This window comes from Chamaea fasciata, unplaced genomic scaffold (assembly GCF_029207755.1).
Source record: "Chamaea fasciata isolate MVZ Bird 193981 ecotype frontalis unplaced genomic scaffold, bChaFas1.0.hap1 SCAF_3, whole genome shotgun sequence".
In the NCBI taxonomy this organism is placed as follows: Eukaryota; Metazoa; Chordata; class Aves; order Passeriformes; family Sylviidae; genus Chamaea; species Chamaea fasciata.
The window spans coordinates 69,377,838-69,518,311 of NW_027094088.1; the positions used below are offsets into that span (position 1 = coordinate 69,377,838).

At 41.3% G+C, this 140,474-nt stretch overlaps 3 protein-coding genes across 7 annotated transcripts; 1 reads left to right on the plus strand and 2 right to left on the minus strand.

Annotated features, from left to right (window-relative positions):
* Nucleotides 1–550: 550 nt before the first annotated feature.
* On the minus strand, nt 551–66,755 carry AFG1L (AFG1 like ATPase). Of its 4 annotated transcripts, none has more exons than XM_066179453.1 (13): nt 66,668–66,755; nt 60,940–61,163; nt 51,313–51,364; nt 50,641–50,742; nt 49,243–49,373; nt 43,947–44,046; nt 40,961–41,019; nt 25,361–25,443; nt 21,854–21,924; nt 21,497–21,597; nt 8,535–8,675; nt 6,765–6,878; nt 551–1,315 (listed from the first exon to the last, which is right to left on the minus strand). In XM_066179453.1, the coding sequence occupies exons 1-13, from the start codon at nt 66,753–66,755 to the stop codon at nt 1,313–1,315; spliced, it is 1,269 nt and encodes a 422-aa protein (XP_066035550.1). In that variant the 3' UTR covers nt 551–1,312. The 4 variants fall into 4 exon arrangements, with proteins under 4 accessions (XP_066035550.1, XP_066035549.1, XP_066035548.1 ...); XM_066179452.1 differs by having other exon boundaries at nt 551–6,022; XM_066179451.1 differs by having other exon boundaries at nt 551–6,022; nt 66,563–66,755.
* A 6,672-nt stretch (nt 66,756–73,427) lies between these two features.
* On the plus strand, nt 73,428–91,791 carry SNX3 (sorting nexin 3). 2 transcript variants are annotated; one of them, XM_066179455.1, is made up of 4 exons: nt 73,438–73,708; nt 87,035–87,130; nt 87,508–87,632; nt 91,112–91,791. In XM_066179455.1, exons 1-4 carry the CDS (start codon nt 73,547–73,549, stop codon nt 91,215–91,217), a joined length of 489 nt encoding a protein of 162 aa, XP_066035552.1. In that variant the 5' UTR covers nt 73,438–73,546; the 3' UTR covers nt 91,218–91,791. The 2 variants fall into 2 exon arrangements, with proteins under 2 accessions (XP_066035553.1, XP_066035552.1); XM_066179456.1 differs by lacking the exon at nt 87,508–87,632 and having other exon boundaries at nt 73,428–73,708.
* A 2,935-nt stretch (nt 91,792–94,726) lies between these two features.
* On the minus strand, nt 94,727–112,796 carry NR2E1 (nuclear receptor subfamily 2 group E member 1). The gene is made up of 9 exons (XM_066179457.1): nt 112,237–112,796; nt 106,992–107,137; nt 106,195–106,282; nt 105,670–105,905; nt 104,208–104,354; nt 99,448–99,544; nt 98,913–99,062; nt 98,538–98,643; nt 94,727–96,165 (listed from the first exon to the last, which is right to left on the minus strand). The coding sequence occupies exons 1-9, from the start codon at nt 112,259–112,261 to the stop codon at nt 96,003–96,005; spliced, it is 1,158 nt and encodes a 385-aa protein (XP_066035554.1). The 5' UTR covers nt 112,262–112,796; the 3' UTR covers nt 94,727–96,002.
* Nucleotides 112,797–140,474: the final 27,678 nt, after the last annotated feature.

Consider the following 140,474-nt stretch of genomic DNA (forward strand, 5'->3'; position numbering starts at 1 on the left):
CTTGGATACAGAGATTCAAGAAAAAACAATCACACTAAGTCATGAAGATCAAAGGGCTGGAGCACCTCTCGTATGAAGACAGGCTGAGAGAGGTGAGGTTGTTCAGCCTGGAGAAGGCTCCCAGGAGACCTTCCAGCACCTTCCAGCGCCTAAAGGGCGCTGCAAGAGACCTGGAGAAGGACTTTTTACAAGGGTATGTAGTGACAGGACAAGGGAATGGCTTTAAACTGAAAGAGGGAGGGCTTAGAGTGGCTATTAGGAATAAATTCTTTACTGTGAGGGTGGTGAGGTATGGGAACAGGTTTCCCAGAGCAGCTGTGGATGCCCCATCCCTGGCAGCGTTCCCAGACAGGTTGGACAAGGCCTTGAGCAACCTGGTCTAGTGGGAGGTGTCCCTCCCCATGGCAAGGGAGGTTGGGATTAGATGATCTTAAAAGTCCATTCCAACCCCTTAACATTCTGTTATTCTAATTAACAGTGGGTCTGTCTATCCAGAACACATATCTAAAAATAGCATGAATAAGTGACAAGTTTATGAAGTCTGGATTTATTCATTTTTCTTTATTACAAGATAAATTCTTCTCAAACAACAGATGGATTTGACAGTGTTCAGTTTGTAATATATTAGATTCAAAATGACATATTTTTAAAAATGTTCTCTGCATACAAGGAAAATCCCAACAGAATTTACAAAGCTGCTGTATTTCACATGTATAGGATCTCAGATTGTTACCAATCTTATAGGAAATTTGTTATTACAAGTAAAGGAAAAACTACACGAATAGTTTACAATTTAATCTCAAATTATTTTTTTAAAATAGATTCTTAAAATAGATGCATTATTTAAAACAAAATCACTACAAAGAGGCACGTGGTGTTTAGTGGATGACATTAATTCTGTAACCCAAACAAGGAGACTAATCCACTCTGAGTAGCTAAATTATTTTTTTGCACTATTTACATACTTTACTGAAGTATTTTCATCCCAGAGCCTCAGCAAGCATCTTAGAATATTAATGAGAAAAGCCTGGCAGCATGCCAGAGTTAACAAGTAAGAAAGCAACATCATTCCCATTTTATCAACAGGGAAACTGAGGCACCAGGTGTATTCAGATCCAGGCAATTGCAGCAAGAAAAATCCTAAATCTTAGTTCTGTTAGCCACGTCTTGATGGAGAGACTGTTCTTCCTCCGTGTCACAGGGCTGGTGACTGCTGGGCACTGTTTGAAACCTGGTCAGTTGCTTTTTTTCATGTTGAGACTGCTCCAAAATAGGTGAAATCTATCCAGATGTAGTGTCATCATGAACACCATTACTAAAAGAAAAGCCATAAATGGTTTTCCTTTCCAGATCAAAAACCAGCAACAGCAAAAAGCGCATCTTCAATCCCTCCAAAGCCTTTGGAAGGCTGTCTTGTTTTAGCCACAATAAATACTGTAATTGTTCCCTCACTCTGCAGAGTAACAAATACTGAAAACCAGTAACTCTGAAAGACAGAATTGCACTCTTTATTATTTTTAAAAAAAAAAAAAAGCGCTAAATTTTTTGGGCATTGTGAACATTCTTTGGTCAGTCAAGTATTTGAAAGAAGTTAGTTGAGAGATTCTCAGCCAGGACATAACCTTTAGAAAACATGAAGTGTTTCACATGGTCCATAATCCCCAGGATTTTACTTCCTATGACAGCAAAATATTATACCACATCACTAAAGGTCACTTGAAAAGACCTTTAAAAATAACTTATCCATAATGTTTGCCGAACGACTAAAGGAAATAAATACTTGTTGCAGTCCTGAGATTACATGAATTGACAAGTTAAGAAAAACCTAAAAAGCCAGGACTTAAACTCTGGATAGAAGCACAAATCCAGCAATTTTTAAGGCTTTAATGGAGCGTGCATAATTTAGTCACAGCCATCTCACTGTTTACGTTTTGACAAATACAACATCTTCATGTGGGAATAGTCATGAACTGTTGCTGTCTCACAGCAGCAGGGGACAGGACAGCTGGGAGCACAGGTGGCCCAGCACTCTGGGGCTCGACATAACCACTCTTGTCCATGGTAGCCAGTGAGATTCTGGCCGGCAGCAGTTTCCTGGAAGGTAACTGGTCTGACGCCAGAAGCAGCACCCCCCAACTCAGCACTGGCAAAAGGCTTTATGCATGCTACAGCATCATAAATTAAGCAAACAGGGCCTCACTTTCTTCAGGGAGGTAGATGGGCATAAATGTGTTGCTTCTGTGGTTACTGGGGCACCCTCTGCCCTGGTGTCTGGGCTGGCTGAGAAACCGGTCCAAGAAATTTCTCGCTGTGGACCAGACCTAAAAGTGGCAAACCTCCCTCTGCAGCACAATCACAAATACAGCACAGTGATTTAGGCAACTTTTCTTGTTTTCAGCCTCAAAACACTTCTGGAATCTTCTCCATTTCTTTTCCTCAATTATTGCTGGTACCTACCAGGGACTCCCAACAAATTCCTTGCCGGCCAAGGAAAGACTGCACTGTTGTTTTATTTAGCAGCATGTCCTAGAAGCGGTGCTGGTTCTGGAAACTTTTGGGAACTTCCCCCCTGTGTTTTCACAGGACCTCATCTATATCCTTAGAGGCTTTCAGTGGTACATCAGTCCCACTGCATTTAGAAGCTTCCAAAAACCTGGGGTATCTGAGTTAGGGGTGTGCATTCAGACTGCAGAAAAGCCTCAATAGCAATGGGCAAAGGAGCACCAGTTTGAACACAGAGAGGGATCCTGTGGTTAAAGGCGCATCATCATCACCCACACAGAGGGTGGAGAAACACCTCACTTCCCTGGCCTGAGACAGTCTCTGCGGGGACCTGCCAGGACCTTCTCTCCCGTATGTCCCAGACATGTCATCTGTGTTCTGCAAGATTACACGTTTCCTCTGTACCACCTGACAGAGAAGGACATACAGGCTAAACATGTAAACAGTTTTTAAAAGAATGTAAATAAATATCCAGATGCAAAGTGCCTTAGGTTATCTAAGGTTACCTCAACACATTCTGGTTCAAGGCAGGAGGCATTTGAATGCTACTCAAAAAAAGCCAAGGCTGAAGCTTCAGGAAAGTTATCAGCACAGTCCCAGGCTGATAATTTTAGAGTGCCATGTATAAACACAGAAACACACACACTTAAATTATATATATTAGTTTTATCTAGATTTATATATACATGTATAAATTAAATATACACATGTGTTTGTATATACAGACACACATGCATGAATGTCAGTAGTCCCTCGGCTGAGAAACCTAATCCAAATCTCTGAAAGCATACAGCATTTATTTGGATAATTCTTAAGTATAAGCAATGTATTCTGATTGGAGTTTTCATGAATATGCATTAAAATTCTCCATGTCATCCTTGTGGGAATAATAATATAGTTCCATGAGTTGCAAACTATAAATATAGGCTTTTAAAATTACTTGAAGAGCAGGTACAGCCAGTGTAAGTAACTTCCAGAACAAACAGAAGGGATGAGAACAGAAAACCAGACATGAGCATGTGGCTCCCTAACAAAAGTGTGTGCACATGACCTCTCCAGCCCTCCCTGCTGGTCCTTTTAGAAGCTTTTTTTAATTGCGATGGGAGAGCATTGGTAACAAGACAGAGAAAGGTCATGTTGAAAATCCAAGAAGACCTCTCAAAGTTGGGGACAATGTTTTTTATATCGCTTCCCAGGGAAATAAGGGCAATCATTTCAGTCCATCTACATGGTTTTTTCTACTCAAAAGTTTCTAAATATGGTCTTAAGATTACTTTATAAAAATACACAATAAGCCAATACACACAATACCATGTTTTGTTTCAGTCAGATTAAAATCAAGAATGACACCACTGCATCTTTAAATAAGATAGAGTTTCCAACTACAAACATGAGGATGGGTGATGTGTCTTGAGGTATCAATTACTATCCTAGCTTTTCCATAGAACACATTCCTATGTTAACATGACGAATTGCCTCAGTAGTACTGAGTACTGCTCCCCCCAGGAGCAGATCAGGGCAGGTGTGTTAGCAGCAGTGGAAGGTTTGGTGTAGAAGAAGCCTAAAAAAATTCAGGGTAGAGACATCACTGGCGTAGAGGCAGTGTTTCCAGGCTTGCAAGAACCACAAAATTTAGGATGAACTTGCACTTATTTGTTACAGCATACCCTGTCTTACCAAGGTCTCTTTCCCATCCGTTACTTAGATCTTAATCCTGTGCAGCTTCAAGTACCTTAAAGCTCCTCCTCAGGGTTCTCTCTTGGTTAAAACCATTAGCTTTCAATGAACCACACTGAGCAACAATCTGATTAAAACAAACTCCTAAAGCCTGAATGTCAACACATAGCTAGATTCAGAGAATAGAAAAAAAACCCCAAAACTAGAACACACTACAGAGGAGTTCCAGGATTCTAGCACGGACAGTATTAGCAGCTTCTTAACAAAAGCATTTGATTTTTCTTTTGTGCAAGCAGCATTGTACATCACAGAAGCAGTGCATAAACAATGAAGTGCCCACTTCATGTGACATCATAAAATGACTCTGCATAGCCCATTAACTTTGTCTGTAGATCAATTCTCCTGAAAAATTCTAATCCCATTAAACTTCCTGAACATCAAAGTTGTATTTTAGAGAATCATTAAGGTTGGAAAAAACCTCTAAGATCATTGAGTGCAACTTTTGTCACTCTACCAAATAAACCACAGCACTAAGTGCCATGTCCAGCAATTTCTTAAACACTCCAGGTGGTGACTCCACCACCTCCCTGGGCAGCCTGTTCCAATACTGAACAGTGCTTTCAATGAAGAAATTCTTTCTCATGTTCAACCTGAGTCTCCCCAGGACCAGCTTGAGGCTGTGTCCTCTCATCCTGTCACTGGTTGCCTGGGAGAAGAGTCCAACCCTCACCTCATTACAGCCTCCTTTCAGGGAGTTGTAGAGAGCAATAAGGACCCCTGAGCCTCCTTTTCTCCAGGCAAAACACCCCCAGCTCCCTCAGCTGCTCCTCACAGGACTTGTGCTCCAGGCCCTTCACCAGCTCCATTGCCCTTCTCTGGTCTCGCTTCAGCTCCTCAATGTCCTTCCTGTAGTGAGGGGCCCAGACTGGACACAGCACTCAAGGTGAGGCCTCCCCAGTGCGGGTACAGGGGGACAATCCCTGCCCTGCTCCTGCTGGCCACACTGTTGCTGATAGAGGTCAAGATTCCATTGGCCTTCTTGGCACCCTGAGCACAGCTGGCTCATGTTCTGTTGACCAGCACCCCCAGGTCCTTTTACCCTGGGCAGCTTTCCAGGCACTCTGCTCCAGCCTGTGGTGCTGCCTGGGGTTGTTGTGACCCAAGGGCAGGCCTTGGGCACTTGGCCTCGTAGAACCTCATACAATTGGCCTCAGCCCATTGATCCAGCCTGTCCAAATCCCTTTGCAGAGCCTTCCCTCCTGCAGATCAACACTCCCCCAACTTGCCATCATCTGTGAACTTACTGAGGCTGCACTTTGCTCCCCTTGTCCATACCATGGATAAAGATATTGAAGAGGGCAGGCCCCAATACTGAGCCCTGGGGAACCCCAGTGGTGACCAGCCACCAGTTGGGTGTAATTCCATTCACACCACTGTGTGGACACGGACATCCAGACAGGTTTGAAGAAGAACAAATGAAGGCAAAATTTCACATATCCACACACTGGTGGTACAGAAAAATAATTGAGACCTCATGTCTTAAACTCATAAAACTATTGATGAAAGAAAACATGGTCCAGATGATAAAGTGCAATTATTATTCAAGTTGTGCTAAAAAGCTTTCCAGTGCTTTTCCGAAGCTTTTCCAATTTTTCTTCTTGGTGATTTTATGCTGTTATTTTACTTCTTGGTGATTTCATTCAACTTTTAATTATGTTTTTTTGCTTCTGTCCCCATCATTCCAGTACTGTTCAGTTTGCATTTCTGTGAGGCGTGAGAGAGTACGCTGAAAGGCAAAGATTTCCTCTTCTCCTGTAAACATGGAGAGTCCTTTGGCAGAATCCTACATCAATACACAAAAACAGTACCACACACCTGTGAGACTCATGGCTGTACTGAAGTGCATACTGTCTAATTCCTAAGGCTCAGTGTTCTTCAGGCTTTGACAAAACAAGACAGCAGCATGGCACCAAAAAATTAAAACTGATGTCCAAAAATTAAAGAAAAGCACCTATTTCAGCAAGGTAATTCCCTGAAGAAATATAGCAAAAAGAATAACTTGGTTTTCAAACAACACAGTAACAGGTTAATCATCTATTTTCCCTTTTTTGTTGACTAATTGTACACCGATTTAAACAAATTATTTTAAAAGTCATTTGCAATAACTGAGCTACAGGGGAAAAAAAAACCCCAGAATAAGAAACATGCAAAGTAGTACTTTTTGTGAGGACTTCTGAGGCTATTCTGTAGTGTAGGAAGAGGTAGAACAAACCATCTTTTATTTCTGTATTTTAAATGTAGGCACTAAACTTAAATCAGCATTTTCATGTATGACTGAACAGATACAATGATTAATATTCAAAATGACCCTAAAACTTACACAAAAAGGTTCTACAGATAGTGACATTTTCTTTGACTATGAATAAGTAGCACAACATGTAATTACCAGTGACAGATACACTGCAAAAAAAAGCAGCAAATCATTAGTTAAATGTTTTCTTGATTCCCCCTCCTAAAATGCTGCTGCAATTATGAGACTAAACCCAATTTTGTTACAAAAGGGAGATGATGTAAAAATCACGTACCTGGCTCAAGTCCAAATCATCCATCAACACTCTGTTGTCCTGCACTTCACCACTGTCATGTCCCATCAGGAACAAGCTTTGGAGAGGAGCTGCCGCAGAACAGATAATGCGCACCTGACACGAGGAGAACAGCCAACAACAACAGTATCATCACTTGGGCTTCACAGGAACGGGATAAAATACATCATCTATGCACAGCAGACTTAAAGTTAAAACATCAGGTTTTTTCCCCAGTGTTTTAACCTTACAGGATCTTTTTCTCAACAACAACTGATGTAACTTCTACTCAGAGAATGGAAGAACTGTGCTATCAAATACTCAGAATACCTGCTACACAAGCAATGAGTTCACCATAAAGTTTACTTTCTAAAATAACAACTGTATACTAAGCAATGCTTATTCTTCACCTGTAGTGAGGGTCCTCTCAGTGCGTAGATACACTACACTATTTAAAGAATACTTAAATTCCCAATTTCCCAGAAGCCTTTCTTGCCTTCATCTGTGCTACCCCAGTTAGTTATTTGCTAGTAAAAATAAAGATGCTGTTTTCATGTCTGCTGGGAGGAGATACAGAATGCAGTGAGAGATGAGAGCTGCAATGAAGACAGACTGAAAAAACACCACAGAAGGAGACTCCTGTTGAGAGCATGCAGGCAAGATGTTTGTGTTGTGGACAGATATCCACAAATATACTCAGGTATTTTTTCCCAACTACTTTTGATGGGAATTTAACATTTGTGTTTTTCCTATGAAGGAAGCAATAGAAAGTGACTGCTTGCAATTCTTGATGACAGCACAAACACAGAGGAGACCATCCCCCCATTTCTAACACATTAGTTTAATATTAGCATACTGTCTTAGCAAATGTCCACTTCCAAACCACAAAGAATAAAGAATCTGGATACTTTGAATGACCGTGATTTGAATCTGGCCGATTTGAATGAGACTACTCCTACACTGAGTTAGTTCAATACCTCACTGAGTTGGGGCCTTTCTGATCAACAGCTCATGCCAGAACATTCTTGATAACAACCAACCTCAACTGACACTTCGCAACAGCATAAATGTTTAAGTGTGTGCAAATATAATCACGTATAAGAGAGTGTTTCAAATCTTGCATCACTTTAAAAAAAAATCACCTTAAACAGGAACTTCCCTTTGTTTTAGTTACGCTGATTTTGCTTCCATGATTGAAATCTCTGTAAATCCACATGAAGTGCTGCATTTATCATTATTATTCCGAAGCAATTCTGCAATCTAATGTAAAGCCTACACTGACTGTTTCCTTTAAATTTTATGGTGTAATTGTGCTATTAATTCCTCCTTCCTGATCAAAAAGGCACTGATTCCTGACCAACTGCCCCTACAGATTAAAATCTAAAAAACTCCATTTCATTCCAGCACAGTTGGCAGCACAATCTTTCATTATTAAAATAATGATATGGCTTCTGTTGTTTTCCTGGGCTAGGAAAGAACATCCCCATTCAAAAAAGGCAAATGAGCTCAGGCTTATATTTATGCTCATGCTTAATACTCACAGAAACCAAAAAAAACCATCTGTTTATTTGCCTTTATCGCAATGGGACTTTTTTTTTTTTTTTTTTTTTTTTTTTTGTGAAGCTGGGAGGATGTTTCTTTGCAGCGCTAGTTCGTTCTGCTTATGTTTTCTAAACCATTACTACAGCAAGCCTTATTTCAAACCAATAGTAACAGTCAGGTTTAGGACTCCCAATATTATTTCTATGCATATAGGAAAGGCTTGGTTCTCACCTTATGCTCATAAAAGGTATCAATAAGAGTAATGAAACGACGAGTTTGTGTCCTTTTTGCTGTTGTGAGAAGTGGGATGTCACGAACAAACACTGTGTCAAAATGCTTTGATACTTCCAAATAGTCGCTGGCTCCAAGAGGCTGAAACAAAACAAACCATAAGCAATGGAAACTCATGATAGAATGACACATAAACATTGTATCTTGACATACTACAGTAACAGAAGAGAGCTGTAAAGTCCTGATCATATTTTTATTCCATTGTATCTCACTTGAGGAATGCTCGGTTGCCCTTAGGGACATAGGTACATGTGGGTGTTCATACTGCTGGCTTTACATGAACAATGAGAGTATAAAATGTGGCTCTTCTGCACTCAGACAACATCATGATCTCTCTCTTACAACCTCAAATAAAATAATCACTAGAAACCATAATCTATAGAAGACATGTGATTTCAACCTAAAGCATAAATAATTTGAATAGCTATTAGGATGCTTTCCAGCAGCAAGATTTTTAAATGCAAATTCATAGGCCAGTTACTAAATCCTAAGTAGACCTGCATTTAGTTCACCTAGGACTGACCCAGACTGAATAAATTTTCTATTTTAAGAATGGAAAACAAGAGGAAACAGACAAAACTACAATTCTGCAGCAGTTCCTTTGTTCATGGTTTCTCCTGTAATGATGAAATAAAAATCTTCAAGAAGAACCCATTAGTTTCTCTTTCTGTATCTAAACCATCAACAGAAAATATGCACAAATAGTAGTAGCTCATTCAAGTACATTCCTCTAAAGTTACTTTTTCATTACATGGAAGGCATTTTTTTCTGCAAGATCTATCCTATCAGTACCACAGGCAGTACTTTATCATGAGCTATTAAAATTCATACTCCTGAACTCGTTCCATCAGTTTCACTTGTACAAATACTTCGGAATCCTGTCTACAGCCACTGCAGAGAACAAGTTCAGCAGCATTTTGTGTGCTCACAATTTCCTTTCCAGCTAATGACATGTACCATGTGCTGTACCAAGTATAATACTGTTACAAAGCACTGCAATACTGCTATTACCTTAAAACCAGTAAATACTAACTATTTTCTCTAACTGAAATTGTGAGACTAATTTGTTTGTAGGCCACATGCAACTTCTTAACTAGAACCCTTCTGCAAGAAGTTATTTTAAACAATTATTAATAGCTGCCCATGAACAGGACTTTGGGTTTTGTTTAGATGCTAGAATAAAAACATTTGTAGAAATGGTCTGTCAGAAGTACAGAAGAGAGAAGCCCTGATGGCATTCCAAAAGTTTGTCTGAAAATCAATGGGAATAAGCTAACCTTCCAAGCAGGTATTAAGGCCTCTCATTCTCCAGCAGCCCTCCCACTTGCAGTTTCATGAATCACCCTGCTTCCCCATTCCCAAGCCTGCAACTTCCCTGTAGCATCTATGGAAAAGAATTATTACAAACACTTTCAATTCTTTTGAGCAGTGTTTAAGAGTAGTATATGCTACATTCTCCCCTTAGAATTATATCTAATGCTTATTTTCTCCCTCCATTTCAGTCCCCTAGTTACTACTATGGACTCAGTCATCAGAAACCAAAATCTCATTATCATGAGGGCCACCAGCAAAGCTTCCTACAACACCTCTGGAAAAAACAAAATCTTATCTAGATAAACAGAGTAGCTGAACTCAAAATGTTTTGATGAAATAAAGCAGGAAAAGGCTCAAGACAACGAAAGGAATTGATGGATAGAAACAACACAGTGCTAACTCACTGGACACTTTGCCACCAGATAGAAGTGATACATCTGGACAGCCAGAGTATCAAGTACAAAAGAAAACAGTGGGAGCACTAAAATCAACACAACCAGGATGCTGCCAGAGATTTTAAGATTAGTAAGCAAATAGTTTAGGTAAGGGTAATTTTATTCCACACTTAGGACTGGAGTACTGCTAAACACAGAGATCAGGTATGCCTGCGTGATGAGTACCTGCAAGGGAGAACAGCAGTACCTGAGAAAGGTTAAGAATGACTCATTTCTCCCCTTAGGTAAGAAATTACAGACATCATTGCTATGCTGATTCATTCTTTTATCACATGAAGACCCCAAGCAGTCTTCTGCTGAAACCCAAAACCCTGAGGAATTGTTCTGCCCTGCCCCAATGTGACACACTTTCTCAAACAAACCATATCAATACACCCTCCTCATCTCAAAGTATCAGATATTCAAAGCTGATTCCTAAAATAAATCAATACATAACTAAAAATTAAAGCATCCAAACTTTTGCAAAGAGGGAAAACTGAAGTGCCCAGCTAATGAGCTATACAGCTAAGAACTTGGTGGGTACCTCGTTTGGTGGATATCCAAACAGGAGAATAGAAAACCTGGGAAGTGAGAAGGAAGAAACAGGCAAAAGACAAAAATAAGGCTAATGCATTTCAAGTGGGAAGAATGGAAGATGTAATACTTATACTGCTTTTCATACAGACATAAGATCATGGTTCATGGAAGGTTACAATATGCATCTTTATCAAACAGGAATTCAATCTATTTCAGCAGTGCAAAAAGCAAAGCAATTCAAGAATTCCTCTAATTAGGGGCATAAAAGGCAGATCATTTCAAGCTTTAACAAGAACTTCTGAAACTTCTACACCAATGCTAAGTGATAATATTCTGTAAATGTTGGCAGAAATGTGCCTTTGGAGACTCCAAAATCTTACACTTGGAAAGATCTGAGTCTAGCAGCATATGAGTACTTTATTAGAGTAAATTTGGTACCCCCCTGACAAGACTGAAGTCTAGTGAGACACAACTGAAATGCCAAGTCAGTCATTCTGCTGTTACATATGGCTCAGCTGATGAGAGCTGTAGTCCCTTACATAGAGGAGTTCTCAAAACTCCCTGCTTTTGGAGTTTAGAGAGAGTCCTGGAGATAAAGACAAAGCTTTTAATCTTATTCCTAACATGACTTACTCTCATCTTGGGAAGTCCTGTAATTTCCTTCTGTCTTACTCAGTGTAAAAAGCAGAACCACTAGCAAATTTGCAAATGCTCTGGTGACAGATAAAGCCATTTTTTGTATACCTCTGACCTTGCTTGGCCCAGTTTCTATGCCCCCTGTACTTGCTTCAAAGGTGGTCTAATCCACCAGCTAACTCAAAATGCTCCAAATGTAAGAGACCAAGATGCAGGGGCACCCTGACATCTCCTCAAACTCGCATTCTCACTGGCCTGCTGCCCCCCAAATCTGGCATGAGGTGGCACAAGCACCCACACACCACCTCTGCCACACAGGAACAGGGACAGGGAAATGGCTTCAAGGCCAGACTGCGCCATTACTGGAGGCTCTAGCTGTGCAGGCCACATACAGAAGCTCCACCAAGGTGCAAATTTCTGCTGTTCCAGCAGCTCACAGCCCTCCCTTCACCTTCACAGAACGCTCTTACTGCCTTCAGGGCCACTTTCCCTCTCCTTGCAGCAAGCACTGGCTGGGTCCCCACTACCAGCAACACCAGCTCAGACTAGGGAACAAGACTAAAGGCACACAATTTTAGACACATAGCACTGTCCTCTGTATAACCCTCCAGGGCTGAAATTTATTTTTCGGATCTCAACCAATCACAGAAAGTATTTCTCTATAGTTAGCAGCATACATGAAGGTATTTCTTCCTCTGAAGTTGCTAAAGAAGCCACAAATCCTCCTAACATTGATACATATATATGTAATCCTCTTACTAAAAGTTTAGCCTGATTAATCTCATCCTCTGAATAACATTGCAAAAATAACTTCACTTGGTGTATGTTGCTGGTGCTGTCTGATCTCTTTTGTTCAATCGATTATTGACCAAAACTCAACTGCAGAACAGTAAGACATTTCTGTAATGACTGTCACTTACCATTTGTTACCAGCTCTTTCACATGCTATAATATTATTTAAAAAAACTCAAAACATTAACATATAAGAATCTTTTTTATGATATTATTGTTCCTGCATGTGTATAATACTGTAAAATTGTTGTGGATTTTTGTCATTAGCTGTGATGCCAAGAGTCAGTATTTTACAGGCTAATGCAAAACGCATTAGCACTAACACAGGCTATGCTCCTGACAAAGTGTTTACTCCACTTCAACCCGCTTGACTGAGTTCTCACCTTCATTTGTTTTTGTTTCTCTGTCTACTTAATGCATTTTCAGCTATCATCATCTCAGTTCAAGTAGGATGCTTATTATTTGGAGCTCTCTGTAGGCTGTTTCAGTCGTCTCCTGTTTCTATTATATAGTCCATTTAATTATAGTATAAAGCATCTTTTTCTTCTTTGTTGACTCATCAGTGGCCCAGTATATCACCTTTCAGAGATTGTCTGAAGAATACAGAATGTTTTACGTATGATAGAAAAGGATATGACATTTCAATATGTATTTTTTGTTGATGTTGCAAGATATTCCAGGGCCAGTTCCAGCCAATCCCAAAGACTCATGATTGACAGTAGCTATAATTTTGTGCAGACACTCTTAACACTCCAAAACTTCCTATAGGCAACACCCAGTTTAAGACCAGATAATATTTACAACTTGATCATTAAGTATAAACAAAACAAAAAAAAAAAGCTCTGTTGTTTGCAAATGAACAACACACTATCACTAGTGAGGCTCATAAAACAGAGCACTGAGATAATGTGTCAAGATCATAATTCCAAGAAAGGAATAGAAAAAGCCAAGGCATGATATATGATGCCACAGCATGCTAAAGTTTAAATAAAAATGTGAAGAGGTAGGGCATGGCTAACTTGGTTAAAAAATTTAAAGCTACTGATGGCAGTGCAAATCATAGAACCATAGAAGAGTATGGGTTGGAAGATCCCTTAAAGATCATCTAGTTCCAACCAGGAGAGCAGGAATCTAAGATCTGTAAACCCTGGAGTGAAAGATACTTTTTGTATCAAGACAGCTACTTCTCAGGTTATCACACCACAGAATCCTGTTAAGAAGTAATTTTACTTGTTCTTACAGCTAAAGTTTTTAAGTCACATTTTTCACAGTGGAAAGTTGTATCAGATCTTTGCTCTTCTGCTTAAGAAGATGCTTGTAATTTCCAGTTTTTTTATTTATTTAAACAATATGCTCAAAGCTGGCTGAATACTGGAAGCATGGAAAAGGCATGTTTCTGCTCTAAAAGCTCTCACTGACAAGTCTCCAGTTCCAACTCCAAAGTACAGCATTATCAATGAAAAGGTCTCCAAAAATAGTTAAGGCTTAAAAAATTTATAGGTCTATTTAAATATTTACACTTACTTTTAAGATTTCAAAACCATGATCAAAAAAGCTTTGAAAAAAAGAGAAGTACATTAAAGAATTTTTAAAACAAACAAACAAACAAACAAAAAGGCAAACCCTTAAAACTCCAATCAGGTTCAAACATCTTGTATTACCTGGTCTGTAAAGAACAGGATCTAAACCCACAAGGTTTATGCAGCTTTCACTGAAAGGAGTGCTCTCTAAAAATTAAGCTCTGATACACATAAAATATAAAAGAGGATGGTGGTTTGACTAACAATATAACTGTGTGGCAATATTTCCACCTGAAATAAGTTCCTTGAGTTTATTTTATAAAAAATGCTTGAGAATAAGATAAGGCAAATTTTTGAGGGGGTGAAGAACCTGATTAAATCCTTAAAGCAAATGTAGCTAATAAAAGACAGACTCTCAGTCTAGAACTTAAGCTGCAAAAGCTAATACCTTAGAAATAAAACTTAAGATCACAAACTAAGGAAAACTCTGATTCTAAAAGGTTACTGGAAATAGTGCTTACCCGTGGTATGTTTATTTACACCTATAACTGACAATCCTACAATTCTAAAGATGGCATCAAATTATACTGTGGATACATTCAGCAGCTTTAAATGAAGCCAGTTTCCTCAAAATTACTCAGGATCATTAAACCATAAATGCAGCTGAGTTATGTCATCACAGGGCAGACATTCAGCTGACTCAAAAACAGAAACTTGCATTTCTAAATCACTTGATGCATTTGCAAATGGTGGTGGGGTTTTTTTTGTGGTTTGTTTGTTTGTTTTTTGGGTTTGGTTTTGGTTGGGGTTTTTTTTTTGTTTTGTTTAGTTACATCTTTTTCTTTGGAGTGCAAGCTATTTAAGTTAAGAATCACATTTTCCTCCTGGTCTGTACAGTGTACCTATTGCAATGGAACAACAACCTAACAGAAACTGTTCACCCCTTATTTGTTGTGTTAATCTACACCAAAATTCTATTTTGCCAATTCCGGAAACATTGAATAACTACAAGGAAAACAAATTCACAGTAGAATAACCTTTTATGACATAAATACTGATACTAAATTTATTTTCAGCGTTTTAATGCGGCTGTATGTTCGCTGATGGTTAGTATCATGTTAAGGCACTACATGCATTGGTACTGGGCAGTTGGATGAAAGGATATATTGGATTAGCCGATGGGAAGCCCACAGGACCCATGAGCCCAAGCAGCTGAGGCTGTGTGAGAAGCAGGCTGCCGCGTCTGAGCGCTCGGCAGCCGCGTTCCCGGCAGAGGGCAGCAGCTGCTGCGCACAAGGCAGGGGAGCACCGAGAGCTGCGCATCCCCCGACTCCCTCAGCTCCGTGAAGATTACACACACGGCACGCTGCTGGCTGCGTTATTTATACCACATCCAACTGTCACAATTACCAGTTTTCAAGGAAAATTTTAAAAGGGAAGTGAAGAAGGGGAACTGGCAGAGAGTGATTTTTTTTTTCCCTGAGGTGTAATGAACGCTGTTCTTCATGTGTGAACACACGAAAATCGGGGTAAAACCTGTATTTCCACAATTACGTGAGCATATACATATACATATATATATATAGGGATTTAAAAACCAAGTTAATATATACATTTTCTTTTTAAAGGTATCTGTTGATCTTTCATTCACACATTTAACTCAATTAACAAATTAACTAATTATATTTTGCAAGAATCCTAACACCACTGGTAGTGTTTCCCTCGTTGTATAGATGAAGAAACAGGAAGAAAGAAATTAAAGGCCCCAAAGAATGGGAGAAGTCAGTGTTAGCATTAAAATTTGGGAACTGTATGTCCCTATTCTGCCTGGTGCCTGTGCCAGCCTCCTATGGCTACATTTTATTTTGATGAAAACCAAGCAGTTGTCCTGGCTGATTACACTGGAGAAGCATGTTCACAAGGCTCTATTCTAGTACTGGGTAACTGCTTCACACCCATGACAAAAACCACCATGTGCCACGCTGCCACATAAACCCTGGTGTGTCAGGTCTGAAAAACTGCTTCTCCTTTGCTTTAAAGCAACCAAAATAGATCGGTATCCTCTTATGCAATTTTTTTGTTGGTTTTCCACATGTTCGCATAGCTAGTAAAGAAAAAAGAAAAAAAAAAAAGGCAAAGTGTATGAATTCGATATTAACTAAGCTAGCTAAATCTTGGGATTATCCTCAACTGGGAAACCAGAATTTATAAAGTGATGCAGACAATAGCTTAGCAAGTCAACTGCAATGTCATATCAGCATTGCATACAATATATTCTCTGTATTTTTTATAAACATTAATGGACAACCAGTAATTACCAGTATCTGATGCACTATTTTAGACAGAGATAACTCTTTATACTCTTGACATGAAAAAGTTTGATGCTAACATATGAAACAGGAATGAAATATTGTAATACCAGAAAGGTATCAACTCTATCTCCCAAGGTTTCCAGGTATTAATTAAAAAGCAGCTATTATGAAATTTCTACTTAAGCTAGGAGATGTTACAAATATTATCAGGTTACCAATGGCTGATTTGCTATTTTCATCTATTATGTATTAGCTGGCATCTCATGAAATCGTGTGATATCAAAGTGGAAAATATTTCGGTATTTCCCCTTAAAACAGAATTTTGATTTTATTTCAAAGGAAACTTCAGTGAAATTGAAGAGGTTTTACAGGCTATTCATACAAAATATTGTATTACAGAAATCATTAAGTAATTACCTGAAAAATTCCGAGCACATCTCCTTAGTCCTAAACCAGCAAATGTAGATTTTTAGGTCTAGATATTTATCCCTTGGAATGCATTGTAACAGTTACCCAAAATGAAACTAGAAGACAGATTGCAGGTACAAATTGAAAGCAGAGTCCCTTGGGTGATAAGCTATTTTGCCAACACAACAAAAGCATCTATCCTTTCACATGTTGATTCTTGCATAACTTATTCTTTTTTCTGCAACCCTTGAAGGGTAATGGATAGCCAAAGGAATCAATTAACCAAGTTTTGAGTACAATGTTGTCCAGTCATGCTGCAATGATTACTGACACCCATGTGAGCAGCGGTGTACAACAGTTTCAGAAAACTCAAAAAATACTACTGCAACTCCAAGATAGTACTGTAACTTGTAAGTACTCCCATGGTGCGGACCAGTTATGTCAAATCTGGAAGAAAGGTTGCTTGGTATGAGGGAAATGTCCTATACGTTTCCTGTGAAACCCCCCTCAAATCCAAAGAAGTTAAAAGCCTTGGAAAAAACTGTCTGAACTGACTGCACATTGCCTACTCCCAGAAGTATGAGGGGAATAAGAGCTGGTTATTCCCTCAAGATGGACTGAGCACATTCCCCTGCTGGCTGCTGAACTTGTTCACTGCAGGGGCAGTGAGAGCTGCCAACAGGCAGCAGGGACCCTGACTCCCTCACATCCCTACTTTCAGGCACTTTAAAACCAGGAAAGATCATGGGGTACTTCAAATTCCTGCATTTTAGAGATGGCTAAGCCTAAAAACTACTACACAGCTCAAACACAAAAGCCTCTTCCTAAAATGGCATCCAGTTTTGATCCAATACACAGTAAAAGGAGGCTGTGTCTGCTTAGATGTGAAAAAACCCAAAATGAAACAAACTCTCAACAAACAGCCAACCCTTTCCCCCAAATACCAGTTCTGATAAGAAATAAACTGCACACAGCATTCTTTTCTTCATTGCTCCTCCCCCCATAAACACAGTATTCTGTATTTACAGCAAATTTGTATTAGCATACATTCAGAACTCCTGGGGAAAGAAACCTGTTATACTGGGCTTAGTATAAAAATGTGCTCATTAGAAATGCTACAAACAACAAACCTTCAGCAATATTTCTTTTTATAGGTTAGCTAACTAACTTAGCTATCCATTTAACAAATACTTTCTTGAGATTGCATAATGCTGCTTTCCTAATAAGAACAGCATCTTCAAAACTCCACCCTTCCTATAAAGTCAGGGAGAGTGGAGAATTAATTTAATTTCCATTCTTTAGTCATCCACTGTATGCATCCAGAATGAGCTTCTCCATCACCCTTCCTGGACTAAAATCTCACCAACAGCCTGCAGTTCCACCCATCATCATACGCATGCATGAATTTTACTTGTTTGGTTTTTAATACTGACACATAGAGCATTTTCTAGTGACATGGACTTTCTCTTGCACTTTAACATTTATCAAAAATAAAACGCTAGTCAGAGATTTCAGCCTAGTTTTCCAGGACTCCAGTGATACAAAATGTATTTGCAGACTATTTTTAACATATGTTGACTATTTACAGACTGAAAATTATTTCACTATCCTTTAGTAAAATAGATATTTCACTCTGCTTCACTTAGAACTTATTTTTTGCCAAACCTTTTCCCTTTTCCACATCATTATTAAAAATTCATCCATCTCCAGCTAAGAATAAGCCGGTAACATTCAAGTAATATAAAACATCAAAACTCCAATTTTACTTAAGTCTTTTATCTGAATGGACATATTTGCCCATGACCTTTATTTTATAATTTTCCTGCACTTCATAACTAGTTGCCATTCATTCAGTATTATTTGATTCTGTCTCAACAGTGACACAGGAAATACTATCTTCCTCCTCAGAGAATCTTTCTTGGGTTTGTGTTGCTCTTTTTGTTGTTGTTGTTGTTGTTGTTCATACTTCCCTTTCCAGTTTGTCACACTTCCCTTTCGCTTTTTGAAAATTACTCTTCCTGAATGCTCATATATGCAACTTCACTGTTTGGAGTATCTTTTGGTTTCATTAAATGTTAGAAAATTAAGATTGTTCCTACACAACACAGATTTCTAGATTAATTCATGACTGTAAGCTCCAACCAAATGACCTTGTACTGGATGTAGTACATTTTACACTAGAAAGTTATCATTTGCAATTTTCTGGCTAATTGCATTTCACCTTTGTCTGTATTTCATCTACAGCGTAACATACAATGGTGTATTTTCTTTATATGCTTTTTATAGCCAAGTGCTCAAGGAGCAACCCACCTCATGCTCCATTTGCAACAGATCCCTGTGAGTACTTGCCTTCTGAGTTTGTTAATTAGTAGACTGACATATACTCAAGAACCTAGTATTAATTAACTTTAAGGCAGGTACCAGTACCTGCAATGTTGCACACTGTTCTCCACCTCTTTTAGCCACTCTGTCTTTAAGTAGGCTGTAAGTACCCATTCTGTGTTATTATTTTATGAATTGTCCCACAAGGTTTCAATAATAGCAATTATCTCTCATTTTTCCCCATTAATGAGAATTTCCCATTTATCATGCTTGTCACCACATCTTGAAACTCTTACAAAACCAACTGAAAATCTTGTTTTCAATTCTGTTACAAGTTTAATGAGCTCCTACAACACCAACTTTAGATTTCATTTGTCTACCTGGAGGCTTTCCTTGAGCTGTCAATTAAGCTTCACCCTGGTTGCAACAGGCTCCAGCGAGGAAGATTTCCTGCCCCATGTCCCTTTGTAAAATCCGCCTTCCCCTTCCCATGGGGTTTTGTCCCCATGTCCTGCACAAAGAAATCTGCAGATTTGCTCCACGCAAATCAAAAAAATTCCCCTCCAGTATTTTCTTTTGTCAATCTTGTTTTTCATTACATCTTTTCCAGATTTCTACTTTCCTTTTTTTCATAGCAGCACTTACAATGCCTGTCAACACAAGAAGTAACAAATACCTTGTTGCTATGTCCCCTACAGGTTTCCGCTTTATCCCTCCACAAATCACTCATACTATTAGCAAGCTTACTGGAATATATATAAATGACTTTATACTTCCTGTCATGTTGAATATCTCCTCATCTGGGGTTATTTTTTGCTATATACCACCAGTGCACTTCTTCAGATCCTCCCTATGTCTTCCATGATATGAGTGGGAGCAATTTCCCACTCTGACTGTTTAAAAAAGACACTGCATGTTTTTCCATCAAAACTTAAAAGAATTCATGAAGAAAAGGAAGAGGGTTTCATGGCTTGACAGCTGCATTTTTCCTTTCTTGAATTTTTCCTTTTAGCAGATTTTAATGGCAGCAGGGCAGGCAAACAGTGGCAGTGGGGCAGGCAAGGTCCTAAATGCAGCTTATACTGAGGGAGATTTTCTACCATTGCTATGAATCATTGCAAAAGTTTACAGTAATGAAAAAAAAATCACATTCATCTAAACTTATTAGACAATTCTGAAGTTCATGACTAGACTTTTCTCCCTATGAAGGGAGCACACTGATACCCCTTATCAACATGCTAATGTAATATTTATGAAAATATATCCATGATCTGAAGAGAAAAATCAGCGATGACTGAGGAAGTTGTCAAAAGAAAACCATTTACTGTTTGCCATGTTGTTTTAGTTTTAAGCATGTGATTTTGCTATAAGACCATAACACATCTGCAGAAGGCATCTGAATTGAGACAGCAAGATTTCCTAAGTCCTGGGCAATCCATGTAAGAATAATACTGGTAAACAATGATTAACATTTCATAAGGGATTCTCTTCACTTGCTCTGAGTGCAAACCAAGACCCTCATCTCCATTATGCCAAGATGATCTGAACCCCAAATAATTCTTGAACAGGATAAGAACCTTCAGACCACTGACATGTGAGCTAATCAGAACACTTCTACTTAGAAGCAACTTATTATCCCATTTAAGTACATAAGGCATTTACTGGACTAAATTGTACTAGTATTTACTGACAGCATAGCTTCCCCATACTTTAAGGGGAACAAGGCAGAAAAAGTCTCAAAACCTTTAGTGAAAAGCAAGCTATTCTAGCCATGAACACCTCCACTCTTACAAATGGCTTATTGGTTTTGTCTGAAACTGAAAACCAGCAGTCTAAAACCTACAGTCTGAAACACAATCAGTGAAATTTCTGTCCAAATAGTTACCAACTCTGTAGCTGTAAGGAAGTGAAAGCATAATGTTAACACCAAAAGACTGGCCACCATCCTGAATCAAAAGTGCTATTGATCCAGTTGAGGGTTGCGATCATTTAACAGCAACTTCAGATATCAGAGATCACTGAAGTACAGTGCAACTCCCGGGGAATTGTCTTCCGACCCACTGGATAATACAAATACAAGGGGAACTTTTCAAGATTCACATCTCACATTTTAAGCAGAGAATGTGGCAGTATTTAGCAAAAGCTGGCATATTTTGAGAAGGCCAGGGATTAAACATTCCTTGTACATGCAGTTGAAACCAAAGCATGGAACAGCAGTGTTACTCTAGTGGTGCCAGATCATTACTCCTCTGCTTGAGTAACAGACTGAAAACCCAGATTACAAAAACAGCATTTGACTGCTATTTACATATTGAGATGTTACCACCACTCACATACCAGCAGTGATGTTAGGCCAGGCATATATTGTAGTGGGATTATTGAAGATAATCTGTGATACACCTGAGTGAATTTATTGTATCATTTAAAAGAAAATCAGTATGGTTCTTTTGAGGAAAGGGATTATTTTTCCTGTAAAATTAAAAATATTTCTGTTAATCAAGTTTTTTTTAAACAGCCTGTTTAATTTAGTGCCATTTGGGAAAACAGCAAGTTTGTGTGGTTTGAATTTTTTTTTAAACTGTGCAAAGTCTGAGCATTAACTGATCTAGATTGGACTGGGTACTCACTCTGTCGCACAGCTCTTCAAACGTGAAGTCTGCAATGGTTCCACACGCTTTATTCAGCCTCAGCTCTCTGCCTTGCACTTTTAGAATCCTTGGTCTAGTTACTATGGGAACATGAACAAAGACTCAATCTTCTCTGGATAATTACTATAAAATTCATCTCTTACAGATAGGAAATGCATAGCTTCATGAATAATAGCACATGATTCAACACATAAATTAGACAAAATGCTGATACAATGACTGCCACTTGAGTGTGGCATCAACCCATATACAGCAATGGAACTTATTAATTGGTCAGTGGAGATTGGGCATTGTGTTCTAAATGTATTCTCTTTCAAGAGAAATTAACTTACGTACAATCATTTTGTTTCTGAGCCAGCTCATCAAACAACTTATCCATGACAGCCTCCACATCAGCTTCACTTGTGCTACAGTGAAAAGAATAATAGAATATGAAATTAATAACACTTGAAGCCAACATCAAACAGCTGCCTGAGCCTGCTTAGCTTTTTGCCCATAAAAAAAAGAGAACAGGATGTTATGCTCTAAATACAAACATTACATTTAGAATACACTTAAAAGTAGAGAATATTAACTCTCAGGTAGATGATTCTGCCTCATTTGCATATACTGAAAGACTTCTGTGTTTTGAGCTGTTTCCAGTAATGAGGCAATACAGGCAGAGCAGATCCATTAACACTATGTGTACACAATGAGAAAAAAGGCTGCTGGCTGTATCTTGCATGCAAAATAAGAGCAAATAGACAAGGCAAGGCAAGGCAGTCAAGCACCTGAAGAAGTATCCTTTGAAATTTCTGAGAGGGGACTTTGTGAAATTAGATGTTGAAGCAGATTCTTCTTTTTCTTTTTCTTTTTTTTTTTTTTTTTTTGGGGGGGGGGGTTTGCTGTGTCAAGTCAACTGATTGTATTGACCAAACAATTTGCAAAATTAAACTGAAATTAAAAATACCACTATGATCTCTGCATTAGCAGTTTTAGCAGTTTCCCAACCTCTGTTCCTAATACTGCTTGGGAAAAGATCAACTACAGGTGGTGGAATGCAAAATATCTGTGTTGATAGCTAAAGTAAAGTTTACCTTCATCTTCTGGGCCACAAGAATTAAAAAAAACAGTCCAATCAGAGAACTTTTTTTAAATCACTGAATAGGTTAGAGAGCCAACCTTTTCATGTTTTATTCTTGAAGATGGATAGATAGATAAGATTTCTAGCTGAGAATACTAAATTAATGTTACAGTAGACAACAAACGAGAACTGGGATATATAATGTTTCACTGAAGTTTGTGTAAACTCTCTTGATGTTAAGTCTTATTTTATAGATCTTGATGCACTGAAGTCACACTGCTTTGCACAGTTCTAGACATCCTCTTAACTGACAAATGAGTATCAGCTTGTTAAACAAACACCCTCCTGCTCATTAGGCCTTAAGCACCTTAAAAATGTTAACAGCAGAACTGAACTAACTACTTTTTAGCCAAAGCTTCACAATGACAAACCTTGTAGATACAAAGAACTTGAGAAAAAAAATTTAAAAACTCACAAACTCATAAAAGTGCCATTTTGAAGACTTTAAAAACCTTTTCTGACTAGGAGGTTACATAAAATTCTAGAAGTTTCTCTCAACATTGATATAGGTGTGATGCATTCCTCTGACAAAATGATAACTGAAAAAGAACAGACAACACCAGAAAAAAAAAAAAAAAGGCCATAAAAGGAGGTAGAGAGTGTGTGCATCTGTGTATAAATATATATGTCTGTATCTACCTCAGAAAGTATGTGCATGCATATCAGTAACAGAAATTTCAATTGAAAGGCTACCAGAAGAAACAGGTGAATATGATGCTAAGGTGGATATTTGTACCTAATTGCCAAGAAAGTTTGTTTTGAAAATAGACACCTGAGACTGAGATCGATGAAGTTGCTTTGATCAGGCATCTTGCAATCATGTTACACTGACTGCTCTCAGATGAGTACAAAACAGCTTTTAGTAACCCTCAGTTACATATTTTAAATGAAGACAGGACTACACAACATATGAAGCATCAAGAGGATTCTTAAAAAAATATGACAATTATACTATAGCCATTAATACAAGAACATATACATGTTGAAGAAGAACATTTTTTGGGGGGACAAGAACTGCTAATTAAATTTCAGAAATCTGTAGCAAACAACTGTACACTACCTAATTTTAAAACAAACCAAACAAAAAGGAATCCCCACATACTAAGCTAGTTCTACAGGGTTGAAAACTCCAATGAACCAGTTTGAATAGAAGAATAAATGAGATTCCTTCAGAAGAAGAAAAGACAAAAAAATAAGTACCTAATTCCATTGGCAGCTATGGGGTTTTTTTAATAATTTTAGCCCCACTGCTTCCTAATGATTTACACATCAAGTCTGAAGGCAACCAACATCTTTCCAGTAAGAGAGCATAAGACAGAATTACTGCCAATCTCTGCAATTCACTTGATCACAAGTTTTCCAGCAGAACACGATGAAATATTTTGGCTGGGTACTACTCCTGGAACTTGTATGTATTGCTTTTCCTCTGAGAGCTGACGCCTCGGGCACCACGTTTGGCCTATTACCCCCCTAGAGACCACAAACATCCTTTTCCTTTCTTCAGAGTATGGACAGTGAGAAAAGAATGTGGCAGGTGCTCTCCACAAGTGCCCAAGAGAAAGTCACAGGGAGCAGCACCACAGGCAGGGACAGCAGCATTCAGAACGAGGGCCATGAAGAGCAAGGCACGGTTATCAGTGGTGGCTTCAGGAAGTACTTCTGAGCAGACGTGACAAAGCACAGAGCAAGTGGAGCCAGGCAAGAATACACAACAAGAGCTACTTCTCTCAAGTTCACACAGCCACAGTTTAAGGATACAGAACTTGCATTGGACCTGTTTTCCATATATGAAATTCTGTCACTTCCTTTCAAAAGCAGAAAGAGCTACCAGCTGTAGTTCTACTGAGCAGTATTCCTCCTTCCAGACAAACAATTACAACATCTAACTTCATTAAAAAGTAGCATGGACATACTTGGCTTCAAACACCCATCATAACAATGAAAATACCCCACTTTTCTTAATGGAAACATGATTTTTAAATCAGCATTTTAAAGGTACCGTTATAAATCTAATATTAAGCTACTGTAGTCTGCTTTGTTCAGGTTGTCACTGATTAAATAATATCACAAGAGAAAATACAAGAGAGAAAAATGTTTGCATTGCAAAGGTTTCAAAGTATTAAAGAGGATGTTCCTATGAGGCAGGTATATGCTGCAACCAGAAACACAACTGTGAATATATTTTAAAATATATTTATTTGCAAATATAAAGTGCTAAAGAAGTTTTGTCATTATAAACAAAAACAATCTGTCAAAACAGAAGGGTGTTGGGTTTTTTAATCCACAGCATTGGAACCACCCAAAATTAAATGAATCCTTGTCACTGGATTTCTATAAATACTTAATTACTTAACTACAATAAGGATGTTCTTCTATTATAAGAGAATTGTACAATCTCTTACAAGAGGATATTCATTACTTTCTAACCATCTGTCACTTCAGTTCTCCAAACACCACACCTCCCCAAAAAATCTAATTAGTTTTTATTCAGTCACACATCATAAATGATGCTAGTGTGGATACCGAAAATGTAGTTTAATGAAGTTAATATCAAGGCATAATGGAAGGCGGTTTGCTGAACAAAATGGACCAGAAGGCAAAGAAAGGAAAAGTCACACCCTGTTAATTCTACTATACATTTTTCATTTCCCATTGAATAGGAAATTATTGGCTAATAAGAACGAAAAATAGAGCAAATACAATATCATATATAAACTTACAGGTAGTAAAGTTTTCCAGCAGCTGGAAGCGCTCGTTTCCTGTAGTCTATTCCAGAATCAAGCTGGACTGTGCTGCAGTATTTCTACAGAGACAAAAAAATGAAAAAATAAAAGAAGAATAGCTTTCCTCGAGCCAAAGCTGTATTTACTATTGTCTGTGATACAGAGAAGACACACTGCTGTGATAAACCACCAGCATGAATATCATCTGCAAAACTGAAATTCAAGATCTAAAAGCTGAAGTCTCATTTGCAATTATCGAAGCAAAGAAGCTGAAAATCACTCACATATGCGAAACAAAAAGGTCTATCACAAGTCCATCAACTAAAAAATTAAAATAGATTAGAAGCACATGGGATGAAATGAGGGTGGATATTACTCATTCTCTCTAGGCGCTGCTTTGTTGCAAAAATAATTATTTTCACATTAAAATATATACATTTTGAAATACAAAATTAGAAGCACTAGAAGTTTAATGAAACAGAAACAAATTCTAGCAACAGGTGAAACCACTTCTATTTTATAAAGTAAAAATAATTCTATCTTTTCCTTCTACTAAGAAGATAAGGATTTTATAATACAAATATCAAATATATGAACCACACCAAGTTTTGCTGCAAAGGGACAAGGGGGGAATAAACAAAGCTTTATAACTAAAAGATTTTAGTTCATTTTTGCAGTGTCTGAATTAACTCAGAAAAAGATATTTTTTGCTCCCTTTTAAACAACCTGTAAGATTCTAAGTGTGATACAGATGTCCCTGAGTAGTTACAACTATTGCTTCTGTTAGAAAACTTAAACCCAGCTGTACTAAAGGGTGCTTTTTTTCATTCAAGGCCTGAGGCTGAGAGCAAAATTCTCACTAGTATCAGTAAAATCAAGATTTTAACTTCCCCCCCGCCACTGGCAAAGGGAATAGCTCTGCTTCTCTGTTATGACTACTTCCAACACACAGAACTTCTGGGCGTTATATATAGCAAGAAGCAAAAGAAGCTATAGAAGAAAGAGAGGAAAAGTTTTTGTATTTTAGAAAATACAGCTCTATCAACAATTTAATCAAAACAATAAAGCTTTTTTTAATGTAATTCAACACAAGTAAAATTCTTCCATTAGCTAGAATCCACTAAATCAGTCTGCTTCTTCACTGCACCATGAACTATTGGTTTATCTTTAATATTCTTGTTAAGCGTTTCATATTCTGCATGTTCAAATTTTTCAAAGCCTCCTTGAAGCCATTCAAATAACAAAATTGGAAATGTCAAACCTCATTCATGGCAACTACATTGCAGAGAAAACATTTAGAAGAACTATCATCAGTGGTTTAAGGAACAATGGCCCTTTTGAACAAATGCATGGCATAGGACACAGATCACAAATATCTGCAGGAATTACTGTGATGACTCATTGCACTAATTTTTTGCTCTTGGCTATTAGTGAAGGCTCTATACCTACTTTAAACCTCCAACTTCCCCGCAAAGAGATACAGCTGAAGGAAAAAGGTAAAAAAAATCATCCTGAAAGCACAGAATCCCAGGAAAATCCACGTATCTTTAATTCCAGTAAGTGAAAAAGCCATGCTAATCAAATCATTATCTTGGACTAAGGCTACTGCAAACACAATAGCATTGGTGCTACAATATTATTATAATCTATTCCCTTTCTTTTCGTGAGAGCTCACAAAGAAAGAGAATAACAGAGCAGAAGAAAAAAGTTCCAGAGGCATGTAATAATATGCACAGGGGAGGGAGGATGTTTAAGCTTTTCCTCAGCATCAGTCTGGCAGCCAAGGCCAGAAGGAAGATTACTGAAATATCACAGCAAAGCTAGCTCACTTAGCTTTTCTTTGCCAGCATCTTTCCACCTAATGGTTTATTTTTCCAAAGTAGTAGATTAATTTAAGCACTATTTTCTTTATGTTAATAGGGGGGAAAATCCCACAGATTACTACTACACCTTTGAGGTCTATGAGATTACTTAGATTAACTTTAGATACTTGCATATTTAGTAACGCTGTTAATCTTTGTGCATTTTTTCTCTGGAAACAACAGATGGGAATTTTACATTAATTCAGCCTCATCTCTGGCCTTCAAGTCGGATTTTTAAACTCTACTGCTCCCTCAGGATGTTGTGTTGCACACAGTGAAAAGTGAACAGCGACCCACATATATTTGAGAGTATTCCATGGTTATGGCAGGGCTGAAAGAAAAAAAGCACACCTGAACACTGCAGCTGGTGTAAATTTGTTCCCTGATATTTACAGCAGTGCTGGAGGCTCAGCTGCTAATGACAAGCAGGTGTCCTGTGCACTCAGATACAGACTTCTACTGGGCTGTATTATGCAGGTCAGTGCAGCCTGATGATGCCCAGCGCTACTGTTTCACTTGTGTTCCACTTACATACTTGTCACTCCTTACATGCACCAATAGCTTTTTTGACTCCATGATTTAACTGAGTGAGTTTTGGAGACAAAAACCGTGGAACTGAAGCTGTAAATACTACCAGAACGGCTACAGAGAAGATGCCTTTTTTTTTTTTTTTTTCTTCTCTTTTCTCTGTCTTTGAAGTAATTAGTATTATCACTCTTCAGGAAAAACCACTATCATTAGTGACTAGTTAAAAAGAACTTGTGTGTTCAAAAATTATTTATGTTTTTGGACCCTTTTTAAGCTACAAACAGTGCCTAACAGAGATACTTTCTTCCTTATAAGCTTTGCTCATATGTCTGTAATGATGTAGTATTTTTGATTCTAATATCATACAACATATCATTTATTTCAAAAAAACCTGATAGACATACAGACCTTTCAGCCAAAAATGCAATAGCAGAATCCTGTTCAGAGATCTGTAAACCACAGTTAATATACTCCTAATGATACTTTGCTTCCTTAGGAGGCACAAGTCAACTGAACCAAATATAAACAAAATGTAAAAACAGGATTCTATCATACAGCAGTTTTCTGTAATACACAGTGCAAACATAAAAGCAGGGGACAGCTAAAAGGAACCAAGAAATACTTAGTACTTTAGAAAATATTTGGCATTATACTCCTTGGAAGTTCCTAATTAATTGTTGTGTTTGGCCTCTCCAGATTGACAGAGACTGATGGTCAGTGCAGGAAGGTACTCTGGTCATTTAGAGATCACATTCTAAACACAAATAAAGGAGCCACAGGAACCTAATCCTTTCCTAACCCTTCTACAGGTTCAGGTGTCTATCCATGCTCATTGCTAATTATTTTCACTAAGACACTTCAAAGCTCACCACACCTATTGTGTTAAGACACTGTATGAATATACATAAAATGAACTCAAACATCATAATCTGAATCATAACATGCTCTCAGAAAACGGCCCTTTGCAGGGTAAGAACCACCTTTCCTTATGTGAATATATGACAAGTACAGATCCATAGGTGCTAATGGAAAATAACAAAAAAAACCTCCAAACCACCAAACAGAGGTGGGAAATGTTATTTACACAAACTGACCTCTACACAGTAGAGGAGAGAAAAGGTGGGACAGCAGCAGCAGAGAACTGAAGGGCAGTAGCAGGAGGATTGCTTGCACTGCCAGACAGTAACAACACCATCTCATCTCCAAGAATGTACCCTTGGAGATAGTTCTAAAGGGAGATGCAGCACATGGTCACCTTTGCTCAGTCAGAAAGATCCCAGAGAAGTTACGTGCTGAATAGAGAGCCAAAAGTTTTTCCTTTTGGGGTTTCCTCTGTCAACAAGAGTACCCACCACGGTTCTTTGTTTCTGGACACATTCACATATCTGTTTCACAGGAATGCAGAAGGAAAAATATTCATATTTATAAATTTTTTTTAGGATACATGCTTTAGAGGTTAAAAAAGACAGAGTATAATCAGACCATATAACAAAAGAAGCACATCAGAATAATGTAAATGTCCAAGCTAAACACTTAAAATACTAGACTTCCAAAAAGGAAAACCAGATACATGGTTGCATGGTATGGAAAAACAAATCCTGCTTGCAAGTGTAAGAATACTGAACATCAGAGAGGGTGCCTATGTGAATTATCACTATGCATCTTGTCTGCCCTTCACAGGTATCCGCAACATTATACTCCTGCATCATGGTACTAAAAAATCAGTACTATAATTTTAAAATCCTGGAAGTTTGGAGAGGGGAAAAAAAAATACAGGCTTCTCTACTTTTTACCCTTCAGTTTCTTACAGCATGGGAAAACCCCTAAGATTACATACAGAAGTTCTATTTTCTCCATCCTGGGACTTCCTCATCTAGCACGGGACTGATTAAACCCTACAGATCTGATTGCATTCTCACACTCACTAATCACCATGGAATCCTAATCAACAGCCAAAGAACTAATCGGAGTGCTCAGGTTGTTAGCACTTAATTGTCAAACCCATAACTATAACAATTGGTTTCCATTTACTAGGATGGAGTTTTAAATTTTCAAATTTCATTTTGGGCTAAACTTCTTTTGAAACAAATACTTAATATTGAAGCTACAGTCAGTCTAGTAGAACCATCCCGAGTTTCCAACAGATTTGCTTTTCTATTGAGATATTTAAAGTCTGACTTACCCTATTCAATTCAAATGCATAAAATTAATTAGTTATACAATTTATTTTGAAGTCATTTATGTATTTATGTATACAAAGAGCAAATGCAATTACAGAATTGAAAATGCAATTAGTAAGTTAAAAATGTGGTGTAAGCATGCACTTATTCCCACTGAGTAGAACAAAACCTTTTTATTCCAAAAGGAAAAAAAAAAAAGGTAAAGCCTCATGGCTCAACTCAAGACACAACACTTAAAACTATCATCTTTAGATAGAATTGATAAAATTAGACTGTCAATAGACCTACTCTAGAAGGTTATTAAATACAGACTAACAAATACTTTTTTTTCCAGTAAGCACCTCTGATATTCCTTTATTGCTGCAATCAAGAATGGTAGATATTAAAATGTTTAATTGCTCAAGAAATGAAAGCACACGACAGGATAGATTATTATGAAGAAAGAAACTTCAGAAAATTTCAAAAGGTACTCCAAGCTAGCTGGATAACCTCCAAGTCCTCAAGGCATGTGTCACAGGTGTCTCCCCTGTGGCACAAAAAGCCCTGAAATGCTATAGATGGCCTTGCGGTCACAACAAACACCATACTAAATATCATGTGCCCTCTGAGCTCACATATTGTGATCAGCTGGTAACACTTGATAATGCAGGTGAGTAGATATTTCTTAACCTTGAAGATCACTGCAAGTCAACCCAATTACCATTCTCTGCTCTAAATTTTAATGGTATTAAAACAAAACAAAACCAAAAAAAAACCCCAAAACAAACAAAAACTTAAGAAAACCACCAACAACTTATAAATCATCCTATTAGACCACAAGAATAGACAAACTAATCACCCCAGAATTCTTATCAACAGCCAAAAACCTAACTAGAGTGCTCTGATTAGTACTTCGCTGTCAAACCCACCTATCTCAGGACTTCCAGAGAAGGTGCAGGGAACAGACATACAAGAGGGTTTCAGTTTAGGAGGATCATCACCTTAATTCCCACACCTGCTGACTTTTCACAGCCTTTCACATCTGGGTCAAACCAGACACCTGGAGAATGCAATGGCAGCACTGCATCTTGCAGTACCAAATGCTCACTTTCCATATGAGCAAAGAAGAGTATAGTTCTATCCCCAAGCAGGCAAAGCTGCACAATTAACACTCTTGGCCTCTGAACAAGCACATTAGAACACTTAATATTAGTAACCATGCCTGTCTAAGAAGTGCAACTTCCAGCCACTCTTTCTGAGGGAAAGGAATCACAATTTTCACATAGGTCTCATCCTCCTCCTTTTCAAATGCATCCTCTGATTTGGTCTCCATTAACAGTACACAGGATCACTAATACTCCTTTCCTCCAGCAAGTCAGAAAATAATTAGGTTCATTTGTAATCATTCTTCTCATACATTTACATTCAGTCTAAGATGTTCTCCCACATCAAATGTAGACATGTGATGAGAGTCACCAGCTAAGATAGAAAGAGTTCCTCAGGTAAACAAAGGTCACTAGACTTAACCATTTTCATTTTTCATTATTTGACTCCACATAATGTTAGATTATCAGCTAGAATATTATTTCTTGTTTCTTAAAATTCTTCCTTAAGCAATTTCAAGAAAAGCCTTCTCCATCCAAAGTATACCACTACAACTGGCATTTTCCATAACTCTGTTAGAACAAGAATCATCTTAAGCAAAAATGTAGTATATAATGAAAAAAATTATTGCTGCTATACAAAGCATATCCACAGGTTTTTAATTCACTGTAATCTCAAAGTCACCAGCATGTGACAGTCACCGGAATGTGAAATTTCAGAATGTCAGTCTGGTCCAGCTGGGACTCATGAGCTGGACAGGTCTGTCCACAGCCTGCTGAGAAAAGGGTACAAGGGTAAGTGCAGTTTCCTCTCTGGTGCAGCTCTACAAGGAGATCAGCCAGATTCTTAGTCATGAGCATGCATGGTACAGGTGAGGGATCTTCAAAGGGCTGCTCCTTTTATCCTTTTGCCTTACTTGAAAACAAAAAAGCACCAAAACAGCACAAAAAAAAAGGAAATTAATTAAGTTTGTAGCACTCCTAACTTTCTGCTCCACTAATCCATGGGACTCAGATGTACTCAGGGAGAGGAAGAAAGAGAAAGGGAATCACCAGGTATTTGGTGGTGGAGAAAAACTTGGTCCAAGCATTGCTGGATGTACATTTAGTATTGTCTCCTTGTTCAGATGTTGTTGAAACAGTAGACTTAAAGAAAATGTCAATGAATCCTCATAAGCACTATATATGACCTCTGGGGTAATTAGCAATCATTCAAAAGCAACAAGACTAAAGTGTTCTATTCTTTATTACTGTCAGCTCTTTTCTTGATCAGCATTTTAATAAAGATGGTTCATTGCTAAGACAGTTTCATGAATCAGTCATAATTACATTCTGACATGCAGTGAATAGTAAAGCAAAACTAAATATCACTTCATCAACCTTTCTAACCTTTGTGCAAGTATTAACTGTAAATAATTTTTACACAATCTTACAACAGAAAATGTGCATATTTCTTAGCTTTGTACATACTCTACCCTAACTGAATTTCCTGTGACCTATACCTGAAAAAAACCCCAACATTACAATCAGGAATAATTACTTATCTGGCATGGTATTCAGGTATTGCCTTTCACAGACCAAATTAACTTCAAGCAGAAAAGGCTATTTGCTCTACAAAAAAGTGCAATGCTTTACAGGGTTAACTAAGGGGTTTTTTACAGTCTTTTCTCCTACATTCTTCTGCAATAATGAAATAAGGGAAATTGTTACAATAGCCTCAGATACTTCATGCTTATCGCAATTGCAAACAATGTAACAAAAGTAAACAAAAAAACCAAAAACAAAACAAACCAAACAAAAAACCCCATAAAGAACCGCATAAACAAATTTTTTGGAAAACTTTCTAAATGTCATCCAGGAATCCCGTACAATATCAGGGAAAGTAATCACTCTCAAGTTGATTTGGGTTAACAAATATTTTCCTTAATTTTGAATTATTGTGAATTATTTTTCAGTGGGCTTAGAGCACAAAGATCTGGGAAAAGAAATATTGCCAAATATAACTTCTTCAATCAATTTTTTTCTTACACTTGTGACAAGAACATTTAAACTTTAAACTGAAGAGTTTTGCAGAGATAAATTGAGAGGCAAAATTCATTCAGTAGAAGTTGCACAAGTTTACATTACAGCCTTCAAAACTTTAACAACTAAGAAACCCCACTATTCTTGCTACCACAAGGAACATACGATCTATTGTACAACTTTTCAATAACTTATTTTAATGTCTAGCTACAAATCAGCTACCCCCTAAGAAGAGGAAAAATAGACAATTAACTTGTAAAATAATGGTGCATGAATAAAAAGAGAGACTCTTAAAATGTACTGTTCTGTGAATAGTATTTCAGATATTCAAACAAAAGTGAAAGAATTCAGGAGGTACAGATGTGGCTGTGCCGGCTCAGAGACAAGTAGCCTCTCCTTTTTCCAGTCAGGGAACAGAAGAATGGCAGAGTAAACTTCCATGCACTAAGAATTACACTGAACATGCTCCCCATCTCACATCACTTCAGAAGAAAGTCTTCCTTGCAGAATAAGAATAAATACAAAAGAAAAAAACCCACCTGCAAACCACAAATCACTGCATAACACCCAGTTTTGCTAAAGGACCAGTAATGACTGTAACTTTCAATCTCCTAATAAGCAAGCTGTGGTGTTCTGTGAAAAACAAACACCAAGAGTTCACGCTGAATTTATAACACGATGTTTTGTAAGCCAAGGGTCAAATTCATCCAATACATGTACTTCACTGGAATTATACCCTGGACAAAGTTATTTGTCTAGATTTCTTTTATGCTGTTGTTTTTCTTTTTAACATTTGATTTGTATTTCTTTTTCGCAGTATTAGCCTTTGCTCCTGCCAGAACTGTTGGCAGGCAGGGAAAAAAAAAAAAAAAAAAAAAAAAAAAGAAAGTAGTCGTGATTTACAAAACTGAATTTCCCAGAATAATAATAAAAAAAAGTGATTAAGATCTAAACAAAGGCTAAAGATGGCTTACGCTTAGCTCTGATGAGGTCCACTACCTCATTACGCACAACTGAAAACTTCTGATGCATTTTGTTTCAAGGGAATCCAAAAGTCCTTGCTGTAAAGCAGGCTGGGGGGTGCAGGGTCCATTCACTCTTTCTGTATCACAACCATTATGTAAGAAGTATAAAACACTGCCTTTATGCTGCCAAACCACAATGACTCTTCTTACATCAAAGGGTTTTTGCCACTAGGGTTTTTTTTCTCTGAAATTTATTCAAGCCAAGGGCAGGGAGACAACAATTCATACACGCTAATTACACCTAATTATCTATTCCTTTTTTTTTTCCCCTTTCCACCAGCTTCGGCCAGTGTTATTTGCTATCTGGGTTTCTCACAACCTCCCCTTGCCCTGTCCATCCAACTCAACAGCAAAGTCTTTGAAGAAAACAGTCGTAGCTTCTTAGAATTTTAACAATATAAGGTTGAACTCAAATTAAATTATTCTATTATTAGTTTTGACACATTTATGTGTTAAATATGAAGGCCTCTTGGTTAATTTGGCAAATTCCTCACATCTCTTCACAACTAGAATTGCTGGTAACACCCTCTCTTGCAGGAGCTTCTCCTCATGCTTTCTTTTCATGATCTAAATGAAATGTTTATTGGATTAAAGTTCTTCTCTGCAGACCTCCACGGTGGCCTGTGACAAAGAGCTTAAAAGCTTTATTAATTGGCTCGGGCTTTTTAGGGGGAGGCAGGACCTCATTTCACATTACATCACAAGCAAACAGAACTGCCACGTGTAATTAGACTAATTTACCCTGATACAGCAGGAACCAACTATTCCATATCTATGATATGCTTTCATTTACTCATTTTAATCAAGGAGCAAACAAACCAAGCAAGAGCTGAGGAAATCCTAACAATTAAAGAAAGGGAGAAGGCAGAAAGCCTGGCACAGAGCTACAGTAGCAACTATTTCATCCAAAGATAAAGTTTAGATCTGCATCTATGTCTAGGAGAAAGTGTCTAAGACAGACATAAAAGGTAAATAAACTGAACAGTTCATCCCTTGAGAACACAATAAAACAATAGGTACCCTATAAAATATTGTAACAGTTACATGATCTGAACTAGAGAATTCAAATAACCCTTATGTTTAAATTTAACACACACACACAGAGGCTTAGAAGGCTGAATGCAGAACGGATTGGTAACTTCTAATCTGACACCTTGCTTTCTATATACAATATTTTATTACTTGATAGTCTAACAAATTTACCAAACTAAGATTTCCCAGAAATTATTCTGAGGTTAAAAAACATTTGCAGCACAAAATACTTGCAATCATGCTGTATTTCCTATTTTTATTTTTTCTATGTTTAATTAGGTACACTTCACAAAAGATGAGTACTTCTATTACTTGCACAGAGAGAGAACAAGAACAAATGCTCCTTCTACTTAGGAGTTTGCTTGGTTACATACTAAGAAGGGAAACAAAAGGCCCAACATCTTCAGTAATGAAAAAGTCAATTGATAGGCGAAGCCATCACAATATCAAAGGCCTAATCCCTGCAATTCTGACTCAGGTGACAGTTCACAGGGGTCAGAGTGGCTGACACTGACCTCAAAAGCAGGTTTTAACTATTCAACATACTGAAAGCTGCTGGGCTATCACACCATTAGACTGGAACAAACTGACAAATCAATTTCATCAAGGAGATGACTTTTTTGGGAGAGGGGGGAGGAGAGAGGCAGATCCGCCACTCAACAAATCCCTGCATTTCTCACACAGGTGGTTGGACAAAAGCTGACTGCACCATCAAAGACATTTTATATCTACCAAATGCCTTTGTGCAAAACTAACTCCCACAATTTCCTTAGAGGCAGCTCTAAATGTTTTTTAAACAAGTATTTTTCACGTTCTCATAATAAGCTATTGAAAACTGAAAACACTTATACATTCCTCAGTTTTTTGCTTTGTAGGAAAGGATATACTTCAATTAAAACTGCAACCAGCAACATTCTAAATAAATAATCATTAACTGATTTGAAGAAAGACAGGGCAATACAGCATGTAAATAATGCATTGCTTTCTATTTGAGAGGACTGTACAATGCTTACTTACGGTTAAAAGTCATTTTAACCAAACAGTTTTAAAATAAATATTTGGTCCCTAATAGCAGAAGAAAAAAAAAATAAAAGAAGGGAAAAAAAGACGCTGAAAGTAATTTCACGTCCTACTGACAATAGATTTCTGGTTGATTCCTCCCCTTTACTCAAAGCAAAATGCAGGTAACCAAAGCCAAACATTTTTTCTAAAATTTGGCCTTTTAAAGTTAGACTATGAAAGGCCCTAAAACTTTTTGACTTTTAGTTAAAATTTAGTGTAGTGCAAGTCTATTGCATGAAGAAAACCCGACCAAATGCTGAAGTTACATACTTGGTACTTCAACACAGCTTGACATTTTGAAGCTTCTTGCTACACTTCCTGGAAATCTTTGGAACTGCAAGAACTCCTCACTCAAGTTACAGACTCTACACAACAAATTATTCAAGGAGCTTTCCTTCCTGATTTTCCAGAGAATGAAACATTGAACTAGCCACTGAATTACAGTTAGGATTTCAGAACAGCTAAGGGTTGATGTAAGTGTCCTCATTAAATGCCTGCAAAAATTAAAATGTTGCCAAAATTACCACCAATACAGCAAATTAAAGCATGCTTTTTTTTTTTTTGCTTTTTTTTTTTTCTTTTTTCCCTTCTCCCCCCAAGAGCCTCACATAATATCTTACATCAGGTTGTTAAAGATTAGTGCAGTTTTGATCTGCTGGGGGGCAGGAAGGCTCTGCAGAGGGATCTGGACAGGCTGGATCCATGCGCCAAAGCCAGTTGTATGAGATTCAGCAAGGTCAAGTGCTGGGTCCTGCACTTGGCTCCCAACAACCGCTTGCAGCGCTACAGGCTGGGGATGGAATGGCTGGAAAACTGCACAGCAAAAAAGGACCTGGGATTAAAATCTCTTCACTGAAAGGGTTTGTCAAGCATCAGAACAGACCGCCCAAGGAAGTGAGTGAGACACCATCCCCAGAGGAAAGGCATGCAGATGTGGCACTTGGGGACATGGTTTAATGGTGGACTTGGCAGTGAGGGTTTGACTCAACAACCTTCTACATCTTTTCCAATCTTAACAATTCCATGACTCCAAGATACATAGCTTTATTTGTAAATCAGCTTTAAAACATTTATAAACTTTGTATATTTCTTTTAGGTTGAGAGTAACAATTTTTGGAGTATTTCTGCTCTCTGCATTTGAACAAACTAACTGCAAGCAATGGATGTTTTTCTCAAGAGCGGTCTTTAAAAAAAAAACAACACATAGGAATTCCACACACTTTAAAATGCTCAGCGAGAGATCCTGTGAGATTAAAAGCTCAATCAGAAGAGACTGAATCAAATTACAATTATAGAATTAAAAGATTTTTCTTCCTAATGCTTCTTATCTCTGTAAAGCTCTATCTCTGTAAAATTTCACGGATTGAAGAAGCACTCTTATCTGTTGCAGCAGCTAAACCCTTTCATCAGGAATACTGTGTCCAAAGAATCATAGCCACAACGATGAACTGATCAATTCAGAGTTTTCCCCTGTTTATAAAAACTGAGTTACAGGATTAAAGAATCCCTGAAAAAATACATCTCAAACTATTTAATATTTCAAAAGAAGAGAACACTGGGTAAGATCAGAATTGAATAGGGAACTCACACAGGGCAGAAGAAGCTGCCAGTGGTATTACTGACCGGCCCAATGACACAAATCTGGGGTTTTTATGTGGCCACCAGCTGTATGGCCTGAAGCTTTCACGTGGCTCCAAAAATTGGAACTTTTCAGTTGCAACCTCACACGACAGTCACTTGGCCCAGTAATCTACCACCTAGAAAGACAATATGGACAAACTTTGGAAGAGAACTGTGTCTTCCCTAGAGTGCTATCTCACCCTTTTGCTTATTACACAGAAACTGTAAGAAATAGGAACTTTGTAGGAAATTTTTAAGGAATAGGAAGTCAAACACAGATACTGGAATTACACAGACTGAAGAAAATAAAAACAAAATTGAGGATGAACATGGGTAACTGTAGATCTAGGGAAGAAACCATTACTTTGGATTATTTGAAGACAAGAAAAGATATTTATATAACAGTTACCCAAGTATCTAGAAACCATGTGTTCCACTGATGAGGAATGAAAAGAGCTTGAAACCTATTTCAAGTGAAGCATCTCTTCAAATAAATATACTGCCAATACTCTCCATTCATTCCACCTTCCCAAGAACATTTAAAGGAATTTGAAATTCCTGTGTTGAACTTGAACTACTTTTAGTACTCAAGTTTCATTTTACAATTTATAATCATAAAAGTTAATTACTGAAAAAAAACCAAACAAAACCAACCCACCTATTCAATCCTGCTAAACCCCAGACAAAAGCCCTCTGGGAGGCTGTGAGCCCAGAGAAAACTAAGACAGGAGTTAGTCCCAGCTGTCGAAGCCAGCACTAGGGTACAGGTCAGACGAGACTGACATTACCACAGACACATGGCTTGGAGTGAGGGAAAGGTTGAGAAGACAGTACATCAAATGTTTCCAAGCAAACCAATGCAGTATTTGCCTTCATATTTTCATGAAAATCCTAGAAGAAATCATATTTACATTTCCTAGTCGCAGAACTATGCACAGCTGAGGTGGAAGCTATTTTATCCATTCACACCAATGCCATCACAGAGATTCTACACACATCAGGGACATTTGGGGACCCATACGCTTGGGTGACTAAATCAGCATTTCTCAAACCACCAAAGCCAGAGTATCAATGTAGCTCAATCTACACCTTTGTAAAGTAAAGGTCAATGGTTAAAATCTTACTCTAGAATACATTCCAATGTGATTTTTAAATGCTGACTTCTGCTGTATTGAATTAAAAATGTAGATTTCGATATTTTTTGATTAATAATTTTAATATCATGTCCTTATCCTTTCCAACCAGGGTCAGAGAAGCATTTTGTGAATAAGCTTCCTCTGATCCACCTTTGGGTCATTGTGTCTTTGGGAAATAATAATGTTACATTGGTAATATTTATTAAAGTGACATTGAAGGCACATATATTTAGAGTAGTGTTAAAACACAAAGGTGCTGGGAAAAAGAACAATGACAGGAAATCCAGTATTTTAGAAAGGTCCTTGTGAATTACATTAACATTTGCTTCTCCCTTCATTCATTATGATGATAATATTCATCTGCCTCTCGTCTGGGTTGTGCTACTTGTTTCTTTTTGCAGTACTTCATTCTCTAGACTAAGCCACTTTCACCACTTCTCTCAGCGTTCCATCGGTTCCCTACTAAAAACTTTGGATTACCTTCCCAGTCCTGATGAGGTGTTCTGATACATAAACCACATTTCTTTTTTTTTAAATTCAGCTAGCTAAAAAGAGAAAAAAGGAAACTAAAAATAAGCATATATGATAGGTATTCTTAAAGCCTGACAATCACCGAAATGAAAGAGCACTATGTTTATCAGGGAGAAAACTAGGAGTCAACAAAGAAAAACATATAGAAAAGAATGATTTGCCATGGTTGCTGTATTTCAAAAAGCAAATGCATATGAAACTATTTCTATGCTTGAAAATACTCTATGATTGGGAGCTCTCGTCCAATGCAGCCAGCTACAAAATAAACCCTTCTCAAGAATCTGAAAGAGAAGTGGTTGTTCATTTATTTTTAGGTTCCTTACTTTTCCAAAGCCATCCAGGTAAGACCCACTCTCACTGGTCACCTCTCTGACTTCATACACAGCCATTCTGAGATGCACAGGAGTGCCATAATCATGTCAATGGCATATTAACTTTTAAACCTGGCAACTGTACAAATGTCAGCATGAGATGGGATTTTCAAAGGCTCTTACGCAATTAAGCAATTTTATGATTCCGAAAGAGCGCACTGAAAATGCAAGGCACTGTCAGCTGCGTTACTGCCGACCACCTGAGCAGAAACATCCAGTCAATGCATCAATTCAGCAATTCCAAATTTCCTATTACAATGAAAAACCTACCTAAATTCTACCTTACAATTCTTTTATCCCAGATACCAATATAGTTAACATTATTTATGTTTTTATTCTAGCAATACTTCTGTGAGGTACAGAAATGCTGTTATTTAAATTTCACATGTCATGTCAATCCAGGCAGAGCAGGATACAAGAGCTGTATGTTAGTCCTCAGTAACATAACTATACAACTGTAGTTTGTGAATAAAAAAATCTGCAACTTGTCCAGAACTTAAAAGTGTCATTTCAACTTAGGTTCTTTTTAACAGCAAAATAAGCACCAATTGTGTTACTCACAGAGGAAGGATCCTCCATTTTTTAATTTAAATTAAGTTATTATAGTTTTTTACCTCCCAGAACACAACATGCAGACCGAGGGAAACTTGCTTCAGAGGCGCTGCTTGTTGAACATTATGTGAAGCCTCACAAACAGCCATTGAAAAAAAAAAAAATACTTACACACAAGAAAGACCCAGAAACAAGATAATTGAGGGGTACAGAACAAACCCTACTTTCCTTGCATCAAAGTAACAGGAAGCTGTTCCAGGATTATAAATGTAAGATGCCCACAAGTACAACACAGTATAAATTAGAGGGACACTATGTTACACAGCACACATGCACCAGCAAGCCTTACCCAAACAAACACTTTCTGCTGCCTTAGTCAAAAAGGTAACTCTTTGTCATGCTAAAAAAGTCCAGCCTTAAAAACATGTTAATTCCAGAAGAAAAATGTCCCTTCTTGCTTTGCCTTCAATTAGTTTTGCTCTAAATAGTTAAAGCAGATATATACATCCTGGAAACTTGCATGAAAGCAATCCTCTACAAATTCATTAATAAGCAGGCAAAACTGAAAAGCATTGAACAAGTGGCTCTCCTTACCTTCAGCACAGCAATGAATGGTACAAAATTAGCCCTCTGAAGACCATTTTTATAGAGATCTGAAAGAAAGGAAATCAGTACCACTTTGCTACTTAGTCTTAATAACATCGGCTTGTCTTCTAGTCCAGCAAATAAAACTCAGTGTTGCTAGAGGCAGTAGGAGGAACAAAAGGCAGAAAAAGAGAGCAAAAATCCATTTCTCTTCTTTTACTGTATGAAAATTCAATACAATCCTAAGGAAGAAAAGGACATCCTGAGGAAGTCTGAAAATGTCAGGGAGCAAAAAAATGACTTAGATCTCTAATGACATGTAACTAATTCTAGCAAAAGAAATTAGAGCAGCATCTGTTTTAAAGTAAGGGTATAAAAAATATTTGTAATGCTGGGTATACACTGGTATAGATTGTAAGGCCAAACTATGCAACTGCTAAACCCAAGTATCTGGCAGTGGACAAAAACCCCACATAAACTAAAAATACACAATCTGTCTTTACTAAGTTAGCATCATTCTTGTTTGATGTACTGTGATACATTTTATCTTTTAGCAATTCTGCCACGTACATCCCCTCTTCAAAAGCAAGAAAAAGCATCGCCCCTAAGGCCAAAAAACTGAAAATTAAATCAAAATGTAAACTTAAGCCAAGTTGCTAAAAACACAACTGAATAAAGAAAAAAACTAGGATGTTACATAACAAAATGCAGATCTGCATCATCAAACAAAATATAAATTAACAAAAACTGAAAAGCAGCATTTTTCATCTTAGTTATCTCTATATATTTATACAATATAAACTTTTCTTCTCTGGAAATTATCCAACTGCCCAAGAAGTTCATAACAGAATTACTTCTTTGAAAACACAATCACTTAAAACTGTATGATGATCTGCTCTGTTTCATTAATATTTGGAAGCCTTACAAAAAGTCAGCTTAGCACCTATAACTGACAGAAGGAATGAACAGGAGAATACCAACAGCCGGCAGAGATATCACCAAAATTCCACACATAGCATGTGCCAGGTTATGATTATCCTTTATATTCCCCATAAGGCCTGAAGGCTACAGCTACACTAAAGCTTTTATGATTTCCCAACACCTCATGATGGACAGAAGATGCTGCATCCATGAGACTCCAACAGGGCCCCTACAGAATGGTTTTCACAAAATTGGATATGTACATGGAAACATTCAGAAAAAATTATCAGAAAAGGCAATTCCCTTACCCTAATTACTAACAAAGTTCTAGGAAGCCATGTCCCATGCTCATTCCCAACTCAGCAAATCAGGATGGACATACATTTGTTTAAATATATTGCAATCAATTGTGTATTTACATGCAAAAATTAGTGAACATGTAACAGTAGTGTAAGACAGCTACTCCCATTAGTTCTTCTGGCAAATAGGGCTGTAAGCTTTGTATCATGTCTGTTTCATGAGGATTAGAAAAATAAAAAGTAATTTTGGCGGAGAAATGAAGCCAGGACTCCACAAATACAATCCCAGGATTTCCCCTGACATTCCCCTGGGGCAGGAATTCAACACAGTTACATGTATTACCAATGGTCAGCAGCTGGGCACATCTGCTCTCTAATGAAAAAGCCACTTTTCCCCTTTGTATTCACAAGAAACAAATCTCTCCATTCAGTCTTAAACCTTGGTGTGGCATATTACACTAATCTAACTCCCTTTCCTGCAGGGGGATATCAGACAGACCATGAGCATCCACAAATAGTGACCGAAGAAGAGAGAGGCATCAGCCAACACCTGGACTGTAACACAGCTCAGCTCTGGAAATGCTGTTCTTGACATTCTCTAGGGTACTTAATACAGGTGGATGTATTTCAGGTTGATACAGTGACATAATATATATGAAAAACACCCATACAACAATAAAGGCCACAAAATGACATCTTGATTTAAATCATTGGCCACAGTCCTGAAGTCATGATAAAAAATTCTCCTGAATTTTAAAGAGCAGTGCTTCAAAAAACCTCTCAAGTGAGTGAAGCACCAACATTCAGTCTATCTGTAGTCAACGCAACTACGGTAGTTACAATTTTGTTTGTGCAAAAAAGGAAAATAAGCCAATGGGAAATAATTTTTCTCCCTTAATAAAAACATTTGGGTGGGTTTTTCTGGTTGTGGGGGTTTTTTTATCTTTTGCTAAGATAAAGTTCACTGTAAAATTGTCCATCATTAGTAACTGTCTTTTACTCAATTAATTTGGGTAGGAAAACAAATGCTGTTACAGTTAAAAATTAAGGTAACTCTTCAGTATTTGAAATTGATCAATCTGAAGTATCATAAAAGTTTATGCATTATGCTAACTGCAAATGCTATATAATATAAACATTTTTCTCCTCTACAAAAACTTACAGTTACGGCACGGTTAAAACCCACACAAATTTGGCGACTTCGTAGGAGGATCTACTTAGCTAGTCACTAGAAGTGACTAGTCACTGTAAAAAAAGACACAGAAATGGAAACAACTCTCCACTTAATTCCCTCAAACCAGCTTGTAAGAATGCAAGAATGGCATCCTGGTAAGTGGCTCTCCTTCAAGCTGGCGGACCACATCTGCAGATTTCTGAGTTAGAAACCGGGAAGGAATGTGATCTCATTTCCCTTCTTTTGCAGGAGCTGATCTTTTTCTATCCTTAAACACAGTCAAAACGGGCAATATTTTACCCCTCCTCAAGTGCCCTGTGCCCAAACATCCTCTGACTGGTTTGGATAGAATAGAGAACATCAGGAAATACAGAAGGCTTTGAGAGTGGTGGAAGAAGGAACACTCTAGGAGGCGTGAGATTAACTGAAAAACCTTTCCTCTTTAAGAAAAGAAATGGCAGGGGACAAGCCAGACTACCTCTGATTCCTACAGTCTAGAGAGTTCATTAGTATTAAATACTGTATGATATAAATACAATTGTTTTGTCAGATACTGAGATTCATTGGATTTGGGTAATACTGGTAGAATGTTTGTTTTTACCTTCTGGTGGCCTGTTGGATGTTGCCACAACGACAACCCCATTTTGGAAGAGATTTTCAAAAAGCTGCTTCAGAATCATGGCATCAGCAATGTCAGTGACCTGAGAAGACAACACATTTGTTTTATCTTGCTTTCAGCTTCTGCTGCAATAGATCTGCAAGTGGCTTTGTAGCTAGGAAAATGCTTGTTAGTGAAAGCCATGGAAAAAGATTCTAATTATTGCTTGGTGAGAAAAAAATAAAAGGGATAATTAATAAGCAGTGAATGTACCACAGTCTTTCAAAACTTGCCCACTCTTTATTGTGGAACTCCACCATTTCTTTACCAATTGCTAAATGATTCCATGTTAACTTCTATTATAAAACTACAGGTGGGAGACACAGAAAACAGATCTAAACATTTAAGAGCCTACTTAATTAGGAACAACACGAAAAAAACCCAGAAGATAAAACGAGATACACACCGGCTGTTTTACATTTCTATTACCTTTGAGGCAAAGGTTTGCAGAGGTGAATTTAAAATGGTCATGGGACTTCAGAAATAAAGACAAGTAGCCAACTATACATAATCAGCTGCTGTTGAAAATAGAATGATATGACATAGATACTATTGTGTGATTGTTGCAAAAAACAATTCAACAGATGGCCCATCACAAAAATAAGCAATTTCATTGTTCTTTTTAAGTGCCTTCTATTACTGTCCATGAATAATCAAAAGGCAGGCAGTCACTTCCAGCACAGTCAGCCTCTTCTAACCTTCAGGCACAAAACACAAATGAAAAAATAAAATGGGTAGGACAAGTGATACTGGGGAGGGGTGAGGAAGAAAAAACGCCTACAAGATAAGCCATTAAGTAAAATTTCTTTAAGTATCTTAATTTTAGCTTAACAAATTTGCTTTCTAGTACCAAAAAATAAAAGGATACAGGAACAATGCTATAAAAAAAGAGTAAATTTTTTCTGAAAAAAAAGCAATTCATATTTTACAGGAGTTCACCATCTTAATACATAAACCACCTTTACAATCATTACACTTGAATTTCCTGCAGTCCTTGTGGTTATTATAAAGACACTTGTTGCATTTTGGCTTGCCAAAACAGATCCCAGTTCTAAGGAAATAAACCACTGGTGGCATGCTGGGAGTTATACATTCCTGTGACACAAGAGATTGACAGATTACTGTGCTTTCATCACCTTAGATGACTATGCTGTGATGGCAACACATATGTGAAAGATTTTACCCAGCATAAAGTTTTCTTCTACACCACACTCCTCCATCCCCCATCGTTCTCCCACTGCTAAATGACTTTTCTGGGTAGAAGAAAAGAAAAAAGGGAATTCTACACTATAGACTTGGGTAAAAACCTCAGATTACATTTCTGGCAGCTATTTTGAAGCAATAATGTTCTGAATGAACGATATATAAACACTAGTTTCCTTCTTCCAAAGATTTTTTTCCATTTTGTTCTAGGAATGCCTTAATAGGGATTTTTTCCTTTTTAAAAAACAAACTTTTACACAATCTGTAACATACACCTCAGATTTGCATATCTCTGCTCCCTAAAATCTGATATCAAAAAGAATAGTAATTCACTATTGTACCATATATTTAATATACTTGCTTATGTTCCACTTATCAATAATTTATTTCTTCTGGATAGTAAAATTTAGGAACTTCTCCCATTGCTAAAAAAACAGGACTCACAAGGAATCACTACAGAAGTGCATCTTAGGGGTAACTGAGTTTCTTGTACCACAAAGCACACTTAAAAACCAAGTTTTAAAATTCTATTATAGAAGTAATTTGGTTACAAGCCTTTTTGTTTAATAGTACTACAAAGCATGCTACCTTTAGCAAACAGGGAATGAAAGAGTATTAATGCTCACATAAAACAAAACAAAAATATTCTCTTATTAATGAGAACTGTTATTTGATGCAGAATTCTGAGCTCCATTACAAAAAAAAAGAAAAACACAAAGCAAAACAACAATAACACAAAAAACCCTCTTGAAAGTTCTGACAAAAAAATGCGAGAGCCATTTTGAGGACCAGGATCCAAATATGAGCTCTTTTTATCTAATACACTTTAGGAAAGAAAAAATTTCTACAAGGTAAAGCAGGTAGAAGACAGTAACTAAAGGATTGTAACTTCTCATGTTTTTTACTGTATCCAGCGTTTGTTGCAACTGATAATAAAAGCAAAGTCTACCAATTACCAATAAGGAGAGCCTGCTAGGGGAGAGAAGGGAGAAATTTCATTAGCATTTAAGAGAAGAAAGAAAAAAATAGGAAAGACACTAGACTAATAGTTAATTTACATGTGTAAGTGCCTGAGACTCAGTCACCCACTGATTGGTACAGTTCCACGTAATGAATGACAAACATAAGCATGTATTATCAGCAATTAGTATTAGCACAAAAATAAGAGCCTAATTTTTATTAGAGGCTTTTAATAGAATGCAGGTTAGTAAAAACTCCCTAAAATTGTTATTTCACTTTTGTAGTCCAAATGGTACCATTGGTACCTCAAGACTAACTCTGCATGATGGCTCAGCTTCCCAAGAAGGACGGACTCTGGTTTCATTATCAATACTAACATAAGTTACAGTCCCGTGCCAAAATTAAGAGCTTCTAATTACCTGTGTATAGTTATTTGGTCACTGCTAGCCACCCCTGTGTTCTGAAATATCATAATTACAAATGGCTTAATTTCAGGGTTTTTCTTCAAAATGAAGACGTTTTTAGAAAGGCTTAAGAAGATTCTTTGTGACTAAAAAAAGACTTTAATATTTCTAGTAAACTTGTATGACAAAGATCAGTAAGATATAGCAATGCTTTAATAACCTGACAGCCTGGAGCTCAGGCAACTGCTGACAAAATCCTGCTTCAAAATGGACAAACACAGAAGCAGAGTGCCATCACTGAGGTCCTGGCCATCACACAGTATTTGCACAAAGAAACATTAAAATATTTTTTTTTAATACAACAATACTTTGGAACACAGGAAATTACTTTTAAAAGAAGTATTGAAATATTTTTCTAGATCAGTTAGTCAATTCTCCACTTGTTTAATAGTTCTCTGGGCTCTGCAGGAAGATTCACTTCAAAATACTTTTGTTTTGCTTCAGCCCATTGTCAATGAGGAAAAGGCAAGCTCAGCAACGCTTTTGTCTTCTGAAGTTCTGCATTTGGTTTCCTCTGCAAAATGGGCATTAACAACATGTTCTGCCGTCCCTGTTTAAAATATCTCTCATCCATGTTTCTGTTCTTAAATAAATAAATAATTTCAACTTATTCTCCTTTATTGTTCAGCAGGCATCTGAAAGCAACTTGACGTGTTTAAAGCAAATCTCAACAGTTTTCTGATGTTGCCTCCACACACAATTATTTTGCCAAAACAACCTCACTTTTCATCTGTCAAAACAGAGACTTGCTTTGTCCACAAGTCAGAGCAGCGTATGTTCTAAGCCTGCAGCTTTTTCCAGTTTCATTTTAATCTAGCAGTTCTTCAAATATGAGTAAATCAGACTGCAGGGAAATAAAGCCATGGATTTCCACTGCAGAAATGAGCTGCAAATGTCCCAAATTAAATATGGCTCCTTATTAATAATGTTATTTGTGTCACCATGTGAGCTCCTCCTCCAGTCACTGCACTACTTTAGGATTATTTAAGCAGAGGGTTTCTTATCCCAAATTCAGTGCCTTCTGCAAAATTTCAGAAAGCTGGAATTCCTCTTGAACAGGCAAAACCTGTGTAGAGTTCCGTGTTACAGAAAATCAGGCAAGAAATCCAGTCATACAGAAATCTGTGAATTTAGAAAATCAGTATACCCAAACCAAGTAGACTTTTAAAATCCCCTTATTAATTAAAAGTCTTGGAAACACATTTTAAAGTATAGTTCTTGTATTAATTTCCCAACTGCGACAGTTCAACAGAAGAGGTGCTTTTTACAATTGAAGTCATTGGTGTACCTCAAGCAAGTCAGCAGGGGGAGCAGGCAATCAACTTGGGAACAAAAAATACCAGAGTGTCTCCCTTTAAAATGTGGAAACATGACAGACAGTCTGTAAACATCTCAATACTGCAACAAGAAAGCAGCGAGCATACAGAAAAGCAGGTATTTACACTAATACCTGGTACAGCCATTTTCTACCGTTTGAGCATTTAATGCTGTGACAGTTAACACTTCCTTCTCCAAACCTTCCCACTTCTTCATAGTGCAAGTACAGTTGTCTCTGTATTTAGATTAATTGTCTCTGTATTTAGATTTTATGCTCAGGTTTTGGAAGTCCAGCATAACCATATTTATTGGACAGAGCACAAATTAAATGATCAAACAGCAGCAATTGCAATGACCCCACACATTCTGAAACCACAGGTTAAAGGATCACCTCTGCTTGAAAAATGCAAGAGGAACTTAAAACAAGAACAACTGTTACTTGATCAAAATTCCCTTCATGGGAGCCGACTATAGAACAGTTATTTCCTCAAGGGTGCAGGTTTGCAAAACAATAGCAAGGAGATATAAATTACTCCATCCATTTCAGAAATGTATTAATTTAACAGACAATTTACAGTTAATAGATTATTTTACTGTTGGTGATTTGAGAACTAACATAGATATGTTCTTATCTTGCTCTTCATTTTCTCTCTGAACTGAAAAAAAAATTTCTCAGCTGGTTAAAGCTGCCAAATACCTCTAGATTTTTATTTAACATTTTTATAGAGAATTTTACATTTAAGTTTGTGACATGCCCTTAATATTCACAAGCTGTGTAAAACAAATGAAATAATCAAGTTAGCTTGGGCAAAGACCATTTTATACACTTACTTTTAATTTTCACGTTTAATTCAGTAGACGTTTCTTAAAATCCTTAATCACATTCAGAGTGTTTGTTGCATTATATGAACTACAAAAGCAAAGATCAATCGCAAGCAAGCATCAGGCGGCACTGTACAGACTCAGTACAGGCTGATGGTCCCTGCCCTGAAGTATTCATGAGCCTTTAGACAAACTGTAATACCACCTCCTTGTATGATCAGTGACCAGACTGGTAAACAAAAGCACTGTAAGGGGACTTATGCTGCTAACTTGCATCTTGTCTACCGTGGAAAAAAAAAACAAACCCCACCATCTTCAAAACTGTAAATTGACTTCTAGTCTTTAACTTCTACAGGTCACTACTAGCCTGTGATTCAAATACTATATTAGCAGTAACAACTATCATATTTTAAGATCAAAAGTAATTTTATGAAGTTTCCCTTGAAGTGAAGGAGTAATCTGAGAGTTCTTACCTGAAACTCATCAAAACACAGGAGAGCCGCCTCTTTGCTTATTTCCTCTGCCACAGGTGCAATTGGGTCATACGATTTTGCCATAAATCCTGCTGTTCTCTTCGGTAAGTTCTGCTTAAGGCGATGGATTCCTTAGATGATAAAACAGAAAAGAACAAAATATTTATTTCCTTTTCCAAGATGGGAAGAACAAAATTATTTAGCTAACAAATAAAAATTATACTAGTTTTGTAAAAATAAGAAAGCTTCCAACTTAATCCAGTTTCAAGAGGGTAAAACACTTTTCAACCACATCCACACAACAGTTAAAGGCTCGCAGATTTTGTGATTCTTTTAGATTTTGTTTAGAAAGATGTAAAACAAATACCAAAAACATCTTGAATGCTATGCACCTATACTATATCTTCTATAAACTGATACAAATTGCAGTTTTATCCTGCTCTGAAGGTATTCTTAGAATACATTTAGCAAAAAGAAGGCAGACACAGCAACACAGACATACTTCAACATGTGAAGATGATGATAATGGCACAATGTAAGATTATTAAATCCATACTTTACTTTCTCATGGATTGTACTGCATCTGACTGTAAACAAAGATTCAGAAAAAAAATGTCCTGCAGAAGGACACTACCTTTGTTAAGATTAAGCACAAATGACATGAAATGGAAACAGAAAATCTCAAGTGACCCAGCAATGACAGAAAAGTGGGCACTAAAAAGTGGCTTGAGTTATTTACACCAGTGAAAGCTTCCCAAGAAAGATGCAGCTGTGACAACACTAGTAAAATAAAGCAATAGTTAACAATTTGAGAGTATAAGGACACAGAATCTAGAAACAGAAGCAAGTTTTAAAATATCTAGAACAGCATCCCTGTCAAAACAAAATCCTTTATTCAGCTGATCAGAAAATTTCCTGAAACTTCGGATGCACTTGTTTCTATTACTTTTTTTCCTCTAAATTACTGACAGTTTTAGTAAGTTGGTCAATCAGAATAGTTCCCATTCTCCTTGGCATTTATATTTGATTTAGTTATTGCTTATTCAAAATACAGATTGAGTTTAACCTTTACATTTTCAGTTTTAGCATTGCCTTCTTCAGATTTTAGGTAAGCTAATTGGTACCTGGAAAACATTTAGTTAAGGGTTTCATTCTAACCAATACACTCGACTTATGTGTATTTTTCTTACAGAAAAGATACTTGAGAAATAATATGCAATTAATATCTATGCTGGCCTGATAAACAGTGCTAAAATGCTTTAACTTTTCTCTTAATTTATTTTTCTTTATGCTAAAATATTTAAATAAAATTACAGTGATTAATATGAATATGAGACAGACTTTTTAATAGATACTGTATTTTACAAAATGCTCGTCAATACCTGTGTCTGCACTTACTCTGGTGTACATCCAACATGAAGCCATGGAAATGGACTCTCTTTTTCCTTTCTACTTCTAAGTGAGAATAGAACATGTCCATCAGCATTGTCTTTCCTGTGCCTTCAAATAAGAACAATAAAAACCACTCAACAGGTAGTTAATTTAAGAGCAGTATGTACTGATTACAGTAATGATTGTTTGTTAGCTCGGCCCTAATGAAACTATAATTTTCCACAGAGTAAGTACAACGCTAGACTGCTGTGAGGAATTTTCTGTTCAAAAACTTGGAACAACTATATTTTTATTTTTCTGTTTTAAAATACAGAGATGGCCCAAAGGCTGCACAAATTACTCCCCATACATCCATAAAACATGTTAGTATTTCATTTGGAAAGCAAGTATGTTTTCATGCTGCACTGTTGCAATTAGAACATGTGAATTCTCTCCCACAATTACTTCCCAAATTCTTAAATATTAGTGAGTGGGTAACGCTGAAAACAACTACACAGAGTAATGTGGTCCAATCAAACAGCTTCCTGCATTCAGAGTATAATTATATAAAATAACATCATTATGTTACATCCTGTAAAATCCATTAAACCAATAAAGCTACATAAAGCTTTTAGACACTTCAGAATTTGAATAGACATGAATTTAGAAAAAATTCCATTGGATGCAAATGAAACTTACCAACATCTCCATAGACATAGAGACCTTTTGGGGGTTTGGTTTTAGCAAAGAGCTGCAAGTCAAGACAAAAAGATTAAGTATAGATATGGGGTAAAATAAAAGCAAGCACATGGCTGTGATAAAGTAAGAAAGCAGCTACACTGAACCACAACAGTAGCACTAGGTAATGAAGTGTAACTTTGACTAAATCATTAGCTCAGAATTCCTAAGTAATGTTACCATTGTGCAAATTCTGTATAAGAAGCAAAACATACATGCAGAGCTTTGGATTTGGGGTTTTGGGGTTTTTTTTAGATCATTGTGAAAATATCCCCAGCCCTAGCACATGTGCCTTTATATCAGAACACATAAAATGATTCAATGTTTCCAAATCCACCATCATCAAAACAAACCCCTTCCCTCATTAAGCCATTTGAGCAAACAGCCCTAGAAAAAAAGGATGTAAAGTTAAGCAATATTGTACTATTCATAGATATATGCACTAAATACCTATTAGAGCAGATCTGCTAAAGAGATAAACTATTAGGACTTAGAAAATCAGTACTGCAAAGCCCATGAACATCCTACTTCTCTCAGCTTTGAATATTAAAAGCAAAACCATCTCTGGTTTAAACAGGATTATGATCAATGGAAACACAGTAAAAATATGTAACTATATACGCATGCATGTGTCTGTGTATGTATAAATATATAAACATCTAAAAATATTTATTAACCATTTCTTCAAGTGAGTTACTTTCTGGAATGAATACTGCTTAAAAATGTTAAATTTCTTTATATTAGTCAGGACATATATTCTGACCCTAGATATCTATTTTACTCAAGTATATATTTTTATGGGAAAACTTCCAGTAATGCTAAGACTTTCAATTTGAAATAGCCCTCTCTCCCTTTCCCCCAGTACTGTGCACAGCCACTTCCAAGTATAATTCAAAAAAAAGCAGTTTCTAAAACACTGGAGATCTAATAAAATTCAATCAAATCCATGAAACTGAATTGACATCCACAAAACGCACTGCAGAAGACTATTCACTTATTTTAAAGTGCTTCACTTTCAGAGCTCTATGGGCTGAGCTAACACAGAGGAAAATTAAAATTGCAACCCTGTGGTCTCATTTGGAGCTGGGTAATTACTAAACAACTTGAATCTAAAGCACTTTTTCAAAATACAGTGCCATGTTAAAGAAATAGAGGAGTCAGTACAAAACACTAATTAAATATGAAAGAAAATGCATGACCAAAAAGTAGAAGGGTAATATCTTGGGTCCACAGTACCAGCTCATTCAGAAAATATGCAAGCATGGCTCTTACACAAGAGCCCCTTTAAGATTTAATTTAGATCTCTATTAATAGGGTAATCAAAAATTTGTATCATCAATCTATGGCTGGAAAGGGTTTCAGATGTTTGGAAACTATTCCATTAATTGACAAGACTGCAACTACTTGCTTGTACTTTGAAAGCATTGTAAGACAATTGTTGAATATTTTTCAGTGTGTACTTTTTAAGAGCTTGCGCTCAATAAAACTACTAATGCTCAAAGTTACAGGAGAAAAGGAGAAACAGACAAAAACCCAAATGAGACATCTTCAAAAAATTTCTTTGGGTTTAGTTTTAGATTACCAACAATCATATTAACAATATAAAAGACTATCACATTCAATTTATTATACAGGAAGGCTGTATTAACATGATTTGCAGTTTCGCAAGAAGTGACACAAAGTTAGAAAAACAAATCAATGTGTAGAGTACAGCTTTACCTGTTTTTGCAAAGGTTATACAACCAGAACAAATAATAACGGCTACATTTTTATACCAATATTTTCACTGTAAAGCTTTTATTAATTACATTTATCTGTGGGAGATAAGCTGTAGTTGAATCATCCAGATTGAGCCATATTGCTGAGGCCTCTAGGCTGTGGCACTGAGGCCTGTAGAGGTTGTGGCACAGTTAGAAATTCAGTGCCAGGAGTGTGTCGCATTTAGAAATTTCACTTAAGGTGTTAACAAGGGTCAAAGGGTTTCATAGTAGTTAGGAAGTATCATAATTGGTGTGGACTTAGTAGCTACCTTAAACAGTTTATTAAACAATAAGTGTTTGCATTCTTCCCTGTGCCATGTACCAATGAAAATGTATCTGTCATTGTAAACTATATAGTGTGTATAAAACCTGCCATTTTACACCGAATAAAGGAGAAACGTAGAAGTGATCATATTGGTTGAATGCTGCGTTTGCTTTGTCGACTTCCCTTCATTATCGGGGTTCCCCTGCGACTTCGTTTATCTATCTTATTATTTGTCTTTTTTAAGCATATTTATTTCTAGATAACAAGTTACAGAAAAAGAAACTTTTGTTTTGACTAAAGGAAAAAAATATAATGGCTTGGGCTCCATAAAAGTTGACTTTAAAAATGAAATTAGTTTCCCTTTGAAGACAGCAATTTTCGGGCGATATCTGACTGCTAAAAAAGATGGATACTGTGACAGATCTAAACGTATTTGCTGAACCTGAACATCTCTAAAAACAATTCAAATGTCAGAAAACCTCTTGTCCTCCTTCAGCAAATAAAGAAGTTTGTAGGAAATATTTTACATATACTTCTAAACATCACACTATTGACAGCTTTAGTATAATGACTTCTTCATTCCTGTCAGATATTGTATAACCCGAAGAATTTGTTTCTATACTCTTTGGTTGTTTTGGTTTGTTTCGTTTTTTTTTAACATACATTTTATTTCAAAAAAGTAAAACTTTATCAGTGGATTTTTCTTAATACTGAAAACTCAGACATCCTACCTGTCTCAAGCTATTTTGCATGATCATAAAAAGGATTTTTTTTTCTTTCTGTTTTAATTATTCTAATGTATCTTCTGAAGTCTGGAAGTTGTCTAGGAAAAGGGGAAACTTCCACTAGGATTGCAGATAAAATCCCATCAACGTTCTTGATGTAATTTAAATCACAGCAAGCAGGCAGTCAATGGTTTGTGGGGCAAAGAAAGCAGAAGACTGATCTTGGTTCTGTGCAAACATACACTCTGCAAGAAGGAGGGGGGAGAGCTAATGCAGAAGATCCTCCAGTCACCCTAAAATAAGGACAGTCTACTTCAGGCATGAAAGGGAGAAAAATAGGAAATGTAAGAAAACAAAATAAATTAATGACTTCTCCTTGCTCATTTCTGTATTTTCCTGAGGTACATGTGGGGTGTCAGGGTAACAACATTAAATTTGTTGACAATATGTTTTCTTTGGCAACCATGGTAAGATTTAAGGATGTTAAAGTTAATATTTACAAGGTACTAACCCAAAGATATTAAGTGATACACAAAATTTGAGCTTGAATGGGAGAATATCTTTAGTAACATGCAGGGTCCTCCCACCTTCTCCCCTGCTTACCAGAAGCAAACAACTAATTTCCTGGGAGTATTTACACCCTGATTGGAAAAACCTTTAAGTGCAAATGCATGTCAATACTAAGATGGTTAATTAAAATATGCAAAATTCAAGAGACAAGTCTCCCAACAGTAGATTTTTTTTTTTTTTTATGTTAACAAAACTGCCTCTTTTTCCTACTCTTTCAGGCCTCTTTTTTGGCTGCTGTTGGAGCTGAAGACATTTTCAAGGTCGTGAATGGTGTTTACTATTGTTCATACCTCTTTTCAAAACATGACCTCACTTATAATTGAGCTTATTTCAAGTCATTAGTACAGCAACTCAACAACTCTTAAGATGTCCCAATTGGTATTATTTTGAAAAGCTGGAGATCTGCAACGTCTATGCAAACTCTCATGGCCTTGAACTTCAATTCAGAGGATCTCAAAATATCTCAACACATAAGGCCACGCTTTCACCAAGCTGAAGACTGAAGTCCTTGTTCAAATTTGACAAGTAATTTTGAAAAACAGAAGCCTGCTTGGTTGGCAGCAAGACAATTGTTTTCTCCCCTGAGACTCATTCTAAGCTGATGCCCCAAAAAACCGACATCATAACAAAATAGAGTTTTATTACCATGAAGAAAATAGCTGGTGTCTGCTGTGTCTGTGTGTGTGTGTGTGCCCCAAACTACTCACTTCAGAAAGGTTTGGCCTGTGAGGTAACACAAGTGTTCTGGATGAAAAAACCTGAAAGGGCTCTGTTGTATCTGATATAAATATTTGCTCCCTAATCCTACTTTTACCATATTTTAGTGAACAAAACCATTTAGAGAAAAAGTGACAAAAGAACAAAGCTAAAACCAAAGCAGATCATTCTTGAAACGGTTCAGAAGTGTAGGAAGTTTCTATTTCTGGAATAGTTTCTGCTATTTTGGAAGAGGCCTCTGCAATTCTATCACAGAAGAAATAAGGCAATAAAATAAGGAATATCAGGCCTCAGAAGAGGCTGGTAGAGAGAGGCTCCTCTTCCACTGCCCCTTTTTCTTTACTGCAACCTTTCAACCACATTCTCTTCAATGACAGAGCCAGGAAAAATGAGCACACTTGAAATGCCAAGTACCACTATTTTTTTTTAAGCCGCCAGTAGATTAACTTCTTCTCAACACAGGAGATTTCATACTAAAAGTGGGCTATTCAAGTTGCTAGAAACCTCCTGAAAAAGCAAGAAATCAACCTACAAAATACAAAGTATAACTGATGCAGTATTTAAATTTTTCAAAATATTTCCTTAATTAATTTAAAACACATCAATTTGTTTCATTTACATCTATTAAAACTCACTGAGTACAAACCAGAAAGGAAATCCAATGGTTTTATCACAAACACATGACAGTATTCAAAGTTACAAAGTACCTGGCCTCCATGAGAGGAGAATACCAAGGAGCTATTCACAAATACAAGATTTACCTGTACCATTAGTATTTCCTAGAGAAGCCTTCTAGTGGCCATAGGAATGAATTCCACCCATAAACCTACACAAATCCTATTCAATCCAGGCCAACTCCAGACAGCAGTACTCAGCACCAGCTCTTCTTGGTGTGAAAAGCTTAGCTCTAACTGAAGCAAGTCTGCAGCAGCATCACTTCACTGAAAGCCCATAACAGAAAACCAAGTATTTTGCTGACTTAGGAAACTCCTGAACAGATGCAAACATATGCTAAGCATATGATTTTACCAACTATCTAGTCACATTCGTGAATTATTCTGGGGAAACCTTCATTAAGATGTTGATTACAATTTTGCTGAAGCAAAACCTGGCCTGCACTAGAATTTAAGCTATCATGTTCGGCTTCATTTTATCTCATAACAAGCTCTGTTTGAACTGGCAAATTGCTTCCTCAAAGATAGCAGAAGAGGAACAAAGCTGCTGTGACTTCCTCTCCCTGAGTCATGATTTCATTTAATGACACCAGGTAGCAGACTTTGACAGATTTCTGCAGAAGTCACTGCTCTCCTCCTGTTCTGGGGTTTTGATGTATGGCACAGCACTGTAGTGCTCGACCTGGTTACCAATCTTTAGATTTCCATAGAAATATCCAACTCTAGAAGAAAAACCTCAAACTGCAACAACACTTACCCCCCTAGCAAGTAGTTCTTCAGCTGCTTCTCACTGACTCATTAGTTCCATCAGTGAGCAATAATTTATAAAAGTTGGTTTAAAATTTAAGCTATGTTAAATGAAGAAGTGGAATGCTTTAAAGGAAGTAGTGAAAAACACATTCTCAAGTAAAAAAATGTCAGACTGTCTCAAGTAAAGAAAGTGTCAGTCTGACTTTACTGCAATGAGCTCTGTTACACAGGGACAAAGCAGCATTATATTTCCTAAACAGAATAAGGTTGGTATTTGTTCTCTCCAATACAAGCCTTCTTCCCTAGTCACACTTCCCAATCAAAGAATCAGTAAATAACTAACCCACACAATGCTTGATCTACAGAGCCATGACAACTGCTCTAACAACTAACAATGATTTGGGACACTCCAGTTCACACAAGTCAGCTCTCAAAATTATTCTCCAGGTCAATGCTTTTAGAACTTAATATCCAAATGTCCAAAACATCTTGCCAGAAAAGATCAAAAGGCTCTAACCTACCGATCCTCAGGTTTGACAGTAAAGCAAATGCCTTCATCATAACATTTTTTTCCTAAAAAATGAAAATTAATAAAAGTCAGGCATTTATGTGTGATGCCTCTATAACTTGGATCAAAGTTACAAGGTGCTTATATAACTTGAGTTATAAGATACCTATAATAACCTGATATCAATAAAACCTAAATCATGACTTTTTATATATCTATATAACCTGACACCTATCTAACCTGAATCATAGCTTTTTGTACCTATACAACCTGATGTAAATAACTTTTTATACAATGTAATGGCTAGTATGTGGTTAACTAGTTGTTTAATGCTGAATAGACAAAAGAAGAAAAAACCTGCCAGGTGGATAGCTTTAGAGATAGATAAGTATAGTACTAATGAAAATTTGGCAAGTGCAAAGCCAATTAGCCACAAAGCAAGAATTTAGGCAGTTGAGACAAGAGAGACCACCATAACTGCACATGCTCTGAAGACAGTTTGAAAAGTGCAGCTGCAAAGGACCTTGGAAGCCTTCATCAAAGACCTCCAAAGACCCCCAAATTGGGGAGGCACAAGCACAGTGCAAAAGAACTCTCTAATAACCATGAGATCACACCATGTAAATTAGTTCCAGAGTGTATGTGCTGATGTTGCAGTGACACAGTGATACTAAGCAATACTTACTGTAGAAAAATACCACAGCACTTGACAAAGGTGGGTGAGTTAAGTGGAGATATCCCATTTTACCACCAGTGCTGCAATAAACAAATACCTGCTCTATAGACATCAGTCTATGAGGATTTATTTCTAGCCTTTTGGGCATTGTGTCCAAAAAAAAATTTAAAAAAACAGGAGCAAACCTGATAATTGGCTCCCTTTTGAATGACTTTATTTACAGTCCAGGTACAGTAAGACAATTCTGAGAAAGGCAAGTTAAAAGATTTTAAGACCAACACCACAGATTGAAAAGAAACAGAGAGAGATGAAAAAAACCTGAAACCCAACAACTTTTCACATTCAGGATCTTCACAAGATACAAGACACTGGTCAGCAGCTTAAGATTCAAATTAAGGAAATAATTTAACAAGCAGAATCCAGTTTGGTCTCCTTACACTTAAGCAAAGAAGGTTAGCATGCAGGCATGCTGCCACACTGCTCTGGACACCAAAGATAAGAAATAAGCATTTTGAAAAAAGGAAGTTTCTATTTTGCATTTGGTACTTGCACAAACTGAATCAGGAGACTAGTTCAGACTCAGGAGTTAGCCCACAAATCCATCAAGACAACATGAACCCACAGGCATACACCCACAGACAACATGAATAGGTGTTTTAAAATAAACATACGGTTTTCAGGCTATTTATAATTTTTACACTGGTTGTATGTTTTTAATAATTTAAAGCAAAAGAAATCCCTAAAGTAAAAAGGTAAGTAATGTGATGACCTGATCCAAGTGCCAGAGAAGGCAAAAATATATTCCAATTATATATATCATATTATATATAATATATTCCAATTCCCACATCAGAGTTAGAATCACTGAATGATTTGGATTGGCAGGGATATCAGAGGGTCACATGGCCAAACACCCTGTTTAAAGCTGATTTGAAGGGGACCCATAAGGATAATGTGGTCAACTGCTTCCAGAACAGAACTTTCAAAGAAACATTTATTGGCCTTTAGGAACAGTCTTGCCTCAGGATTTTGCTTTGTGTATTTGTGAGTTTTCTTCCAGAGTGCCTGACTTTTACTTCATGAAATTCTTTTCCATTCATGTTTCTTCTTAATAAAAAGCTCTTTCCTAGGTGCCTAGTCTGCTTCCTTCCATCACGAGGACATTTACAGCACTTCCAGTCAAGCACATGAGTAGCAAATACATGATCTCCAGCTACACATCCGAGTTTAAGGCATTCAGGGGATGTTGCATGCAGACCAACAGGCAGGAGTGTGTCCCAGTGCTCTGCACCCTGCTACTCTTGCCTATTTGAAAGAGCCCCATTTACAGGTGTAATACTCGTTCTCTACTTTTTCACACCTTAAAGCTAATACCCATCACAAGAGCCTTGGAATGGTTAACTTGTTAGTTGGTGCCTGAAGGCCAGAGGACAGTGTGCCATTTAAAGGCACTTGAACCCTGTAGGTTTTGGCTCCCTTGATCTCATGCTACATCATTTAGTCTTGCCCTGCAAACAAAAGACAGTATTTGTGCCAGGTAAGAGAACAAGCTGGTATGGTTAGGGAACAAGTTCAATAGAGGAGCATATTGAGATTTATGCCCATGAGATGAGTGTTGTGTAATGAATGCTTAAAAAGGCTGACATGGGGATTTGTTAGCAAGGACTGCAAAGGACATTTATTGACCATAAATGTTAATGTTACTTCGGATGAAAAAAAAAAAACAAACCCTCAAAAGTGGTGCAAGAGAAGGAGGGAAATCAAAAGAAAAACACTCAGAGTCTAACTGGGGAAAACACTGACATTTTCCCTCCTCCCTCCAGGGACAGGGAGGTCCTTCCAGTGCAGATAAGAGAGCAATGTATATTTTGCCATGCTTTTTCCCCATGCACCATACTTTTATCATCAGACTTAGTCAAACACCCCACTCTTGCTGTTTCCTCTGACCACGGCTTACAACTGTGCTGACTGGAATATGTTAATCAGGTACAAATGAAGCACATTCACCGGGCATTCAACTTTTGTGCACATCTATGACTGCCCAATATTTAGCACGGAATTAAATGTCAGATCTGCTTTGCTGGGAGCTACATTTGGTTTTCTGGGATATAAACTCAGATCTACAAAACAAGAGGCAAGGAAAGCTGAAGAGGGAAATCCCACACCAGTTCTAGTTGCTTCCCATGAGAATGTGTCACAACAGTGCTATCAATATTTCCAGGTGCAAGGCCGCCAGAGCAGCAATCTGAGAATAACAGCATGAAAACAAGAAACGTGGAAAATACTGTCAATAAGAGTCTGGAAAACATTGTGTCAAGAGTTTCAAGGAAAGGTTACAGAGATGCAACAGCAGGTTAATAGCACTATGATTGTTAAGGCAATGTGTAACAGGGATATGCCTAAACTTTTGTAAATCCTTTGTAAAGAAACTGTGATGCCCCCAAAAACACAAGGGTGCAGATTATACCTTGGGCTTCTTTCCTTGCCTCATCTGGAAACTAGCAACATGGAGAAGAATTGTTTCAAGAGTCATGTCTGATACATATTGTGACGTGGAATTATTTGTGCAATATCTGTTAGAACACAAAACAGTGTTCAGTTTATGTAATCCAAACACACAAGTATAATCCCAGTGCTTGAGAATTAAAACCTGGTTTAGGGCCCTCTCTCCTATTGCCAAATGACATTTCTGAAAAGGCAGGCAGTAGACATAACTAAAACCATATCAGATTTTCTTACAGAATTATTTCAATAGTATTTATTTCAGTTACTCCCGGAGTGCCACTGGATTTTACAAACCAAAAAAGAAAAAAGAGAGACTGAAACATGAAGAATGATCTATCTGGAAAGATGCATTTGCAAAAATAAGATCTGTGCTCTTGACAGAAATTTATGCATTTCAAGCACATATAAATGGATTTTTTTTAACATTATAAGCCTCACCTTTGAAAGAACATTTTTTGAATCAATGCTGTAGCCTTTAAGGCTGTCATGCAATTTCTGCAGGCGCTGCACAACTCTTCTTTGTTGCTCATCATTCTTCAGCTCTTCCTGCTTAATCAGAAAGTCATAATGTTCTAAAGGTCCACTGCAAACCAGTAAGGCTCTGGCATGAGCATCTGTAGGAGTACCAGGGCCTGTCTTCTCATCTGCCTGAGCTGTGTAGGCTGTAAAAATAAAAGTAGCCAATTAATAGAGAAGTTTTTAAAGCCATCTCCTTATAAACAACACATATTCCTAACAGTTTACTCAAAGATACATAAACATGACTTACCTATGTAACTACTGGTTACATCTTCGTTTTTTCATTAACTCAATTTCTAATGTTACTCTGGCAGTATATTTTAACATTCCTTTATTTTATTAACAAGCACACATTCTAAGAAGCCCAGCTAAAGAGTTGGTAAGATTTGGAAAAGCTGTTGCAAGGGAAGTTTTGACCTTTTTTTTCCCCAAACAGGGGTAAAATCATTTAAAAATTCCAAAGTGCATTTCTACAGATAATTCTTTAGGTAAAACTTCAGAAAATAATTAAAAGTCAACAAACAAGAGCCCAAACCAGGAGTTCTGTAAGGAAGCCAAAAGACTCAAACACCACACTAAGCAAGGCAGCAGCTGTGAAGCCCTGCAATGCCACAGCCTGATCTGCTGGCATTATCTTCTGCCTAGAAGAGACAGGGACAAGCCCAGGTAGAAATGCTGTCAGAAACAAGACAAAAAAAAAAAAAAATCAGAATTGCTAGACATAAAACAATACATAACTAGGAAAGGAAAGAATGCACAATATTACAAAGAAGGCCTGCCAAATCATTAATATCAGAAATAATGGTATACACTGGAAAGCTGCTAAATATCTTCTTTGCTTCCAGTGTCATTTAACAGGTGAAATATAATAAAGAAACACATGATTTCTTAATGGGTAAAGGAAAAGCATGTTAATTGCAGTAACACTTTTGTCACACAACATTGCCATCTATAAAGTAGGAAAGAAAGTTACAAGTGAAAGTAACTTTTAAGCAGGTACAGAACATCTGGAAAAAGAATATGTAATAAATAATTACTACAGTTAAACTAGGTGTATATCTGCAGCAGAGTTTCATCAAGGGCTCAGGATCTTATCTTGGTGCAACCCTGAATTTCCACCCATGCCATATATGGCAAAATAAAGTAAAAATAAATACAAAAATAAAGTACAAAATAAAGTACTGGGAATGCAGATAACAGAAAATCAGGAGAGGGCTGCAGACACTCCAGGAGGCAAGTAAATTCTGACAAACTGGACAAATAATCTAATACAAATAGGATGCAATTCAACAGGGACAAAGTACATTATTTAGAGGAATTAACTAACTCAGGAGATGGGGAATGAGCAGCTAAAGAGTACCTCTCCAAAAAAAGATCCAACAACTACACTGGATCACAAAATGACAGTCAGACAATATCATAACACTATTAGAGGAAAAAACAAACTAAAATTAAAGAAACACAAGTACTCCAATATAAATATACACAGGGGAAAAAAAAACCCTGTTCTATTCAATACTGGTCTAGTCTGCCCTGGAAGACACTTTTCAATTTTCACATCATATGTTATGAGAAGTATGAACCAAATGGGAGACTAAATGGAGATTTAAAGGACTGTTTTTTAAAATATGAGTCACATCCCACAAAAATGCCATAAAAGGCACAAAAAGAGTTTTTAAATAGTTATAAGAGAGACAGAATGTTAGAAAACTATAAAACTGAACTAGTAGATCAAATTATGTTTACTTAGTGCAAGTAACAGTTTCTCCATAAAAAGACAGTCACTGTTTATATCTGCAGCCAATAATTGCACCAAATTCTCTCATTCCTGAAGGAACTGAGGTGCTGCTTTGAATTAGGAGTAATTAGCTCATCGCTATCTAAAAAGATCACAGAAAGAAAGTTGAGTTCAAAGACTGATATTGCAAAAATGTGAGTAAAACCTGTAGCAAAGAAAAACAGGGTACTGAGAAAATGAAAGGAAAATGTATTTATACAGATAATTTAATAACTGTAATTAAGGGAGTGAAATAGATTAATAGCCTAGAAGCTGCAAAACTTCCAATGATGTGGGGTGAATTTTAAAAATAAGTTTGATGAAAATCAGTCAGGTACAGGTCAGCAACACCTGACCTGCCTCTGAAGGGAAGGGGAAAAGATCACACAGTTACGGAATAGCATGGGTTGGAAGGGAGCTGAAGTATCACCTAGATCCAACACTCCGGCCAAGGGCAGGGACACCTTACACTGTTGTGTTGCGGTTTTGGTTTGCAATAATGGTTTGTTCCTTCAGGGTGCAGGACAGTGTTGGATGTTACCACATTAACCTGAAGTTCCCTGCTTCTGTAGATTTGACACCAAGGTGCAACTTTTTTCCTAAATTCCTGTTCCCAAAACATACATATGTAAGTATAATCTCACTTTATTTCATACCATATAATTAGGCCTTTGATTTTGCCTTTCTGCTTACACATTCAAGGATCACTTACACAGTTGCAGTGAAGACCTACTGTGATACACCCAAAAGAAAGAAAGAAATTGGAGGGGAAAATCTCACCAAGGCAAATAAAACTTATTTTTAAAAATGCCAGTCTAGAATTATAAAAAAAATTTGTTTCAAGTGAAGGTCTTAAGACATATTCGGTAAACTGACATTAATATATCACAGCAAAGATAATTAATGCCTACATAAAAATATAAAAAGTGTTCTTAACTGCAGGGACTTTCTGCTCTAGAAGAAAGCAGCAAACTGGAAAATTGATCAGTGTGTTGTTGAGTATTTCTACTGCTCCTTAGAACTGATGTCTGAGATGACACAGAAAAAGGCATGTGAGTTTTAATGACACAGCTGATGAAACCAACAGTCACTCCTGAGGCAGGCACTGGAGTTATGCAACAAGACAAACTGAAATGGAAGCTGAGTTGTGGCATACCAAAACTGATCCTGACAGCAGCCAAGAGGTTGAGACCACAGATGGGTAATCCAGGTACAAGGTGAAGAATTAACACTGTCCCCTTCCTTCTTCGCTGTAATCATTAATTACTGTTTGTCTTAAGAATAAAGAATTTTTCCAACCAATAGTTGTGCGAAAACTGCATCGAAACCAAACCCATGCAGGTTACAACTGCACCAAAATTAAGTACCTCAAAATCACCCAAGTGCCACCTTTGCTGACTGTCACAATCAAGAACCTGGAATAGCTTCTACTAAATCAGTGTTAATGCAAGATACAAAGATGACATCTGTTTCACTACTGCTCTCCCAGCACAATCTGCCTCGAGAGCTTTTCGCAAACCCTGGAATTTGTGTGGAAAGAGGAAAAAAAAAAGTAATAAAGACCAACTTTTAAAAACTGGCATGTTTTCAATAACCCAAGCTGAAGTTCAGCATATTAGTTTGGGTCACAATGAAGCCAAACTGCTTCAAACCTTAAAAACCTTAGTGTAAAACTGTGAAAACTGCCTATAAAACATAACTGCCACGACAGAAAAAGAGGACTTGGAAATCAGAGGGCACTTTCATCAACAGGCAGATGGTGGTATCAGAGACCTTCCTAAACTCAAGGTTAAGCTGGTAACAGAACTGTAGCAAAATCTTTCCTTCTTAGATAACACCACAGTGAGGAGGAAGGGCAATGGTACAGTCTTCTACATCCAAAGGTTATTTTCCTGCATGAAAATAGGAGCAAAGGTAGCAAAAGATCAGAAAGGATATTTTCATGCTAGTATCTGTAAACAATAGTTAGGTCCTCTTGTCTCATCTTTTATTAAATATATATGCAAGTCTTGCAGAATCAGACTCAAACAGGTAAATTGCCCCATGATGAACAAGGATTTGGATAAATTGTGTTAAAGTTAAGTACATGAATAAACCTGCAGAAGAACACTTGTCATGTAAGCTTCTTGGGAAAGAGATTGTGTGCCAAGTATAAAGCTAAAAATACATTTATAGTCCAATAATAAACAAATGCCCCCTTTGAAATATTGCACTATGATTAGTGACAAGAATGTAAGAGGAGGTGATCTGAAAAAATTATTTACTTTCCAGTGCTTAACAGAAAGCTTAAAAAATCAAAATCCAACCAGCCATACTGGGGAGGAGGGGGGCATACACACACTAAGTTATCTGCATGAATTGAAGGTGTCAGGCCAATATCTTGTAAAATTCATCAAAGCTCAACACTTGCTGAAATTAGTAGTTCAAACCGGAAGAAGCAGCTTGCAGCTAAGACATAAGGACAAGGATTTGCATTTTTGTCTCACTATATGACCTCAGATGAATCACTGAAGGCCATTCCTTCAGGCAGCATATGAAACAGTATTAAATCTTCTAGAGAAGCCTAAGTTGGAAGCAGAATTCTACTTTTTGCATACATGCCTGATAGATTATTCTAAAAGAAGATAACTTGTATTTTTTTCCATGAACACCCCGTTAAACAACCTGACCTACAGATGACAGCAGAGAAAGACAAGAGAAGCGTATCAGTGAAACTGAAACTTTACACAGATAATACTTGTCATGTCTTTCCTTAATTAAGGAAAAGGTACAAAACCGTGGCAATCGAATCACAAAAACAAAAGACTATAAACCAGTGATCACAAAATCAAGATTATAAATTACTCCATGATGGCAGCCCATCCCTGCAGTCTGATGTTCTCAAACAACATATGCAAGAACTGCATTCCCTTTAAGCTGACAAACTGCCTAAAGCAACTGGATTTGCTCTGACAACTTTTTCTAAATACTAGTATGTCGGTTATTTAAAAAAAAAACCCACCCTACATAGAGTCCAAGTGTTAGACCAATATCAAATAAAACACATACAACTACAGTACTACCTGCAGTGCTTGCCTGGTTTTCTTAGGATGTTTAAGTATTCTACAATCACAACATAACGTGTGGATGTGAACATTTTTTAATCCTGGGATCCACCAGTCACCAGGTGAATTCTCACCCTCGGCCAGACTGGCAGAGTCAGACGAAGAGCTCTCCCTACAGAAAAAAAAGACCTCTGCTCCTAACCGAAGCCTCTAGTTAACAAAACCCCATAAATGTTTGTACTGAAGAGACTTTCAAAGCAAGGCTGTGAGGACAGAGCCCAGCTATCGTTCGCTAAACACCGGAGGGTCCTTGAGGGAGAACAGCCCCTGAGACACCCCAAAGCCCGGCCAAAGCGCTGGCAGCCACCGGCGCACTCGCCGAGCGCCCGGTGCAGCCGCAAGGCTTTAACCGGGCAGCGCACCGAGGCCCTACTGCCCAGAGGGAAAGCGGCATCACCAACTCGAGAAGCCACGGGCCCCCTCCGCGGGTCCCGACGGCGACCGGCGCCAACTCCCGGTGCCACCCCGGCAGGCGGGTCCCTTCCGGGGCCGGGGCGCGGACAAGCCCAGGCCGGGGAATGCCAGGACACCGGCGGGTCATGGCAGAGCGGCGGGGCCTGTGCGTGTCCCGGCGGCTGCCGCGTGCCCCGCCCGGCGCCGCCACCCGCCTCCCCTCCGCCGGGGACAGACCCGCGGCACGCCGGGGAGAGCAGGCACGCACCGGCTCCTGCGACTGCTCCTCGGTGCCCTTCCTGCGCGGTGCCCCGGCAGCCTGTCGCCCGCCCGGGCCCAGCGAGCCCCGGAGAACGGCGGCGACGGCACTGACCTCTGTGCGGCGGGAGCAGGCGGGCACGGCACCCCAGAGCCCGCAGCAGGCAGCGCGCAGTAGCCAAGGGCGACACAAGGGCTGCCATCTTCCCGGCGCTGCGGCGGCGAGGGCGCGGGGCGCGCTGGGAAATGGAGTCCCGCGGGGCTGTGGGGGAGCGCGGCCGCGGCCGGTGCTGGGCGAAGCGCTCCCGCCTGGGTCACGGAATCACAGGGTCGATTTGGCTGGAAAAACACTCTGAGATCATCGACCTACAATCTAACACCACTAGACCATGGCACTAAGTGCCACGTCCAGTCTTGCTTAAAAACCTCCATGGACGGTGACTCCACCACTTCCTGGGCAGCACATTTCAATATCTAATCACCCTTTCTGTGGAGAAATTCCTCCTCATGTCCAACCTAAACCTCTCCTGGCGCAGCCTGAGGCTGTATCCTCTCATCCTGTCACTGGTTGAACGGGAGAAGAGGCCAACCCTCACCTGGCTAAAACCACCTTTCAGGCAGTTACAGAGAGCAATAAGGTCACCCCTGAGCCTCCTTTTCTCCAGGCTAAACAACTCCAGATCCCTCAGCTGCTGCTCACAGGACTTGTGCTCCAGACCCTTCACCAGCTTCACTGCCCTTCTCTGGACTCATTCCAGCCCCTCAGTGTCCTTCGCGTAGTGAGAAGCCCAGAACTGCACATGGAATTTGAGGTGCAGCATCGCCAGTGCCGAGCACAGGGAGACAGTCGCTGCCCTGGTCCTGCTGGCCACGCTATTGCTGATACAGGCCAGCATGCAGTGTCCTTCTTGGCCAGCTTGGCACACATTGGCTCATGTTAACCACCCCATCCCCCATGTCCTTTGCTGGTCCTCCGTCCCACTCTCTTTTCCCCCCAAACTCTGCTGCAGGCAGTGGGGGAGCCCCTGATGAGCCCCAGGGCCACACTCCCTACACAGCGAATTCAGCCACTCTGTACAAATCCACTTTCCAGATGCACCCAGAGCCGCACACAACACCTTACTGCCCTACCCGTGCACTCCAGTTTCCAAACAACTTCTTCGTCCATCTCAACACAAGGAGGAGCTTCTCTACACTGAGGGTGGCAGAGCACTGAACAGTCTCCCCAACAAGGTCATGGGCTCTCCTTCTCTAGAGACATTCAAAACTCACCTGGATGTGTTCCTGTGGCACCTGCTCTAGGTGATCTTACCATGGAGTAGATGATCTCCAGAGGTCCCTTCCAACCCTAACTATTCTGTGAGTCTGTAATTTGTATCGTGCTGCACCACAGCTGTCATCTGGGAGTTTTGGCAACTGAATTTGCATTTGTTGATAATTTCTATCTTGTGCTATTTGCTTCTATCTCTAAAAACATGGACCATAAAATGCTAAGGACAGATATCTGTAAAATATGAAGGACAAATATCCCTGGCCAGAGTTATAACCTATCTGCACATCAGCAGTATTAGTTTTGTCTATCAATATAATTTTTATGCCTAGGAACATATATTTAAAATGCAACAGGATATGTTAACATAAAAGCAGACTTATCTGGAGATAATTCTAACCCTAGAGGCTGATTCAGTCTCAGTGTCTGCTTAGCATACAGTAAACCTTGTCTTTGGTATCAGTTCAAATACCCACATGGGATTCCTGAGATCTCCTCGGGAGAATGGTGACCACCTCCCTCCTTTGGTAGGTAGGTGACTGCCTTATCCAAGCACCTCCACTGCAACTACAGAGTTCTTTTGACAGAAAGGCACAATGCAGAAAGCCTGCACTCCAGGGGAAGGGCACTGGCACTCAGGAATCACTGATCATAATGCTCACCCATTGGCCGGCCTGTCATTCCCATCAGAAATGCACCCAAATGTCAGGATGGGGCTTCAGGAGAAACATCTCCTGGAGAGTGCATTGCGCAAGAAGTAGTTAATAAAATGTCTCTTCCTGGTAAAGCACGAAGGAAGTGCTTAAACTGACTTTTGATTTTGCAACCTCAGAATTCCTATATCCCATTCTAGCATTAAATTTCCGTGCAACATGAGAAAGTGAGCAAGTAGTTTTCAATGAACTTTTTTTTTTACAAAAGTATTGGAAAATGTTGCTTTAGGGAACTATAGAACAGCTTGCAAACAAAAGCTGATTATATTCTGAATAGTACTGCTAATTCTAAAAATAATATTTATGATCTTGAAAATATTAGCAGTGATTAAAGTTACACTCTAACATGTTCAGCTGTTTAAAATACATAGTTGCTCCAGACACATCTTCAGCGCTATGCACCTAATTAAGTAGTGAATTAAAGTGCCTATTTATCACATCCTAAAAGAGCTGTTTTCAGTGCATTTTCTTTCATCTTTCCTCTATTGGGCATTTATTGGTTTTGACTCATTCCAGCATATTATAGCTACCAACACCTGTGCCTATTTAGGAATGAATTCCAGTTCAAATCATAGTGAATTGAATAGACATCTCAAAGATGCATCACAATTGTTGCAATATATTTAGAAACTCAAACAAGGAAACAAACAAATTCTGTAAAAGTGATTTAAATAACAAATAAGTTATCTTTATAAACAGCTTATCTCCTTGAGAACAAAGAATAAACAAGGCAACAAGAGCTGGGTTTTCTTCCATTATTAACTCAGATCACAATATGAATGGGTGAAATGTCAAGAATAATTGGAGAAAATGACAGTATAATCTTCAGCAAAAACATCTGATTTATTTAAATTGTCAGTGTTTTTCTCTTAACCTTGCTATGCAAGGCAGCATTGAGGAAGTTCTCATTTGGATCTATTCGGACATCTTCTACCTAAATGAATAAACCCTCTGCAATGCTACGAACCTTCTATATACTGGCCAACTGAAATGCCACCATGCACTGGATTGCACATCCCAGGAACTCACTGTCCTTTGGCTATAAGCACTTGGCAAAAGCAAGTTTTGGTATTAACCGAAACAAATAGGACTTTCAAGTACACCTCTGTAGATTACCATGGTTTATGTCCTGTAAAAGGTACAGATCCATTCAGTGGTACATTTTTACCCTTCATTTCCTGTACCTGTGCCTTTGCCTACCTTCAAAAATGTGGCATTGTAACAGCGTAGAAATTAAATTGGCACTTGTTCAACCTTGCTGCATTATTACTCTGCCAACTAGCCAAAAGTGGCCTCTAACACGAATAAAACAGGAATAAAAATGAGGGGTAAAATCAAACCACTCCAGATGTCTACTCTGGCTTCTAGTGGTATCACTGCACTGCTTTTAGAAATTTGGATGTGCTGAACCCTTTGGGGATGGATGTGTCCAAGAGTCTTTGGGTATCTGCCAGAACCATTCTGAGTTTCTGCAGAAGGAGGGCTGGATTTACCTGACTGCAAGGCTCCAAGATATTCTCACCATGGGAAATACGTTTAGTTCCCAAACACAAAGGTACTTTTGATACAGAACTGATCATTCAGCCTACTCTATGAAAATGGATTTTGCAGGTAATTTTCATCAACACGGTTTCCATCAAAAGTCATTTTCCTGGGGTTATATCAAAACACTCAGGGATAGACTTCTACCCCCATTAACCTCATGTATTTTGAGACAGTCAAATATGCTATTAAAAGTCTACATTGCTTATAAAGCCTCAGGTTAATAAAGCTGCACAAATGTTCCCAAAGTTATGGACTTACAGCCCTTTTCACTATCTGTTTACAGTTTGCATCTCAGCCAGCTCAAATAGCTCAATGTGTTAGAAATTCACTGCAGTATTTCACCTACACAGGCATTACTCAGTCTCTCAGAATAGGAGGTCACAGTATATGGAGATACATATAAATGTATATATTACAAATTATGTTTAGAAGCTTAATATTATTATCTTGCAGGCAGGAACACAATGCAGAAATTCGAACACCATGTTTCAAAGCACTGGCAGCTACTGGCAGGGATCAGGAAGTCATTTTTCCACACAAGGCATTTCACAATTAGTTCAGTGCCTTGTGGGTTTTGCCTTATCCTGAGTCAGCATTCCCCACAAGTTCTGACAAAATATGCTGTCTAAAATGTGCTAGCCTGGACCCTTGTCAGGAAGGCTGGAGAGTCCTAACAGGATAGTGGAACGATTTGGTCTCCTTTCCTGTTCAATATGACTCTTCCTTTTTAAAAATGAAGAAAGAAACAAAAAACTACTTGAGAAGTATTAGTACCCAAAATTGCAGGAGCAATCATTCATTAATACTGCTTCTATGGGTCCATGCTGTGAGACTCTGGTATCCATTTTGCCACTTGAAGTTATGCCTGAAAATCTTTGTGTCATAGTTTAATAAACAAGGTGTAATAACAAATCATTGAGTACTTGATTGTTAAAGAATTTAGTTTCACTAGGAATTTCACTGATATGACAGAATATGCTGACTTGGAAGGGACCCAGAAGGATCATTGAGTCCAATTCTAAATGCTTGATCTAATCTTTGAACCTACAAACACAGCTGACCTCTCTCCCTCCAGATCTGAAATTTGGCCCAAAGTGCATGCCAGAAACAGAATTAAAACTTTATTTTCTGAGTTTATGCTCACCTTCATGCTGAGAAAAGAACTTTTCCAGCATGAAAAACACCTACATATAGCATAACTCTATTCTCATGATCACAAAAAACCCAAAAAACCAAAAAAACAAACAAAACCAAACAAAACCAAAACCAACCAAACAAAAAACCAAACTGGAACATGATTCACGGTAAACAAATACATTTTCTGACGATTGGGAGGAAACAAAGATGCTCGCAGGACTCGGCTTTTCCCCTCCCTTCACGCCTTCTCCCTGTCTCGTTAACCAGTGTGGCATTTATGCTTTCTTGCGATGTAAGGGGGGCGCTAGTCATGAAGCTGGGCATCTTCCCCTTAGTCTTCCAGGTCAGAGGAGTTGTGTTTGACTTCAGTGGGAAAAACAGAGACGGGACACCTCATGAAATCACTGCAACCCCTTTTATATACCCATGCTGTGGATAAGTGGGCACTAAAATCGTCACTCCCTGTAGCCTCCACAAGGCTCTCCACCACCAATCATCCCTGATAGGAAAAGCAGACAGAATACTGGTGCTGAGTAGGTGTGCTGTGAGAAAAGCATTCAGCTTAAGCCTCACTCTTAGTATCTTTCCCAGCATGATAACAAAATTTTTATTCATCACAGACTCAGCAACTTCCCAAATGTACAGTACTGGACACTTTTTTGTTGCTTTGAACAGATAACGAAACCAGGCTTGGCCAGGAGAGAGACGATGTATTCTAGTTAAGACAACACCAGCGTTCTGTTTCTTTTTCACATTTGCAGTCAGATGTGGCAGCATAGGTTGTGTAACAAACAAAAGCTTTTCCAGATGCACATGTAATCTCAGTAGAATTAATGAGTTTTTTCTTGCCTTGCTGCACGACCAGTTTAATAACTAGTATGACTCAGGTAAATCTCCCCTGCATTCCTGCTTTGTAAAACTCTTGTCAACCTCATTTCTGTTCATAATTATTAAGTGAATAGTTGGCAGCTATTAGTGGAAAGAAAGAAATGTGCACTACTAAGTGGGAGAAATAACACTGAAGGAGTGATGACAAGGAAATTCACAGAAAAGTTACCAAGCAAATCACCCATGGTATACTGGTTATGGGGATAAACTATTTTTGAACTTTGGGATCATCTCTGCTTTCTGATTACCTTTTTATCAACACAGACAACAGCTAACTAAACTTGCCAATGTTAACTTTGTGTCTCTTGGATGTGATTTGTGGGCAGCCTGCCATTTTACCTACTGCCTGCACAGATTTTTGGAAAAAATATCACTAGTTTTCACACCGTCTCATACAAACCTGGATAGTAAAGGAACATCACTAGAACTCTTTCATTAGAAAAGATGGAAGGAAAAGGATACATGCATTTAGTTATTGGAGGGGTACTTTAAACAGATATTTTAAAAAGTCCAAAGTCCTCCAAGATGATAGAAAAATTTAGAAATAATAGGAGATTGATATAATTTCAGTTCACTGATGTTCTAGGTAAACATTGCACTAGTTTGGGAAATACTTCTTTTATCGTAACCACCACCTATTTAACCAGATAATGAGAAATAAAGACCTTATGTCTTGGAAGGGGACAATTTTGTCAGGTCTGCTTCTCCCTTTCTCTCATTCCCTTTCTTGCTTTCTCAAGACATTTTGATAACTTATTCTGTAAACACAATTTTCCTTTCCTATCCTTTACGAACTCTTTAGCTTTGCAAACTGTGAGGACATAAAATCTGGTCCCGTTGGTGATATTATTATTAAGTGTGTATCATTTGTTAAAATTGCAGTAAGCTTTAAAAGGTTTAAGGCTACTGCAAACAACACCGTCACCTCGATTGCAGCTTGGGTCAGTGACTTAAGATTTAGTTTTCAACACAAAGATTTTGGTGGGCATGTCCACCAGCCTACGTTTGCAGCGGGCTGATTCCTTTTGCATAACACCTTGCACATACAGCATCTCCCACCCAGTCTTTTCATTCCCCGAAGGATGAGGATCTGCAGGAAGGGTCGACGACTCCCCCAACCCCACCGCCTCCGCCACCCACACCCGGCCGAGGGGACGGGCGCGCCCGACAAACCAGCGCTCCCGGCCAGCGCGCCGCGCCCCCAGCGCCCGCCGGGACGTGTAGTTCAGAAGGCGGGCGACTGCGCCAGGCATGAGCGAGCGGGGCGGCCCCGAGAACTACATTACCCAGCGTGCCTTGGGGGCGCGCTGGCGGCGGGCGCGGGTGCGCGTTGCCGGGCAGTCAGCTGGGCGCTGGGCGGGCGGTCGGGCGGCGCGGGCGGCGGTGTCGGCGGCGCTCGGGGCTCGGTCGCTGGCTCAGGGGAGAAGGCGCCCGCTCCGCCATGGCCGAGACGATCGCGGACACCCGGCGGCTGATCAGCAAGCCGCAGAACCTCAACGACGCCTACGGGCCGCCCAGCAACTTCCTGGAGATCGACGTGGGCAACCCGCAGACGGTGGGGGTGGGCCGCGGCCGCTTCACCACCTACGAGATCCGCGTCAAGGTGAGGCAGCGCCGGGCCGGAGCCGGGCTGGCCCTGTCGGGCTCTCGTGTCGCTGCGGCTGCCCGGGGTGGCGTGTCGGGCTCCCGCCGCCGTGTCCTTCAGGACCCGTGTCACGGCTACCGCGGTGCGGGGCGCTGGGGGGCGGGGGCAGAGCCGCAGTGGACTCCCCATCCTCGGCCTGGGGCTGATAGCTCTGTGACCGCCTTCTGGTAGCTAAGGCGATGCAGCTCGGTTCAGATAACCAAAGGACAAGAGCTCTTTCAGCTTGTCCTCAGAAATATCTCTGCACTGTGAGCAATTGCTTTTGTGTCTCTAGGTAAATAGAGGAGAGCAAACTCTCCACTCTCTGAGATGGAGTATTATGGGTGGATCTGCCCTGGGGAGGAGGTCAAGTTCAAGATTCCAAAGGCCTCAAAAATACATAGAGGAGGTGTAAGTAAGTCTAGTGGGCACCCGTGCTAGCCAGCTGAAGTGATAAAGTGCGTGTGTATGGGGGAGGGCCTCCTGTTTTCTTTTGTATCTGAAATAAAATTGTAGTGCCTCATAAATAGGACTGTTTCTTGCGATGTGCTGCTGTCAAATACTTCGTAGTAACACTAGAATCCTTCCTAGCTGGAAGGGCTGTGTTCAGTGACTTGCCCCAAAGGCTAGTAGTCTTGAGCTTGAAAAAAACCATGTGAAGTCATTACTGTGTCCCCTGGCCTTTCTAGTTTCATAAACAGGGCCCAGAGGAATGGTCAAAAAATGCAGTGTCTACAGCACAGCCCTTGCCTGTGGCTGGTAGGGTCTTGAGGCAGGGAACCCTTTTTGGTCTACCTTGCCAGAAATAAGCTGGGTTGAGAAAGCTGAATGCTTGTAGATGAGGTTTTTTTATAGTTTGTGGTTAAGTCTGCTACCTTGCATAGCTTTACTCTGTTACAACTGATTGAACTTGGTCAGTTGTTACAGTCAGTAATAAAGGGTGAAGCTTCATTGTCTCCTTGCACACATTCTCTGCAATGTGAGTTCTTCTCAGCAGGGGAAGATACAGCTGTGGGCTGCTGCCTTGGTCACTAAAATTCACCAGACAAGATTTAACTGTGTGTGAATTTTCTGGTTTTAACGGTCTATGTCCCCAGATTAGTGTAACCTTACTTAAAACAGCAAAATCACCTGGAATCTAAAGCTACTGGGAGGGATACTTCTTTATTTCTGATGCTTACGAATTGTCATGCTCAGTAGCTATTTCTGTTTCAGGATGTGTCAGTGGGGCAGGAAGATTAAACTATCATGCCTGTAGCCTATGTTTGGCCTCTGTGTGAGGTCAAACTTGAACTTGCAGATTTGTGTTGCATTGCACTGCCCTTAATAGAACCCTAGCAATCCACTTAGAAGAAAGATGTAATTCTACCTTGCTGGAAAGTATTTGCACCTTAAGTTCCTGGTGACGTTTCTTTCCATGAGACTGAGCATTTGGGGTGGCTGGATCCAGGGAAGATGATCCAAAAGGGACTTGGCCATGATATGGCCTTGGGAATTAGGTCAAATTTCCTGTGATTTAAAAATAACGATTTTTTAAAAAAATACTCATCTGAAGTTCTTCATCAGAAAGGGAAGCAGAAAAACAGGTTTTGAGACAGGTTAGTTTTAGCCCACCTGGTGTTTGGGGTAGAAAATTCTGATTCCTGTTGTAATGAAGACCAAGAATGATTTGAACAATTGTACACTGTGATAGTACTGTGACCTTCCTCGGTTCTTCCTCCCAGGCTGACTACTATGTAAACATTGCATCCTCCACCCTCCTTGCTTGCATCTGTACATGCCAGTATACAGGACTGTCTCTTTGATCATTCCCTTTCCAGTTGTGCATTGCTGCACACATGGTTCCTAGCTACTATGAACTGTAAATTTGAGTTTTATGTCTCAGTGTGCTGGAAGGCTACTGAGCAGGTAATACAAGTCATGCAGAATTATATTCACTGTCTAAACTTATATCAATTAAGTGCTTCTCAGCAGAACATAGACCATGTAGCTAATACACAAACTTCAGCACAGAGGAAGAATTCAAACATGAATTGCTGTGGTATTTGTGAAAGATAGGCCTAGTGCCATAAGCTGCTTGTTGGAGTGTGGTTGACAGTGGTCACCCGCTGGTGTCTGTGGTTTGACAAGTGCCTGTGGTCACAGAAGGTAAGAAAGTAGCAGCTGATGTGCAGTTTCCCCCCAGCGGTGCTGGTAGTAGGGTCTGAGCAAACTTGAGAAGATGGTGTGAGTTACCTGTATCATATCTGGAGAGCTGTGTCTTCAAGTAACACCAACAGTAAAATGTTAAGTGTGCAGAAATGGAGAGTTTCACTGCTGCCAAATTGTGGTGAAAGCTAAAGAACAGCAGCCTCGTGTTACCGCTGGAGATCATTCTAAGCCAGAAACATTGTCAGAGAGGACACTGCAATTCAAGTTTGTTGAGACAGTTACACTTGTACCATTGTCATGGTGTTTACAGACTCTGTAATTTTAGCTTTGTCTGAATCTCAAAGCTTCACTTTTGGAGTTTTTTTGGAAACGCTGAACTTGCTAGCAGACTCTTGAGTTGATATCTGATAAAAAGTATCTCGCAAAACATGTGTGTGATACATTGCAGAGTTTCCCCGAAGCTTTTATTGGCAAGCTTTCTACTGGTGCTCCAGTTGAAGCATATCTGTTGTCTGAAAAGCAGCAAGTGGAACAACTTCATGCTTTAGTTCTTGTAATGCTGTACTCATCAAGTTCTGGTGGAAGTCAGAAAACCTGATGGGGAACTCTGAAGTTTTGGGTAGACTGCTCAGCAGTTTGCTGCTGTGTAACCAAGGCAGTAGTGTTTTGGAACTTAGGAGGGTTTGTCACAGTGTCTCTGTGCAGGGTGTCTGTGTGTTGGGGTAGATGTGTGGTGCTTTTAAAAGCATTTAAGGAGTCTTGAGAGGAGTGCTGCAGGTAGACTCTATGCAGCACTTCTGGCTGGGTGGCTTACCTCACAGATGGACAGCTGGCCAAAGTATTGACTTTCTGAGCCTGAGTCTGTGCATTAAATAACAGTCTGTCCTTGGCAGAGTGGACGAGGTGATGACAGAAAGCTTTCCACTGTAGCAACCACTATAAGGCACACAATGTGGCAGTGTGCCACTGCAGTGCAGCCTAGCAATGAAAGTCAAATATCTTGTTCAGAAATAAGTGATAGAAAATGCCACCCTGCTGTGCTAAAACAGCAAATTTGTGTGGGTCATGTTTTTGACAGGGTACTTGAGGATTTGCTTTCCATCAGCAGCATCAGGCATTTGTACCATTCTGAGTTGTCTTTTGTGTGTGGAGGCTTAGGGTGAGCTAGACTGGGAATAATGCAGTAGGATATGAAGCTCTAAGTGCTTCATCTAGCGAAATAAAACTTGATAAAGTACTTCTCTCATCTGAAGGTAACTACATCATCACAATATGGTCATTGTGCAGCATTTAAAACTAGCATAATCAACTAGACTGCCTGGTAAAGGAATATAGTAAGCTACTTCATTGCCCTTGCCTCTTGAGGAAAAATGTGATCCAAAAGTCAAGTTCTCTGTGTAAATACCCCTACATGCTGTTTCTCAAAAGTCTTTATTAGCTCTTCTCTTCTTATTATTAAACCTTTTCAGGATGGGCTTGTTCAAGTCAACACTCCTGAATGAGGGCATGGGAATACCTGTTACTGTTTATGGGCTAAAAGGCAGTTCTCTCTCTGAATTCCAGGAAGCAAACATAGAACAAATGACAATTATCACATTAGCATCCTACAGCATGTATTAAGTCCTCAGTCCAGTTCCAGGTATCATTTGTCTTCTACTGTAGTTGAGACATAGTTTTCTTGATAAGTGGGTCAAAAGGAAGGTCTTTGCCCAAGCAGATTCTGTGCAATAGCTTCAGTTGTTAAATCCTTTAAGGAGACAAGACTTAAGCTTTACAAGCCGACTCTGATCCAGTGACTGCGTCACAGCCATGCACCTATGGCAAAGGCAGCCCCACAGGAGATAAGCACTTTGCTTAGAATACTGCAGCAAAGCAGATGGGTATCCAGGAACTTGCTACTTTGGAAAATAACCCTTTGGCAACCCTGAGACTAGCTCAGCTGGTTAGAGCATCGTGCCAGATAACACCAGGCTTATGGATTCAATCCCTGTATGGGCTGTTCACTTAATAGTTGGACTTCATGATCCCTGTGGATCCCTTCGAACTCAGAATGTTCAGTGATCTGGAAGTAAACTGTTAATACTGTTTCAACTGCTTTAGTTTCTGTAGGAGTAAAAGTGACTTCTGTGCTGCCCAAATTTTGGTTGGGTTTGTCACCTAGACTGAAAGGTTAAATCATCTGTTTATGATTAGTGAGAACTTGCAGAGAAGTCATTGATATTCAAACTGACAGTAGTATAATAAAGTACCTGTTACAGGAGCTATTAGTCCAAGTAGTTAAAGAATTCTTTTCTGTCAAACCAAAGCCAAACTAAAAGCCTTTGTCATCTTAGCTCTGTTCTTTAATGTTCAATGGTCTCTTGCCTCTGGTCAGTATTATTAAATTTGGCACTAAGGTACACCTTAGCTTTTTGCTATTCCATAGCACAGTTGCTTGTCTTGAGGTGTAGAAAGGGAATGTCTTGCTATGCTTCCATTGTGAAATGCAGTGGTTGGGTGGTACCAGTGCTCTTTAGAGCTCCAGTCAGGTTTCCTGAATGTTCTGCAGAAAGACTTCTGGAGACCTGCAGAGGTGCTCAGCTGTGTGGGTGCAGTGTGGGGAAAGAAATGGATACAGGGGCTGTGAAGTGCCTGCAGTATTAAGAATAGTATGGCTTTCAAGGGATTGGGGAAATTTATCTGAGTACTGCTGAACTTGAGTTGATTTTGAAAGTCCTGTTCTCCCCTTGACCAAGTTTTTCAAGACCTAGTTTGAATACAATATTTACTTTTCAGCATGTTTATAGTGGTTTGACCTGTGATTAACTGATTGAAGTCTGACTGCTATGATCAAGTCAGAGTAAGACAGAAAATGAACTGAAAGCGAAACTTGCTCAGAAAGCACTTATCTTGTGCCATGTTTTGCAAAGTGGTGCTCTTGAATGTGTTTTTGAAATGTTTTGTCCTTGAACAGTTCCAAATGTCCCATCCTTCATGTTTGGCAGAGTTTGAAGCTGCAGATTCTTCCCCCACCACGAAAAGAATCAAATCTGCCCTTCCTGTAGTTGACTGATGTTGGGGAAGATGAATCATGGAAACCTTATTAATATGATTGTTTAGCAAAAGATTCTGAAAATATGAAACCTATAATAGAAATGGAAGCTTACTTTGAGTTGTAGGATACCGAGTCTTAGTTACTATATAATCTGAAAACAATAGCCTAGCCAGCTAAAGGAGAATCCCTTTTGATTGAACAATACCTTTCTGCTGGCTAAGGAACCAAAGGTCAATGTAGCAAAACAGAAAAGTCTAAAGAGTAGTTTTTGGAGTTTAAAATACAACATAGTATGGTAATGTAGTAGTTCTTATAGGCTATATGTAGATTCTATAAGATTTTGTGTCTTGTATTGGTTGGTCACTGTAAATTAGAATATTCATCACAAAAGGAGATACAATGCATTGTAAGAAGGACCTCGCTCTCTTTTTCCTGGCTCTTACTTCTACGTCTTTTAGCTCTTACTTCTAGCTCTCTTAACTCTTACCTCTTCCTCCTGCTCTCTGACCCCTGCCACCTGGCTCCCTTCTCTCTTAACTCATACCCCCTTGTTCATCCTCTTGCTCATTCTGGGACTTCCCTTCAGCTGAGGCTGGTGGCTGAAGGCAAGGCCCTTTTTACCCACGACCCATGCAATAAAACCACGTATTCTAGAATATCTCAGGTCAGCAGAATTCCTTCTCTCTGCCATCCGTGGATGATCCTACAGACTTCAGCATTGTACAGTTTAATAGTTGAAGTTTGTGGTGGAGTAATGACTAAACACTGACTCATTGGGGATGTGTTTACGGATGCATAATCAGCATTAATTCTCTATTTCCCTACTACTACAAATCTTGCATAACACTGCAAGTCTGCTCTAACTGTAGTAAATTATGCTTTTAAACCCCATTCTAGACACTGCTACCATTTAGGTATTTTCAGACTCCTCTACAAAGAATAAAAACACAGTGATTCAGGTATCCATTTTTCTGTTCTACGGCCTGGGTACTGCACCCTCACAAACATTAACTGTTGCTTCAAGCAGTAATTCAGAAAAGAGTAACTGGAAGGCTAAGAATTTCCAAGGACACTGATTAGGGAGACAGAGAAGTACAATGGCTGGATGAAAGAAACTTCCAAAGCACCAAAGCAAGGAAAGTGGATTTACCCGTAAGCAGCTGTTTTTTTCTGTAGAGGTTTGTCATTAAACTAGGTTCAAGAGACTGGTCCAAAGGTACTGAACTAGTTTGGCATTGATATCTGTTACTGTGTAAATAAAATAACCAATTCTCTGAATAGTGCTTCTTATTAGTATATTAGTTGAACTGCTGGCTTACATTCCTTTTATTGTAGTGCATACAGTGCAGGCCTTGATTGTCATGTTTTAAGATTGCACTCCAGTACAGTGCAGAACAGACCAAATCCAATGGAACAATGACTAATCTTTGTAGGACAGATGGCTGTGATCCAGGTAGGCATGTGATGCCAGGGAGTTTTGATATGTGCCTATTTTTAGATGGCTTGCTGAAAAAGTGTCAGCTTGAACTTTAGAGCAGTCTGGTCTCTGCTGCTTTTCATCTGGAGAGATAAATGATGCAGCAGAGGTTTATGTCTTCTAGCAGAAAGGGAAATATTTTATTTGAAGTTTTTTCACTTGGTAGCTGCACTACTGAAGGCTTTTTTAACAAGCACATAATCCAATACCGTGTGCAACTGTAGCACTGAGTGAAAGGTCTGAAGTTGCTGTTGTTGCTGTAACTTCTAATGTAAAAAGGATGGGGAAGCCCTAACATTCTAGTCAAGGTATAAAACCAAGTGTTTTACTAACTGAAAACAGGTCCATGAAATGTTCCTTCTGTGGTTATTTCTTGAGAATCCTATTCCAAATCTGTGTTATGCCCCAGAAGATTCTCCCATGTTACAGTCTAGTTTGTGTTGGCCACAAAACCTGTTTGAAAGTAGAACTATAAGCTGGTGTATAGCAGCTTTACTCTAAAATCCAGAAGAAAATGTAGCTATATATGAAGTGGTTCAAAGCCACCCCTAGACCTGGAAATAAAGCTTTAGAGATTATTTCTATGGGCCTAAGCTCTAGCACCCTCTAAGTGTTAAGATATGCTTCAGATTAATGAACAGGAGTTGGAAGCCTTTCTGTAGCTTTTAGTGGCTACTTAAGACTGTTATTGCTCCAATAAAACAGGAAATATGAAGAGAATATTTTTTGCTGCTTAGTAGATCCACTTTTAAACTAGTTAACTTACTGCTTTTTTTCTTGCATATTTGAAGTATAGGGATGCTGGACAGTCTGTAGCTCACAAAGCATATCAGAAGTTTAGTTTTTGATAAAAAAATTAGCACCTGCAGCAATTCACTGGAATTTTTTAATCCCTATTTGACTGTAGCTGATGGATGTCAGTAATGATGCTAAACCATCAACTTCATGTGATCCCTTTTCAGTCATTCCTAATAAGAAATGAGTAAGAACATTACAGTAGGTCAAATCAGAGCCATATGGCTGTTACACCTTGAATTGTGTAAAAGTAGCAATCCTTTCTCTTTCAAATGAATATTTGGTATTTCACAGGCGGCTTTGACTTGCTAACCCTGATCTGGTTACTAGTTCTGTCTGGGTGTTGTCAAGTCTTTGTCCAAATGTGTCCTCAGTGCAGGCTCCCGTTTTTATCTGTGGCTTCTGAGCATGGAACCTAAAGAATAAAGAATCACTAAGCAACCCCTTTTTCTTAACTCACCCTATTTAGAGTCTTTTGACTGTGGCACACCATATGGTTCAGCTGTTTGTGATGTTGTTGAACTTGCTTAGGTGATGATAGATACTTTTTGGCAAAAATACAGGCATCCCTATTCTCAGTTCTCAGAGTGCAACTCTGGACTCAAAACGCTGGTTTTGGCAAAGGTTATGTTAGTCTCTGTCGTGTTGCTCTTAGGATTTCACTGCCTTAGTCTTTAAGGTAAAAAACATCCTGGCTTCATAGTTCTAGCACTGCAGAGTGGGAAGCTCAAAAGTTCTTGGTATAGTTTAAGTGAGCATTGTTTAAAACTTGCATGGTCGGATTTTTCAGTGTGCTCTTAACTTTTTTTTTAATATTATTATTATTATGTACCTTCAGGAGATCTGGACACCAAGTGGAGAAAAGGGGAGATAGGACTCTGTTTTGATGAAAAGGACTGAAAGTTAGAAAAATAACTATCTCTGGTCCGACATTTTGCAGTGGGGAAAGAAGATTTCCTTCAGTAATATACCCAGCAAAAATCTAAACTTCTAGAAACTGAAGTTTAAAGCATGTTTTTCTTCTTTCTTGCCTTTTATAATTGTAGGAAATCGAGAGGTAGCTGCTTGTGTTGTTGGGAAGGAAACAAACCACTGGCAAGGTTTCTGCAATAACAGCAGATTGCTGGAGCCAGTTTCTTGTACCCAAGGACAGCAGGCTCTTGTGTTAAGAAAAATCATAATGCTTTTTTTTATCCACCCAGAATGCTGCTTACTGTGATACCCCAGAGCTCCCTTTGAGTGTAAATGCAGTCGAAGGGTGTAGGCTCTTGACAAAGATTACAGCTTGCATGTGACAGTCAAGATGCTTGAATTTAGCTTCTGAGAGTCAAAGCCACAAACTTTTATCATAAGTGAGCTGTGTCCTTTCTTTCACTCTATTTTAATGGAAATAGAGTTCTCTCAACGCTACCATAACCTACTTGAAAAAGATGACATCAAAGTAGGTGCTGTGGCAACAGTGCAGCTTTATTCTCCGTCTGTTAGGAGTGGGAGACAGGAGCAGTGCAGTCCTGCTTCAGAGTGTCATGGTGGCAATCGAAAAAATTAACCAAATTTATCTCAAACTATGCTGAACAACAACATCTGGAGAGTTTGTTATTGTGGGGATGGACTGGGCTGAATTGTCACACAATCTTGTGGAGTGTCAGCATGCTCTTTGAAGGAAGCCAAATGCTATTTGCATTTGATTTATGTCTGGAAACAAAATTTTAGTCTGACTGTTTGCAAGACTTTCTCCACTCAGTGGATAAGCTCAACATACTTAGAATTATTTTATTAATTTAAACTAATTAGAAGCTAATTAATGACTGTCATCTTCCTCCTGCATTTAAGGTAATTTGTTTTTCAGAATGGCTGCATTGGATGACTGTATCTGTAGCTGAATGGACAGTAATGATTAATACTCAAACTACTTGTGAAGTTCTCTTCACTTACATACAGAAACAGTTTTTCAGCTTCTAACTGGGCGTGGCTTGGGGAGTGACTGTATTAAGAGCTGGAAGACTGTTACCTGGTTATCTAAGCTACTGTCTTAGGACTGAGGTGAACTGGGAATCTCCTGAACTTAGAGTTGGACTCAAAGTTGAATGTGTTCTGGTGACATAAATGAAGCTGAAGAAACGTGCTTACTGTGAACACAGATTTTGCCCAAAGTCTTAGCAAGGGACCACTGCTTCCCATTTCTAGTTTGTTGAACACTTGCCAATTGACTGGAGAAACTTGTTTGGCATCTGAGTGGAGAAATGCAGGAGTGACTTAAGGATCTGAATTCGTCACCTGTTGTTTGATTATGTAATGTAACTTGGCAGCAGTTTTGACAATATTTATTCTGGTGTACTGACTGGCCATTGACTGCCCGGCAGAATACAGGCTGTTTGACAGTTGTCAGAGAAAGCCCAGTGGTGTCTTCATACAGTCTAATAAAGAGACAGCACTACACAAAATCTGTCTTGACTTAGTATCTTTCTATGGCTTAGGATTTTGGGCTGTGTGGGGCTTCTGCAGAACTGGTTTGTTTGTCCTTCTGCAGCAATGCTTTATCTGCAATTCTGACTAGTGACTTTCAGTTGTCTAATGTCTTGTATAATCCTTTCAGGTTGAGGGCTTGCATTCAAATTGCTAAGCAGCATGATTTTGGACTAGGAAGCTGTTGATTTTTTTATTTTCCAATAAATGGTATAATTATTACACTACTGAAGAAAGAATTGCTGCAGAAATTACGCTGAAATTATCACAGGAATGAGCTGTGCTCCAGGGGCTGTTCCAAACTGGGTCATGAGTTTTGTGATAGTAGACTTAGCAGCTCAGCAGGCCAGAGAGTTGACATTATAATGCTGAATGAGCATGGGCAGAAATGCTTGTAAAAATGAAATTAGCCTGACTTCAAGTTTTGTGCCTTACTCTTGTCTCTTTTCTAGCAGACAACCACAGCACTGGCAGCCCTCGGAATACCTGGTGGCACCTTAGTGACTGAACAAGGACAACTCAACATAATTTGTCAAGGAGAGAATAACATTTTTGATAGCCTGCCTGGTCTTGAAATGACAATTTAATAGAAAGTGGAAGTTTCTGTTGACTCTTCAGGATTCTCTCCTTCTACTAAATTCTTGTCCAGTGAAAGCCCATGTTTTGGGAGGTGTCTGACTGGCTTAATGAAAACTGTCTATCCATGGGGAATGGAGGCAGTAGGGCATGCAGAAGCCCATCCTACTGAAGGAAAGGGTGGTCTGCTCAAACAGGGCAATAATCCTTAATGACAAAGGCCCATACAGTAACTTCAGATGTGAATATAGCTTGAATTAAAAATAGGGACCTAAGGTGTAAATAGGTTAAGCAGTATAAAACAGGACTCTCAAATTGCATTTTTAAATAGATCCTTCCTAACAGCTGCTTACTTTAGGAACAGTGCTCTATCAGTACTTTTAGAGGAAGGAGAATTGCTGCAGTTTCTGGGTTTAAAGAAACATGAGGTTTAGAAATTGATCTCAACAGACAGCTCTAGTTCATATCTAGACCAAAGGACAGCGAACATGTACTTTGTTTTAGAATATAGTTGTCAAGTTGTGACTTGCAAGACACTTAATTTAATTGATGCCTTTTGACATACTTTTCAATCTGAGTATTTACAGTACTTATGATCAAAATCTGAGAAGATTTTTCAACTCACAAGGAAAGCAAAGACCTCTCAAGTCCTTTAGCAAGTCCTTTTCTCCAACTTGCTAGCTGGGCTAGCGTGTCAGAAGTTCAAAAGGGAATGTAGAAGGTAGAGTGAGCTCAATTGGCATTTCTACCCCCACATTGTACTTGTAAGCCTGATACGTTGTTTAGAGATTAACTTTATGGACTTCATGCCTAGAAGCATGAAAAGAGTTCCTGAAGATCTGGGAACTGAAGATTCCTGCTGCTTTTATCCAGTTCTAATCCCTTTTTTAGTCACTTGAGAGGAGAAATGAGTATTTTCTGCAGGTGAGAACATATATGCTAAATATCTTAAAGGACTTTCTACCTGAGACACTGACAAAGAGTTGATGTTGTAATGTGTAAAGGTGAACTTGGTTAAAAAAACAATAGCTGAAATCAGAGGAAAATAATCCAGTACTTAACCTCTGGGAATCTCCTTCATGCACTCTGGGGAGCCTAGCTATATTCACTCTTGAGCAGAGTACTCTTACCATCGAGACAATAGTGTTTATTTATAAAGCCTGGCTGCTGACATAAGCTTTAAATGGGATTTTATTATTAGTCACTAGCACAATCAACAGTATTTTACCTGGGAAAGAGAACTTGAATGCTTTTAAACATTTAACAGTAAGATGCCATAACAAAATAATGCTCTATACATTATCACTTGTAAATTGTGAACTAACTTACATAATGTGAAAGTACACAACCGACTTATCAAGTACTTTTGTGTGACAGCCAGTAGTGGCTGGCAGCAATACAATGACCCATAGTCATGGACCTGCCTGGTGGAGGAAAATATCTCTGCAATTAAACATGTTTTGAGCAGCTAAAAGTATTCCCTAGTGGTAGCTTGAGCATAACATGCTACAAATCATATTGTACAGGGAAATCCACTCAAACAGTGACCAGATCCTGAGTTAGGTGGGCTACAATATAAAAATCAAATAGATAAAAAAAGAAAAAGGCAGTAGCTGAGAATGACTACTGTCCATCTGCCATCAGAAAAGCTGGAGGCAACTGTAGTCCCAAGTGAACATCAGCTTCCTCGGGTGCTCCCTGAGAGTCCTCTTTGAAAGTATACAAAGACTGTTAGTGAATTTGCAGTCTGATAACAGTAGGCATTATTCTGTGACTTCTGGTTGTGTATGGTAATTACAGGCTCATGGTCTTACTTTTAGGAGGTCATAACTCCTAGAAACCATTTTGTAGTGTTCTAGCCAGGATGTCATTAGGAAAGGACTCTCTCAGTGTCTACTTTTAAAATAATGTGCAAGTTGGATTGCAAAAGTGGGGTAACACTGCACCCCAAGAATGAACAGAAGTAATGCAGGCTCTCACACAAGTTAGTTTAAGTACTTGTAGCACGGTGCCTGTCTATTTAACATGGTCTTGTGCAGCGTTGTAACCTTGCTCCCATGTGATGTCCCATTCAAGGGTGTTAGGTTTGGGTGCTGCCTCCTTCCTAGCCTTGTTCAGCAAAGCTCCCCCTAATCATGCTCTTCTTGGTTAAAACTCTGTAGTCTTAACAGTCTGATCTCCTCAGCACTGAATGTTGAAATACATCTCAGCCTTTTTGGCTTCTTTGGAGCTAGCCAAACTTGGCAGCTTGGCTATCAAATCTTCATCAGTCCTGGATTCACTGTAAGACTTACAGGTTTTGCTTTTGGAGGTGTTGGAGGCAATCTTGTGTAAGGAAGCAGAAAAGTACAGGAAGTTTGGTTAATGTTCTGTGCTGGTATCTGAAACGTTCCCTTGAATGCAGTAAGAGAAACTTGTGTGAAACATGACTTTCTTCCCCCTTCCTCCCCACCTCCATTTTTGTGTATATTGGGAATCCAGCTCCTGAGACAGTAAGAATAGCAGATGCTTCTGCAACCTTAGAGACATCTCAAGTGGCCAGCAAATCAGATATTCCGCTTGGTGATATGATGACAAATTACCAGCAATTGGGATACCATATAAATGAGGCTCATAGCTATGTAGTTTGAGGCATAGCTTACTCATCTTGCTTAGACCCTTATCTCTATTTCTGTATCTTGAGTGTTTCTCAATACTGCTGTTGTTGCTTAAATGGAACTAATGTGTAACTTAACAGCTTGCCTCTTGCTTCTGCTTATCAAAACTCCTAATCTGTTTAATCAATAGCTTGTGCTCTTGTTTTCAGACAAATCTACCTATCTTCAAACTGAAAGAATCTACAGTCAGAAGAAGATATAGTGACTTTGAATGGCTAAGGAATGAACTAGAAAGAGAAAGCAAGGTGAGTAAATTGAAAAGTAAATACAAGTTTTCATAGACATACCAAGAGTCATGATGCTGAAATGTTTCATGCTGTTAAAAGGCCTGTATCATATAAAGCAGATACTGTGATTGAAAATGCCCAGAAATAAACCATGGTGTCAGTCTTTTTATCAAGCCTCAGTGCTGCAATGCCAGAGGCTTTTTGTTTTAATAGTTTTGAGTTACTTCAGAGATAAACTACTTGATTTCCGCTTACCTGTGTGGGCAGGGACTGTTCTCTGCTCATGTTTTATTACTTCACTAGGAATGTGACTGGTGAGTTGGGTCTTCTAGGAGGAAGAGGTGGATGAACTTGCTTACAGGCTGCACTTAAGGACACTTCTGTCAATCTTTCAGGTTGTGGTACCACCTCTACCAGGAAAAGCTCTTCTCCGTCAGCTCCCCTTCCGAGGAGATGATGGTATATTTGATGATTCCTTTATAGAGGAAAGGAAGCAGGCTCTTGAACAATTCATAAACAAGTAAGTGCTGGATCTAGTTATTTAGGGACAAACCTGGAGCTCAGCCCTGGAAAATTGAATTGAAGCTACTAATCCTCCTAAGGATGCACTAGGTTCATAATATTAACTTCCACGTAATCTTGCAGTAGGATGTACTAAGAGTACTCATCCCATGTTTAGTTTTGATATCTTAGTGCTTACCTCAACAGCTGAAATGACTGTTAGTGTTGTTGTTAATTTATGCAAATTGCTGCTAAAATTATAGTGTTCAAAATAATTCTACTTTATAATTTCTGGAAAGGTATCTTCCAACTGGGTGAACAGTAGAGCTCACAGTGGGCTTACAGCAGTTTACTTTGATTGCAGATGTGAGGTATTATCAGTTTGTGTGATGATGCATATTTTCTCTAATCATCCTGAGAATCTTTCTGAAGATTCTGAAATAGAAACACTGCTCGAAGTATGAACACATAGTTTGAAATAGACACTTTGGATTTTGTCTCTGCCTTTCAAAGGGTGAGCAGAAATTATGGTAACAAAGTCCTACGATTATTTTTCCACCATCTGACACTACTAACCACTGTCTGTACACTGACCTGAATAGCTGGTTCAATCTCTTTAGCAGTGTGGATCCAAACAGTGGGTGAGGAGTTTTGTCAATTACCCAGCTCCTCTGGTCCCTGGAGTCAATGCTGTTCAGACCAACTGGATCTGGGACTGCTCCCTCAGGGGTTTCAAGCCTGTCAGTTTCCCCTGGCATTCTATTCTTGTTCAATAGCAATGCTGTTTAACAGGAACAGAGGATGCCTGTGAGTTACCCCAGAATTTATGAAAATGTACTTTGTCAGTTACTGGTAGTTCAGGCATGTGTCTTGGAGTTGCAAGTGACTAGTTCACTAACACTGTCTGTCCCGTACAAGTAAACGTGACCGTATGAAATCTCTGAATTTTATCCTTCACATAATTGCTTCTTAACTCATTTTAGAAGTATTGCTAATGGTTCTGAACAGGTGAAATGCTTCAGACTGCTCTTTTTGTTGTTCAGAGACAAATGGAATGAACTTCCAAGGCATCCAGTAGTAAGATGGAATGTGTTTGGGTTTTTTTAATGCTGTAAAATCAAGGCAGTCATGACTGTAAAGTACAACCTTTATTCATGCAGACTTGGAACTCTGTCTTAAATGGAGAAAAAGTGCACTTACTGGAAGTTTTGTATGCTGAGTCTAGCAATATCCATGGAAGCAGCTGATGTGAAGCAGTCATCTTATCCTGACTCTCTGAAATACTTTGTATAGCTGACAGAAATGGAATGGCCAGTTTGTTGGTATCCTTTTTTCAGTCCTACTGCAAGTAATAAATTGATTTTGTGGAAGTGTAAAACTTCTTGGTTAATTTTTCCTCCTTTGAAACATAAAAGGAGATTAATGTAGGTATTGGTGTAGTGGCAGAGTTGAGTACATCTGGAATAAGGCTTTCCAGGCACAAATCATAGCAGTTTAATTCATCAGTGTATTCTCATGGCATAACCAACTCATTAAGTAAATATTACTAAAGTTTTGAACCATGTAGTACCTTTAAGGCTTCTGCCAAGTACTCTGGGCACTAGTGAACTTAGACCTGAAGGTCCTTTGCATGGTACAGTCACATTATTGCATAATCAAAGCTGGTCTATGCTTCTGGAATTAAAGAGTCCCTCAGATAACTGATACCACTGTAACCAAAAAAAAAAAATCTTGGGGCACCGATGCTAGTTCTTAATATTTGGGAGTGTGAGATGGATGTTGTTGAGTAGCTTTGTCCCTCTAGATGTAAAATCTGAATCACAACAGTGCAGCTTGAGTCAACTCTCTTGGACCAATTTGCTGGCACCACCATCAATACTACAGTGACATTCACAAGGGTGGTTATGTCTCAACATTCTTGTCTGCCTCAGCCTGACTTAAAGATACATGAAAATTCTTGAAGTAGCAGCTGCTATGTGTGAGGGTCACCTTGGTGAAAAATACTGAGGGAAAGCCAATGCAGGGTGAGGTATTCCTGTGAAACCAAGAGCCAAATCAGAGATCAGATCTACTCTTGCAATTCAGCCACCAATTTTCAAGCCTTCCTGAAAGGAAGAAGAAATTTGCTGCTGCCTCATCCTCTCCTATATATCTTTTCCTTGAAGTTTAACACTAGTAAATGATAGTACCCATCATTCAGATGGGGTGAGAAACTCAAACTAGTTACTCTAGACTGTCATCCTTGTGAACTGGTGCTTGAGACTGCTGGCCTTTTACTAGAACCTGGCAAGATGGAGACATTTTATAACTGCACTTGAAATGATCCATCAATACTGAATGGGAGAGCTCAGCTTCCTCATTATAGCTTCCTGAGTGACAAGTGAGTAGTGACAAGTGTGTTCTGTGGTGAAATAAACACTAACAGATAACTTTGGAGAAGATGCCCAGAAGTGCTTGGAAGTGTTGCTGAGCCATTGGAGCTGACTTTGTGTTACATGTGTTCAACCAGATGCCTTCCATTATGAGTGGAAATGTTCTGACAGATACAGAGGCCAGAGAACTTACACAGGCTGCCCTTGGGATGGTGGGGGACTTTCTCTCCTAAAGAAAGCAGTCTATCTTGATTGACCAAACTGCCTAAGTTATTTTCAAACCAATCTGCGTTAGGTATTTGTGTCCATAAATGATGAACTTTCAGGTATCTGATTCTTTAGGATTTTTACCTGCACAGGAGTCTGCATGGTATTTTAAGGGTTCAAGTGCAGTACCTTGTGATTTTCTTCCAAGTTTGTGAGTGTCTCCTAATCCAATTTCAGCTCCTTTACTGTTAAAAGGATGGTTTTTCAGCTTCAATTAAATCTACAGTAGAGATGCTGGTGTCCCCTAGAAGAGGCAAGCTCTGTCTCCTGTGTTTGCAAGCTAGCATATGTGCAATGAGCAGAAGGGCCAGTAGCCCCTGGCTGTGTGCAGTGCTGCCCATACAGGCCAGGACACTGACCTCGGGGAGCCTCTGGAGCAGTGCCTGAGCCTTCCGGGAGCCTTTGCACCCCCTGCTGGAGCCAGGCTTCAGCTCTGCCAGGATGCTCTGCTGCTCACCAACACTGACAACTGAGGGATAAGTGGCTTTTAGAAGGTTGTCCCATGGCAAAAGTCTTAAGACCTTTTTTTAAAAAAAATCCTCATGCCTTTCTAAGCTCTGGATTTTCTAATGCTAGAATGAGCACTTACTTGGATAGTCCCGTCAATTGCAGGTGACAGATGATGTGACGTGCTTCCAAGGGATCAGAGGTAGCTCAGGGTTCCTATGGACTAGCTTCATCTGGGGAAGTGTGATAAATCTTGCTGCTGGAAGGCATTCTAGTTGCCAGCAGTGAAGTGAAAGTGGGATCTATGCCTAAGTGCAGGACAATAGGTTATTGGTACAAAACCTTGATCTGCAGGATAGCTGTAAGTAGGCTCAACTGGTTCACACTAATGCTTGTTTTTTTTCCTCTCCAGGGTTGCAGGCCACCCACTGGCACAGAACGAGCGTTGTCTTCACATGTTCTTACAAGATGAAGTAATAGATAAAAACTACACACCATCCAAAATAAGACATACTTGAATTTTAAAAGCATCTCCTCAAATCTTAGTGGTTCTTAGGCTTGGTTTTAAGAGGTTGTGGTTTGTCTTAGCATGCTGAGGATGAACAGGCATGAAGTCTCCACTAACACCAGTACACTGCTTGGTCTTCGCATATGCTTTATAGCATTTAAGAACTCACTTGTCTTCTAGCTAAATCCCTCTGAATCCTTGATTTAAGAGTATTGTACTATGAAACCATTCACCCCTTGCAATGTCTCACAAACCTTTCCACTATTATTTGCCATGACTTAACAATGTTTACTGACTTGGCCTTACTTGAACTTTCACAACTGTAGTGTCACGTGTTCACTTGTATTTGACTAAACTGCTATGCTGTTTCTGAGGTAGTCACCTGTCTGAATGTCTGTAGAAAGACTGCTTTATTTCTGATATCCTGTATGAGAAACACTTATGCAATTGTCTTCAAGCTTGTAAAACACTTTATACTGAAGTAATGAGGGAATTATCTTTATATTCTGTAAGAGGAAAAAATTGAATTTATATACTAAAGTAACTTGTCTAAAGTTTTGAAATAAAAGTGAAAATGCACTTGACATGTTTTGTTACTCTTGACCCTGAGTGTGGAGTGTCTCATGCTTTCTGAGGAGGAGGGGCTTGACTATGCTAAATGAACTGGTGTTACAGACTCACTGTGATGCTCTTCCACAATGTAGTTCTGTATGACTAACAGCCAGCACTAAGTACCCTTAGGTGCTGGCACTCACTCTGCAAGTGTTAAAGAACATATAAAGGTATAAAATGCTGTTCCTGTGTTGTGGAGCCAAAGTTGGAATACCACTCATGGTAGGCAGTCAACAGATCTGTGACTTCAATAACCTTGGGAAAAGAGTACCTCTCTACCTGGCCTGAGAAGCATCAACCTAGCTTCAACTAGCTAATGAAAACTATGCCATTCTATAGAGAAAGGCATGTTTACATAATTTATATCCTAACATCATTCCTAGATTAAAATAGCTCTGCTCTACAAATGGAATCAGGAACATGAAGTCATACAAGTCTGCTGTAAGATGTGATCATAGACCACTTCCCTGAATACTAAAGGAAGGGTGAGCTGTAGCATTGTGCTGGTTTGGCCACTGGTGCAAGGCAGGTGCTGCATGGCTGAACTGCAGTTCCCAGGCAGCACTGCTGAAGTTGTCTTTTATACGAGAAGGAAGTTAGCTAGAAGAAGCTTCCTTAGTCCTCCAGATGTGACATGGAAGATGCCTATTCAGATGCTCTTGACAGCAGATTCCAGAGCACTCTAGTAGCAATCTGCTTTAGTGTGTTGTGCTATTCGGTAGCTACGCGTTGGCTTAGCTCTTCTGCTTTTTTCTTTCTTATGACACTTATCTTTGTAAAGAGCATCCTACAAACTTGCTGGCAAAATCAGTAGCTTCTTTTTACTAAGACCATTAACCTCATTTATGGAAATCTGAATGTAAAAGACTGAACTGACAAGGCAGTGGTGGCTGGCTGGATTACACATAGTACTAGTGATTAGCTACACTGAATAGATAGATGTTTGAATAATTGCTCTGAATAATGTAAATTTAGGTGGAATACTCATACTTAAACTGTGCTGATTCTCTCTAATTGTTCTATTCACAAAACCAAGGACCAAACCTGATGGTCCATTTGCAGCCCAGGGCTGTCGCCTTTCAAGATGTTTTTGATAATGTAAATAATTTCCAAATTTCCCTCTCCTTGTTGAATCACCCCTAAAAGTTGAGTTACTCTTGAAAAGGGGGAAAAAGGATTAAATGTATTGAAGTTTCATTATGTAGGTTTAGATACAGTGAGTAAGTTGTTACTTTTCTCAAATGTTATTTTCTGAGAGAAGCTTCTTTCAGAAACCAAAGTAAAAGCCACATCTTAAACCTGAAAGGTGATGACACAATCTCTATCATTTGCCATGAAAAGAACCAAAATATGTAAGCCGAAGAGGGAAAAGCTGCATGCTTGATGTTAAAGCATTCCTATTTCCAAAGGGTGGACTTTGGTGCATTAGTCTCTTAGAATGACAGGGCATTTACATAGAACACTGGGATCTCACCTAGCTTTCAGTCCTTCAAGGCTGGCTAGAGACCCTCATTCCAGTGTAGTGTAATTGGTTGTGCTTCAGTGCAGTGTGCAGCAGTGGGAGCAAGACATAGTCTGAGATTAGCTGTGTCTAAACCATGGGGATCTGGGCATTGTTCCCAGCTTGTGAGTCTGCTCTGCAGCTGGGCCAGATCTTGCAGGTAAGAGGATGAGATATGGGTGTGTTCCCATTGCCCTGCCTGCTTGGCCAGTACACTCTGTTTTGCCCTCTAGCCTGGGTGATGTAGGGGCTGGGACTACAGCAGACTGCAGGGTGTGATTGCCTGGTTGCATGGTGGTTGCAGTTCATGTTTATTGCTGCTGTGGGACAGCAGCGTGAATCTGATTGAAATGAGTGTTCTGTGATGGATTCTGTACAGCGCTGGGTTCTACTTCTAGCTCATAAACCGAATTGTCACAGAGTGGAGAACCACAATTGAGTTTTCTGCCCTATCAGGTTCTTCTTAGTGTAGAGAACGGAAAATGATTGAAGATTATTACAGCTACAGGAAGATGGATTATAAACAGTCTGTTGGTTTCTTTCTAAGAATGTGCTGTGCCCTGTGGTAAGGGCATGTTTAAGTGCTCCAAGCTAGTTTGTACAGAAGATACTTTGAGGTCACATAGCCTGTGACTCATCTTGTGTATTTATGGTCTATCTGTCTTGGAAAAGATAGACTGTGAGACCCAGCAAACTTCAAATGGAAGAGAGCTGGGGTGAAAACTTAGACCTCTGAAATATGGGAGATTTTTGAGCTTGGAAGTCAACAGAGCTAGGATTTCACTTGTGACCTGTGTTCCTTGACACTGCAAACCAATGAGCCATCAATTCACACAGTATATTTCCACCTGTCATTTTAGTATGCCTGGTTCTTCAGGTACTCATTGCCAAATGAACAATGCATTTCCTTCCTACTATTGCCAAGTTGTTCTGTTGAGTGGGAGTTGTTTCTCTCTTTCTTTGGTATGACTATGCAGTTAGACCCCTTAATAAAACTTCAGTCTTTAATTGAAGCAGTACTTTTTTACCCATCACCTTTTGTTAGCTGCACAGTTCCCCAATATTGAAAATTGTAATAATATGCAACAGAAGGCACATACCGGGGTAGACCTCTGATGCATAGTGTTGTATCCCAGAAAAAGCCACATCACCTTCTTAAGAAAGGAACCTTGCAGCTGGTATTTATTTGGATTACAGGAAATAGCTCTAGGCAGGACCTCACAAGGCAGGATCATCTAAGCTACTCCTTTAATGTTTGTCTAACCTGTTTTTAAAAACCTCTGATGATGGAAACTCCACAGGATCTAGGGCAATCCATTTTAGTAAAAAATATTTCTGTTTCCCCGGAAGTAGGGAAGTGAAAGAAGCTGATTAAGGACAGCGGTTAAAAGAACAGTGGAAAGTAATTTAAATTCAATATATTTTTATTCTTTGTAAATACAATGAGTACAACTTTTTAACTTCACAAATCGGTTAATCCACTTTGTACAGGAAAAGTTTTACTCATTCTATGATAGTTCAAGTGCTGATCTTTCTCAGTGCTAGTTCCTAATAACAAATCAAATTTTGAAAAGTACAGCAGCTATCTTTATAATTTTTTTCTACATTTTTCGTACATCAAATAAGCAGCTTATAACGTTTTCATGTGTGAGAAGGGTGTAGGCGAACAAGGCTTCAAAATTAGAACCTGGAGTTTTCTAAAAAGGCATTGGAGACTTTTGGAAATAGTTAGCATTGTATGAGTCAACAACCTTTATTTCTTTGAAATAAAATTCCTTCCATTGATTTTTTTAATAGTCATTTCATTTCTCTGCACATCTAATCGACAGAGTTTGGCCACCGTTGCCTTTGGTTTCAGCACTGTGCCAACGGGACAGCCAGCAGATCACTGAAGCGGTCATCTCCATTGTATTTGGTTTTGCTGTTTTAGTCTTCCTTTCTTATGTTGTCTCTTTTCAGGTGTGTGTGTGATTGTATGTCTGTGTGTATGGAAGAAGAAGGAGGGAAAGTCGGGGAGGAAATGTATAAAGCTCTTCTGTCTTTGAGATGTTAACCGAACAAATTGTGGTGACATCCGCGTCAAAGATCACCAGTTCGTTTTGTAGGAAGAATGGAGCTGCCGTCATAAGCTACCTTTAAATCAGTTCTGAAGGCCACTTCATGATGTATTATAGCAGAAGCAGTGTTTTGGTAACTTGGTCTCAAATGTTGCCTATCATATTAAAAACATTTTCCCACCATAGGCTACTTTTAAAACAATTCTGAAGGCCACCACATCTTGTGTTACAACAGAAGCCAAGTTTGGTCACCCGGTTCCAAATACTGAACAAGCTAAAGTACCTTTCACATTTTGTCTCAGATCTGCCAGTTAAATGAGAGAATAGCAGAGTCTTTGTTAACTATGACTGGCATCTGAATTGCCTCCATCCTGTAGTAACAGGAATAGCAGCCAAATTCCAACCACTTTCACTTTTTCTATAGAACAAAGCATTCTCTCCATGATCTAAATCACTCTGTTCAGAGCAGCAGAATCATATCTACTGGGGTATTTTTTGTCAATGAGTTTAAGGACTAAACATTCCCAGGCTTATGCTTCCTGTAGATTTTGTTAGTTGAGGCTTATTCTCCATAGATAAAAGTTCTTCTCAAACTGTCCATCCTGATTGTTTATTTTAAGGTAATTTATATGTCACTGGATTTGTACATATCTGAAAGCAGTCTTGTGATTGGTACATTCCCAATGGTCTTTTTGAAAAACACTTCTTCTATTGTAGATGGACTAATTGAACGTAAAGCTGGTAAAAGCAATAGAAGTTTTCCAAAACGACAGGGTTGTGTGGGATACCTGGGAGACAGAGAGATAAAGAATTTTATTGAAGTTTTAAAGTATTTTTTCAAAGGAAGAACTTTATTTTATAGAAAAAGTCCAATATTTACTAAATTGCACAAGTGGTGCTACCTGTGTGTTCTGGTTTGAGACAAATTTGGGAGGAAACCCCATAACCTCAACCTAAGTGCAGTCTGCATGGTCTAGAATGACTCAGAATCTAGTGGGATACTAGTGTCACCCCAGGACACTGTGCCAAAACCCTGTGTTTTGTACTTGTGTGAGCAAGAAGGTTGACTCCTAGGAAAACTCCTTGTGGCAGTCAGCAGAATATATGACGAGGTTTCTGAGTTTTGTGTAGCTCCTTTTTTCATTCCCCTAGAGCAGGAGCAGTACAAAAACTGGACCTGCTCTGATGTGTCCCTCCTACAGCACTGTTCTCAATGCAGTTCAGGGAAGAGCTTGACTGGTAGTAACTACTCTGTCATTTGAAGTACAGTTTAAAACTAGCTGGATTGTCACGGTAATCACTTTACCCCCCTTTTTGGTTAGCAGATATATTGAATACCAGTTGACATTTGTAAGAAAAACTTTTGTTAAACTGTTTTGCCCCAGGTCATGTATTTGTGTATAGGATGTTTTCCATCCTTTCTCCCAGCTTTTGAAGACAGCACAGGATAGGATGTACATTTCTCTGCTTATGCTGTCTTTACAACAGTGATTCTCAAACTTCTGCTTACAGTGCTCTACCTAAAGGAAAGTGTAGGTTGTTTGGAGAAACACGCTGCTTCTCCAGAGTGCCCTCCCTTGCATCCTGTTGAGAATGACTCCAGTGGGATCAAAGGGCTGATACTGCAGTGACATTGGCAGAAGGGAAAATTCAAGCCTGGGGATGAAACACACAGGCTGAAAGCCCTCTCACAGTGGAGTCTGGGTCAGTGGACTGCACTTCTCCCTTGTAAAACAATATTGTTTGCAACATACACTGGGTAGCACAGTATCTAAATACTTCCAGCAACAGAGAAATGCTGTGGAAAAGTTGTTCTCTTGGAAGGGAAGCTGTGGCTATGTATTCCTCCCTGGCTTCGCTCTCCAGGCCGTGTCATACTTAAGGTCCCCCAGTGAGCAATCTTAATGGAAAAGGCTTTCCTTAAGAACAGGAAGAGACTGCTATGCAGCAGTTACTCTTTTTGCTCTGAAGCAGCCATAACTGGATGGAATTTGCATCTTTTCTTCCATCCCCAGTGCAGGCCATCCCCTGTAGACTAACAGAAGTGCTTCAGAGACTGCAACCATCTAATCTCTTATACTGGTAGGACTTCTGCCTGACAGAGCTACTATGACAGCAAATCAAAGTTTCAGAGGGAAAAAATGCTATAAAAGTTCCTTTTCCACTGCTCTATCTCCAACTGTTTTAGTATCATTGACCTCCACTGCATCTAAAGGACTTTGCAGCAGCACCACAGTGGGATTCATAAATTCTGGGGTTTTCATTTGAACCTGAGCACAAACTCCAGGCATCATCTTAGAAGTGCTACTTGAGTTCCTTGTGTCCTGATTTCTGTGTCTGCAAAATGGAGGAGATTATATGAGAACTGGAGATTGTGGGTGAAAGGTGCTTTTACTGGTCTGAGATGAAATGTTTTAAGTATCACTTTTAGTGGTATTTGATTGAATAAAACGTAGGGGAAATTTTGGCCCTCTGAACTGCAAAGTTACACACAGGTATCACTTCCCAGAGGAAAAGCTCTCCTTTTAACACTTTTCTGTTTGTTTAAAAACACCAAAGTGCTGGAGCACACCCAAAGAGGAGCAACAAAGCTGGTAAGGGTCTAGAGCACAAGTCCTGGTTAAGGTCAAGGGAGTTGGGGTTGTATAGTCTAAAGAAAAGGAGGCCAAGGGGAGGCTTTATCACTCTCTACCTGAAAGGAAATTGTAGTAACGTGGATTTTGGTCCCTGCTCCCAGTCACAAGCAATAGGACAAGAGGAAATGGCTTCAAGTTGCACCAGTGGAGATTTAGTTTGGATATTAGGAAAAATTTCTTTCCTGAAAAGGTTATCAAGCATTGGAATAGGCTGCACAGGGAAGTGGTGGAGTCATCCCTGAAGGTATTTAAAACACATCTAGATGTAGCACTTGGGAACATGATTTAATGATGGACTTGGCAGTGTTAATGGTTGAACTGGATGATTTTAAGGATCCTTTCCAACATTTTCTACGGTTCTATTTCATCAGGAAACACCAAATCCCAGCAGGCTGAAAGCCAATGTCTACTCTCTGTAGCAGCCTGGTCCCCATTTCAGTCAGTGCAAATGCCACCTTCCGTGCAAGGAGGGCAGGATTTTGTCCCTACACCTGCCAGAAGCATTGACAGAAGACCCCACTGACCTGGTGTGAATGTAGCTGTTCAGGGTGAGCTGGGCTTCGTCTTGAAGAGCTGCAATGGCAGCAGCGTTTCGGAAACTCCTCAGTTCAGAACCACTGTGTGTGGGCACTGGAAAGCAGATCAGTTACTAGTTCAGCTTGACTCTTGGGTGGATCAAAACAGTTCAGCTAGTGCTATCAATGGAAATTAAATGTTCCCATTAGTTCCCCAGGACTCCGCTGTCAGCCCTTTCAAAATGCTGCAATGACTGCTGGAATTCAATAATGGCAAACCTAGTGGGTGATTCAAAACTATGCCTGGTTTAAAACATCATTTTCACTTTAAAGCAGCAACCTCATCATTATCAGACCAGACAGTGAGAGATCGTTTCTGCTTACCAGCTTTAAAAGTGACAATGCATTTGAGACAGGCAAATTCAGTAGCATCTAGCCGAAGTTGTCTAAATCTAGCCACAACCTCCTGCAAAGCCTGTATTTCTGAAATAATTTTATTCAGCTTCTGAGAATCTGTATTGTCACCGTTCATGCCTGAAACAGAAACAGATGAAATAAATAATATTAAAGGCACTTGCTTTATTTTATATTGATTTCTGACAAAATCCTCTGTATCAATGTCCTCTCTATTGTCACACTTGTCTATCTGGTTCCATGTAAACTGACTATATTGTATGAAAGTTAATATAAAATCTTCTCTTGGATGATAACAAACACAGTAATTTGCATTTAAATGACAATTCAAGCAGACATGAATACAACAAAACAACATTATTTGCATTTAAATATAGATTTAAAAATGACAGGTATGCTCTATTGTTCAGTAGGAATTTGTTATTCTTTACATGTTGTTCTTTTTTCAGTAATGTATTTTTATGGTAATTTTTGTAACAAAGTCATTAAATTGTGCAATTCTTACCAGATACAGCCAGTAGAGTGTTAGCATCAACTGGAATGGCCCATTGTGCTATTCCTAGAACAAACAGTTCTCTCCAAGCATCTTCCAAAAGCATCAGCTGTCATACAATAGATGTACAATATAACATAGTGTATAATTTATAGATTTATAAACAATTTAAATATGTAAATTTCTGTTATTTTAAAAACTACTTTAAATGCCTGTCATGGTATTTCCCCCACAGCATTCATTAACTCTTCTCTTAGCCATTTGAGAAGGTGTCTAGAAATAAGTCTATGCATTGTAGAAAAACACTGAGGGTTGGCTCACTGTGCACCGTGTTGTGGACCAAAAGGGAAGAGAAAGAGAGTGAGAACTCTTTTCCCAGAGCATTTGCTCACAATGCTTGCTTTCTCAGCATGGTATGGGTTCTCTTCTCCTCCCCCTCAGCACTTATACAGCTGTTCTAGGACAGGTTGGATGAGTGCTTTCCTCTTGCTCCCTGGGGATTACACTCCTTTCTCTCGGGAAGGCAGAATTTTGTGAAGAAAAGCCTGGATGACATCCTGCATCAGTGTAAGGAGCGGTGTTTTATAGCACACACATCCATCTTATAACCCCTTCCTTAACTAAGCTGGTCTCTAGATCTGACAAGCATGGCATCTGGACACAATTTTTCACTGTCACCTGTTTTTCTGCTCTTTCGCATAAAATCACTCAGAAATTCCAGGCACTAAGAGCTGTTTCCTTTCAGAGATGCAAGTATCCAGGCACCTACGCTGACAGCATTGCTAGTTTCCTGCAGTTTTTGCACATTGCGTGTCTGTACAGAGGATGTGTTTTTCTCTGTTCTCTCTGAGGCAATGCTTGTGGTTTCCCTGAAGAGGCAGTGGTGCATCTGATGAGGAGACAAGACTTCTGGAAATGCCATCTGGCAAAGCCAGAACAGACATGTTTAGTCTTGAGGGCATTTATGGGTTGTTAGCCCCAACCAACTCTTAAGAGAGGTTTGGGGGGCCTCTGGTTCAGCTGAAGTCCGTGGCCAAAGGGCACGTGGTGGTGCATACATGTTGCTGGGACCTTGTGTCACACAACAGGGTAGGAGAGATTTGAAGGGGTGAGAACTGTAGTGGGCTCAGAAGATATCTTCTAGCAGCTCCATGCAGTGAAAGCAGATTGCCCAAATCTCAAGCAGAAAAAAAATGAAACCACCAAACCAAAACCCCAAAACCTGCCATCATTAATATTGCTATGGTCCCTGAAACTTTCAGCAGCTTAGCTTCTTAGAAAAATAGGAAAGAGGGTACTTTAAGCATGTTAAGAGTCTGTAAAGAAGAAAAAGTAAAAAAATATGCAGTTCCAAATTAATGATGATATCCTTGGAATCAGATATGTGAAAGTAGCAGGTGATACAGAAAGCATCAGTAAAAGCAAATCCAACAATATTGCTGTTCAGGACAGTGTTACTTGTTGCCAGTCACTAGGACACCAGGCAATGGGCAGAAACTGCACAGGAAATTCCACCTGAATAGGAGGAAAAACTTCTTTACTGTGCACCAAGCACTGGAACAGGTTACCCAAAGTGTTCGTGGAGTTTCCTTCATTGAAGATATTCAAGAACTGCCTGGACACAATTCTGTGCCATGTGCTCTGGAATGACCCTTCTTGAGCAAGGAGGTTGGATGAGATGTGATCCCTTCCAACCTGACCACTCCTGTGATTCCATGATTACAAGTTTTAAACCACCCTGTTCCAATCTGAATGGGAGGGAGAATTCTCAGAGTCTCTGCTCGCAACTTGTCACTGCAGGGTTATGTCCATTTTATGCCTTTTTGCCCTGTGTGTTTTGCAGAACTTCTCCATAACCTAAGAAAATTGTGACAGGAAGGTACTCGTGTCTCTGCATACAGTTGCTGTTTGAAACACTTACATTGGATTTTACAGTACCAAAACCTGCCTAGATTATTGCCTTAAATGGAGGTGGGGAGGGAGTGCTGTGTCTAGAGTGTGGTGCCCATCTCAGCTTTCTTCTGAGAGCAGATGAATTGACTCTTAAATTTCCTAACCACTTCAGCCTGCAAACCCAGTCCCTCCTCTGGATAATCCCATCTGATGGATGTGCAGGTGTCTGTATGACATAGGAAATGATTCGCCAGCCTTTCATTTGCTTTTGTAAAACTTTTTTTGTCATTCATTCATGCAGATACAATGGTAATGAATGGTGGTTCCTGGAAGATATCAATTTCATATTTTCTTTCCCACCAAGTCTTTAAAGTCAGAAGACTTTGGAAATAAGAGACTATTCCAATACCTAAAGCTTTCTTCAGGCCTATGCATAAGTCTGTAAAACCACCAATTAAAATAATTCATGCTGAAGTCATACTCAGCCCCCCTTCTTCAAATAAACAACAAATACCTGGCTTTCTGAACAACTGGTTTTGCTTTTTAATCAACCCCATCCTTAGTGTGACCTTTTGTTGGTGACCTGCATTGGGCAAACCTGTCTCACAGATAATGTGGGCGGGTGTGCAGGCCAGCAGAACTAGAAGCATGACATGTTTTGTTGTGTGGCTTCTGGTTCAAGGTGGACTTATCTGTATGAATCTAGGGAAGGGACACAGCCTCTGTTTTACCGGAGGTAAGCAATGCAGCAATGCTCACACTTGTGTTTTATCAGCAAATTGGTTTATATTTATTTCTCTGCCTTCAAGATAAAACCACCCCAGAGTCCTGAAATTACAGTGCACTTGCCTTTTTAGAAAAGCACAAAAAAAAGAGCAAAATTCAGAAAAAGATTTTAGTCTCTCCTCAACCAGATGTCAGGGATACCAAAAGAGAAATGCAGACATTTACAGCTGGGCCATTGTCAAATTAAATAAAGCAATAGCAATGTTATAAAAATCAACTGTATGATTATTCATGAAATAAGGTGATTAAAATCAGAACTATTTCTTCTCCAGCTCTCCTAAGTATGACAGGGGAACCATGCAGAAAGGCCCAAATCAAAGCTTTTGAGCTGAGCAGCTCTGAGTTTTGAGGAAGCTGACTTGCAATGAGGTACAGCAAGCGAGAGTGATGTTAAGGAAAGGCTGGGTTTTTAAAGTTATTCACTAAGGTTAGTCCCATCTACGAAAGTGAAAGAGGTAGTGAGTTATTTAATGGGAGCACTGTGGTATCTATGGTAAATAATCATGCCGTGCTGTTTGAGGCATACTAGGTCACATGCCATGGAGATTTCCCCTGCTCCCAGATCCTGCTGCCTCCTCCTCTGCACACTTACAGAGATGATGGTGTGGGAAATGCCTCCCTATTATGTCGGATAAATGCTTTGCTTAGGGGGCCTCCTGTGGACACCACTGGTCTAGAGACAGACCCAGTCTCCTCCCGTGTGCTGGGGCTGCTGCTGGAGCAACACACCTACTTCTTGTCCCTGACACTTGAGCCTGTTTCTTTGGCTGCTTACTGTGACAGACCCAGTGCTCCACAGGATTAGTGGCAGCAGAAGACACGATTAGAGAGCAGTAGGATGCCGCACTGGGATTGTAGTCTTCCTGCTGGCATGTGTGACCTTCCAGGCCCTGTCTCATCGCTCCCTTCATCCTCACTGCATAGCAGGACTGCAGGTGGAGCTCAGAAGCATTCCTCTTTGTCTAATTTCACAACAAGGATTTCAAAACGTGGGTTTGGTGCTAGAAAATGAGCGTTTTTATATACCTTAGCTTTATAACACATTGTGAACATCATTATTTACCTTTAGACTGAAAACACTATTGGTTTCCTAAGGAACTCTTTTCTTTTAGTTCAAAATACATGTTTGCGTATCAACTGCAACACTTGTGCTTCTGGGGAGAGGAACTAGTTCCTCTGACAACTGCTATGTAACATCTACAGGACAGTTTTTGTAGTTACCATTTTAGTAAATTAGCTCAATCATATCAAAGTATTAGAGGTCTTTTATGATTGGAGCTCTGTGTAGATTTCCACCCTTCCATTTTACAATTATCTGATTACTTTTTTAAAAATTGGTGCATTATACAAAGCACACTGAGTCCTCATCAAGAATCAAGTCATTAAGAAATTGTTTATCTTGTATGGTTCACCTATGATTTACTTGAGGCAAAGGCAAATTATCATAGAGGAAAACAAAACATATTAGGGAAGCTTTTAATTAATGTAAAAAAATATTGGGGGCTGGTCAAATACTGCTTCCACCATATTGATGTAATTGTAAGTCAAGATGAATAAGGAAAAAAGGTTGGCTGTGTAAACAGTTGAGAGGAAAAGAGGAGGAGGAGGAGGAGGAGAAGGAGGAGGAGGAAAATTGGTCTTCAGAAACAACCTCAGTCATATCCTGAGACCATAAACTTAACATTTCTGAAGCATTTCTCATCCCAAAATAGCAAAGTAAGATGCTATTCCCCATTTTATGGAAGGAAAAGTTGTCCTACAAGTAGAGAAGTAGTTTGGGCATGCTAAGCTTGGTCTGCAGCCTGGTGATTTCTCCTCTAGCACTTGTCCTTCCATAGTATTAGTTGTATGTTAGATTTCTTTTTCCTGGCTTGATTTTCACTTCCTTCATGAGACAAAAGTTGTAGGAAAGCAGTTTCTAGATCAAAGCCTGGTTTTCAGGGACAGACTGAAACTCTGCACTGAACTTCAGAGCTGCTGAAGTCCATTATGGGTTTCAAGGTCTAGGGCAGGAAGTTCAAGACCCAATGTGAAGTCTGAACTTCTTTAAGAGGCAGGCCAGGCCGATGCCACTCCCACTGTTAGTGCCTTACCTGGTCTTGTAAGGATAGGGTGGAGAAGGCTGGGACACTTTTGGCCCACTTGATGCTCATGAACAGAAGTCTGGCTGCTGACTCACAGACGGATTCAGTGGCCACTTCGTAGAGATACATAGGGGTACCGTTGACTTCATGTGGGTACTAATGCCAAAAAGAAAATAAAGCCATTTCATACAGTGTCACCAAGGCAGCCTGGTTTTCCTCTCCCCTACATTCAGTGCTCCTGCTCACGCCCAATAGAGAATGTGCACTCTCACGTTCTGCAAGCAGAGGGCATTGCTTGCAGTGGGCTCACTCCGAACTGCTCCTTGCTGCTTATCCATGTGGATGAGCTGTCCTAAAGAAATTGTTCAGAGCAGGAGTTTGAAAGGAGAATGAAACCATTATATTGGAGGGGAAAAAGTGTACCAAAATTATGTGTCATGCTTTACTTTGTTACACAATAGCGCACCTCTGATAGCAGAGTTAGAAGAATAAAAATTTGATATACAACATGTTGTTTGTAACCTTGCTTCAGAAGCTGATTTAGCATTCCAGCCCTGCTCAGCAAAGCCCTAAGTATTCATTTAGCCTAAACCTTCCTCTTGCTCCCTGACTGCAACAGGTTGTAAGTAGATGCATAGAGCTAAGCATAACTCTATGCCTATCTAGAGGCTGTGTAGGGTTTGAATGGAGTTACGTTTTCAAGTGTGTGCTACATTTTCTTACCAAATAATTTCTGATTCAGCACTTTTCAAAATTACCACATAAAACTGTATGTTGTGACCACATTTATGATGGGTTCCGACAAGCTACCTACCAGCTCTGAAAATGTTGAATTATTTAAGCAGTTTCTTCTGTGATTTTCTAAATGCTGTGAAGACGCAAAATGCCATTGCAAATGGGCTAGTGAAAAACATCGACTTGCAGCTAATTCCTGTGCAGTTGAGGCCACAGCAGTGCTTCCACTGGGCTGCTTAGGAAATGTCACAACCAAGAAGTGCAGAGAGCCAGCTTAGCCAAGTTTGGGTTTTGTGTCTGTGGGGACAAGCTGCAGGCTTTGGTCAGTACACAAAGTACTTTCTGAACTACACCACTGTGGAGACTGGCATTTTGCTGAAGAACACTCATTCACAGGGATTGCATTCCTTGTGAAACAAGGTTTAAAACTGACTTGTGGATGGGCTCCAGGCAGGAGGAGCATTTCTGCATCCACGAAGGTGTAAGAATGTATGAGAGACAGGGTTTGTATGGAGCAGGTTACCAGCTGGTCCTGCTGCATGCCCCTTCTCCAAAGGGCATCGCACCTCATCTCCTCACAGCTTTTAGGGGTGTAACAAAAATTCCCACCACAACCCACAAAGCTTCAAGCCTTGCTGTTTGCCATTTCTACCCCAGAGGCAGGACAGAGCCGACAGGTTGCAGGCACCTCAGCAGCAAGGTTTGCAGCCTGCCGGGGGCCAGGGCAGCGGCTGACCTTTGGGGTGGGCTGTGCCAGGCCCACCAGAGCCTGTCTCTCCGGGGTGCCGGTGACAGCGGCCAGCTCCAGGCCATGGGGCTCCAGCTGGGAGACGGCGGTGAAGAAGGCGGGTGCTGGCAGGGCGGCAGCGGGGAAGTGCGGGGCCCCGCCGCTCTCCTCCTTGTGCCCGCGGAAGTAGAGGGCCACCTGCTTCCGTATCGTCGACGTCCGGGGGCCCCGCTCGTGCTGCACCGCTGTGGGGCATCAAAGAGAGGCGAGGGGGTCACCTCGGGGATCCGCACCGGGTGCCCCGCACCGCTCGATCGGCCTTCCCTCCCTCGCTGTAGTTTTCTGAGGCCAGCCCTGTGCCCCCCTGCCCGAGAGGTGTTCTTCTGGGGAGAAGTGTCTGAGAGCTGCCGCAGGATGGGAGGGTCATTAGTGGCCGGGCCAAGGAGACACCGAAGTGACACAGCGCTCCTCGGTTCACAGCAGCTCCCTCCTGCTGTCCCGCCACCCCAGCCCCGGGAGAGGGGGAGCAGGTACCATCTTTGTTCATGTTGACCTCCAGGCACTTCTTCAGCCGGCAGGCTCGGCACTGGTTCCTGTGCGTCTTGTCCACCGGGCATCCTCCCTGCAACACAGCCAGCCGTCGGGCCGGGGGCAGCAGCGCGCCCACCCCGCCGCCCCAGGCGCCGGCCCCGGGACAGAGGGGCCGCCCCTGCGTGCGCCGTGCGGGGCCGGGCCGGGAGCTCGGGCCCGGGGCAGGGCGGGCCGGGCGGGCCGGGCCGGGCCGCCTTCAGCACCCGAGACAGCGACGGCGGCGCCGCCCCCTCGGGGCGCCCTCTGCCCCGCGCATCCCTCCGCGCTCCCAGCCTCACCTCCCCGCGGGGACGCGCCGGGAGTGGGAAGGACAGCGGCCCGAGCAGGAAGGGGGAAAGCGGGGCTGCCTCCGCCTGGGCGCGGCACGACACGCCGGCGTGTAAACCCATGGTTGTCCATCGCCTGGCTGTGCTGAGGCTTACCGGGAGGATGCCCCGCTCTGTCCTCCCATAACCAGGCCGTGCCCTGCCCCTGCCCGCTTCCCTCCTTCTCTCTGAGCATCTCCCCCATCCTCTCCGGTATCTCCCCCATCCTCTCCGGTGGGCGGGGGCGGGGGGACGTGCTGGGGGCACCCAGCGCCCGGCCTCGGCCCGGGACCCCCTGGGAAGGGAGGGTGAGGCTGCTTGGCCGCTGCATCTTGCTGCGCATGTCTCTCTTGGTGGGGCAAGGGCAATGCGGGCCCCTGGGGAAATGCAGGGTAGGGGGTGCAGGCGGTGACGGGGCTAGGCTGCGGCTGGTACCTGATTTCCTGATTTGCAAACATAGGTCCTATTCCTCCTGATGCTCCGCTTGAAAAATCCCGAGCACCCATCGCAGGCGTAAACCCCATAGTGTTTCCCGGAGCTGCGGTCCCCACACACTTTGCAAGGGATGTCTAAAATGCGACCTGAAAGCAGAGAAGGAAAAGAGGGAGAGAGAGAGCGCTCAGCAATCTGACCTCCGGAGGGATTAGCCCCAGAGCCGCAGTACAAGCAAATAATGAAGTGATTTTATAGCCAACTTTCTTTTCCTTGAGCAAGTGTCAGTTTTCTACAATGAGCATTATTCATGCCCCGCTACGTTTATTTGGATCTTCTATAATCGCCAAGACCCATTTTGGAAGGGAAGATTACAGCAGCGGGAGCAGCAGTCTTGCCTGCTAGATGTGAGGATGAGGGGGGAGGGGAGGGAATTCGGGGGGTTAGGTGAGGGGGGTATATGTTTCCCTCGCTTTCTGGCGCTCGGCAAACAGAAGACAGCCCTTTCCCTGGGCAGGAGAGCAGCCAGGAGACCGATGCACGGAATAAACCAAACCAAACTAAAACAAAATATAATGACCGGGAAGCCAAGTAACCTCTTCTCCCCGCTAGCAACCCTGGCGAAAGGGAGCTGATTTCCGCCGCATAGAAGGCGTGCCATTTTCTTCACCCCAAAACCTGCAGCAAAACTTTCCGTCTCCGTTTTGTGCGCGGAGGAGCCAGCGGACCACTGTGCCCGGCGGGCGGGCAGTGCCCTCCGTCCCGCTCCGCTCCGCTCCGCCTCGCCCGCAGCCCCCGCTCCACCGGCCGCTGCTTTCGCCCCGGCTTCGACTAGAATTGTAAATGCTCTCAGGGAGATGTAAAAACTCGTACAGAGACTATTGCAGCCCGGTTCAAGAAACCCGCCAAAACCCCGCTCGGCTTCTGCCTTTTCTCCGGTTTTTTTCTTCTCTCTTCTGCTGTTTCTTTTTCTTTTTCACTTTTTCTTTTTCTTTTTCCTTGTTTTCCTTAATTTTTTTCTTTTTTTCCTTCATTTTTTCTTTTTTCCTTATTTTTTTCCTTTTAATTTCTTCTCATTTTCATTTTCATTTTTCTTTTCCTTTTCCTTGTTTTCTTTTTCTTTTTCCTTTAATTTTTCTTTTCTTTTTTTCTTTTTCTTTTCCTTTTCCTTTTCCTTGTTTTCCTTTTCTTTTTCACTTTCCCCCTTGCTTTCTTTTTCTTTTTCCTTTAATTTTTCTTTCCTTTTTCTTTTCATTTTACATTTCCTTGTTTCTCCTCTTCTCTTCTCTTCTCTTCTCTTCTCTTCTCTTCTCTTCTCTTCTCTTCTCTTCTCTTCTCTTCTCTTCTCTTCTCTTCTCTTCTCTTCTCTTCTCTTCTCTTCTCTTCTCTTCTCTTCTCTTCTCTTCCTCTTCTCTTCTCTTCTCTTCTCTTCTTCTGTTCTCCCTCAAACAGCCTTCTTCCTTCTTACCAGAACTTAAGTTAGAAATTCAGTCCTTCTCACTAAACCTTGGTCTCCAAACTCTAATGTAGGGCTCTCGGGGGCACTATATTTGTTTGGAAGTAGTTCAGGGAGAGCCCCGGCTATGGGTGGGTGAGGACGAAAGTTGGAGGGGGGAAAGCGGCAGCGTGCGGAGCGGTGTTGGGGGGCGGGAGGGGGTCAATGGAAACAGGCCGCAGGGGCTCCTCTCGCTCCCTAGAGAATTTAGGAGTCCGAGATACTTTCAGACATGTCTGCGCTAAGGCTCTAAGACAATGCCTGCTGGCAGACAATAGGGACATTAGATAAAGTGTTAACTTAATGATTTTGCCCATTGAAACTCGTTTGACTGCCTCCAATGAGCACAAGCTGCCAGCTTCTCCCCTAAATGAAACCCGACAGCTGCTATACACAACACGGCGAGAGGGACGGGGATTAGGTTAGGGACTGCGAGAGGGAGGGGTGGCGGAGGGAGGGAAGGTGGAAGGGGGGGAGAGAGGTTAAAGAATAGAAAACTTTTGCGTAATTAATAAGGAGCGCAGCTGAAGGATGCCCCCCCGCACCACTGCCTGCGAGCAAACCGCGGCTTTGGAGCTGCAGGTAGGCGCCCGTGAGGAGGGCTGAGGCCAAGGCACGGTTCCTGGGAGTGTGTAATTACAAGCCCTCCTTGCCACCTGCCTATTGGGGCACCAGTGACCCGTCAAAAAGTGTAGCATGGGAATTCGGATATCGCACAATGCAAACGGGGGAAAGCGCCCGACTTCCCTCTCCAGTCCTCAGCATCCACGGGGAGAGAGAGGATCCACACGCACGCACACAAAGGAGGAGGAGGAGGAGGGGCAGGCTGGGGGTGGGGGGGAGAGACACTGAAGCGGTACGTGCAGCGGTGGTGCATCCCGGTGCCGAGCCCGGCACTGCTGCGCTGCCCCCGCGCACCGCGTCCCAGCGCCGCTCCCGGCTCCAGGGCCCCGGCCGCTCCCCTTCCCGCGGCAGTGGGCCCCGGCTTCGGTCGCGCACCCGGGCCCGCAGTGTGACCGCCGGCCCCCGGGGCACCGGGCGGCCACGGGGTCCCCGCTTCCCGGGCCGGCCTGCGGTGCGGCGCGGCCGGCTCTGCTCCGCTCTGCCGGCGCTAAAGTCGGCCGGTAGAGATGGAAGAAACTTGTGTTAGTTTTCCCCACAGAGATTTTAGGTTTGGGAGCCGCTATAAAAAAAAAAAAAAAAAAAATCCTATGCATCATGTATGTACATATCGACCCCGTGAATGTAAACATATGGCCCATATATTCCTTACACGTCCCTGTATTCCTGCTATAAATCTCGAGCACCTGGAGCACTTCACCAAACGCAGATAACCACGTTTCCAGCCGCCGGAGCAGCGTGGCCGGTCTGCTCAGCTCTGTGGCCCCCGGCGAGGCGGTGGCTGGGGCGGGGGGCACGGCGGAGGGAGCGGCTGGAGCCCCCCGCGTCGCGCGTTCGCGGGGCCGCCCCGTCCCGCCGCCCGCCCGGCCGCGCTCTGCCCACCCCCCTCCATCCCCCCAAACCCCGAGTCCTGCCCCGCGGGGGCTGTTATGAGAAAACTTTCGTGCAGGGCAAAATATGAAATAAGTAGACGGGTAAGAGGCAGGGCGGGGGGTGGGAAGGGAAAAATGTAAGCTTGACACGGGGTCATGCGATAACTGATTAACTCTGTTTAAAAGCGCTCCGGTTCCCCGAGGTACCGCTTCGTCTCAGAAGTTTTAGCGCTAAGAAAATGGGATTTCTGTTCAGCAGGGAAACCGTTTTGAACATCCCACGACAGGGGGTCCTTGGGGGCTTTTTTTGTGTGCCATAATTGCTTAAAGGATATATGGCAGCCCCGATTACTGTAATTACCATCAGAGGCTGTTGAAAGAAGTTAGTCTGGGCTCAGGGGACGGCGGGATGGGGTCTTGTTACCACCCAGGCAGACATCGCAGCTGACATTGCCGGGCGCCCACCGGCGGGCAGAGAAGCCAGCACTCAGCCCCCTTACCCGGGAGCCCGTCAGGACCCCCGGGACGAGCGCCCAGGCCCTGGGACAGCTGGTCGGGCTTTCGCATGCGCTGCCGAGGCCGGCTGGGCTTGGGCCCCGGCGCTGAGCAGACCCAGCGTGTCCCCAATCCCCCGGGGGGTTCAGCAGAGCCGGGCCTGGGGGTCCCTTTCGGGAGGTCCCCAGGGGTCAGGGGGTCATCAGTGAAAGCAGCGGCGGTGGCCGGGGGTCGCTCAGCGCCGTGGGGCGCGATCCAGCCTGGCGGGTTTTCACCTCCGCAAAATATGTCTTCGGCAGAAGCTCCGCCGCCCCTTAGGGACGAGATTCCCCGGTCTTTCCCGACCCTTCCTCATCACTAGGAAACCTGCCAGGAGCCCCGATAACGTCCCGGCGCGGCTGCCCACGGGCCCGATCCCACTCCGGCTGCCTCGCACTTCCCGGGCAGCCTGGGGAGTGCAGCCGGCCGAGGCAGCCCCGGCCGCCGCAGGTTTTTTAGCCCCCGTCCGCTTCCCCGGTTAGTACCTTAGTACCTCGACTACAATTTTATTTCCTCCTTCGCGGGGCTGGGATAAAAAGGTGCCGCACTCAGCCCCACGGAGGAGGAAGAGAACAAACCAGCGATGCCGAAGCGGCGGCAGCTCGGCCGCAGCCCCGCAGCCCAGGGGCTCCGCGCCTCCCGCGCCCTCCGCGCCGCGGCCCCCGACTGTCCCCGGCCCCGCCGCGCCCCCGCCCTCCTCCCCGGCTTCCCGGCCCCCGCGGACAAAGGGCGGACTCGGGTCAAAATAATGGAGGGCAGCGGCGAGGAGAAGGCCGCGGGGCTGGCGGGGGCGGCCGGTGGCAGGTACCGCGGCGGGTCCCTCCCGGCTTTGCCTCCCTTGGCCGCCGCTCCGCAACCCCGGGAGCCTGTTGGAGCGCAGAGGAAATAGCTGTCCGATCCATCACTTGTCAGACATTAAATTGGATTGGGTATTTTTTCCCCCTTTGTTACTGACTCCATCCATATTACAAACTCCGAAAGTCCCATTGGGATTATACGAATTGAGCCGTTCTGTAAGAGAGCGGTTAGTCATGCTTTAAATTCCCCAGTTATGAGGTGCATGGATTTAGGATTAAGGAAAATGTGACTTTTAAGTTGTTTCTGCTTTTCTCGTTGCAGGATTATTTGTTGTAACTGGGAATGGTGTACAAAGTATTGCATTTAAATCCTCCTTCGACTGAGTTGCTTACGCGATTCCGTGTAATTGAGTGACCGGAGTTTCAAACTCTTAAAAAGAAATTATTATGTCGCAGAAGATTGCATAAAGTCCGTGAGAAAACCAGCACGTTTCAACGCAAAAATGCCTTTCAAAACCGAACCTTCTCCCCTCCGCCCCAGTACCGGAGACCCGCACGCAACTTCCCTCGTCCCGGCGGGACTGGCCCCCTCCCCACCGTCGGCGGAGCCACCTTCCCGGGGGCTCGCTGCCCACGGGCTTCTGCCCCGGTTCCCAGCGCGGAAAGCCGGGACACGCAGCTGGAAAGCGGCTTTTTGTAAGCCCCAGGCCCAAACTGCATCGGGGCAACTCCGAGCCTATATATTCGTTGCCACTCCGGTTGGAAATATACAGTTCTTTTTCAATTGGGCGCGGGGTGTGGGGGGGTGCAAACCCAAGCCACAACCCCCCCTCCCCTTCCTCTCCCTCCCCTCCACCTCCCGCCCCCCAGGCCAGGCTGCAGCCGGCCTCGGAAAGGCTGCTCGAAGCCTCCACCGCGTTATTACCCACTTGTTGATCCCGCCGGCTTGCTCATGCTCGAAGCCCCCGTGAGTCCTTAAACTCGGGGCGAAGCGTCGGCGCCGGGGCGAGGCGGTGCGGCCCCCCCGGGGCCCCCCTGCTCCGCGGGGCAGGTGCCTCCCTTGGGTGCTCACTGCTGGCTCCGCCGCGGGGGCCGGCACATCCTCGCCGCAGCCCCGCTCCCCCAGCGATGTCCTCCCGAGGGACGGGGACACGCTGCGGGGACGCGGGAAGGGGGAGGAAAAAAAAGAAAAGTGGAGCAAAAAAAAAATATTTAGAAGAAAAAATAAAAAGGAAAAAAAAAAAAAAGCAACGAAGTGACCAAAGTCGGCGGCCGCTGGCTGCCCCTCTGCGAGTAGATGCTCTCGGGACCCTGGGAGGGTGCTGGGGGTGCGACCGTGCTCGCCACCGCGCTCCTGGAAAGCAAGCGAGAGCCACAGCAGCCAGGACAACAATGAGGCGAAGGAGAAGGTAGGATAGGGAGCGGGGCTCTGCGCCGAGCGCCTCGGTGCAGGCAAGCAGGGAGATCAGAGCCTGGAAAAATAATGGAAGGGGGGAAAAGGCGTCAGAGGAGGCAGTCTCTGCCTCTCAGAAACTGAATGGTATAAAAAGGGAAAGGTTTCCAGAAGTTCATTACACTGGCTGACTTCGCGCTTTGAGCTCCAGGCTTCGGCCCCTATAATATCGGCAGAGAGGCTGTGACAGGCAGCGGCGGGGAGGGGAGAGGGACGCCCCTTGCCCACTGAGCTTCCCTCGCTTTCCCCCCAACTCCTGCCGCCGCGTGACGTCACCCCGCGCTGGCAAGGGGAGGGGGCGGGAGGGGGTTAAATGCTAATGATATTAATGAACCCCCGAGCGGCTTCCACAGAAAATGCAGCGGCTGCCGAGACGATTCCGCCTCCTCGCTCGCCTTGTGCCCTCGCTGTCATAAAAAGGGACAACTCCCCCAACACCCCCCCCCAAAAAAAAAAGAGAAAAGAAAAAAAAGGAAAAAAAAAAAAGAAAAGAAAAAAGAAAAAAACAGAAGACAAAAGGAAAGCAGAAAGAACGGATCAAGATCCCGTTTCTTTTGCATTTTCCCGTGCTGGGGTGGAGCCCGCCTGCAGTTCGCCCCTGCCCTTGCCCTTGCCCCGTCCCGGGCAGCGGCTTTGCTGGCAGCCGGCGGCGCCGGGCGGGGAGCGGGCCGGGGATGCGAGCCGAGCCGGGCCGGGCCGAGCCGGGCCGAGCCTCCAGCCTTCCCGCCGGGCAGCCGGACCGCGGTCCTGCCGCGGGAGTCGGAGGCTGGCCCGGGGGGAGCGAGGCCGGCCGGCTCCTGGAGGCGCACGGAGGGCCGTGCTCCCGCTCCCCGGCGCCGGGACTTGTTGCACGGCGGCCGTGAGAGGAGCCCGCCCTTGCCCGGTGGAGCTGCTCCGACCCCCGAGCACCGCCGCCCCGGCCGCCCCTCAGCAGCTCGCCACCCCCGAGGGTCCCAGGGGTGCTGCCAGAGCCGCGGTGCAGCGGGGCAGCGAGGGGCCAGAGGTGGGACCCTTTCTCAACTCCAGTTTCACCGAGAGGCTGCCGAGCTTCGCCACTCCTGTTGGGAACTGAGTGGTGAGGTCTGCTACAGCAGCCGAAGGATGGTGAGAGGTGCGCATCTGGGGAGGAAGGAAGGACTGTCTCTCCTGCCGATGCAAGCTGGGGCGGGCAGTAGCACCAGAGAGCAGGGACTGCAGGTGCTGTCCCTCGGTCTCTTCTTTCTCGGCCCTGTCACTCGTGTGAGGTGTTGATGCGCCACAACTGACTTCCCCCTCGTTGGCTGCGATCCTGAGGGAATGTGGTGTTCCGCTGAGTCCCAAACATATCGTCCCTGTCCTCCTGCACTTCAGATTTCATCCTTGCATCTTTCTGTCTCAGGTTGTGGGTGATTCCTCTTGTGCTGACACCATACCTGTGTCGTAGGGCTGCATGACTCTGGGCAGCCCTGGAATCCCAGTGACTTTCTGCTCTTTGCTCCCCATGAGACCAGTGCATCCACAACACAGAAGGAAGCCTTGAACAAGCCTGGTCCTGCCTAACACTGAGGGACACTGTTCAGAGGACTGGGAAGTTGCTCCGGGAGATCTCAGAAAGCAAAGAAACTGGTGGATCAGGGAATGAGGACAAATTTACTTCAAATCTGCTTCCAGGGAGGCAGAGAAAAGTTCACCCCCTTGAGCAATGTGGAAAGCCACAGGGAAGAAGATGTTACATTAGCAAGGTCTGAAGGCCAAAAGAAAGAGGATTAAATGGCCGCAAGGCCCAAATCTGTCCCTGGGCATCCCCTGCTCTAGAGAGGCAGATTTCTGGCCTTATAGCAGCCACAGTTGTTTGTGTTGTAAACTCAAAGCCACCTCAAAAACACTGTGAAGGTTGATCAGACCATGTCCATAGGTTTCAGATGCACCTGAGAGAGGCTGCTCTGAGTGCAGACAGGGTTTTCCCTCCCTTGTACAGCATCAGGCTCTGCCAAGAGAAAAAAAAAGAACAGCTCAAACATCCTACCTCTACACCCAAAACACCACTAACATAACCCAGACACTCAAAGCTGGCTCTACACGTGGGCTGGGGCTGCAGTTGCTGTGCAGAGAGCAAACCATCTGCCCTTCCCTGTTCCCTGGGCTGTGCCTGGCGTTGCTTTCTACACCTGTACTGGCTGAGGTTTGTCCTCTGTCTCTTCAGAGCACTTCCTGTGGTATCTGTGATGGACAGAGATATCTCAGCCCTGACAGTGAAGGCAGGATAGGCAGGATGCATCTTTCAGGAGTACCGGGAAGAGCTCTCTCCCACTTTCAGCTTTTTTTTTCACTGCAGGTTCTATCAAAGCCGTTTCCAGGCCCACTTGGTGGAAAAGTATTTCAGCTTCCAAAAGGTGAGAAATTATAATTAACATTTGGTATTTGTAATGATTACCATTATTGCCATTTAACATTGTTGTCCTGGTTTTTGATGGAGTAGTAGTTAATTTTCTTCATAGTAGCTGGCATGGTGCTATGTTTGGGATTTAGAGTGAGAATAATGTTGATAACACACCGATGTTTTAGTTGTTGCTGAGCAGTGCTTATGCTAAGTCAAGGATTTTTCAGTTTCTCATACTGCCCTGCCAGAGAGTAGGGTGGAGGTATGCAAGAAGATGGCAGGGGATGATGCTGGGACAACTGACCCAAACGGGCTGTAGGTATAACTCATATCATACAGCATCATGCTGAACAAAAAAGCTGGGGGGAGATAGCAAAAGGACTGGCTGGGCAACAGTCAATTGGTGGTGAGCAATTGTCCATCACTTTCACTGTATATCCTTTTATCGTGATATTAGTTTCCCTTCCTTTTCTGTTTCTCTAAGCTGCCTTTATCTCAGCCCACAAGTTTTACCTTTTCTTTTGATTCTCTCCCTCACCCCACTGTGCTGGCAGTGAATGAACAGCTGTAGCTGTTTGGCTGTCTGTTGGGTTATACAGATTTTGTTTATTAAACAGGCCTACACATACAGAAGATGCTAATACAGCAATGAAATTTACTGTCTCCTTGTACTGCCTTGGAAGTAAAAGTAGTTGTCAATCCTGTGACAGGAAATGGCAAATGGTGTTCCCTTTTGAGTGTATCTCCTTCAGGACTCTGGACTCTGATTACTGTTACATGGTGACGTTTCTCAGCATTGTGCTGTGGTCTCTTGCCAGGTACCTTTCCTTTTCTTGGAGTTTGGCAGCAATAAAAATCCAATGTGTGACACATCTTCAAGTACAGCACTCCTTCTGACTTTATCTTGCCTTTCTCTTCTGGTGTTTGGATGGGGAGCCAAAAGGTCTTTATGACTAAAAGGAAAAAAAATGAAAAAGTGAAGAAGGTCAGATGAGGAAAAAAGTTTAAGATGCCAGACGTGTGTGGATATAGCAGCAGAATACATGGAAGTACAGTTTTCATCTGTTTCTCTCAACAGGAAGCAGGTGGGTAAGTTCAGGCAAATCTAACACACCTGTTTTCTTGGAAAGGTGATAAAGAGGGAAAGGCTAGAGCTATTTTCTTCTGGGAGGAGGAGCTGCTCTTGCTTTGGGATACTTGAGAAGCTATCTCCACTCCCCTCCTTTGGTGCGTGTGCCAGGTGATAGCCAGAGATGTCCCTTGATGCCCTAGGCAGCACTATGCAGAGAGCTGAGTACAGCAGCACCCTTGCCCCATAAGTACCTTCAGGGTTTAGTTCTTTCAAATCACCCCAGCAATCTAAGGTGCCTTCCCTTCATTGTCAGTCACAGTCTGCGTTTTTGTGGCACCACCACAAATCCCTTTTCTGTATCCCCCTGCAGGCAGATGGATGGGCAGCATCACTGTGAAAGCTGTTGAAGGGACCATGCTGCTCCTTGACTGTCCCACCACACTCCTGGCCTGTGACACAGCTGTGCTTGGTGCCCAGCCCAGGCTGCTCCCTGTGTGGAAATGCACTTAACAAGCTCTTTTGTGGTATTGAGTTTCCCTTGCAAAGCCCCTGCCCCACTGATGCATTCCTGGGAGGGCCCTGCACTGTACAATCAGCAGGGATGGCATCGGCCTTCCTCTTGTCCTTCCTGGGCCATCTCCCTGTGCTGGTTTTGGCCAAGGTAGGTAATTTTCTTCATGGGAGCTGGCATAGGCCTGTGTTTTGGATTAGTGCTGGAAACAGTGTTGATAACACAGGGATGTTTTCATTACTGCTGAGCAGCGTATACACAAAGTCAAGGCCCTTTCAGCCTCTCACCCCATCCCACCAGAGAGGGGCTGGGGGTGTATGAGGAGCTGGGAGGGGACACAGCTGGAACAACTGACCCCAACAGACTAAAGGGATATTCCAGACTGTATGGCATCATATAAAGCTGGGGAGAAAGGAGAAAGGGGAGGATGTTTGGACTGATGGCATTTACCTTCCCAAGTCACTGTTATGTGTGATGCATCCCTGCTTTCCTGGGGATGGCTGAACACCTGCTTGACAATGGGAAGCAGTGAATGAATCCCTTGTTTTGCTTTGTTCACATGCATGGCTTTTCCTTCACCTGTTAAACTGTCTTTATCTCAAGCCATGACTTTTCTCAATTTTACTCTTCCTGTTGCCTCCTGTGTTCCACTGTGTGGGAGTGGGCAAGTGGGGCTGAGGTGCTGGCTGGGTCTAAACCTCACCACACCCCCAACGTAGCTGACCTGGGTAGCTGGGCTATGTGGCAGCTGCCCTGGCAGCCACCATGGATGCCCTGAAGCCAGGTGCCTTCTAGGGCTGCAGGATGATGCTGAGAGCCCCAGCTAACTAACAAAATCCACAACAAAGCAAAAATACCTCACAGGTTGGTGCTGTGAATTTTCTCCAGGTGAATCAAAAAAAGGCTTTTTTTGCCAAAATGTGAAAATCCAAGGAACAGAAAGGTGACCTGGCGAAATCTGTCTGAGCACTCCCTCTCTCCTGGTGGAAGAGGGATTTCCTTGAGTTCATGCACCCTCTGTAAAGCAAAACCACCTTCTGGCTGTAGCTGGGGATGACTTTCCCTGAACTGCTGGCACCATATGTTCCATCTCTGCATGCTGAGGTGTCCCACAGTGAATGCAGCAGTTACCTCTGGTGGGTTAGGGCTTGAACAGATCCCAGCCCATCCTCCCTGTGGGGTAGGTAATTTATCCAGCAAAGCTCTGGGGGAGACCTGTGTTCCCTGCAGATGCCAGTGAAAAAGTGGCAAGTTTCTACCTTGTGCATGTGCATGCTTGGTTAAGTAAGATAATGGCTGCAAGCAACAGCAACCATACATCTCAATTTCCACATGTGCATCTGGTAAGAGCACACCAGAATTGTGCAAAATAGTGGGGAAAATTACACCTAGAAAAGATAAACTGGGGAAAGAGTATCGCTGTAAGTCGTGGCACTTCTCCTCAATACTTGTATTCAGGGGTGGAACAAGCCTGAGTTCACTGGCAGCAATGAAATGCCCCATTAATCACGTATGCCTTTGAAAGGGATATGTCAGGCTTGGCTTATACGCCTACATTGGTACCTGATCCCATCTAGACAATGCCAGACAAGCGCTTAACAAAGCGGCTCTAGTTAGTGACTTGACTTATTTGTTAGTTTGCTAGTTAGATATAAATCAAAGTGTCGTAATAAGCCAATGATGTAGCAACAGCTGCAATCTAATTTAGAGAGAAACAGCCTCATTTTAGTTTTCCTGACATGAACACAAAAGACAGTATCAATACTGAAGCTGGCAGAGACACAGCTGTATAAAACAAGTGAAAGGTTCAAATAAGAGGGCAAATAAATATATTATAAGCCAAATAAAAGAAAACTTAAAATAAGATTGGTCTATACTTTAACAGCTTAAATTTGTCAGCAAAAGAATCCTGGCTACAAGGAATAAATACATCTTGGAGCTATTCTGTAATGCTCAAAAATGATTTTATCAGTGTAGCAAACAAGTAGCTCTGGCTACATCCTAAGTACTTGGGTGTGCACAGGAAAGAGTTGCCTCAGCTATGACACTGATTAATTGTCCTTTGAATGTAATAATTTCTGTGCTAGCCTGGCCTCCCAGATTTTGCTGTAGAAGCCTATTAACAAGCTGACCTTTGAGGCAATTGCAAAAAATACTGCTAGTGGCAGCAAAGAATGCTCTTAGGAAGGGCCGTATTTCTGGCTGGCAATGTAATGGCTCAGCTCCATTGATTTCTATTTATCTATATCTCTTGATTTTGGCTGGAGACCAGATCTGTGGTATCTATTTTGGGAAATGAATTTAAAAACAACAAAAATAAATACTTCCAGATGCAGCATTGAATCAGCATATCATATTCAGTGCTGCTTGAAACTATTGAGTCGGTTGGTGCCGAGAGATTTTTAAGAAGATATGTACAGTTTAATGACTGAGTAAGAAAATTATAGACAGACTTGGTTTATCTCTTGCTTCATAAAATATGGGTCACAGAAGTATCCTTGCAGGTAGAGCAATTAGTGGCAAGTCCAAGCAGAGGAGAGCACAAAATGCATCACTCTGCAATTAGCTAAATGTATTATGAGGTTGGTTGGGGTTTTCTGCCTTTTGAGATTTCAGACGTTGATGAGAGCAAGATGGTGAGCTTGCAAAACCAGTGACCTGAGCCTGTGTAGCAAAATCTAGCAATCTTACCTCTAAGAAAAGTGGAAAGCAGAGGTCTGCCATGTTCCTCTGTAAAGTGAATTAATCCTGCAGCTATTTACACTTGACCTGCCTGAATAGTAAATGTAGTCCAGTGAAAACATACCACTGAGGCAGATTCTGATCCCGCAGTCTTCCCTCGTAAATATGAAATAAGTAATATTTTAACCAACTTTGGCAGGATTGCCAGGGTGCACAAGAGCTGAAAATGTGATGTCAACAAAGTTTTAGGCAGCCTATCTGACTGGAAGAGTCCTGTCAGTCCTCAACTAAGATTTCACCATTAAAATTCAATGCATACCCTTGAACTTGTAATGCATTTTGGTGGTTTAGAAACCCGGGTGCATGGAATGCTTTCTGCAGTGCGGGGCACTCAGATGCTACCAACCCAGGGATTCTGAGCTGTAAGTGCTCTTAAAAAAGACTTCAGATATTTTTACTCATCCCCTCACATGATTTGGCCAGATACAGTTTTGCTGCAATTGTCACAAAAACATTTTATCACCATAAATATCAGGAAATTACAGACACATGTATATAGGGGATGATATCTCTCTGGTATGGTGTGATCCACTATCTCTATGTCCCTCTTTTTCATGAAGCATGGCTCTTTTTAAGAACTATAAATCGGGGGAATGTGTTATGAGAATCCCAGGACAGGGTTTTACCTTGTGACTTTGTTCTTCATGCTGCAATACAGAGCACAAAGTATTGAAACACTGAATCAAAAACTCCGAGAATTGGCATGGATGGCAATCCACCATGGAATGGTTCTTGTGGATCAATAACAACTAGTAATGCTTACCTTAACTTCTTTTCATAATTACTCTGTTCTGTGACAGTCCTGACACTGGTAAGCAAAGCTGTGTGACAGATCACTTAGCAAAATCAGTACAAATCCAATGTACAGATTATTGGTTAACAATGGTTTTATTCCAACTACAAGTGCAGGGATTATACTCCATAGAAAATCATGATGTTTAGGAAACCCCAAGAGTGATCCATATACTGTAATTTGGCTGCAAATACACATGGGAAGTTGTTGCAAACCTACTGTGTGCTTCATCAACCAGTTTTGTACTGTCAGTAGCATTTGTTTGATTAGTATTTAAATTTTCTGTATATTGTCATTGCAGCCAGTGTTGGCTGATGTTGCTCAAATCCAGACAGCCTTTTTGCTGGCATGAGGTTCCTGTGATTCAGAACTTGACAGACAAAATGTGATCTTCTTCTGTTCTTTTTACTGTTCACATGGTAAGCACACTTTAGCTGGTAGAATATTTTCTGTCATATCCAGTAGTCTTTATTTTCTTTTATTGAAAATCACAAGCAAAATTACTACTAAACGAAGAAGAGTTTTGGTCTTGGGAATCCCATCAATTTGATTGATAGCTGGGGCCAATCATGCTAAGGGAATAAAGGGTGGGAGAGCTAAGCTTCCTCAGGAATACCATTGTCCCTGGTATTGATGTTCCTCCCAGGAAAGAACAAATGGTAATGTACATGTGCATTTCCATGACAGTTGAAGGAGTGAGGCCTCCACTGCAGAGATGCCATATGGAGAAAGAAGTTAGCGTGTATTTGCCATTGTACTGCTTGACTTCCAGCTCATCTCGGTGCATTGCGCCATTGCAAGGTGTGTCCATCCTTACTCATCTGCCCTCTATGGTCCCTTAAAATTCCTCTGCTAATGAAGAAGGTCTTAGGTCCTACATCTGCCTTCTGAGACTGAGGATGCTGCTGCTCTGCAACTCTTTGTCCCCTGTGGTGAGAACCTAGAACATGTGACACCCACTGGTATGTGTCTTGAACTGTGGAGGCCAACATTACAGTTTTAACTCAGACTTTCAACTCTGTTTCAGGTTTAACTTGAAGCTTTCTAGTTCTCTTGGAAACCAAATCACTTGGAACAGACCTAACCTAATACTGGAAAAAGCCTGCTTCAGGCTGATTTATAATTAGGTTGCAGCCACTTGTGCCTTTTCCCTTTCCAAGAGCAGATGTAAGCAGGCTTAGGGGAACTTGATGGGTAAAAAGCAGACTGGTGACATTTTTGATATCAGTTTAAACTTGGTCTTCATATCTCTGTCTTTCAGGAAATGCCTTGGAAAGGCCACCAAATAAACAACAGTGGGCTGGGCTACACTCAAACAATGAGGTTCTTTGAGTAATGTAGATAAACCCCATTTTACGTACAGCGAGACAAAATAGTCTGACAGAAGTGCTAGACCTCCTGTCACCCAGCAATGGAGTTTCCAGAGTTTGTTTCAAAGCTTTAGGGCTATGTAGCTGCCTTGCATCCATTTCCCATACCCTCCTTTAGGTTAGATGGTTGCAGCAGATCTACATGGGTGAACTGGATTTCTTCAGCTTAGTTTGGGCAGCCAAACTGCCTGAGTGGCAGCAGATAAACACTAAGACTGCAGCAGGACCCCTTGTTCTCCCATGCATTTGGCTCCTTTGCCATGCAAAGGCCTCTGGGGAAGAGCAGGCTGTACTTGCTGCGTAGGTGATTAGAAAATGGTTTCTTGTATGCAAAGAGCAATTCATGTCAGGCTGAACAACCTTTCCCAGTTCTCCCTAGGGAACAACAGGGCTCTAGATTTCAGCACCATGGTGCTCACAGGAATATGGTACCTCCCCACCTCCTCACCTGCCCAGTGGGTGTAAGAGAAGGTGGAGTCACAGGTGACAGTAGGCCTATTTTTCCATTTTTTTCCAAAATTTGTGCTATTAAGACAGATTAGCCTGACAAGCTTGGGAACTTCCCAGTTGCTGCTGTCCAGTGTGAGAGCAAGGCTGGAAGAGGCTGTTTGTATGTGGATCTACTGGATGTGGATCTGTTAGAATCCAAGTTTGGAGAGAGTTTCCTGCACATTTTCCTGTTCTGGTTTTGGTGTATGAGAGGAATTTTTGTGGGGAAGAGCAGGTTCCATGTGTAAGCCAGGGATGTTGGGCAGTGCTGTGCTCCAAGGATGGGAGCAAGAGCAGTGCCTGTGAATAGCTGCAGTTTGCAACAGAGCAGGTTTGACTCCCTGTCCATGAAACAGACCTTTGGAGTACAGAGGGTGTACCCATAAGGGGCAAGTGTACCCAGTGTGGGAAACACACGTGTGTTCGTTTCCCCTTTTCCTGCCTGGAATATGACCCCCACTGTACTGGGCATAGGAAAAGGTACACAAGCCTGTTTGCAAAAAACATCTTGTGTTGGCTTAAATGTGGGTTTTGGTGGCAAGACCATAGAGAACGAGGCCTGCTTCTCTCAGGTTTGAGCTGTTGTTGGAGTATTTGAGACTGAGAAACCCTGGCCAGCCTAGCACATTGCTGTGTAGCAGGCATGACAATGCCATGTATAAGAAGTTCCCTGAAAGGCTTTCAGAAGTCAGAGCTGCTATACAACAGCCTGGGAGCTTGTTAGCTCCCTTGCTACATCTGCCTTGAGATGAACAAGAGCCCCCATCAATGCCATTTTGCCCTTCTGTACCTCAGGCCTGGCACCCACCCACCTTCTCAGGACAGGCTTCCAGACAGACAGACAGACAGACGGACAAGGATGCACTTGCTCTTCCCCCCACACTTCTTTTTCTCCCCTTTTTCTCCATGGCTTTTTGCTTTTAAAGGTTGCTGCTGACAAATCTATCTATTTGGGGCAAATTGTCAGTGAGAAACTTCCGCTCGAACTCTTTGGGACAAAACTGCCTCTTTGAAAGGGTAAATCCCGTTGCATGAAGGTCTGAACAATGGCCAAATGTGTTGCTGCTACTGCTGCCGCTGCTGCTGAGGCCGGGGCTGTGACAAAGAGCGGATTAATTGGTGCCGCGGCTGACTGGTTCGAGATGGCTCCACTCAGCCCGCGCCGCGGGGAGCCCCATTGACTGGGCCCCGAGTCCCACTTTTCACAAACTCCAAACAAAAGTCAATTTCTTTTTTATAAGGCGAGGGAAGAAAAAAAAAAATCAGTTCATGTTTGAGCTCGGGAAGTTGACTTGTTGGATTATAGGGCGTCATGCTCTCTCTGTCTGTCTCTCCCATGCTTTAAAGTTGCTTCTCCCACTAAGAGAAGAGTGAAGAGGGGAAAATGGAAGCAAAAGTGAGCCATTCTCATCAGCGTGAGCATGGGAGTGGGCTCTGGGAATAGAAAGCAACCAAGGACCCTGGACTATGCAACTGTGCTGGGAACCAAGCAGGAGCTCTTCTTTTGTGCGGTTAAACTTCTTCAGCCATGTGAGTCTGGAATGTGTCTGCAGGACATTCAATGCTGAGTGAGGTAGTCCTGTCAGGGAATGAAACTGAGTCAACACGGTCAAAGTCAGCATATCCACATGGGACTTCATGACCAGCAAATTCTCCTGCCTTCTTCCATCAGGGAAGGTTTTCTCATGTGAGAGTGGGCAACACAAATAGATGTTTTGTGTCCTCCTTGAATAACCTTTGACTTCCTCTGACTCTAAGCAGGTCAAACAAGGAAATGTCAAATGAGCTTCCCGGGAGGTATATCCCATGCACTCAGAAAAACTACAATATATATAGGAGTAATCAGAGAGAGAGAGAGGAAAAAAAGAAAGAAAACTAGGGGATTACTCTTGTGCATACAGATGTTAATAGCCATTACCAAGTTGGCACAGTTTCTGCAGCTGAGGTTATACTGGAGCATTTTGGGAAGTTAATCCCTGTAATTGCTTTGATAATCTTGTGGTATTTAAGGTATCACTTAATCAATATTTAGCTTTTCTTTTAGGAAATAGTGATCCCAAATAAAAGAGAGAGGCTATTATCAGATGTAACTGCTGACCCTCTCCTCCTGGAGGTGGTATAGTATCAGATCTCCAGGTTACCTGCAATTTATTTGCATATATTCTGTCTTTGCAGGGGGATATTTCATACTGGATTCTATTTCTGCCTTTTCTGCAGAGTGGATCCTTTGATCTAACTCTCACTAATTGTTTTGACACACGGGGGGGGAGTAGGGCATCCAACAGTTAAAGTTAATTCCCTTGATTTTTTTAAACACTGTTATCTGCAACTTATTCTTATTTAAATGGAAAACACAGTGTGATTTATCATCCACAGCTTTGCTGCAGACTATAAGGAGGAGAACAGCTTGAAGTTATAGTAGAAGAGTACAAGAGTGCAGCAGTTTTATCTGAAGTCAATGATAATTCTTGTGCGTAATATCTCTGTGCACTTTGCTCATGAACTTCTGGTATTTTAAGCTCCACATAAAGTGATTACAGGTTACATTAAGTCTAGGTTTTAAGTAGAGCTGTCTTTGTGGAAATGGGTACAGCAAGACCCAAACAGTAGGAACATCTGTTCAAGTTATCCGTGCAGCTCTGCAAGTATAGCTTAACTTGAAAAGAGCCTCTGGCTTCACAACTGAGCTGGAGGATTTAACACCACACCACACCCCCCCTCCCCTTAACCTTTGACTGTGACCTTCGTTATGCCACTGCATTTGCTTTTACCCTCTAGATGTTCTTTGACTTTTGGCTAACCTGACACAGGAAAGACTCCACTATCTTCCCAGGCTGATCCTCTTTTTGTCTGCTTTATGTATCTGTATATAGTTCTGAATTAATCCATCTCTGATTTTATCAGTGAACAGAGAGAAACGCAAATCAACAGATCTGTAGAAAGGTGAAATGATTAGTTTAATTTATTCTCCTTTTTCTTCCTCCTTACAAAACTCCATCAAGGAAACTCTGAAGATATGAGAGTAGAATTTCCTTTATTCTGTATTAAATCTGGCATAGAGGTCTATAGGAAGCAAAGAGATCCTGTGCTGGAGTTTTCCCTACTGTTGGGTATGCCCTTAAAATTTTCATGGTTTCCTAAGAGGAGCTTCATTAGTGTGCAGAAGACAATGTAAAGAATTATCCTTTTCATTGTGCCCCTACTCTGGCTGTCAACTACGAAGCTCTAAAACAAAAGGAGGCAATTTTCAGCAAAGCAGCTGAGTTGTGGGGAACTCCAAAGGAAGGAATGGTCTGATACGTCAAAGGTGTTGGAAAAATCAAAGGGAAAAAGAGTGGAGAAGAGGTGGTTAGAATTGACTAGAAGGACATCATTAGTGATTTTAGAGAGAGCAATTCCTGCAGAGTGAAGTGGCTGGAAACCAGACTGCTGAGTGTCAGAGAGGTGAGTACAAGAGAATGGGAGTAAACTGGTCATTTGGAAGGATAAGAGGTAAGGAGATGAGAAAAGCATAATGGTATGTAGAGGAGGGTTGTTTTTGCAGAGACTTCAGAGGCTTGTTTGAAAACCGACGAAGAGGGTGATCCATAGAAAGAGTCTGCTGGTGAGTCTGAAGGAAGAAAATGCTAATCAAAGAATGAGCAGCAGTGGGGGACGCTGAAGGGACCCTAGCAGGGAGTGGGTGAAGAAAGGATTTTTTTTTTCTAAGGATAAATGCAAAGATGCAGAAGATGAACACAAGGGTCTAGAGAAATTCACCAGACCACGTGCCTGGATGAAATAAGGCAGGGTAGAGGCTGGAAGAGTTATTGGTTAGTGCTTGGGGAAGAGCAACACTGGAAGCTAAGAGAAGAGCTGGGGGTAACTATCACCAGAAGTGACAAAAAGGAGGGGGAAATACGACAATCAGAGTAGCCAAAAGGTAACTGGTGAATGCACAAGGTGTAAAAGGCAGAAACAGCTATGCAGTGACGTCAGTGACTCTGTTGAGCTGGCAGCTGAAACTGGAGTTCTTAAAATAGGACTTAGGCTGCAAAAAATCAGCAAGAGAAACCAAATCAGTGACAGTGAGGAGGAAAAGGAATGGTTACCAGCAACACACTGTAAGGCAACAGATAAGAGAACAGGAGAAAAGGGACGGGCACCATAGCTGGCAGACATAATGGAGATCACAGTGTGGCAAGGAGAGCTGGGGACACAGCAGTGCCATTATATACAAGGGATTTTGACATATTAATCTAGTTTGAGGTGTGGCCAAAAAGGTTTCCAAAGCCCACGGTCCTGACTCGGTGTAAGGAAGTATAAAGGATGCTGTTAAAATGAAACAACAGCAGATAGGGAAAAATCTATGGATACTCTTTTTTATTTTTTGTCCATATAAAACCCTCGGAATCCTCAGAACTTGTCAGGTATTTGGATTTGCACCTTGGACAGATGGATCTGTCTTCTGAGCCTGTTATTTTTGCTTCCTATCTAGAGAGTCTAGTGTTCAGCAATGGGCACTTGCACTAGGACTGAACAAAGTGCTTTCCTTTCACTCCACATTTTCTCTTCAGTGCCTACATACAGGTGCCTTTATCAGCCAGGAGGCACTCAAAAAACATTCTTCTGGGGATAAAGTATTTACTTTTTCTTCCTGTCTACTATTGGACTGAGCTGAGCAGCTCAGTCACCCTTCCTGTGTCTCAGACTGTAAGTCTAGTGCTGCTCATTCACGAAGTTCTGACACTGTACGGACCTGTGGAGAAATAAAAATGAGAGTTGTGCTTTTTCTATCTAAAGAGCTGTATAGGTAGTTTTTGGCTTCTAAGAGAAGCAGACCTATTGTATTGCAACTTTATTAGGGTGATCAGTCCATGGGGACTCTGTTTGCTGGCATAAGTTAGGCAACAAGGTAGAGTTGATTTTTCATACCTTTTTCAAGCCTTCTGCCTCTCAGAGGCCATGCTGCTTCTGCCAGAGCACCAAGCAGGGAAAGAAACATCATTTTTTTCCTGTAAATGAAACATATATGGTATGAAAACTACCAAGAGGGAGCAGATGTGCAGCCTTGCTGTGCTTTTTGTAAGGTCACTTTTGAGAGTTGAGCTCACTCTAAAATTGCGAAGGACAAGGGCTGGCATCTTTGTTTCTGTTGAGTCCATGGGCTTCTCACCCGTGGAAAAGTTCAGAGGATGGAGAGAGCCCATACAGGCTTCCTGGCCTGGGAAGCCAGCTCATCACACCCCTCAGGGCTGAGAAGGCAGCAAAGTGGAATTTCTAGTCCAGGCAATAGTACTGGAGCTGGAACATTTACAGTACCTCAGGTCCAACTCCAGTCTTGCCCAAGGCAGTGGATTCAATGAGATGGGCGGGACCTCAGTCCAATTTGACTTAAAAAGGATCATATTTCTGTTGTGACAAGACAAATCAAACGCATTTTAGGTGCCCTGGTATACGCTCTCTGTCCATAAATCCTTTTTATGGTTATTTCTTTGGCATTGTTATTTCTAGGTGACATCTGAGCATAATTTAATTTAACTGCACACTACCAGGATCTACACTATCTGGTAAAAATAATTGATTTTCTCTGGAAAATGAACTGCAAGGAGGGATCTTTCACAAACTGTGAAAATTTACTTTAATGTCAGAGTCAGACAGTTAATTCCAGTTCTGGCTGCACACAACCCAGTGTGTTGTGTCAAGAAGGTAAATAATGAGTGTCCCAGATGATGTGAAATATTTCCACAGATCATTCATTTAGTTTGAAATAACAAGTTTTAAATTATTATGTTTACTACTAAGTGTCCTGGTTTTGGCTGTTATGGAGTTCGTTTTCTTCCTAGTAGCTGGTACAGTGCTGTGTTTTGGATTCAGTTTGAGAATGTTGATAACACACTGATGTTTCAGTTCTTGCTAAGTAGTGCTTACCCAAAGTCAAGGACTTTTCAGTTTCTCATGCTCTGCCAAGAGGAGGTGCACTAGGAGCTGGGAGGGAGCATAGCCAGGACGGGGGACTTGAACCAGCCAAAAGGGTATTCCATGCCTTAGAACGTCATGCTCAGTATACAAACTGGGAGGAATTGTCTGGGAGGGGCTGGTAGTAGTTCCAGAATGTGTTTGGCTTCAGTCAACAGAAGTAAACCACTGTATTGCATGTCACTTGTCTTTCTTGGATTTTACTTTTCTCTGTCTTTTTGTCATCTCCCTTTTCTTTACAATTATTATCATAGTGTTGTTATTATATTTTATTTCAAACATTAAACTGCTCTGATCTCAACACACGGGTTTTAACTTTTCTCAATCTGCTTCCCAATCCCACCGGTGGGATGTGTGTGTGTGTGTGAAAGCAGCTGTGTAGTTGCCAGCAGGGGTTAAACTATGGCAGCGAGAAAAATGTCATTTTATTCTACTGAGTATTAACTAGGTTTTCCCAATTAATGAGTCATTGAAATATTTAAGATGCAGGGGCAGTTAAAACAGTACTACAAGAAATTGAAAATATTTTTATCTGTTGTGAATGGTATTGTGTAAACAAAGAGGCAATTAATTTTACTTGACTTTAAAAATCCAAATTGCAGGCTTGGTTATATTCATCTTCCTTTGTGCTGAGAAAAAAAAATTGTGATGCACTTCTCAGATATATTTTAGATTTTGAATTTGGATGAAATTAATTCATAAAAATACCAATTTAGTAGATGCCCTAAAAGTATCTGTCCACTTCCTGCCAGGAGAATCCTAGACAGGTCATTGACGGGCTTACTGTTTAGGAGTGAAAAAAGGGCAGAAAACGGAAGAATAGAAAAATTCTTATCTCCTTCTCACGAATGCGAAACCAAGGTGCAGAGAGACTGAAGGTGGGATTCATCTGCCCGAAGAGAAGCATTTGCATTACTAGCTGCAAAGGTTCAAGTTTTGTATGTGGACTTCTCACAGTCAATCATGGGAAATCTCTCCTGGAGCACAGTTCATTCTTGCTGTAACAGACATCCAAAATAAGCACTTCTTACTTGTTGTATGATGTCTTACTTTCCCTTGACTCCCAGGGCATTCAGTCTCACAAGGCTCCAGTGCAGAAAACATGACATGGATATTAAAAATCAGGTGAGATAAATCCCCCCAGCTCCATGCCACACGGGAGGTTTGTGTTGGTGTCTGGGAATGAGCCCAGTTTTCCTGAGAATTTAACAGTGACCTCCTTCTCTGAAGGCCTCTGGCTCTAGTACCAGTACTCCTTCTGAGGGAGAGCCTGATGCTGGGGACCCTGAAAGTTTTCATAAAATATGAAGGGCAATACATAACCACTGATGTGGGAACCCTTGTCTCTCCACTGAAACATTGCCCAGTTGTGGTGTTCACCGGGAGCAAGGTAGAGCCCTAAGCCTCCATCAGTCCTCCAGCTGTCCAGAGGTAAGACTTCCAGAGGGAGGGAAGGTGAACAGCTTCTTTTCTGTATCTTGATCCCATACCCGTGCCATCAATCGGTCCTGCATGATGTCAAACCTCCTTCAGGACGTTGCAGGCAGAAACATACAAGGCTTGTCCAACTGAGGATATTTTTGGTAGGTGATTCAAATGATTCATGATTCAAATCTCCTCAGAGATTTGGGTCTTTCTTATCCACAGCCAAGACTTTTATAGGGCAATCAAGGGACACGTGGGAGGATCATTAATATACTTTGAACCACTTGTTTGGAGAGTAAAGAGCCATAGACGTCAATGTACGTCCTGGTTATTCTACAACAAAAAAATGTACGTGGTGACAGAATCAAACCATCCAAATAAGAATTTCAAGAACTCAGACTCTTGGTCAGTCATGTTTCATTTTGCATGACTGCAGTTTTCACACCTGATTAGTTCAAAGCCTTTTGGTTTGTTTTTTTTTAATGTTACTTCACTGACACATAACTTCTCTAAACAGGATGAAACTGCATCAAGGTCAAAGCTGACATTTTCCACTGTGAACTAATGGCAGTGAAGGATAAGTCTGGAGATAGCCTGATTTTCAGGCCTGTTTTAATTACTGTGTCAAGCTTCTTCCTCAGTTAATCAAAGAATTTCTCCAAACCATACTGTTTCTGATTTTTTTTCAATGTAAATTTTAAGCTCAATTCATTCTGTCCAAGAATATGGGTTGCATAGTCAGATATTTGTGCAAGGATGTACATCTGTATGTTTATACTTGGGAACAATTATTATTCTCTTCTACTCTTCTCTGTTCTCTGCTGCATAGAAAAAACTCGGAACAATTAATTTCATGTCTCTTCTGTAAGCCAAAGAAGCACTCTAAATCTTTACTTTCAAGAGGCAATTAACTTCAGGTTTATTAGTCAAGTTGTGCTATGAAGTTCCAATCTTTCATTGTACACTGTGAATTTTAATTACAATTTATTAAAATAATTTAATTGACTTCAGTCAATGGGCGTGAATGAGGGCAGAATTTCCCTGAGAAAGCTGTAGACAGAAGAAAAGGCCACCCATCCTAAATGCCTTCTGCCTGCCCTTTTTTGGGTTGCATCAGACTGTTTGAAAGAGGGCTGCATTTATCATCTTTGATGCCTCCAGCTCAATGGTCAATTCATATTAGATTCCACAAAAGGCAGTGAACCAAATTCATCTCTGATACAATTCCATTGACTTCAATGGTCTTACCACAGGGATTAATCTGGCCTAATATTATAGTGTTAGAATGTGTGTGTGTGTACTATTAGCCCAGGCTCTTTGCTGGAGATCATGCCATGCAAAAGCTGGTGGCTGTTGCAGTTGCAATTTGCTCAAGAAATCCAATTCCTTTTGTTGACCCACTGAAGTTCTCATTCCAAAAAAAAAAAAAAAAAACAAAAAAAAAACACACACAAAAAAAAAAAAAACCCAACCACAAAAACCAACCAAAAAAACAAACAAACAAAAAAACCCAACAAAAACCAACAACAACAACAAAACCCTCCAAATCTCTAATCAATTTAGAACTGCAGCTGAATTTAGATGTATATTTGCTAATTTGGTGTATTATGCATGCAAATATTGGTATAAAAGGTGTATCAATTATTTTCTAAGGCAGGGACCTATGCATTCTGCACAGTCACAAAGAGCTTAAATGGAGTTATTTTTCCCTGCCTATAATCGTTCTCCCTTTTAAGTACCCAGGCAGAAAAAGTAAGTTTACTGCTTCTAGCACAATGGCTCTCTTCACTTTTAGGTTTGGGAGACCTGGGTGACCTACGAAAGTTAATTAGAAGGTTAACAAAGACTAAGGCAGAGTAGAATACAGCGCCTCTCCTCCAGCCAAAGATGTCATCCATTAATTAGGGAAATCGTTAAGGTGGCCTTTATTGAATCCATAGAAAATTGTCAGTTTGCGGTCGACAGTTTTGATCAGATTTTCCTCTCCCCACTAACACTACCCTTAATCGTAGGAGCCGCGGAGGGTTCGGGATGGGCCGGGAGGGTTGCGGGGGAAAGTGTGTGCACATAGGGGGAGTGTGTGTTTCAGCGACATTACAGTTAAACAGCCGCCAATTGTGACGGCTTTGATTCTCAGGCTTACATGGCATACTTATTCCATGATGTAATCTTTATTGAACCTGGAAGCTTGGGGGTGGGGGGCAGGGGGCAAGTGAAACTCGCTGCTGCCGCTGCCGCCGCTGCCTCTCAGCCGCAGGAAGCCCTGGGAGTTAATATTGCAGTCATCATCGGCAGAGCTCGCTGCTTTTGCATGGTAATACGCTATCTGACTCCCTTCTCCTCCTCACTGGAGAGTGTCTGCTCCCAGCAGTGAGAGCAAACAGCCATCTGCACAACAGACCCTTCACTTCTCCAAGAATACATGCACTTTGAAGTGGAGGGGCCTTTTTTGTAGATCTTAGATTTTTCTTTTAAATATACTCTCTTTTGCAACTACAGTACCAAACTGGTGTTGCTATGGAGAATTTCCAGTGAAATGTTGGACAGTCCTGGCATTTTAACATGTATATTTTTTAACCTACTGGGAGAACTGGCTAGCTGGAGTTTTTTACTGGTTTAGTTTTGACAACTTTCCCTACACACTGAAAGAAGCTGTGTCAAGGACAGTGGCTACAGTGAGTCCAGCCTGTTCAGTGTTGAGACCAAGAAAGTGACCCAGCATTGAAGAAGTGTTTTGTTTGAACATGGGAAGCCATCACCTTTCAGGGGAGGAAGGCAAAGACAAGGGCTAGTGCAATCTAGGATGTTTACATTTAAACAATGCTGTCCTAGCTCTAATGTGCTGGAAAATATTGCCTGAAGCCATTGGTTTGAGGGTTTTAAACAAGAGCTGGTTGGATATCTAGAGGTCTATACGCTTTGCAGCATGTGGCACAAAATGCCTCAGAAAGATTTTAAAAATAAAACAATTGGATGAATAATACTTTAACTGACTGGTGTTCAGGATAAATCATGCACAATTCCAGGCTGTTAAAGACCAACATAGTATTAAAAATATCTTGCACTTATTCTTGCACCTCAAATTCTTGTAAAAAGCTTCATCATGGTAGCATGAATTTCTCTACCAGAAAGAATTTGCATGTAAAATGCCAAGAAAAAGCAAGTTTTTTATATTTACGGGGTACACATCTGCCTCATTGCCTATATATTTCTGTACAATGTATTATTTATATGTGTATATATATATGTGTGTTATTTATATGTATATGTAATATATGTATATTCTAATTTAAGCATTCTTATAAAATAATTAAAGTTTACTTTGTATTTTTAGTATGCAGAAGATGTCATATGTATGAGCACAGAAACAGTAGCAAAGAAACGTCAAGTTGCTTCTGGTACACTCTGTGAGACCCTCAGCTTTTCTGCATCCTTCCTGTGTCTAAAGGGAGTGTCCTGGTTTGAGCTGGGTCAGAGTTAGATTTCCTCCTAGCTTCTTGTACAGTGCTATGGTTTGGATTCAGCATGAGAGCAATGTTGGTATCACATGGATGTTTTAGTTGTTGCTAAGTAGTGCTTACCCAAAATCAAGGACTTTCCAGTTTCTCATGCTCTGCCAGCAAGGAGGCACAGAAGAAGCCAGGAGGGAATGTAGCCAGGACAGCTGACCCAAACTAGCCAAAGGGATATTCCATGCCATAGAACATCATGCTCAGTATTTAAGCTGGGAGAGTTGTCTGGAAGGGGCCGATTGTGCTTTGGGGACAGGCTGGGAATTGGTCAGTTTGTGGTGAGCAGTTGTGTTGAGTATAATGTGCCTCTCTTGGGTGTTATCTCTCTCTTTCTGTTGTCTTCCTTTACATTACTATTATTATTATTATTATTATTATTATTATTATTATTATTATTATTATTATATTTTTGATAGTAAATTGTTCTTATCTCAACTCATGGGTTTTATCTTTTTTTCCTATACTCCTCCCCATGCCACTGGGGTGGGTGTGTGTGTGTGTGTGAGTGAGTGGCTGCATGGTACTGGTAGGCAGCTGAAGCTAAACAGTATCATGGAGCTGGAACAAGGTATATTCCATGAGCAAGGCTTTCTCCATGTGTTGAAGGGCTCCCAGAGGTTGTGATTAGAACTGGAGAGGCACTGTGTTCCCACAGCTCTGTTTTGGACATTTTTCTGGTTTAGGCTAAGAGACAAACTCACCCTTTGTGTAACCACAGAGATCCCCAGATAAAGTGCTATAAGAGGGCTACACACTATTATTCTTTTATTATGGAGCAGCAGAGGCTGTTCAAGAGTTACATTGGATTTTTATATGTTTTCCTACTTCCTTTTGTCTTCTAGTAGCAGTCCTGAGGCTTTGAGAGCTTTGGACTCCGACTAGAGGCGTGTTCCTAAATTTAAGGTGGCATCCCTGGGAGGCTTTTGAAATCATTCTGGGTAGGGTAACACAGGGTCTCTGTTGCTTAGACATATTTTCATACCACTACATCTTCCATATGGAGAGCTCCTGTCAGTGTTAACTTCAGCACTCCTGCAATGAATTTTCTGGCACTATTGAACAGAATTTGTACAAAACCCCTGGTAATCAGTGCATTACTAATGAAGGTTTATGGGCAGGATCAAATCTCAAGTGTGGGAGAAGCTTATTGTCGCTACGGCTATAGGAAACATACCAAACAAAAGAATATGATGACTTAGAGATGGTTTTTTTTTTTCTCAGCTGCTGGTCCTGGAGTTGTAGACCAAATTTGTATCCTTGGTATGGAATTTTACTGCATTTTTCATGTGATTTTTTTTTCCCTTTGGCAGCTGTGACTGGGAGCAAAGCAAAACAAAAGTCACTGCAAACAGAATTTTACAGCGATTTCAGTTAATACAGCTTTGAGAAGGCTGGTAGAAGGTGCACACTAATACTGCTCTTTTAAACTATATTCTATATAGCAACAAGTGACTGAGAAGTCACTGGCTTTGAGGTTTTGTTAACTCAAAATCCTTAAAATGGCACAGGAAGGAATCAGCTACAGGATACAAGTCAAGAGAAGTCCAGTCAAAACTGATGGAAGTTTTCTGGAGCCTGGTTTTGGCTGCTTGTGCAGTTTCTTCCCCTGCCATCTTTAAAAGCATCATGGAAAGTATTTCAAAGAAAGTCTGAGTATCTAGAATGTAGATAATTCCACTTAACTATAGTCATCTGCTCCTGTTTTGGTGTCCTGAGTGTCTTTTTCTATTCACAGTGGGCAGGGAACCACATATAAATCTCACTACTTTGACCCGTTTCTGCCTCCCATGTCAAGATGAGCTAAACTGTGCCCTGAACATGCCTAGTCCCTGCCTTGGAGTATAAAAAGGATCTGGAAAACAGCTTCATCTTAGTTAGGCCCAGTCTTGAAACTGAGTGCTTCATCTAAAGCAGAAGCATTTTCTTGTCAAGGGACTCCAGCATATAACATCTTGTGGGAGGAATGAAGGACCACTGCAGAGCTATGAGGTGGGAAAGGAGCTGGGAAGAGAGAAAGAGGGAAGAGGGAAGAGGGAAGAGGGAAGAGGGAAGAGGGGGAAGGGGAGGGGAGGGGAGGGGAGGGGAGGGGAGGGGAGGGGAGGGGAGGGGAGGGGAGGGGAGGGGAGGGGAGGGGAGGGGAGGGGAGGGGAGGGGAGGGGAGGGGAGGGGAGGGGAGGGAGAGGAGAGGAGAGGAGAGGAGAGGAGAGGAGAGGAGAGGAGAGGAGAGGAGAGGAGAGGAGAGGAGAGGAGAGGAGAGGAGAGGAGAGGAGAGGAGAGGAGAGGAGAGGAGAGGAGAGGAGAGGAGAGGAGAGGAGAGGAGAGGAGAGGAGAGGAGAGGAGAGGAGAGGAGAGGAGAGGAGAGGAGAGGAGAGGAGAGGAGAGGAGAGGAGAGGAGAGGAGAGGAGAGAAGAGAAGAGAAGAGAAGAGAAGAGAAGAGAAGAGAAGAGAAGAGAAGAGAAGAGAAGAGAAGAGAAGAGAAGAGAAGAGAAGAGAAGAGAAGAGAAGAGAAGAGAAGAGAAGAGCTGGCTATTCTGGGGCTGTGCTGGAAGGGAATTTCACTCCTGGGATATCTCAAGAAGATTTATATTTTTAATAAATGGGTGGATGCAAAATAGAGAAGCGTCAGCTATAAAGAGTAGGATGAGATGATGAAGAAGGATGAGGAAGAGATGATGGCCTTTATAAATACAATGGAGATGGTTTATAATTGTGCAAAGTGTTTTTAAAGCATCTCTGCTTGAAGCCAGAAGTTCATTACATAGAAATGCAAAAGGGGTAAAAAAGTACCTCCTTCTCTTACCACACTCTGACCATGAGACTCCAAAGTTATAGGGTTGCCAAGTAGGCAAATGCAATTCCAGTTTATATCAAATGAGCTGTTTCCAGTAGAGAAAGGAAAACAGGAATGCTGTGCTCTGCCATGCACTGAGACTTCCTGTAGAATTCTATGAACAAAACCTACAGAAATGGAGGCTATCACAAGTGACTAAAATAAAGTCTAAAGATCCAAGAAAAGAGCATGAGACCTTGCAGAAGGGATTAAAGCAACATCTGAAGGCTTTACTGAAAGGCTTAGGAGATGGCCTGAGACTGGAGGTAAAATTTTTAGGGGCAGCAGAACCTGGAACAAGTTCAAAATAAATGAATAAGGAACCAGTAACCAGATGGCTGAGGACCAGCAGCTTTTCCGGGGACAGAGGAGGCCAAGGAATCTTTGGCAAGCTTGGAGGTTACTAACTGAGCAGGACAGCAGTGAGGACTAAAAAAGCTAAAAATACCAACAGCACAAGGAAATCAAAAAGTTGCAAAAGTCAGAAACCTGATGTGGAATTAAGGCTGTCAGAGGACTTCTACTGCCTGGCTTTATAACAATGTCACAACTGCAGAAACAGGAAAGAAAGAAGTCAAACTGTACTAACACATAAGAAACTGGCTGAAAAATTGCAGTGAATGATCTGAGAAGGCATGCCCAGAACCCTTGTGTCAGTGAAGATGGACAGCAACAGTGTTTCCCAGGGACCAAATAGTTCTGAGCCATTACCTGCAGGGGAAAAAAAAAAAAAAAAAAAGGTTTAGTTTCCAAACTGGGGCACACGTTCCAAAGCCAGAAATCATCCCAGTGGACTGGGGCTCACTGGGGTCTCAGGGAAGAGAAGGGGGGGAATCTACCCAAGCTAGGAAGAACCTGAGGAACCTTCCCTCCTGGCACTCCTCCAGCAAAGGCTGCCAAGATGCTTTGGCAATGGACCAGTTTGGAGGGACTCAGCTGGACTTGGCCTGGCCTGCAAAGACCAGCAAAAGGAGGCCAGAGCCATTTTGAGAGGTGCTGGAATTTGTCACGGGGCTCAGCTGCAGCTGCGTGCTGAAAGGGGACATTGCTGCAGGGCAGAGAGAGAGGAGCTCAGAGCTGCAGACACCATGAGTATGGGCAAGAGGCTGCACATGGGATGGGATCCTCCTAGTAGCACTTCTGAGTGATTAGAAGGAAGGATAAAGTTGCTTTGTGCAAAGGGGGAAATGTTTGCTAAGCCCTGTTAACTACCCATTTAAGGGGAGAAGGTAGAGAAATACCACAATAACTATAGCCTGGAGTGTGGCCAAAATGGAATAACTGGTGGTACCCAGTGAAAGCCCTTGCCCAGCTCTGAAGGGGAAAAGGTGCAGCTTATTGACCTGAAAGTACAAGGAAGTAGAAGGGTCAGAGACAGTAAAAGAAAGCTGATGAAGATCCAAGATGCACCTTGAGATCTGGGAACTCCTGGCAGTGAATTCTGCTGTGCATCAGGGGTGGTGCCTGCATAGGCAGGCTGCTTTGGAGCAGAAGTGCAGGCTTGAAGCTAATGCTGTGATGACCCTCCCTTGCTGCAGGCTGGCTCTGTCACAGAGCCCCTGAAGCGTACACAAGCTCATCTCCTATCAGAGAACACCACTTGAGCAGCACCACTTGCGTGGTGGACTGTTTGGGCCAGAGGGAAGCTGGCTAAATGTCATATGAAGGAAACTCACCCAGGCCACAGGCAGTGCAGATTTGTAAGCCAATAATTGCTGCAGTCCTCTGCTGAGCCAAAATTCCTGCTAACACCAACAGAGCCAGAACATATGGTGACTGTGCAGTTGTGAGTTATGGGCAGCAAACAGGGGGAGTGTGAGTGCTGGGTCAGATGTCTTTTTAATTACTCTAGTTAATGAAAAAAACTGTGAAGCTTTGCCTCTGGTAAGGGATCAAGGATAGCTCCTCTGAGCCCTGAAGTCACTTGTTCTACTTCATAATGAAGACTCAAGGCTCATCTTTAGAGGCAATGACCCATTAAACTGCCCCACACTGTCTGGGGAGAAGGCATTGTACAGACCACTGAAGACCTAAAGGTGCCTTCAGCAGCAACTTGGATGTCATCCACAGGTCTGGTGAAGGGAGGTGGTACTGCAGGCCTTGGGACAAAGCAAAATGTGCTGAAAGAAACACCACCGTTATAGGTGCAGCCACTGCTGTGAGAGAATAACACCTTGGATATTGCAGTCTGCTTTCCAAACTTAGTTTTAAGAAGAGTTGGCAAGTGGCAGTGGAAGCAAAGAGCAGGGGAGAAGGGCAGGAGACAGCATTTCTACTGTGTCAGTAAGCAGCACTTGAAAGTGCCGGCTTCTGGCTGACACTGAGGGATCTTGGAAGCAGTCACTGCAAAAGAGGTCCCTCTCAGCCTGTCTGCTCTGCCGAGATGGCTCAGGGCTCACTCAGAGGCTGCTGGTAAGAAAGGCTGCATTTACAACTAGCCTGGGATCAGATCAAGGCTACCACTGAACTTGGGCTTCCTGAAATGAGAGTTGCTCTGAAAAGGGGCTCCTTCTCATGGACACACAACCTGGCAAGAGAGAGTTTTCTCTAGCGAAAAGAAAAATATGGCTGTGCACAGGACTGGGCAATTTCCCAGGCAGTCACAGATGTGCAGAGTTTTGTGGGGCTCTGAATTTACTACGAAGACCTTATTTGTGGGTTTGCCAATATTGTAGACTCACTATATAAACTGGGTAAGAAAGCAACAACTGCAGTGGCATGAGATTTAACCACTTCAGAATTAGGGTTTCCTTTTTCTTGGCAGATCCAATTTTAAAACTCCATGGGGTTTGTAGCCCCTCTGGACCCAGATGCAGATCCTTGCAGATGGGAAGCTGCTCTGAAAGAAAAAATTATATAGGTTATGTCAATGTGAAGATTTAGCATTTAATTTATAAAGTTAAAGATCTAATATCAATGATGGTCTAAGTAACCCAGAGCCTTAATAAAGAGGAGTTCAGAGGGGCAGGTTGCCTACAAGTGGGAGAAGTAGTGGAATATATAGTCACACTCACTCCCTGGAATAAGGTGCTACAGACAACTTGTCCCAGCTGCCTGCTGGAAGTCCATTTCAAATGTTTCCCTGAGACTGATTACGCAAGACGGGCACTCTAGAAGAGCAGATAGTCCCTTGACTTCCATAACATGATTCAAAGTTTTCTAGTGTGTGTCCTGAAAGCTACTCTAGGATCAGATATGCTGGAGATATGTGGATACTTCCCGAAGACTCTGCTTTGGATGTAACGTGTTGAGGAACTAGCAAATCTATTGGCAAATGCTGTCATCCCTGAGTACTGCAGTACTGTCATTGTCAGAACTGTCATTGTCTCATTAAAGAGGAAAGTATGTAAAAGGTGGGAAAACTTACCCAGAAATGGTTCTGGTACAAGCCGATGATCCTAAATACCTCAGAGCTCAGTCCTGAGTTATACGTGAATTTTGAAACTGCCAGATATTTGGAGAATGCAAAAACTCTTGGACAAACTATTAGAGGAGTTGTGATCAGTAAAACACCAGTAAAAGGCATAAGAAACTGGACAAGAAATGAGCTCTTTGCAATAATTAGGCTCTTGGGATGGAATAGACATATGGAGTAAGGAAGAAGCTGGCTAACAATTTATTAGAGAGGGGATGCAGAAAGAGACCCCAAGATTTTGTTTTGGTCTCCTGAACTCCTGCAAACAGGAACAGCCCCAATGAGGAAGACAGTCTGTTACATGTTGCATGTGGCATGTATTATACAGCTGAGGACTGTAGGTCACATCATCAGCTGGAAGAGAGCAGCACAGCTTCATTTACTTTCACGGAACTGCACCCGCTCCCCCCCAGCTGCAGATTCACCTCCTCTGTGCTGTTCTGCACCACTAAGGCAGCAGTTTTCCCCAGAAACTTTGTTTTTCTGGGTGTTGCTTTTTGCTGGGCATTGGGAGAAGAGTAAATGTGTCTTCTGAGGGTGGACCTTGGAAATAGTTGAAAAGATAACTCCTTACACAGCCAGCCCTTACCAACTTCTCCTGCACCTGAGGTCAACCCAGCATGTTGGGTTGGGGCAGTTCTCTTACTCTGCTGCAGAGAGGGATCTGCCTTCATCACTCCTGCCAGCTCTGCAGTGTTTGTAAGACCTTTCTTATCACTCTCGGGAAGAAGAAAATTTTGTTTTGCTTTTCCAGCGAGTGAAAAAAAAAAGCTGAGATGATCCTCTAAATTACCTTGTTCTTATCAGTCTAAGTCCCTGTCTAAACTTCCAGACCACACAGACAAAATACACTAATGAACAGAGTGGACAAAAGGTAACCCCAACCTGCTGCAGTGGGAATAGTTGAGAGGAAAGACTGGGAGGGGACAGGATAAACTGAGAACGTTATGTAGGAGATGAAGAAAGGCAGAGATCAGTTTGTCCCCCTGCATCCTGTACAGCATCTTGCCCAATAACTCTGACTGCTGAGAGACTGTGGGGCTTTTTCTGTGGTATCTAAAACTATGGAGGGGGGTTTCGATAGGCCCAAAGATATGGAAATGTATCCCTTGAGCTGGCGGAATTTGGGAGGGGGAAGAGGTACCCATAGGAAAGGGAACAGAAGTTGGTAAGAACACATTGAGGCAGGGTGGGAGGTAGGAAGGCAATAAGGTTATCTCCGGTTTGCAGCAGTAACA

Coding starts and splice junctions, on each gene's coding strand:
- NR2E1 (XM_066179457.1), bottom strand. CDS start 112,261: ATGAGCAAGCCGGCGGGATCAACAA. Junction 99,545..104,207: donor CCCTATCCTTACAAGACCAG/GTAAGGCACTAA, acceptor ATTGTATGACAG/CTGATGCTTTTGGAAGATGC. Junction 96,166..98,537: donor AACAGCTACATTCACACCAG/GTCAGTGGGGTC, acceptor TCTGTCTCCCAG/GTATCCCACACAACCCTGTC.
- SNX3 (XM_066179455.1), top strand. CDS start 73,547: ATGGCCGAGACGATCGCGGACACCCGGCGGCTGATCAGCAAGCCGCAG. Junction 73,709..87,034: donor CCTACGAGATCCGCGTCAAG/GTGAGGCAGCGC, acceptor TCTTGTTTTCAG/ACAAATCTACCTATCTTCAA. Junction 87,633..91,111: donor CTTGAACAATTCATAAACAA/GTAAGTGCTGGA, acceptor TTTCCTCTCCAG/GGTTGCAGGCCACCCACTGG.
- AFG1L (XM_066179451.1), bottom strand. CDS start 66,755: ATGGCAGCCCTTGTGTCGCCCTTGGCTACTGCGCGCTGCCTGCTGCGG. Junction 61,164..66,562: donor AGGAGCAGTCGCAGGAGCCG/GTGCGTGCCTGC, acceptor TTATTTTTACAG/CCTACACAGCTCAGGCAGAT. Junction 51,365..60,939: donor CAAAAAATGTTCTTTCAAAG/GTGAGGCTTATA, acceptor CTTGACTTGCAG/CTCTTTGCTAAAACCAAACC.